This window comes from Motacilla alba, chromosome 26, assembly GCF_015832195.1.
Source record: "Motacilla alba alba isolate MOTALB_02 chromosome 26, Motacilla_alba_V1.0_pri, whole genome shotgun sequence".
NCBI lineage: Eukaryota > Metazoa > Chordata > Aves > Passeriformes > Motacillidae > Motacilla > Motacilla alba.
The window spans coordinates 1,699,873-1,837,406 of record NC_052041.1 but is presented as its reverse complement, the minus strand read 5'-3'; the positions used below and the strand labels follow the sequence as shown (position 1 = coordinate 1,837,406).

The following is a 137,534-nucleotide window of genomic DNA, read 5'->3' as shown; positions in this document are numbered from 1 at the left end:
AAGAAATGGGAGGGAAGATGTTGCCTAATGATGGGGAAATGCCACCGGATTTGGGCTTCTCCCTTCCAGAGATGATGCCATGGGGACATTTCTGTGTCCCTCTTGCATGGGCAGAGGAAGGAGAAAGAGATGGGAGGGGATGAGGAAGGGGGAACTTCTGGAGGAGCGTGGCTGATCCTGACTCACAGATCTTGGAACTATCACTGAGCTGCTTTGGTTCATTCCACTCCTCCATCTTCCCCCCAGAAAAACAGTTAACGAAGGGCTTGAGCTAATTGTCCAGGAAGAGTCTCCAGGTCACCAGCCAAGTCCATGGAGAGGACTGTGAGTAAAGGATCACACCCACAAGAGATGTCACTGTGGGAACCTGCTGGCCCCAGGGCTGCTGAAAGTCAGGGCTGTGGTGAATGGACCAGCTGCTTCCTGCCTTCACCTCCAGCCAAAAGGAGAGCCAAGGCGAAAGAAAAGCAATTGACAGGAAAGCAGAGGAGAGAAGGGCTCATGAACCAGCGCCCACAAACGTGGCCTTCAGAGCGGCCTCAAAGATCTTCATGCACAACCTAAGTCCAGCAGGACCCAGGGTGAGGTGCTCCCCCAGCCTTTGAAGGCAACAGAGGGGAGAGAGTGTGCTGCTTCTGTGTCCCCAAGGAAAAGGGGGACGATGCCAGGTTGTCCTGACACCCTTGGCAGAAGTGCTTGGTTACAGGTAGGATTCAGGGAAATGAGCCTCAGTCCCAGTGGGAGAGACTCGGAGCGAGAAGATCCCACCCTTTCCAAACTGCCTGGGGAGAAACGACATAAGGTCACATCAGTCAGATCCCCCAAAACATGGATGGGCTCGAGAGAGGCCCCTGGACTCTCACAAGGGATCCCCAGCCTGGATCAAGAGCTACTGGGGACCTGGCACTTGGTCCCAGGAGCCGCTGCCCCTCGGATGCCTGTGGTCCCCAAGAGCTGGTCACCCCCGTCCAAAGGCTGCTGAGCTCCTGTGGGGTGTGACAGGAGGCAATGCCAAACCCCCGGCTCGGAGGGGACACGAGGAGAAATGAGGAGGCACGTCCAGAGAGAACCACTGCCCAGCTCCCCTCGGCAGCGGGGCAAGGGAGGGAAGTCAGGGGTGGTTTCCTGAGAGCTAAACCAGGAGTGTGGTAGCATTGGATGTCCCACAGCTCCTCTGCTTGTCCCTCTGGGACATCTAAAGAGAGGAGCGAGAGGAGATGATCACAATTCCAGGGATTTTGGTTCAGCAGAGCATCCCCCACGTCAGGAGTAATTCCAGGAGAGCGCTCCTGACCCCCATCACACCAACGCCATCCAGACCCCACACAGGCTCACACCCCCAAACCACTGTCACTTCAGGGGTCCTTCTGCCACTCACCACCAACCCATGGAGCATCCCAGCTACTCCATCCCACAACTGTGACATCTCTGTGCCTCCAAAGAACTCCCAGCCCTGTCCCTGTGCTGGTGGCAACAAGGATTCCAGGGATGCACCCTGCCCTGTCTCACACACCGCAACACCTCAGCCAGCCCCACGCTGCTCCCTGCCAACCCTGGTCAGAATTTGGGGGGTTATTTGGGTGTGTCCACAGCTATAAAAACCTACAGGAGATACAACAACAACAACGATGGTGACAACAACAGCACCTTCTTGTGCTATGAACATCGATGATTAATTGTGCTCGTTGGAATAAGGCCATGACTCCTCCCGGCTAAAGGACAACAGACGAGGAGGGAAGAGCTCTGGGTGGCAGGAGGAAGGGTGATTGGCTTCCCACCTGCTGCCAGGTCCTTGTTCCAACCATCAGCTGCTTAGAAAAGAGAGATTCTTTGCTTCAGATTTGAGCTGCATGAGAACAACTCTTGGAAAGGTATTGCAGCATCTCTTACTCCTCTTCCTTTCCCCGGAGGTGAGTCCAGGGGTCCTGCCTTTCCACCGAGGGTTGTCAGAGGAGTCCTGCCCCTCCCGCAATCCCTTCTTCCCGATGTCACCTTAGAAATGGCTGCTTTGCTTACGATTTTAAGAGGGGTTTCTTCTTCATCTTAGTAATTAATTCTTCTTCACCCTTAGTAATTAATTTTCCCGTTGCCTGGACAGCCAGGATCCACTCCCCAGTGCCCTCCTCTCCCGGTGGGGGTGGCGGGCAGGCATCCATCACAGTTCAGACTCGGGGGTGCTGGCCAGGAGGTAGCCGCTCCCGTACCGTCCGTTGGGAGCACTGCTCATCTCCATGGGCGAGTTGCTCCCGGGGCCCAGGTAGGAGCGGTGCGTGGGCATGGGGGACGGGGTCTCGCTGGGCACTTTGCTCAGGATGAAGCGGGTCTCGTCGTTGTCTTCCAAGTTGGAGATGTCCTTCATCATCCGACCCTTCTTGTAGGTGACGGAGAGGGCGTTGGAGCCATCCGACACCAGGTGGAACTGCCGGAGGATGAAGACCAGAGGCAGAGGGAGGGATGCCAGGATGATCAGGGAGATGAGGATGGCCATGGCCCACGTTGGGTAGAACAGGAACTTTTCAGCAGCCTGGAAGAGACAGATATTAACATCTCAGGGCTGCTGCAGCAGTGATGCCCACCAGGTACAACATCTCCGAAACACCAGTCAGCTCCTGCTGCCTCCTGCCAGACCAGGGACACCCCATGAAGGTAGGCTCAGTTCAAGGGAAGGATCCTCACCCAGGATGCCGGGCACAGCGTGCAGCTGTGGGAGCCAACCAAAATCAACACAAACTTCAGCCCACGGGCAGAGCTGGCTGGAGATACCTGGGCAGTGGGAACAAACTGCTCCCAGAGGATGAGCAGGGTGGGAATATCACCCAGCAGGAGGGGAAGGAGGAATGAGCAGAGCTGGGATGAACAGAGTGGCCTGCAGCGCTGAGCTGCCCCAGCTGTGCTGGGCCATGGGTGGGGAAGGGGAGGGATCTGTGCTCACCTCCTCCCTGATCCAGGCGCTGTAGCCCGGGGGGCTGACTCCCAGCTGGATGATGCTGGCGGTCATGAGCACGGCCATGCAGATGGGGGACACGTACTTCCAGGCGTAGTAGTAGAACTGGTAGGGGCGGAAACCCAGCATTTCCGTCAGCTCCTGCATGAACCTGCCGAGAAAAGACATGGAATCGTGATATCCCCCACCTCCGAGTGAGAAACAACCTCCCAGGAGCCCCGCTGATGCTCAAGGCAGAGGCTGAACAACTTGTGGAAAACTCCTCAGGACAAGACCATCTGAGCACTTTCCAGAGCTGCCTTTGCCCTGGACAACTTCTGAACATGGAGAACTGTGGGGAACAGCCTCCCCTTCCAGAAGGACCTGGAAACCTCAGGAAAAAAGGGTCATCACAAGTAACAGAGCATCACAACCAAGAGGAGATACCCATGAGAAGGGGCTGTGTGACACCAGAGCAGGGCAGGAGGATCAAAGTGAACCAAACTCCTGCCTCTATAACTGCCCTTGGAGCATTTTCTCCTGGAGAAAAAGCCATATGGAAAAGAGTTAGAAGCAGGGTTTATAGTCAGGGGTTACACCAGTTATTCCTTTTGCTGTAGAAATTCCTTACTTCTTGGTGCCATAAATCCAGGCCACAGCGATGTTCTCCAGGATGACCACGACGGTGAGCGGCAGCGTGGCTGAGTAATCGTCAAACATGGTGACAAAGTAGTTTCCAGAGCGCTGCACAAAGATCAGCCCCACTACGAAGGCGAAGATGCAGCAACCAACTGTGGGGAGCAAACGGGCATGGTCAGCAGGGGCCTCTGAGGGACACCAAGACCCCCAGAAGGTCCATTCCTTGTATGGGCATGGCCTGCAGAGGCCCCTGAGGGACACCAAGACCCCCAGAAGGTCCATTCCTTGTATGGGCATGGCCTGCAGAGGCCCCTGAGGGACACCAAGACCCCCAGAAGGTCCATTATCTGCATGGACATGGCCAGCAGGGCCTCCAGAGGGACACCAAGACCCCCAGAAGGTCCATTATCTGCATGGACATGGCCAGCAGGGGCCCCTGAGGGACACCAAGACCCCCAGAAGGTCCATTCCCTGCATGGGCATGGCCCAGTTCACCTCCCACCATGTCCACACTCCTCTGGAGTGACTCCTCAAGGCAAAGGGGACCTCCCACCCCTTCCCAAGGGGGTTGCAGGAGAAGAGACCTCACCTGTGAATACTTCCTTCCGCACCTTGAAGGTGTCGATGATGGGCGTGGTGATGCCTGACATGGTCCCGATCATGCTCCCCAAGCCCAGGTTGATCAGCATCAAGAAGAACATGACGGACCAGAAGGGCGAGGCTGGGAAGTGGGTCATGGCTTCTGTGAAGGCAATGAAGGCCAGGCCAGTCCCTTGCACCGACTGTTGAGGTGGGGAGAGGACCAACAGATGAGAAGAAACTTGTCAGGGACACAGACATCGAACCCCTCTCAGGTCTCCCTCACCAAACCCTCTTCAAGGAAAGAAAATCCCAGTCTGGTACTGCAGATGAGCTGGTGATGGCCCTGCTTGACCTGCACTGGACAGAGCTTCTCCCACCCCAGGAGGACCCCTGTGTGCTGGGTAAAACCATAGAGACTTGGATTCTCCATCCCTGGAGTGTCTCTAAAAGTTTTTTTCCCGATCCATGTGCCCAGGATTGACACAGGGAGAGGCAATGGGGTGGGTGACCTGCTGGTCCCACCAGGAGTGCCACCAGGTACCTTGTTGAGTTCATCCTCCAGCAGGCAGGCATCCAGGCCCAGCTCTTTGAAGTGCCCCTCCTTCACCGTCATGATCACCCTGTACATCTCGTTGTAGTCCTTGGCAGTGAGGTGGGAGAAGTTGACGTGGGGTGGGATGAGGTCATGGCTCAGCACATTGGTGTTCAGGTAGCCCAAGATCTTCTCAGCATTCCTAAGGGAGAGCAGAACCTCTCAGGTGATGCAGGGCACCTGAGACACCCAGGATTCACACCCAAGCTGCAGATAAAGAGCCCTCCTTGGGGCTGGAATTTAGCGTGGAGGAGCTGAATGTCCAACTCCCTCAGCTCCAGAGGTACATCCCTGGAAATCCAGCTCATGACCAGCAGGAACTTGGGTCTGCCAAACCCCAGGATCATCCGGCTCCAGACCCACCACAACCGGCAGCAGCAAAGACCTGCCCACCCCAAACAGAGAAAAAGCAAATCTTACTCCACCACGCATTTCTCGTTCATGATGTTGGCCTTGAAGCCCAGCACAGCAAACACAACCAGCGTGGCCAGCACAGACGTGAAGAAGTTGATGAAGGAGACGAGGGTGGCATCGAAGTGACAGTTGTTGTCCTGCTTGTTGTAGCTGGAGAAGGCAATGACCCCCCCAAAACCCAGGCCCAAGGCAAAGAAAACCTGCGTGGCTGCTTCGCGCCACACCTGGGGGTCCAGCATCTTGTCCAGCTGGGAGGGAAGACAGAAGAAGAAGTTAGGTGGCCTGGTGGCCCCGCAGCCCATCCCAGAGCTACATTAAAAGGGCCGGGGTGGTTTTGGGGCAGCTGAGGGCTGCTTCGGTGGGGCGGTGGAAGGAAATGATCTCTAAGGCCCCGTCCAACCCAAACCATTCCGTGATTCCATGATCTGCCATGCCCAGCTCTGGCTTTACCCAGCACTCACAGCTCCTTCTCCTCATCCACACAGAGGGGGAAACTGAGGCACGGAGAGGTCAGGATGAGGTTTGACCTGACCACATCTGTGTCTGCTCCACCTGCCCCAGAGGCCTAACTGGGGGTTCCATCTCTGTGCAGCTCCCCAGTCCGTGTGCCCCCAGCCCAGGGCACCACCACATGCCCAGGGATGGGTGTCCATCCTCCCCTGGCCATCTCCTGCTCCCAGAGCCCCTGGAGCACTGAGATCAAACATCCTGGCTGGGGGTGCTTTAGCTGTGCTCCCCCCCAGCCACATTCCCCCTCTCCTGGGAGCCAGAGCTGCAGCCTGGAGACCTCCCAGCATCATTCATCAAGGAGCCATAATTAATGTCTTCTAACAGCCTTGTCGGCTGAGCCGATTCATCTACATCTCTGCTTAATTAATTAATTAGCTGGTTAATTAATAAGTGCATACCACCAGCAGAGGTTTTTCTGCCAGCCAGCATCTCTCCATTAAATCTTTGTATTTATGTATTCCCTTGGGCACCTCTGTGCCACCCACCCTGGCATCTGGGTAGCAGAGGAAGGTGAGTTTGTGAGGCTCATGGCTGTCCTGGCCACACCCTGGATTTTGGGAGCTGCTCCACACCCTGATGATCTATCAGAATCCCCACGTTTGGGGCTGGTACTCTGATTTTCAGGGTGGGGAGAAAAATAAGAGGAATAATAAGAGAATAAGGGAAAATAGGGCATGACCAGCCAGGAGGGGAACCTGCTTGGAGTCTGCTGGGCGTGGAACTCTCACCTTGGGTGTGAACATGTGCATGATCCCATCCACCGCCCCACGCAGCAGCAGCCCCCGCACCAGGAAGCAAACAAGCACCAGGTATGGGAAGAGGGAGCTGAAGTACATCACCTGGAGCGAGAGGGATGAACACACACAGCCTCAGTTCCTGCCCCCCTGCGCCCAGCCACCCTCCCACCCAACCTATGGACAGCTCACAGGGGGAGGAGGGAGCATTTCCCTCCCCAGGAGGGGGCTGGCTCCCCAGGGATGAACTGTGGGACCCCTCAGGGCAGGATGGTACAGGTGGCTGGGCAGTGCCAGGCAGAAAGGGACCTGGGGGCACTGATGGACAGCGGGCTGGACATGAGCCAGCAGTGCCCAGGTGGCCAAGAAGGCCGATGGCATCCTGGCCTGGATCAGGAATGGTGTGGCCAGCAGGAGCAGGGAGGTCATTCTGCCCCTGCCCTGGGCACTGGTGAGGGCACACCTCGAGTGCTGTGTCCAGTTCTGGGCCCCCCCAATTTAGGAGAGATGTTGAGGTGCTGGGGTGTGTCCAGAGAAGGGCAACAAGGCTGGGGAGGGTCTGGAACACAAGCCCTGTTAGGAGGGGCTGAGGAGCTCAGCCTGGAGAAGAGGAGGCTCAGGGGTGACCTCATCACTCTCTGCAGCTCCCTGACAGGAGGGTGCAGCCAGGGGGAGGCTCTGCTCCCAGGACAAGACAAGAGGAAACAGCCTTCAGCTGCACCAAGGGAGCTCTAGACTGGACATTAGGAAGAAGATCTTCACAGAACAAGTGACTGGGCATCAGAAGGAGCCGCCCAGGGAGCTGGTGGAGTCACCATCCCAGGAGGTGTTTAATAAAAGCCTGGATGTGGCTACCAGGGTGGTGTTGGGTCACAGGTTGGACTTGATGGCCTCAAAGGCCTTTTCCAACCTAATGGATTCTGTGACGTGCTGGAGCTCAGGGGGATTCTCTGTGCTGGTGTGGCCGAATCCTGGCTGCATGTGTCAGTTGAATCAAACCCCATCCCTACACCTCTCCTGATCTTATTCTGGATCCCTCCAGAGGTGACCCCAGCTGTGGAGCGGGCGTGACCACCCCAGGGGACACAGCGTTCCTCTGGTACCCCAGAGCAGAGCAGGATAGTGTGCCCAGGCAGGTTCCTGCTTCCAGGACAGAGCCCAGCCAGGCTCAGGTGGCCACCAACACCAACCTTCCCCGAGGACTGGATGCCTTTGATCATGGCCAAGCCAACAAGGCTCCAGGCCACCAGCAGACACAGGGTCATCTTCCAGTTGAGCCCCCCGCTCTCAGAGATGGAGTTGGAGATGTCCAGGGTCTCCCGGTACCAGAAGTAGGTGGTGGCTGAGCTCCTCTCGCATTCAGTCTCCACAACTGCAGGAGAGAGGCAGGAGAGCGTGAGGGGGAGAGCCCATCCCACTGTCTCCTGGGATGGTCAAATGTCAAAGACCCGCTGGAGCCACCAGGAAAGGGAGACACCTCTGGAAACTGAGGGCAGAAATTAATGGGGCTCATTCTTAGCAGGGAAAAGAAGAGACAGGACATAAAACTACTGCCAGGTGAAAATGAGATGTTAAATACGGGGAGAGACATTTTAATTTGCTATAAAACCTCTCAGAGAGTCCCAGGTTGATGCTCAGATGTTATAAAACACCATTAGCTCCATCCGTGTCTCAGGCAGGCAGTGGAGCAGCCCCTGCCTGACTCTCGCTGCCTCCCTCCCACTGTCCCGGGTCAGATCCCAGCCTCAAGCATTGAGGCACCTGGAAATCCCATCAGTGGGAACTCTGGATTGCCAAACTGGCATCAAATCCCATCAGTGGGGAGAGAGAGCACTGCAGACACTCATCCCACCCAAAGGGAAGCTCTTCACATGCTCAGGGCAGCTGGGCCAGACAGGAACCTCTACCTCCTGTGGCCCCACCTTCTGCTGGGGGTGATGATGCGTCCCACAGTGTCCCACAGTGTCCCACAGCCCCCCTTCCCTGGGCACTGCTCCCTCCCAGCCCAGCCTCCCGTGCCTCACCGGCCACCGAGCCGTTCTTCACGATGGGGCACTCGCTCCAGGGCAGGGGGTACTGGAAGGACTTGAAGAAGTAAAAGATGCTCCAGCCAATGATGACGTTGTAATAGAGACCAACAAAGAAACAGACCTGGGGGGAGGAAGGAGGAGGACATGGCATCAAAGCACAGGACAGTGAAATGTCCCCAGGGCACCTCCGGGCTGCTGGGATCAGGGGGTGGGCTCATTCCCAAACCAGCCCTCTAGCCATGGCTGGAGGGGGACCTCCCCCTGGGGCTCCTCGAGGTTTGCCTCACCCTGCAGACCCTGGGGTGGGGCTGGAGGGTCTCCGGGGTGGGGCTGGGGGTCCCCGGGGCACACTCACCAGGCAGCTGGCGTAGCCAATGCCGCCCAGGCGGGGACAGATGTAATTCCAGACGCCGATGCTGCCGCGGCGGATCCGCTGCCCCACTGCCAGCTCCAGGAAGAACAGGGGCAGCCCGATGATGATGAGGAGGACCAGGTACGGGACCAGGTAGGCACCTGGAAGGGGAGAGAAAGGTCATTCCAGATGCCCCTGCTCCAGTGCAGCCAAGGACAGATGGACATGGGTGGACAAGCAGGGCAGAGCGGGGACAGGCTCTGCCTGGTCCATCGGTTCCTTTGCAAGCAGCCTCAAGTTGTACCAGGGGAAGCTTAGATTGGATTTTGGGACAAATTTCTTCATGGGAAGGATGGTCAGGCACTGGCACAGGCTGTCCAGGGCAGCAGGGCAATCTCCATCCCTGCAAAGGTTTGAAAACCGTGTGGGTGTGCCAGCTGGGGACTTGGGCTAGTGGTGGCCTTGTGCTGGGTTAGTGTTTGGACTCAATGATCTTAGAGAGCTTTTCCAACCTAAATATTTCCATTATTTTCTGATCCAGGAATGCAGATCAGAGCTTGGCCAGAGGAGAAGCTGTGGAGAGGAGCAAACGTGTGTGGAAGCAAAGGCTGTGGCATCCCCTGCCAGCATGGATCATGTGGGATAGACCCCAAGGTCCCCAAGGACTCCCTGAATCCACACAGACAAATCTCCATGATTGCAAGGCAATGTGTTTTCTATTTGCCATGTCAGAGGTGGGGCAGCTCTCTGCTGTTCCTTGGGCAGTTTCTTTATCTCTCCCACAGCCAATCCTCCCTCCAGGAGATCTCTGCTGTCCATGGCCACTGAGTGTCCCTGCAGGGCTGATCAAATTCCATCATCCCATGGGGAGATGCTGCGCCCAGGGCAGGAGCCAAGCATTCCTACCCGGATATAATCTGGAATTCTGGAACACCAGCACAGCTTCTGCACTGGATTCCCAGAGGAACAGCAGCTGCCTCTGCCACTGGATCTCCAGAGGAAGACTCCACCTTTCTCCAGGATCCCTGCTCCAGCAGAACCACCCCTGACACTCCAGGAGGGCTGCAGCCACAATTCCAATGGCACTGCTGCCACCACCCTGACCCACAGGGTGTCAGGCTGTGCTCTGACTCTGGCAGTGTTGGTTTGGTTCACTGCATTGTTTATTTTATCCTTTTATTTTCTTCCCTATTAAAGAACTGTTATTCCTGCTCCCATATTTTTTGCCTGAGAGCCCCTTAATTTCAAATTTTTAACAATTCGGAGGGAGTGGGTTTACATTTTCCATTTCAGGGGAGGCTCCTGCCCTCCTTAGCAGACACCTGGCTTTCCAAACCCAGACACCATGTGCAAGGAGCCACCTCCATGGGCTGACCCTTGGATTCACAGCCACATTCCTGGAGCTGTCCTGTTCCCCCTGGCACAGCCAAGCCTCCTGTCCCAGCACATCCCCCTGCACATCCCACATTCCCAGCAGCAGCATCACCGTGCCGTGTGCCACCCTGCATGGCCAAGGACTGGAAACAATTCGGGTTAAAAACTCGGTTAATGTCTGTCTGACTGCTGGGCTGGAGAGGAGCTGGTGGTTCCCGAAGCAGAAGCGAGGACCGTAAAGGATGCGATGACTCACGCTGCAGCGCCCGCCTGAGGAACGGCTCCAGCTCCTGCCAGGAGCTCAGGAATGGGCTCAGGAGAACGTGCCTGGCTCCTGCAGGGTAGCAGACGGTCCAAAGACAACCAAAATTCCCACCTGGATTGACACCCCGGTGACAGGCACCGCTCCTGGGCCCAGGCAGGACCTGGGGCAGGGGGTGCTGCTCCAAGCAGGGACTCTGCAAAGAGGAGCAGCCCCAGCATGGGCGGGGACGGTGTGTTAAAAATGGGGGCAGGGAGAGAAATTGAGGTGCAGCAGCCCAGGGTGAGTGGGAGGGTAAAAGGGGAGGCAGAGAGCAGAGCTGGAGCTCAGGAACATTCAGGAAGGACCACGAGCATCCAATCTCTGCAACACTTCTCCTGGCTACCTCAGCCTACATGAGACAGATTCAGATGCAAATTTGTCCAGTATTGGAGATTTTCTTGCTGTGGTGCCTGGGAAGGTGAGCAGGAGCTCACGTCTGTGCAGCACCGGGGCAGAGCTGGCAGCCCCTGCTGGCTCCCGGCACGCCGAGTCCCGGGAATTTGGCTCCAGCCCATCCTGCCGGCAGCACGCAGCCGCTCTCCCCCGCAGACACCTGCTGGGGAGCAGGAGAGGAAGCAGCCGCCGCCGCCGCATCCTGGAGCTGCTCAGAGCGCCAGGAAAGGTCTGTCCGTCCCTCCCAAACTCCTGCGCCGCTGCTGGCAGCAGCCCCACGGCAGCCCCAGCCAAGAGGGTTAGACATGGCAGGAGGAAAAGGCAGAGAATCAGTGCCTGCCCCATGGGACAGACAGACAATGCCACTTGGGCCAAAGAAAAACCCAGCAAAGCCCAGCCACCTGCTGCTCAAGGCAGTTCCCAGCTCCGTGCCTCAGTTTCTCCATCCATGGAGCAGTGGCAATGGTTGGGGCAGCTTGTAAAGCTTTTATTTGAAGTTCTGCTGCAGAAAGATGTTCTACCACAGCAAGGAGCTCCTAAAAGCAGCTGCTTGTCCCAGTCCCTGCCTGGCTGGGTGCCCCTGGATCCCAGCACAGGGTGGGTCAAACCCGTTGTTCATCTCCTCTGCTGCAGCAGTGTCAGGGCTGTGCTGCCTCAGTCCCCATCCCACATCCCATCCGGTCTCGTGTCCAAAAGCACTGCTTTAATGCTCCCCACATACAGACAGCAAGCTCAGCCCCGGATTTGAGGAATACACCAGGAGGAATCCCAGCCTGGGAATACCAGTGGCACCTCCCATCACCCAGCACGGCTCAGCTGAGGCCAAAGCCCCCCAAATAGCCAGCACAGCAGAGAGCTCAGCCTAAGCTGAGGATTTTTCAATGAGTGCACTAATTATGGTTAATTAAGGGTTGCTGTGGCATGGGGAAACTGAAGCACAGCTGGGTTAATCCTTGTAGAGAAGAAGGATGCTGGTTCTCCAACCTCTGCCTCTAAATCTGGTTTAAAAATCTCATTGAATGGGGAGATCTGGTTCTAAATCTCATTTAATGGGGAAAACTTTCTCGGCAATCAGAGGCCAGCTGTGGGCAGCGTGTGACAGAGCCAGCGGGGCTGCACTGACCTCTCCCAGCCCTGAATCTGGGGTGAACACCCGTGAGGAGCTGTGCCGTGCCAAAACCGAGCCGAGCTGGAGCCGAAGCAGGGCACTGGGAGGTGCTGGGATGCAGGAGCCGGGCACAGCCAGCTCCATCCCGGATGGGGAGGGAAGGGATGGGGCTGAGCAGCCCCGGGAGGGGAGTGCTGACTGCACAGGGCTGGTTGGCAGAATGACTCATCCCGACGGCGACACCGGAGATGTTTGAATTATTGAGGGCAGCCGCAGGGCTGGGGCCAGGCACAGGATGGAACACTGGGAACAGAGAGCTCAGGGGATGGGGGCACTGTCCTGGCTCCCTCCAGCGTGGCTGGGAAGTGATTAATTAATTAATTAATTAATTAATGTGGCTGGGTTTGGATTAGTGATGAGGAACCCACGCTCTGATCAGTGTCAGGAAGGGTGGTGGGGCTCAGCACAGCTGGGAGAGACCTGACCCTCTGGGCTGCTCTTGGAAACCCGAGGAGGAGGCATGGAGTGGGATGAGAGAATGGGCTGGCTGCAAGGAGGATTTGGGAATGCGATGGGACCACAAAATGTGGCTTCGAGGACCCAGGGAAATGGAGGAGCTCTCTCTTCCCTTTTTAGCCCTAATTTCCAAATTAGGCACTAGGGTTAGGGCTTAGAGAACCACACAGCCTACAGCTCTAGAGTGCTGAGGATGGAAGAAGCACAGCAAAGGGAGCACAGCACTGTGCCAGCATTGCTATGAACCCGTCATTGCCAATCTGGGTCATTCCTGACGCTGGGAACCACAACCACAGCCCAGGCTGCCACTAGGGTTAGGGTGAGGGATCAGCGAACCACAAAACCTGTAGCTCTAGGGGCTGATGTTACTTGCAACTAAATATTCCCCACAGGAAGCAGGGGGTGCAGCCTGAAATCCTGCTCCCAGCCCGGGATACACCGTGACTTCGGAGCAAGCAGGTGGACAGGCTTCAGGAAGAAGCCACCCTGGAGACTTCCACATCTCAGCACAACTTCTGGCAGCCCTTTCCCCCTTCATAGCCCAAACAACACACTTTAGAGCCCAAACTGAGGTATTCACGTGCCCTCTGAACAGATCTAACTTCCTCAGGATTCTCCTGAGAAAGGCTGTGAGAGAAGCAGAGAAAAGAATGGTCAAAACAATTCTTAGCTCATTTGCTGCTCCTGTGTTTGTGTCCATGTGGAACGTTCTGGAGATTGTTTACCCGAGGTGATTGCTCGATTGGATTTTGGTGATGGTGTTTTGGATTCATTGACCAATTGGATCCACGTGTGTGTGTCGGGACTCTCAGCAGAGACTCGTGGGGTTTTTAGTTGGTGATAGCTCTTGTTAGTGTAATATTCTGTAACATAGTTATGGTATAATGAAGGAATTAATTAGCCTTCTGGCATCACGGAGTTCTGCACAGCGCTCTTCCCGTCCGTCAGGCATCGTAGCACCGGTACCAAATAACCCATTTTAGAGCCCAAGTCACCCTGTCCTCTCCTGGGATCCACACCCCGAGACACAGCGAGGCAGGATTGGGTCACACCCCCTTCTCCGAGGGCCGATCCCATCCCTGCCCCATCTCTCACCTCCTCCATTCTTCTGGCAGAGGTAGGGGAAGCGCCAGACGTTGCCCAGCCCCACGGAGTAGCCGATCTGCGCCAGGATGTACTGCAGCTTGCTGTTCCACGCCGGCCGGTTCTCCGCCTCCAGCTCCTCATCTCCCTCCTTCTGCTTGTCCCAGGTCTCCCCCGTCACGTTGAGGACGCTGCGTTTGTAGTCCACGGGCTCCTGGTGGGCCAGCAGGTCGGCCACCGACTCGGTGACATGCTCGCTGCTGTGCTCCCGCTGCGTCACCTTGCTGTTCTTCGGCATCGGGACGGCCCCGGCGCGCGGTCGGGAGGGAAGAGGAGGAACGTCCCGCAGGGAACAGCGCGGACTGGGAGCTGCAGCTCGGGCCTCACCTCCTCTTCATCGGCAGGACCTGCGCGGGGAAGCACAGCCAGGGTCACCTGGGTTTGTGTTATCCCCAGTGACCTGGTGGGACCTGCAGCACCAGCAGAGAAGGGTGTCCATCCCCCATGTCTTGGGACCTTCACCTGAACCTGGAGGGTCTCCTGCCCCAGGAATGATGCACCAGGAGCGACATTCTGGTTGAGAATTAGAGAGTGCCTGTAGTATTTAAATTTCCTGAAAAAATTCTTTTGTTTCAGATTTTTTTCCTGAGAAGCTGAAAAGCCTCAGAAAAAAAAGGAAAACAATTCTTATTTTATTTGGGATTTTTTTGTTGTTGTGTTCATGTGTAGAATGTTTTTAGAAATTGTTTATTTATAAGTGATTTTTTAAAAGATTTTGGTGTGAGTTGTTTTAACTCATTAGGTAATTAGAGCTAGGTTGTGTTGAGACTCTAGAAAGAGTCACGAGGTTTTATTATATTTTTAGCATTGAATAAATATCCTTTCTGTATTCTTTAGTATAATATAGTATTCTTTAATATAATATAGTATTATAAAGTAATAAATTAACCTTCTAAAAACATAAAGTCAAATACATCATTCCTACCTCTGTTGATGCATTCCCTGCAAACACAATAAATGCCAGGAATGTTTGGGTGGGAAGGGACCTTAAAGCTCATCCAACCCCACCCCTGCCATGGGCAGGGACACCTTCCATCGACTCAGGGTGCTCCGAGCCCTGTCCAGCCTGGCCTTGGGCACTGCCAGGGATCCAGGGGCAGCCCCAGCTGCTCTCATTCATGGGGAAGAGCCTCCTGTGTCCCAGAGAGAGGAATTTCCCTGGGCGCCAGGGGACAGTGACAGGTGATGACAGGTCACATTGCTGTGACACCTCTGCTCCCCTCTATCACCTCCAGCCCAGCAGCTGAACCTCACGAGGTCTGACACCAAACCCAGGCTCTGCCCTGCCTGTCCTGCTCCTTCCCCTCTGACCATCAGCACGGCCCAGGCCTCGCTCCACGACAGCTTGGAAGCACTCAGGGGACAGTGACAAGCGCCCAGGCTATCTCTGCATCCCAGGAAGTTATCAGGAGTGACTTAAAAGCCTTGGAGCCTGGCGCTAAATCTCCCCAGGCAGCTTTACAACAGATAACAGCTGCAAAGCCAGCAGCAGCCAAGGCAAAGCCATCAACCCTGGCCCCGTCCCTTTCCAGCCTTCAGCGTGGGTCAGGAGGAGCAATCCTGCACAGAAGCACCTCAGGAGGTGCTCAGAACCCAGCCCAGCCCTGCAGATTTCTCCCCTGCCTCAAAAATCTTGGGGACATTGTGGAAATCTGCTCCGCTGGGCTGGAGATCCCCAAATGGGAAAGCACCGTGTCCTTCCTCTCCATACTGGGAGCAGATGGGCAACTCCCACCCTAGACTGGACCATGGTGCTGCATCAGCTGGGGAGAAACCACAGAACTCCCTCAATAAACCCCTCCGCTTGGAAAAGTGGCCCTCCTGAAGAGCTGCACCTCGCCCTTTCCTGTGCTCTCCATCTCTGCTCCCAGGGGACACCGGGCTGGTGGCTGGGCCATGGTGGTGCTGTGCTCACAGACCCGACCCACCCCAGCTGGCAGCAGCGCCACCTCCTCCCACCCTGGGGGCCTTCCCAGAGCCATTCCCAGCTCTTCTTTCCTCTCGGACATTTTTGATCAGCCCACAATCCCATCCCTTTTCAGGGCAGTGGGGTCAGGCCAGGCAGCAAAGCCACCCCCATCCCAGCTCAGGAGCAAAGCACCGGGAGCAGGAAACCTCCCCCTCACCCGCCCTCACCTCGGTGTTTTCTCACCCCTGACGGAAGTTCCCCCTTTGCCAGGCCCTGTTCCTATATGGAAAAAAAAATCTATTTTCAACTGTCGGCTGCATCCGTTGCCAGGCAACCATCTCGGCTCCACATCTTTCCTGGATCCGGCTCCTCCGGAGAAGCCGCCCGAGTTATTTTGTCAAGCCTAGGCCAGCGGTGTTTAATTTCCGAGCCAGGGCTCGCTCGCTGCTCAGTCGCGGCAATCCCCGGCTGCCCGAGCATCCTCAGCCGGGTGGGGATGGGCCCGGAGCTCGGGAAGGGCCCCACCGGCCGCCGGGAAAGGGCAGGATTTCCATCAGGGCCGGCTCGGGCTCTGGGTGGATTTGTGCAGACCCGGCTAAATCACCCACGGGTTGATTGCTGCTCCCTGTCTGCTCAGCAGCTCCTTCCGAGCACCGGGAGGACTTGGGCTTGGGGCTAAAGTATGTCTTAGGATTCTCTAAAGTTTCTCTTTAGGATCTGTAAAGCATCTCTTTAGGCTTAGGGAGAGAGCCAAGAAGATCCAGGATGTGCTGGCCAAGCCCCCAGAGTTCAGTGGCCCACGGTGAGGGCACCCAAACAGCTCTCCCGGGACACCCCAAGCCCTTGGAGGTGCCCAGCTCCAGGGCAGGTGGTGCTGAGCCCGGCCAGCACCATGGGGTCAGCACAGACCCCGCAGCATCCCTCTGGATCTCAGCCTGTCCCTCTCCTTGGTTTAGGGCACCCCGAGTCGTTCTGAGGAGCTGGGAGGCACCAGGACACAGATCCTGGGGGAGCAGGGTCCTTCCAGCACCTGCAAAGCCCCAGAAGCTCTCAGAGCCTTGGAGAACACTCCAGAGAGCAACATTCCCAAAGGATTTGGGGGATCAGCAGGGCCGTTTTAACGGCATGGGGATGGGCTCTCTAAACACTGGCAGGAGAAGGGCAGGTACACGAATCCTGCCCGTGGGAGATGCGACCTCTAAACCGGAGGGGAAAACAGAGCAGAGGTCCAGATCTTGATCCTGGCACGGCTCTGGCAGTGTCCCATGGCCGGTTTGGGGAGTCCCTGCTGTCTCCCCATGGCTCAGCCCCAGCCTGGGCATGGTGGTGCTGCCTGGCAGAGATCCAGGCTGAAGGAGAGAGGCTCATTCTCGATTCCATGAGCACACCCAGCCTTCACCATCCCCATCCCTGCTGGGAATGGGAGATGAGCCCAGGCAGAGCCTGCGCGAAGCCACCAGCCCACAGAGCGCAGGAACACGGGCCAGGGAAAGCGAGGTCAGCGGGGCTCTTCCTCTTCATTTCCCCAGCCTTTTGCACCAGCCCCAAAGTCTGCACCCTCAAACGAAAAAGCACAGTCCAAATCCATCTGAGAAAGGTATTTCTGCGCATTCCTTTGGTAGAAAAGGGAATTTAATCAAAAAATCATCTGCCAAAAATAACAACCACCCTGTGAGAAAGACAAGGCAGATCAGCTGACGAGCAGGAGCTTTCCGGGCTGGAGCGAGATAGAAAACCCTTGTCACTGACAGATGGAGATTCAGCTTGTTTACTTAGTCCCCATGACCTTAATTTTCTTAAATGTGCATTTTTTCTCTCTCTTTAGAAGACAGATTAGGGTCTTTCAGAGCCCATGGCTTGCAAGAGCCTCACTCATGCTGCCAGAGCGGGGCTGCCTTTGCAGGCACAGCTTTGCCCAGGTCAAACCAGCGCTAGTGCCACCCAGCTGGAGAGGGAACGTGGCCTTTGCCACAGCAGGACCCTGGAAAGGACCCGTTTGTGCTGTGGTCAGTGCTGGTGTCTCTGAACAGGCATTCCAAGGGAGGGAATAACTCACCTCATCCTGCTCCACGTCCCTGGGGGTGTCCTTGAACGGGATTCCCACTTCCCTGGTCCCAGTGGAAACCTTCACATTGAACTCCTCAGACAGCAAACGCCATTCCCTGAGCCCTGTGCCCTGGCCAGAGCCCTGGGCTGAGTCCAGGGCTCCTGCTGGCCCAGAGTGACAGTCCCCATGCATGTCCAGGTGGCACAGGGTGACCCCAAGCACCCCGTCCCTTTGGACTGGTGTGGGAACAACCACGGCAGCAGATCCAAGGCTCGTGGGACTGGTTTGCCACGGGACAAACTGGATTTAACCTACCAGGGAAAGGGCAGGGATGGAGAAGCTCCTGCCTTGTCACACCCAGGGGTTTAAGCCCTGCTCAGAGGCTCCCATTGGTCCCAAAAGCAGGCGTGGGGAAAAGTTGCTGTTTGGGGTGAGTGAAGACCCCCAGACCCCCAGCCCTGCCAGCAGCGTCACCAAGGGCCAGGGGAGGAGGGAGGCTCCGAGCCACGTGTCCTGTCCCTGCCCATCCTTGCTTTCTTGGGAAGGCAGCTGGGGAGCAATAAACAGGCTGGAAACGTGTCAGCAAAGCTTTCAGCCGGGCCTGGGAGAGCAGGGGAAGGCAGGGAGGAGATGGGGATTTACAGCAGAACCCAAGGAGAGCAGCCACCAGCAGCAAACGTGCTCTGGGTCCAAATGATGGGGTGCAGTGGAATTTCTCCTCTCCTGTGTCCAAGTTCTACATTTATCCCTCATTTGGGTCCAGAAAGGAGAAACTGAGGCGGGAAAAGCCACAAGATGAGATTGGGTGAATTAAAAATGAGCATTTCAACCCCTGGGGACTCTGCTGGTCCCTCCCTGCCCCACCATTACCATTTCTCCCCCTTCAGCTTCCCCAGAAGTCCCCCACAGCTCCTAAGGGAGAGGGCAGAGACGTTCCTGGTAAAGCATCCAGCTCAGCAGGCCTGGAGAGGTCCAGCTCACCCCATCAAGGTCACAGAGCAGGGAAAGGAGGGAGGAGTGGGGACAGAGGAACCGAGGGATTTCGGGAGGTGGAAATCTACTCTCAGCTTCGGGCTGGGAGATCTGAGCATCAATTTGCAGCTCCTCATCCTCCCTGACACACACAGAGCCAGGGAAATACTGCACCCAGGGCAAGGCTGCTCTGCGAGATGGGGAGACTGGCCCAGGGAGGAGAAGGGACAGACCCAAGGTCACCGGGAAGCAGAGGAGGAGGGAAGGCCCACGGATCCCTCCCGTCGTCCCTCTGAGCTGCACAGCCAAGGGAAGGAGACCTGGATGCTCATCCCACTTTGGTCCAAGTCATGAGAAAACCAGCTCCAGGCCCCGTCCTGCTGCTCCCTGAGCTCAGGAGAGCCTCTGTGGTGGGATGGGGATGGCCCTGGCAGAGCTGGTCCTTTGGGAAGCATCCCGCTCTTCCAAGCCACAGGAAACCAAGGGCAGGACCCTCCCAGCAGCATCCAAACTTCTCTTCAAAGCCCCAAGAAGAGATTTTCGCCCAAGGCAGAGTTTTTGCAGCTCTGCCCACCCCTGCCCTGCTCCAAGGACCTTCCCACAGCCTCCACCACACAAACCTCCCTTTTCCGCCAGCCGAGGCTGCTCCGAGACACCTCCATCTTAAATCTGCTCCACGCTGGGGTTTGCTCCTCCCTGCTCGGCCTCTGGCTCCACACGGAAGGGTTTTACCCTCTGGGCTCATTAGAGCTGCTCCCATTGTCCCCTCGTTAAAATGAGCCCCGCTAATTAGCACCCAGCTCCCACGCCATGCGGAAAAGCCACCAGTGACTCAGTGCCACCAGGGCTGTCCCCTCCTCACGCCCACCCCTGGGGAGGCTCAGACTGCAGGTGGGGTCGGTGTCAGAAGGTGCCGGAGCACGGGCCACCTGCGGGAAGCATCCCAGGGCCGGCTGGGGCTGAAGGCAGCCCGGCCTCTCGCAGCGGAGCCCCGCAGGGGCCGCTCCTCGTCCCTCCCGTCCCGCTTTAGCATCGTGACACAGGAGAGCTGGTGAATCAGAGCTGCCCCCGCTTCTGTCTTACACCCACCCCAGCGGCGGCGAGCGCCCAGATGTTATAAATAGCCCCAATCCCTCCAGAGGAAAGCGGCTGCACCAGCCCCTGCCCCACCACTGCCCGCTCTGCCCAGCCCAGGCCGGTCTGTCCCACCTCGGAGGGACACGGCTGTGACCTTACAGGGGGTCTTGTCCCCAGGAGGTGCCAAGAAACCTCCGGAAGGGTTTTACCGATGGGTCACAAGACGGGCACGGGCGGAGGAGCAGCCCCGGCGCTCGGGTTTGTCACGAAGCTGTGAGCTCGTGGATGCATGGGCTTAGGGCTCCTTTCATGTCTGGTTTGGTAGCATGGAAACACACACAGCTGCAATAACGTGACACCAGAGCAAAGGCAAGCATCATATGATCCCTTCAGGGCTCGGTTTGATTCACCAGATGATCGTTTTCCACTTAGACCTCAGCGATCCACTGTAACTCACCCACTCCAGCCAAAGGTTACTGAACGAGCCCCAAACCAGCCGAGATTCATCCTGAAAAGCGACCAACGGGCAGCATCCAAAGCCCGCCGCGAGCGCTGCTTTTCCCTGATGCAATCCATGAAGCTGCTGCTACGTTTGTAAACAAACAAATCCAAACCCAGCCCGGGATGGGGTAAAAGCAGGGCTGCTCTTCCCAAGGCAATGATTTCACCTGGACGTGGGCAGGTCAGCATCTGATTTGGGGTAAATCTGATCCTCGTGACTCCAGCTCCGGTGTAACTCCAGATTCCTGCTCTCTGCAAGCCTGAAGTGGCAGTGGAGTCACTCCAGATTTAAACGGAACCCTTTTATTCCTTCTGATTTCAGCAGAGCCATCTCCAGTCCCTCCCAGTGGACAGCTCAGACCCACATTTTATTTCCCTTGGAGCAGTCACACCCCCAGCCAGGTTCCTTGACCTAGTCCTGACACCTCTGGAGAAATATTCACAAGGAACTCTCCACCCTGCCGAGAATAGCTCAGCCACCGCGGTGCTCCAGGTTTTTTTCCTACCAAGACCAGAAATAGTTACATCAGCTCCTGATGGATTCCAACCTCAGGTGCTTCAGACACAAGGCGTGATCCAGGAAGCAGGATTTCACCTTCTGGGTCCTCTACAAAGAGCTGGGAGCAGATTTCTCAGCTGGTTTGAGCCCCACATTCCCCGAGTGATGGAAATTTGGAGCTGGCCAAGAGGCCGGCCCAAAAAACACACCTTTGGGTTTATCCAGCGTGCACAGAGGGGGCCAAGGGCTCCCCACACCCAATCCTGGCAATTTCACAGAGCCAGGACCCCGAGCCCCATTTTCCACCTCAAACCCAACCATCCACACTCAAGGAGCAGCACAAAAATAAAAGAAGGGGCGAAAAGCCCCCACCACTCCGGGGACCGGGGCTGAAATATTCATTGCAGCCCAACGCTTTCTCCTCTCCCAATGTTATTGTCAAGGTCAACCTGGAGGCTGCATTCCCACCCATCCTCAGACGGGATGAGCCCCCCAGCAGCAGGAGCCGGGCAGGGACCCAGGGCCACCCCCGGCGGTGACCCCCCAGCCCCTGGAGCGCCTCTAAATGTCCCCCCAGCCCTGGATGCCACCACCCTGAGGGCCACGCCTGATGCCTCCAGGCTGGGCTGTCCCCTCCATTAACCTCAGCCCGACCCTGAGCATCTTCCCCCCCAAAAGACCCCGCTGGGGAGGGGGCACGCAGGGCCGGCAGCCACGGGCGGGGTGGGGAAGGGGGAGCATCCTCACCTCGGCGCTGCGGCGGCTCCCTGGGAGGATGAAACCGACCCGATTCCGGGAGAAACTGGCCCGGTCCCGGAGGAAACGGCGCAAATTCCCGGCAGAAATCACCAGGGGCGAGTCCGGGCGGCGGGAGGCTGCCGGTGCTGCGGCGAGCCGGGCAAACGGGAGCGGCAGCGGCCGGGAAAGGCGAGCAGAGCTCGGGAGCGGCTCCGCGCTGAAGCTCCGAGGTACCGGCGGCTCCGCTCCGGTCCCCCCGCCCCGCCGCCGCCCGGTGGATGCGCGCTGGGCTCGCCCGGCCCCGCTCGCCTTCGCCGGAGGGAGGGAACTCCGCGCGGCTCCGGGAAACCAAGAGAGAAAGGGGATAGCAAATTAAAAAAAAAAAAAAAAAAAAAAAAAGATTTTTTAAAAAAAAAATTCAACGCGAAGGGACACGCAGCCCCTGACGCAGGCTTGAGTCACCAGGGCTGCGCGTCAAAGCTGGGGTGCCGGGCCACCCCCCCTGCTCCGAGGGAGGCTCTCGCAGTCAAAAAAAGTAGCATCGAGTCCTGACCCAAAGGGGTGGGTCTGGTTTTGCTGTGGGGAAAATAAAACCCCTTTAAAATACCCCTAAAGAGCGGCCCCCGCAGGGCCCTCCTGGCTGCTGCTTCCCCTGGGGCAGGGAATGTTCGGGGGGTTTGGGCACCGCTTTCCCGTGATTTATTGACAGAGATTTGTAGGATGGTTTGCTTTGGAAAGGACTTTGATGACCACCTCGTCCCGCCCCTGCCATGGCAGGGACACCTTCCACTGTCCCAGGCTGCTCCAGCCCCATCCGACCTGGCCTTGGGCACTGCCAGGGATCCAGGGGCAGCCCCAGCTGCTCTGGGCACCTGTGCCAGGGCCCCCCACCCTCCCAGGGAAGGATTTTTTCCTAAAATCTAATCTAAACCCACTACATTTCACTATTTGAAAGAGGTATTTCATTTCTCTTTTACTATTTGGTATTTCAGAGGACTTTCCTTGGTTGGGACCCCACAGGAGGGAGGCAGGAGGAGTGGCCAGGCCCCAGATTCTGCTCCCCCGCACTCAGGTGTGAATCCATAAGCTGCCCCTCCAGTGTGAGGATGCTCAGTGCTGGTCCTGAGCCCTGGGACACGCGGGGAGCCCAGAGCCAGCGCTGGGCTCAGAGGACGCCGCGTCCCTGGCCACACCAGCTCCCCTGCCAGGGGAGCCCAGGAGCAGCTCTGGCCTGAGGGGGCTGAGCTGGGTGTCAGCCAGCTCTGAGATATTGCAGATATCTGCATTTATTATGGAACGGTTTGGCTTGGAAGGGACCTTCAAGCCCTTCTCATCCCACCCCACCATGGGGGACACCTCCCACTGTCCCAGGCTGCTCCCAGCCCCGTCCAGCCTGGCCTTGGGCACTGCCAGGGATCCAGGGGCAGCCACAGCTGCTCTGGGCACCTGTGCCAGGGCCTGCCCACCCTCACAGGGCAGGATTTTTTTCTGATATCTAACCAGAATTCCCCTTCTTTCAGTGCAAACCCCTCCCCCTTGTCCTGTCACTCCGGTTTCTGGGGACAGTTCCCCTCTGGCTCCCTTGTAGGCCCCCTCAGCTCCTGGAAGGCTGCTCTGAGCTCTCCGCCTTTAACCCACCTCTAATGCAGACAATAAAATTCTTCAAGTGGAAGGACACCACTTCCCTTTCCTTCCCAGCAGGACGTGGGATGCAGCAGCACATTCCATCTGGACAAAGGCAGAAATACCTTGCACAACCATCTCTTGAGGGTGAGCAAACCCCAAATCCAGCTTTTCAGGCCCAATTTCCCACAGCTCCTCAGGCTGCTTGGTGTGGGGAGCAGAGCCCAGGACACCAGGAGGGCTCAGCCTTCCCCATCTATTCAGTGCTGCCCTCAGAAAGCCTCTAATCAGATTCACCAGGAAAAGCACGGGGCTGTTAGGTGGGTTCACCGCAGGGAAAACAGGGGGGAAGTTTTCAGAGGAGCTCATTTCTGGTTCAGGATCTCATGGAAAAGTCTCCTGGTCCTGAAAACACACATTCAGCAATGGAGCCTGGCTGCATTTCCCAACCAGTATGTTTCTGGTGCTGGTGAGGCTGGAACCAAGAGAAGCTCTGAGAGGAGGAAAAGCACATTTGGAAGACGCAAACTCCAGAGGATTCAAACCTCCAGCCCCAAACCACGCTGCCTCAGCTCCTGGATCCCAGTGTTTATACACACTCCTGGCCCTTGGAGCCTTTCCCTTTCCAGCCTATTAGGCACAGAAGGATCAATTCTCCAGGTGCTTGGGAGCTGGGCCAGCAGCAATGGCCGTAACTCTGCCCCCGGGAAGGAGCGAGCCACGCTCCATTAACTGTGCCTCGCCCAGCCTGGCTGGGGAAGGCAGCCCTGCAAAGGGAACAGACCCATCACATTCGTGATTTAAAAATCAAAACATCCTCCCAGTGCAGCATCCACGGTGGCAACATCTCCTGATGATCCAGGGAGTGATGGATGATGGATCCAGCCGGTGTCCTGGACTGCCAAGCGAATTGTATTCCATTTGCCATCTGGATGCAGCTCTCTCCCGTTCAGTGGGCAGTTTTCCTTATCTCTTCCCCACCCACTCCTCCCTCCGGGGGTACATCTGCTGATAACAGGCCATGGAATGTCACTGCAGGGCTGATAAGACCTACAGCATCCCATGGGAGATGCTCCCCCAGAGGGAGGAGCCAAGCATTCCTACCCGGATATAATCTGGAATTCTGGAACACCAGCACAGCTTCTGCACTGGATTCCCAGAGGAACAGCAGCTGCCTCTGCCACTGGATCTCCAGAGGAAGACTCCACCTTTCTCCAGGATCCCTGCTCCAGCAGAACCACCCCTGACACTCCAGGAGGGCTGCAGCCACAATTCCAATGGCACTGCTGCCAACACCCTGACCCACAGGGTGTCAGGCTGTGCTCTGACTCTGGCAGTGCTGTTTTGGTTCACTGCATTGTTTATTTTATCCTTTTATTTTCTTCCCTAATAAAGAACTGTTATTCCTGCTCCCGAATTTTTTGCCTGAGAGCCCCTTAATTCCAAATTTACAGCAATTTGGAGGGAGGGGTTTTACATTTTCCATTTCAGGGGAGGCTCCTGCCTTCCTTAGCACACACCTGGCTTTCCAAACCGAGACAGCCTGGGAGAGGTGGGATGTGGTCAGTGCCTGCCAGGGGCTGCTCTGGGCTGCAGTCAGTCCTCGTGACCTCCCCAGACACTTGGCACTTCCTGTGTTTGTGGCACAGCCCTCCCTGTGGAAGAGCGCTTTGGGTGGTGGGGAAGCAAACAGGGAAGCCAAGGAGGAGATGCCCAGGCTGGGAAAGGGAGACGTGGACAGGACAGACAGCCAGGACCCCAATGGGGACATGCAGGGGGTGTGGGAAATGGGTTTGTAGAGAAATCTCAAAGCTTGACAGAAGGCTCACATGGTGTGCATCTGTATGCAAACCTTGAGGTAAGAAATGTAAACCTTGAGATAAGAAATGCTGGCTTAGAAACGCCGTGGAGTAGGACAGACATTGCTGAGAGAGAAATGGAGATAAAAACAAGAAATGGAACTAGAAACAAGAAATGGAACTGGAAACAAAGTCAGAAAAGGGCACAATCCAACAGGGAACAGGGCAGTGAGTCTCTGGCACAGGTGCCCAGAGCAGCTGTGGCTGCCCCTGGATCCCTGGCAGTGTCCAAGGCCGGGCTGGAGGGGGCTTGGAGCAGCCTGGGGCAGTGGGAGGTGTCCCTGCCATGGCAGGGCTGGCACTGGCTGGGCTTTCAGGTCCCTTCAACCCAAAGCACTCCGTGATTCCCTGACTCTGATTCCTGAAGATGGGGGTTTCTGTTGTCTCCAGGCACTGTCTCCAAGGGGAGATGGGCCTGAGCTTGGAGGGCTGGGGAAGGGGAGCTGCAGATCCCACGGGCTGCAAGTGCCAGCAGCAGCAAACCCTGCACACCCAGATTAACGGAAAGAAGATTGGGCCACCTGATTAGGGGGTCTTAAGCAAAGAGAAATCAAGGATCCTTCTGAAGGAGGGGCCGAAGCAGCCACTCAGCTCCCTGCTCTTGCACATCTCATCAGGGAGCAGGATAACCCTTCTGCAGATGGGCTGACTCAGTGACACCTTCAGGTCTCACAAATCCTCCCCTGTGGATTTTAAATTTCCCTTTGGTTCACCATACATCACCAAAGAGCTGGCTGGTAAACTGAGGCACGGAAATATTCCCAGATGTATCAGAGCTAAAACCAGATGAGACAAAGCTGGATTTGGGCTCTGCCATGAACATTTCCAGGACCAAAAATTCAGGTTCTGGCCCAGGCTGTCCCACTGCAGCCACCAGCACAGGAGAGGCTGCGGGCAGATGCAGGAAGGTCACAGCCGAGTTTGGCTGGGGCTGATTCAGAGAGATTCAGGCTCAGAAAAAAATAAACCAGACCCTCTGCCCGGTACTTTTCCAACACCAGGCTGAGCAGCAGGAACAGTCTGGATTAAAGCAGAGCATGAGTAATGTCTCTCCTGGAAGAGCAGTGCCCCGGAGAGCCGGCGAGGGGCCGATGCCACGGTCCAAGGCAGACGCATTTCCATAAACGCTGGAGCAGCAGCCTATAAATAACTGCCTGAATTTACCGCTGCTCTCATGTGACCCTGATCCCCGCATTTCCCGCTGCCATCTGTCACCATGGAAATGGCATCACACGGCCACCAGCCTTTCATTCATCGCGCTGGCCCGGGGGAGGGGGTCCGGCGTGGGGGAGGCTTTTTAAAGGATGGAAGTTGTGATTTCGGGAGGAAAAATACCGGGGGGGAGGATTCGAGGGAGCGGGTGAGGATGGAGCAGGCGGAGACGGAGCGGAGCCTCCCGGGAGGGATGCGGCAGAGCCGGAGCTCCCAAACGCGCTGCAGCCGGGCAGAGCTGCGGGGAGGGAGGGAGGGACAGACAGACGGACAAACCGGGATGGACAGAAACCAGGCATGAATGGACACCTCCAAGGAGCGCAGGGATGAATGAATCTCCCTCCAGGCATTCCGGAGCACCACGAGGGAGCTGTTCTTCCCATCTCCTCTACCCCAGCCCCCTCCTGTGCCTCCGGGAGGAGAGGGCCGCCTTTAGGACCCACCTGAGTGCCTCCTCCGCGGGTGAAGCAGCCCCCAAAGGCAGCTTTCTGCCCCCAAACCCAGTGGGAACAGGGTGGGGATTAACAGGACAGTGAGTGCAGAGTGCCAGAATGCTCTGAAGATGATTTTCCACCTAAGCTGTCAAGCCGACCTACATTCAAGTGATAATAATTGCAGGGGATAAAGCCCTCTGGTTTCTAAACAGGAATTTGCCTGCAAAGCCAGGGCCTGCCGTGGCTCATTGGAAACCAGGAGGGGAAGGAGCAGAGCCGGGGAAAGGAGAGCCCAGCCTGACTCAGAGCAGAGGAATTTCTGGCTCTTACAGAGCATTTTGCACCCAAGAATCCCAATCCCAGCTCTCTCTGCCAGGGTGCTTCTCTCATCCCATGAGGCAAAGAGAAGTGTCCAAGGATGGGAGAGGCTGCAGCACGGCTGGGATCCCAAGCAGGGCATTCCCCTTGGGTTTGCCTTCCCCATCCCAGAGATGCCCCTTCCTCAGGGACAACTTGAGCCTGTGACCATTGAGCTGGTGGCACTTTTAAGCACTCCCAAACCTCTTGGGTCACTCAAGAGTGGGATGACAGCGCCACAGGGCAGCGTGTCCCCAAAAAAGGGGTTGATGGCAGACAGCCCCAGCTGGAAACATCAGGAATCACAGAGAAAATCACCCTTAAAAGCATCATCTCACTTTATCAGGGGTTCTAATAAACCCAGCCCAGTGCCCCTCCATGCACTCACCTGTAGGCTGTGTCTCCAGCCCTGGAAGGAGCAGGGATCATCTATTTTTGGCCTAGAGATCATGTCTGAAAGACAAAAGGGTGGCTGGGAGGAGGCAGCAAGCCATGTCTGAGCTCAAGAACACCACACTGCTTCCCTCAGCCCCGGGGGACAGGCATGCAGGGAATAAAGGGGACTCTGCACAATAGAGGGGAAAATAATAAACCCCAGCCCAGGCAGAGGAATGAGAACCACGTCCCACGGCCCCTGGGAAGGGCTCCAAGCAGTGGGACATGCTTTAAAGAGCTGCTGCTCCAGAGTTCTGCTCTTCATTTTCTCCACATGCCCAGCTGCCTGCGGGCCGGGGCGATGTTGTGCAACGGGGCGAGTCAGGAGCGCCAGGGCTGGGTGGCACCGCTCCAGCTCTGCCTCTCACTGCGTTTCCAGGTGCTTTTGGTGGCCTGCATGCGTTTTTGGAAGGGATTTGGGTGATCTCAGAGTTTTTTTAAGGTTTTTCCCACAGCTTGGATGATGTTGCTCCCCACACCAGAGCTCTGGTGCTGCCCCTTGCTGTCTGCAGGGCCCATGTGAGCCAGCTCCATCTCCCTGGAGGCTCTCCAGTGAGACAGACCCCCAAATCTCTCTCTCACAGCTGGATCCAGCCCTCTCTGCCCTGCACAGAGACCTGAGTTGGGATCTGGGATGGTCTCAGTGCCTGGACCCACTCTGGGGAGCTGCATGGTCCTTGGACATTTTGTCTTTGGAAATGAAAATAAAAATAAAACTCTTTCAAAGGCTGCTCAGCCTCAGATCTCCTTGCACAGGCACTGCCAACTGTGCTGCTGGTTCCTGGAGGAGCAGAGAGACATCTCAGCCTGACTTGGGGCCAGTTCCTCTGAGTGGGGCTGGTTATGTCAGCAGAGAACAAAAAGAAGGATCCTGAAAACGACACGTGTCTTGTAGGTGATCACACAAGGAGATGGTAAAGCAGATGAGAGCTGGCTAAAAATATAACAGCAATACTTTATAAATGATGCTTATCATAAAAATCAATACATTCACGTTATACAATCAATACACCAGCAGTAAGCGTTTGGGGAAGTTAAGATAACATTTTTTACATTTTTTAAACATTTTTTAAACATTCCTTTTTACATTTTCTCATGTTACATTTTTTAAACATTCATGCATCAAGGAAACAGAGCAAAAACTTTGAAAACAGTTTGGTATTAACCCCGAGGCCTGAAGGGAGGGCACAGCCCTGCAGGGCAGGAGTTTGCAATGGTTTTGTCTGGTGCTGCCCAAACCAGCACTTGGCTTGCTCCTGCAGCGCTCACCCGGACTGTGCAGACCTGCCTGGTGGGCTCTGCGGGGCTCCAAGTGCCAAAACCAGAGGATTGTCACCCCAGCCTGCATCTTCTGTGTGGAAAAAGCATGTCCTGGTCTCCTGAGCCAGCCCTTCCGAGCTGCTCATCATCCCTGTCCCTCCGGGGAGGTGACCCTCAGCATCTTGGCACCCAGCACCGTTTTCTACCCAGCTAATGAGAAGCAGCCGGACACCATCCAGCCAGTCCCCACCAGTAGCTGCTTCCAACAGAAGTCACCCAAAAATCGCCTCGGGGCCACGCAGCCACAGCCCGGCTGCGGGAGCAGATGGGAACCAGGCGGCCACCTGCAGTCCCCAGCCCTCCCTGCTGTCCCCACTGTCCCCAGCCTTCCCTGCAGTCTCCAGCCCGCTATCCCCAGCCTTCCCCACAGTCCCCAGCCCTCCCAGCTGTCCCCAGCCCTCCCCACTCTCCCCAGCCCTCTGTCCCCAGCTCTCCCCGCTGTCCCTAGCCCTCCCTGCTGTCCCCAGCCTTCCCTGCCCTCCCCACTGTCCCCAGCCCTCCCCACAGTCCCCAGCCCTCCCTGCTGTCCCCAGCCCTCCCCCACTGTCCCCAGCCCTCTGTCCCCAGCCCTCCCTGCAGTCCCCAGCCCTCCCTGCTGTCCCCAGCCCGGCAGAGCAGCTCCCTGGCCCTGGTGTCAGCGTTCAGGAACACAGAATCACAGAATGATTACATGCAGGCGCTTTTATTGAAGAGCTCTGGGTGTCAGGGGTACAGACCCAAAGCTGACTGCGACAGGGGTTCAGAATGAACACGTTTTTATACCCTTATCATTATATGACTATATATTAATAATTAACCTTGCATTGTTCTATTGTATACATTGATTTCATCCAAGCATGGATTTTTGTAATTTCCACCAAACCCCCCAAACATTGCTTCTCATGATTCTTGTTACGATTAAACAATAATTATTTCCAATTACCAAACAATCAGCACATTTATCATATCATTTATCATATAGCAATCACATTTTTTATCACAGTCATTAAATGATTACACAGGTGCAGCTTCACATGATCCAGTAAAGCCTAACGTTTTCCCAGGGCCTACCAGGCCCAACCTTTCTTTCCAACTCCCCTGAATGTCCCATGATTTTAGAAACATTTTATCCCTGCACTATCAATGGCAAGGGCTGGGAAGCAGCTCCAGCAGGAGCGCAGATCCCCAGGCTCCCCTGGGACTCAGCGCTCCTGTTTCACCAGCTGCCATGTGATTTTGCCCTGGGTATATTTTAAGCGCTGCCTTTGACGTCACACCTTCTTCGCCAGGATGCTGCTTTCTCTAAGTTTCCAGGCAAAACCATTCCCAAAGCTCCTTCTCGTCTTCCCCCCAGCAGGCACAGAGCCACCCTGGCCTGGATCTCCCTCACTCCCTGCGGCACTGGCTCCCCACAGCCAGGGCGCTGAGCAGAGCTGAGGAGCAGGGAGGTGCTAAGGATCCCTTTGGGAGAACAGGGAAAAGGTGGAAAAGCGGCCTGTGAGACGCCCAGCTCAGCCAGCAATCGGACTGGGGCAGGATGGGTCCCTCAGCCCCGCAGGGTGGGTGTGGGGAGCAAGGTGGATCCACGCGGGGTGGTGGGTTCATCCTGCTCCCTTCTTCTTTTTGGAGCTTGGCACAAAGGAAAAATCCTTCCTGCGTCCCAACAGATCACCTCAAGGAAAAAACCCCATCAAACCAGACCCCGTCCCATGCTCTCTACCCCAGCTGCACTCCTGGATCAAATGAAGTGCTGCATCCTGCCCCAAACCAGCTTCAAGCCTCCAAATTCCTCCTGTCCCAGGCTGGAGCCCCTCCAGCCCCCTGAGGCAAAGGACCTGGCCAGGGGCAGAGCAGCACGGGCGCTGTGCTGGCTCTGGGGGCCGGGCAGGGCTTGGCAGCGCTGCAGCACAGCGTGAACTCAGCTTGGAGCTCACACAGCTCATCCCAGAAACACCCCCTGTGCTCCCAGAGACCCTCACCGAGCCTGCCCCCACTCTGATCCAGCAGTTTGGGCTGGGCCATGACTGATGGAGAGCAGAGGAGCAATGATCCAGCCCTTTTTCCCTCCTGCTGGGAATTCTCACCTGTGGCTGTGTCTCAGCTCGTCCCGCTGGGTCTCAGTGCCAGCACCAGGCACACAAATGCTCTTTGCTCTTCCTCGGAAGTCCCCAAAGCCAGGAGGTGCTGTGGGAATGCCCACTGACTCCCACATGGCACTAAGCCCCCCTTCAGTGCCCCAAGAGCACCCCTGGTCCAAAATAAACCCAAAACACCTGGCCAAGGGACCCTTTCCTTACCCTGAAAGCTGGGCACAGCCCAGGCTTTCTGTTGGCATCACCCAGCCAGGTGTTTCCACAGCTGTCCTGTAGCAGAGTGTCTCAGTCTGTGATCCAGCCCCCACTCCAGCTGCACAAGCACAGGAGGGCTCAGGCTGGGAGAGGTCACTGGGACGACTAAAGCAGCTGATAAAAAAAAAAATAAAATAAATTAAAAACTCCCATTGCAGGAATTCGGCTGGAAACGATCATCCACGTGAAGACAGGCGGCTTGGGATGAGCTGCCCTGCCCTCCCCTCCCTCCTTGGTGCCCCTCAACCCTCCAAGGTCCTCAACGAGCTTTAAGGATAGAAAAAGCCCCAAGGAATGTGGAGCGCTGCTGGAGAGAAGGGCCTGGATGCCATCCCTGCTCCCAGGCAGCGGGGAGAGCCAGGCTCCCCAGCGCGGCTGGCAGCGGCCAAGGCAGCTCCCCTCGGCAGCCCCGGGGCTGCTTCTGCTCTCCCGGCCAGCACACAGCCCCAGCCCGCCTGCGACAGCGCCGGGGGAAGCAATCAGGCTCGGGAGAGCTTTGAGGAGCGATCCTGCCCAGCTGCACCTCCTGGGATGAGCTCTGCGTGTCCCACCCCCAGCCGGGGTGCGGGGCCGTGCCTTGAGCATCCCGCACGGATGCAGCTCTGCAGGACGCCAGGACAGGGGGGTTCAGGCCGGGAAACATTTCCTGAAGCGTGGCAAGGTGCTCCGAGAGGGGGATGTTCATCCCGAAGGCTCCTTACCTGGCCGGGGCTGGCAGAAACCAGGCATGAATGAGCACCTCCAAGGGGCGCAGGGATGGATGAAACTCCCCCAGGCATCTCGGAGCATCAGGAGGGAGCTGCTCCTCCCATCTCCTCTACCCCAGCCCTCTCCTTGTGCCTCCAGAACCCACCTGAGTGCCTCCTCCGCGGGTGAAGCAGCCCCCAAAGGCAGCTTTCTCCCCCCAAACCCAGTGGGAACAGGGTGGGGAATTACAGGACAGCAGGAGGTGCTCTGCCGAGGGCAGATGTGACAGGAGGTGCTCCCAACCAGAGCTTCCCACCGGGAAGAGCAGGGCTGGCTGTGGTTTAGGGCCTGGTTTGTACCTGCTCCATCCTCCCTTGTTTCTGGTCTCTCCTCCTTCCCACCAGAGCTTTCTGAGCTGGCTCCAAGCGAGATTCCTCTGCCCTGCCCCATCCCTTCTCCCGAGGCTCCAGCACCACCCGGAGCCCAGGGAAGCTGGAGCCAGCGCTGAGATCAAGCAACGCTTGATGGGATCAGGGCAGGATTCACTCAGGGCCTCAGCAAACAGGACTTTGCTCCCTATCCAAGAGCCCTTGGAGCTTCAGGATCCCCGCTGGGAGCACCCTCCCGCCCCTCCCACGGGCATCCCCCGGCGCGAGCACCCCAAACCGGCCTTCCAGGCAGGGACAGACCTTCCAGTGGAAACCCGCCCGCCTTTAGATCGGCCTTTGGAGGGAAAGCATCCAGGCAGCCTCCGCCTGTCGGTGCCCACCCCTTGTGGCTGCCGCGGGCGCGGGGAGCCGCTGCCAAGCCCGCAGCACGCTCCATTGTCCGCGCCGGATCAGCCGCTGCCACCCGCGAGGAGCTTCGGGCACCCGGCAGAACTGGCACCGCCAGAGAGAGCCCCGAGGAGGCGAGGAGACAAACGAGCCGAGAAATCAACCCCCCGAACAAACAATGCAGCTTGCTGAGGCCGGGATCAAGCCGGGATCGTCCCCGCTGCAGGGCTCGGGGAGGAATGCGGCCACGCGGGGGTCCCCGGCAGAGGAGGGCACGGGGGAAGTTCGTGTTCGGGAGAGGGGAGAGGGGAGAGCAGAGCCCGGGGCCTTTTCAGAGACTCGGGGCTCCGTTTTGGCTGCGCCGCCTGGAGATTTAACCCCTGGGGCTGAGGACAATCCGGGATCTGGGGAGTCAAGGGAAGAGTTTGGGGGTGCAGAGGGAGATAAGCCATCCAATCAGGCTGATTTTATGGGCGTTCCAACCTTCCCTTCTCTCTGGTAACTGGAATTTACAGCTCCTTCGAAAAGATGCTCAGGGCTGGAGCCGAGGACACGAAACACGCGGCAGCCTCTCCGCAGCTGGGAGGGGAAGGGCGGGTGGAACAGCAGGTCCCAGCCTCCTCCGTGCCTCAGTTTCCCCTCGGAGGGAGCGGTGTCCTCACCTCAACGCCTCAGCAGCTGAAGCTTTGGCTTTGCACCGTGCACGGGGTGGGGATAAGGGCTGGGGGTGCAGGAGAATGTGGGGGTCCTGCTTGGCTGGGAAGTCCTCGGGGGGATAAATCAGCAAAACAGAAGAATAAGAGTCGGGAGAGAGAATGAGGAGAGGAAGAGCGAGGAGGCGGCGGCGGGGAGCCAGCCGGCAGCGACCATCTGCTGCGGGCGCTTCTCGTGGCTCGGGCTCGCTCCAGCTCCTCTGCCTCGGCTCCTCTGCAGGGGCTGCAGCTGAGGGGAGCCGGTCCCCAGCGCCAGCCTGGAACGCTCGGAAGGGGCAGGGCGAGCCCCAGCCCCAGAGCAGCCCGGGGCCGAGGGCAGAGCGCGTTCCGCGGGGCTGAGCGGCGCCTGCCGGGGACAGCTCCAACACCAAACCCCCCCGGGGCCGGGGAACCTCCGGCGGCAGAGCCGCGCTGGAGCAGGGGCAGGAAAAGCTGCTGGGAGCAGCTGCAGAGGCTCCACACAACCAGGCGGACGCCCGATCCCTCGCAGCTTTTTGAGGCTGCCTCAATTCGAGTGCTTGACGTGCACCTGGGGCTGCTGAGCTCTGCTCCAGGCTATAAATACCCCCCTGCTCCCCCCAGCAGCTTCTTGTGCTCCACCGGCATCCCCAACACCTCCCTTGTGCTCCCCATTGCTGCCCCCCACACCTGTGACCCCCAAACCCTCAGCCAGAGTCCATTCCTGCAGCATTGCCTTCCCCACACCCCAAAATCACCTTTGCCAATGGGCAGGAGCAGGAATGAAAATCAAAATATAAAATAAAACAGAAACTTGGGCATCCCTTCTGAGTGTGAGCTCTCCCACTGGGGGACCCCGTGCCAGGCTGCCCCACTCTGGGGGGGTTTGGGGGTCCCCCCATCGCAAGGGCTGCAGCCCACGAGGTGTTTGTGTCAGCCCTACTATAACACAAACAACAAGCCACCGTCCTGCCCACAGCCCTTTTACCCTCTGTTGGGGCCGGGGGGAACGCTAGCTGTTAATTATTCCTTGCTGTTAATTACTCCCTCACCACACGTGCAAAAAGCCGTCGGTTCCTCAGCTTGGATGGACTCACAGCACGCAGCATCCACCCTCCAGGGGCTGGTGTTGGTTCACAGCTGGGCACCACCTGCCCTTTGGGGAGTCCTCAGAGACTCCCCCAACCCTTCCTGGGCTGGGTGGAGCTGCCAAGAACCATCACGGATCCCATTAACCAGAGCCCGTTAATTGCTGTTCGCAGCAGGGACGGTCCTGGCAGGGAAATGCAGAGACAGTGCTGCAGCCACGTGTCCCCACACACCAGGACAAGGCAGCAGGAGCTGTGGGCCCCAGCTCCTGGCACCCCTGGGGGTCTGCAGGGTGGCCCCACGGGGGATTCCATTGCTCCACACTGGGAATATTGAGCTGTCTGTGCTGCCCTGTCACAGGGACACTTTATATCCCACAAAACTTCTGGGGCTGGGATTCAGAGGGGCAAAGGCAGCTGTTCTCCCCATGCCAGAGGCGTGGGCAGGCAGCAGGGATCTGGTTGGGAAGCCCAGGGGTTCAGACGAGCAGCAGAACTGCACATCCCTCACTGCAGTGTTTACAAACAGGATCAGAGCTGCCAGCAGAGCAAAGGTGCCGTGCCTGGGGGTTGAATTCCCTCCTCAGGGAAGCCTGGTGCTGAAATCCAGAGCTGCAGAGAGCTGCACTCACCCGCTGCTGGGTGCCAGGGCTGAGGAGCTGGCTGGGCCGGGTTAGCGCTCAGTCTCTGAGCTGCTTCTTCATCCCTGTGGGGAAAATTGTCCCAGCAAAGCCAAAAGATGGGGAGGCACCTGTGGGCATCGCTGGAGGTGAGAGTCCAAAGGCAGCGAAGAGGATGTGGAGGTGAATACGTGCCCTGTGTTCTGAGGACCAAAATAAAATCCTGCCTGAAGGATTCCCAGGCACCACTGGGAAAACACAATGTCATAGTTTGACATGAAAAGAATTTAAAGAAGGAATTCCTTAAACTAAAACCCGCACGTACATCCAAAGAGATCACTCACCCAGCAGCTCAGTGTACCCAGCTGAGAGCACCAACAGGAAAAAGCTGTGGGTGACAGAAATCAGATCCTTAATCTTGGACCAAATCCTGCTCCCAGCCCTCCCCTGCCCTGCCTGCCTCATCCTGCCCCTTGGAACTTCACCTTCCTTTTTCCAGCACCCCAGGAAGGTTCATCCAGGGTGGATCACAGGGAGGGGGCAGGCTGGGGACATCCCTCCACAAACACACAAGCTCGTGGGACTCATGTCTGAGCCGCAGGGGATCCTGCCCGCCAGGAGCTCCTGGCACACGGGGGGGCTGGAACAGACTGGAGCCACCAGAGCCGGGGTAAAACCCGAGGGTCGGACACCTCAGCCCTGAAAGGGCGATGGGAAAAGCTGAGGCCACTCCGCCTGATGTGCCTCAGGGCCGCTGAGGGACCTCGGGCGGGGACAGCGACCAGCCCCGCTTCCCAGCGCCTTTGCCCCGTGACTGCCTCTCCGAATTCCACAATTAGCATGTGTATGCACAGGGAATTACAGATCGGAGGCGTATCAGCATCGTCCTCACGCGGCTGCGGTGATTTCCGCGGAAAACCGAGGAGTGAGACAGCGCGAAAATAAACCACAATAAACCACCTGCAAAAACCAGGGAGCGGGGCCGCACTCCGGCCTCGCACACCCTTTGCACTAGCAGCCGCTGTGGGCTGGATAAATCAGGGATTCAGGCAGCCTCCGAGCAGTCCGGGATTGCGGTGGATGAGTTATGTTAATGCACACGAGTCCTCTGCCCCGCTCCTTCCTTTTCCTCCAGCGCAGGGCTGGCATTTGTGGCCTTTTCCTTCTTTCTAATCGCCCGGAGGGAGGCATTAATGGGCAGCTGGAAGGGGAAATTGCAGCGCTGGGCAGCTGCTCGCAGTTTAGCATTGCAACGTGTTAATTATGTTAAAGGCACTAAATAATTTAACTGTGTTAATGAGGGAGGGAGAAGGAGGAGGGATGCTCTGGATGTCCGAGGTGCCGGAGGAAATAGGATCCCTACAGCCAAAGCTGCGCAGACACCTCGTTCCCTAAAATTCCTTTGGAAAAAAAAAAAAAAAAAAGAAAGAAAAAGCAGTTTTTAAGATTGAACAGGCCGGTTTGGAGATGTTCGGGTTGTGTTCGCAGGGAAGGAATCAACCGCGAAAGGGAGAGACCCCTGTTCCTGCGGAAGGACGGTTCCGCTCTCCCCTCCAGCCCCGGGAGCACCAGCGGGGCTCGGCCGGGCCCGGGGCCGGTGCCAGCCCTGTCGCGGGTCCCGTTGTCACTAGATGGCAGTGGAGCATCTCGGTGGGGCTCGGGGGGCGTCCGCAGCCTGGCAGCCCCTCGGAGCCTCTCCCACCCCGCCGGGCGGAGCCGGCAGCCGCCCGAGCCCGGGGGGATCCCGGGGGATCCCGGCGCTCCCGAGCCCCGAGCGCGGCCGCTGCCCTGGGTGCAGCCCGGTTTCTGGCCGAGCCTGTGTTTGGGAGGGAAAAGCGAAGCTCTTGGCTGCTGAGCCGGGGTTTGTCCCGCGGCAGGCTCGGCTCCCGGCTGACTGTGCTGTGCCGGGCAGCAGCGCGGGGGGACACAGACCCCGGACACTGTCACTGCTGCACCATGGCCCCGACCAGGGGAGAGGGAAATGACGCGGCCTCCATGTGATCAGAAGGGTAATTAATGACTTTATTATACTGTGTTATTCTATACATCTAAAACGGAATCTGCCAAGCACTCAGCCCTGCTCACACTGCCCGGAATCTCGTGACTGTCCCCAACAGTCCCCACACACACAGAGCTGGCCCTGACAGGCCCAGGAAACCAAACACCATCACTTTAGTAAACAATCTCCATACTGCATTCTGCTCTGGCACAAACACAGGCACAGCAAATGACGAGAATTGTGTTTTCTTTCTCTGAGGTTCAGAGAATGCCAATCTCAGAAATATTCCTGGGGAGAATTGTGCCTTGCTTTTCTCTGTGAAGAGAAATGTGGGGCTACAAAACACTCCTGTCTTTCCCTGCAAATAACCCTGCAGCCCCTGTCAGACCCCAGCTGTCCCTGGAATGGGGACGGCACCAAGGGCAGGGACCCCCTGTTCTCCAAGGCATAAAGGGGAGAGGCAAGACAAACCCCGGAGCTCCTGTGGGATAAATCCCAGCTCTTTGACCCAGGCACAATCACACAGGAACCACCACCTCAGGGCAGTCCAGCTGCCCCCTGGACTGGCAGCAGAGCAGGGCATCCCAGCACTCCCAAACAAGGAATTCCCCAGGAAAATCAGTTTAGTTCGATCGCTGCAGTGGCTGGCTCGGAGATGAGCCAATCTAGAAACCAGCTCCATTCAATTACTGCAATTTCTGGGTGTGGATCAGCTCTGCATTTACAGACCTCCAAGCAGTGTCTGTCCACAGCAGAGTGGATTTCCAGAGAGGTCTGGTTCTCCTTCCTCAGGACCTCCCCTCTGCCCTCCAGGACCAGCAGTCCTGGAGCTGAATCAGTTCCTGCCTGGGAAGGAGACAGCAAAACCTGGAGATGCTTTCACCCCGGTGAGGTCAGGTCGGGATGTGCAGCTGCAGGCTGAAACTCCTGCCCAGAACGCACAGGGACACCTGAAAAGGGAGAAATCCACCCCAAATGCAAGACCAACTGGGAGGACAAAGTCCCCAGGGCCAGCAGAGCAGAGGGATGACACAGCACAGGCAGAGCACACCCGGGGTGAGCAGAGAGGGCAGTAAATAAACCGGAATGACCCTGGTCCTTGCTGGGCAGAGAGCGTTGCTGCGGGGCTGCTGTGGGAAGGGACAGCCCCTCCAGTCCAGCAAAACCAGTATCCCACCCGTCCCTTCATCAGGCAAGACCCACAGCACCCACCACCTGCCCAGGAGGTGCCCCCAGAGCAGCTTGGGAGAGAGATTTTGGGGTTTATTTCCTCCTTTTGGACCCAGGACAGACCCCAAATGAAGGGAGCAGAGATGGGAACAGCCCTGGCACCTTCCCAGGCAGCAGGTGGGATCCACGAGTCCCTGGGGCTCAGCAACCACAGCAAAGCCTAAAAACAGAGGGGACATTAATTCACAATGAGCACCCAGGCATTTTTGGGGTGCTTCAGTGGGTGCACCTGGAAGCTTTTAACCCTCAGAACCCAGCACTGCCAGCACAGATCAGGGGGATGGAGCCCAGGACAACCCCAGTGAGAGGCACTGAGACCCCATCCATCCTCCAAAGGGGTTTTTTTTTGCAGTGGGAGGGAGGGAAAGCAGCGAGATCTGCTCATTCTCAGCCGCATTTCCACCGTCCCCCAGGACCCGTGCTCCTGACTCCGGGGCATCGGATTTCCATGGCTGAGCATCAGCCTCTTATCACCTGGGCTGCAGGAAATTGGGGCTGATGGGAGGCCCTGGAAGCCAGGATGGGGCTGCGAGGTTGGATCCGCAGCTGCCAGGACGGTCACAGAGCCCAGGTCCCCCTGAGGTCACCTACCTGGGTAGAACATCCTGGGGTGCACTCCAGGGGGGAATTTTGGGGCTTACCCCAGGGATTGCTTGTTTGGGGAGGGCACAGCACTCAGCTCCTCCCTTCTGCCATCACCACACAGGGCCTGGGATGGGTACATGGAACAGGGGAGCGGGGAGAGCATGAGCCTCTGCTGGGCTCTGGAGCCATGGCAGGGAGAAATCCTCACACTCATCTTCATCCTCACCCTCATCCTCTTCCACAGCCTGCTGTGACAGGACACAGAAGGAAGGATGTTTGTAAGAGCACCCAAGACAAGAACCCCCAAAGTCAATCCCGTGTCCTGCTATCCCCAGCCTCTGCTCTGAGCTAAGGGCCAGGCGGGAGGATCAGCAAATTCCCAGGAGCCGGGGGGTGGCAGAGCCTCAGGATGGGGCTGAGCCCCTTCTGTGGGGTCTCCCCAGCCCATCCAGCTCCTCCAGAGAGAGCTGCTCCCCCCCGGTCTGTCTGCTCCACATTTATCAAAACAGCAAACAGGGGCTCTGCCTCCAGGGGCATTCCTCTGGTGCCAGCAGAGGCCTTGGAAAAAAGCAGCACCCCAAAGGCAGCTGCGGGGTGAGGAGCAGAGAGCCAGGCTTTGGGATGGGGCTCCCACGGGCACAGGGGCTGCAGCCCCACCAGGGTGGGGTGTCCCAGCAGGAAGCAAAGGGAGCAGGATCTCACCACACCTGATTGCAGGTGAATTTTTCTTCCTGTAGCAAATGCTCTCCCTCCCACCCAAGGAGGGCAAATCCCCCTTTTGGGGCTGGGCAGAACCCTCACTCCTTCCCGGGAAGCACCTGAGCAGCGGGGAGCTGCTGTGCCCTTGCCCAGAAGTGGCTGCTTTCCCGGGGAAAAGTGAGTGGATGGATCCAGGCTGGGCTGGGAGGCAGCCCTGCTGGAATCAGTGGGTGATCTCAGCCTGGAAGAGCCCACAGCCTCCCCAGGATCAGTGAACGCTGGCGTGGAGCCTCCCGAATTAAAGGATTAACGAAATTACCGCGAGCTGGAGGGACACAGAGCCATCTTTGCACCTTCCTCCTCAGGAAAGCATTCCCAGGGGGTGCTCTGGGTGACAGGAGTGTGGGGAGGCCCCAAAATCCCCTCCTGAGCATCCCCTCCTGCTGGGCAGGGACGGAGAGCAAAACAAAGATGCTGCAGCGACCTCCTCACCGCTGCTGCCAATCAGCCCTCCCCGGGCAGCTTCACCCTCTCGCCAGTCCCCAGGCGTGGCTGCAGCGGGGCCGAGGGATGGGCTGACCCTCGCCAGCCCCCGGGGCAGCGCGGGCACAGCGAGGGACCTTCTGCTGCCCTAAGAGCCGTGACCCCTCCTGCGGAAGGGGGGCAGCGCCTGGGCTGAGCTCATGCCCGGGGCAGGGTTATGGGATTTAGTTCCCCCAAGAGCTGAAGGGGCAGAGGGAGCCGCGCCTGGGACCCATTAAACCCCATCGCAGCAGCCACACGTGGCCCCGGGAGCAGGGGGGACTCTGGTTCCTCTTCCCCAAGCAATGTCCGCCCAAAAAGAGGGCCAGGAGAAAACCCCAGGAGCAGGGGAGGGCAGGGTCAGGCAGAGATGCTGAAGGAGGGCTGTTGGTGCAGGTCAGATCCTGCTCATGGAGTAATTCCAGCCTGTGCTGGGATCTGTTACCCAAATTAGCAGCGTCAGACCCAAAGATGGTGCTCCCTGAAGGCTGAAATTCGGTGTCTGTGCTCTGGGAACCTCTGCCCCAATGAAAACACCTCTTACAGAGCCCCCCCAGCCCACAGGATCCCCCTGGAGCCCAACCCCGGGGTCCTGTGTCCCTCCCAAGTGCCCAGCACCAGGGGCTCCATCCCCAGCTCCCTCCCCCTGTTCCAGCTCCTCCCTCCAGCTTTCGGTTCTGCAGAGCCGAGCTGGGCTGGGGAACCCCCGCTGATCCCCCGCTCTCAGAAAGAGCAGCAACAAAAGAGAAAATCTCAAATCAACCCTTGTCACCCAGAATGGCCCATGCTGCCCGTTTCCCATGGGGAATGTGCTGCCCAGAGCACAGTGTCATTTTTCCCAGGCCCACCTCCCTAAAGCACTCATTTTCCCCCAGATTACCTGAGCTGATGGCTTTCCAACAGGCTTCACATCCCGGGATCTGGGTTCTCCGAGCGATCCCTCCACGAGCATCCTCCAGGCGTAGGGCTGGCTGCTGAGTCCTCAGCCCCAGATCCAGAAGGTTTTCACCCTGGTTCCATGCAGGAAGGGCTGGTCCCGGCCCTTTCTCCCTCCCCAGTAACTCTGGGCACCGGGGTTTAATGGGAAAATGCTGTGGGCTGTTTGGGCAGCGGGAGGAAGGCAAGTCTTGCTCCAATTTGGCAGAGGTCGCCTCCACTTATTGCTCTGAGCTTTGCCCCCTGCTGCTCCAGGGGCTTTGAACCAGCTCAGATCCCATTAGTGGGGTTAAGCAACAGCAGGGAAAACACAGAGTTAGTAACTGAGGCAATATAGGGAAGCTGCTGGTGTTTAGGGCCTGATCCTGCGGGATCCCGGGCTTTCCGTCGCCTGGAAGCGGAGTTGCTCTTGATGAACACCCTGGAAAAGATCAAGTCATGGACACCAAGTGGGATGTGTTTGGGGAAAGCCTCAGGGCACACAGCTCTCCTCCAGGGAATCACGCACAGAGAGGGGCATGTGGTCCCCAGAGCCGTAATCCACTCACCAGGGGTCAAACTCCCCCTGGACGTGGGAGCCCTGCCCGATGCCCTCGGAGCAGGGCACAGCCCCTTTGCTGAGCCACTGCAGCCCCTGCTGTTGTGTTTCTGCCAATTAATTGCTCAAAGCAATTAGGGAGCTCCAACACCTCCCGCCATCCCCTCCCTGTCACAGCGGGACCCAGAGGGGAGGAGCAGGGGATGCCCTGGAGCTGGGCTGTGCTGCTTTGGGATGGGAGAGAAACTGAGGATGGAGCTTTGCTTCCACAGGCACGTGGTGAATCCGCTGGAATTACAGAATTTCAGAGCGGTTTGGGTCGGAAGGGACATTAAGGATCACCTTGCATTCCTTTGTCCATCTCTGCCGACCTTTGCGAGCACAGCAAGGTACAGACTAAACAAAACCTGCGCGCTTCATCTAAATCTGAAAATTAATTTCTACTCTAAGTTAATTTTCTGACCTGTCATGTTTCAGCTCCACCCGCATGCCTCGGACAGGGACACCAAGGGGTCTGTCTGTCCCCAGTCCTGGGGCTGGCAGAGGTAAAGCCTCAGCATCACCGAGGCCGCTCACTCTCAGGGAAGAGCAAAGGAGGTGCCAGGTGTCCCAAAAACCTTTGTACCCCACCAGTGGGTGTCCAGGGGGGAGCACAGAGGGAAGGAAAGATGGGAAAGAAAAGGGAAGGAAGCGTTAGACCAGCACTCCAGACAACTGATCAGCCCACGGCACCTCCTACACATCACACGTGCTGGCCGTGCTCCTCAGCAGGGTTAAACCCACCCCATGCTCCTCGGGGGGGCCTTGTTGGGTGCTTCAGAGATTTTGGGGGTGAAATTCCTTAAAAGTTCAGCAGCATGGGGGTTTTGTTTCCTATCAAGGAGCCTTTGAGATGCGGAACAGCTTGGGCTCCTCGCAGGGGGATTTGTGGTTGAAAGGTCAAAGCTGTTTCTGGTTCCCCTTATCAGCCTTGGCCGAGCACGGAGGAAGCGAAGGAGACCTCGGGGTCGGGTCAGAGAGGTCACAGCAGGGACAGAGCCCAGGGGCACCGGGATCCGGGGAGGAGGTGCCAGTGGCAGAAGGTGTGGAGAAACCCAGGAGTCAGGAATTCTGACTCTGTCCCTACAGCCAGGCCGGGGGAAGGCATCCCCACAGAGCCGTGGGGATGGTGGCACACCGCGGTCACACCACGGCCCAACGCGGATTTGGCCACTGCAGTTACAGAGTTGTCCCCAGGAGTGGCCCTTCAGCTCTCCAGTCCTGTTCAATGTCCCTCCCAGCACTGCTGGGTTTGGTTTGGGTCATCCACGGACATTGATGAAGATCCACGCTGGATTTGGGGGCTCCTCCAGGGTTCTGCAGGAACACGGAGGCGGCTGGGCACAGTTCCCCCCCAAGAAGGCCAGAAGCAGCGTTGGCTTTGCAGGACCAAGGCCTCCTGAGCCTGATGAGTCCTTGAGGGACAAGATCTCACACAGTGTGTATCCCATGGGACCACCCTGGCCTTAAACCCAAATAACTCAGAGCAGAAGCATCCTCCAACCCAGCAAAGCTGAAATGTTTCTGGGCTCAGCTCTTGCCCAACCCTGTCTTGTTCACAGCCTTCATCCTCCTCCTTCCATCCATCCATCATCCATCCATCATCCATCCATCCATCCATCCATCCATCCATCCATCATCTGTCACTGTAGGACATGAAACAGCACGACATGCACACACTGCTGTTCTCAAGGTGAGAAAAAGGAAGTTTAATTTTTGACTCTAACATTTATAGATTTCCAAAGGTGACAGTGGATTGGAGGGTGACAGTGCCACCTCTCCAATGACACTGGACAAACCAACAGTCCATCGATGTCTCCTCCTCCATAAAAGAATGCAAAACAATGAGCTATTTACAAAAAGTGGGTGAAAAAGATCGTTACAAGAATGTAAACATCAGAAGGCTTAAAAAAACTTGAAAAATCAAAGGAACAATCATCCATCCATCCATCCATCCATCATCCATCCATCATCCATCCATCATCCATCCATCATCCATCCATCCATCCATCATCCATCCATCCATCATCCATCATCCATCCATCCATCCATCATCCATCCATCCATCCATCCATCCATCCATCATCCATCCATCCATCATCCATCCATCCATCATCCATCATCCATCCATCCATCCATCCATCCATCCATCCATCCATCATCCATCCATCCATCATCCATCCATCCATCATCCATCCATCATCCATCCATCCATCATCCATCCATTATCCATCCATCCATCCATCCATCCATCCATCCCTCCATCCCTCCATCCATCCAGTGCTCTGAGTTCTTGGACATTTCCAGCTCCCCTTTCCCTGCTCCCTCCTGCTCTTCCCTGCTCCTCCGTGCCCTGGACAAGCCGCCCCGTCCGCGCTGGGCTCCGGGCAGGCAGCACCAGGCAGAGGGAAGGCAGAGCTCCTGGCAGCCCATCTGGTTTGCGCGTGGCCCCCGTGGTGCTCCCGGCGCTGTCACCTCTCATTCATCCTGACAGGCACAGCCATCACCACCAGCCCGATCCCTTCAAGTCCTGATGGGGACAATCCTGTTACGGAGAAACAAGAGCTCCTGCTGATGTGCCCGTGGGGAAAGCAGAAGGCTCTGCAAAGCTGGGAGGAGTGGGAAGCACATGGGAAGGGGGAAACATTCCCTGGGATGCTGGAAGGGATTCCTCGGGGTGCACCTCCCCCCTTCCCTGGTTTCTCCATCCAAACAAGCCATCCAAACATTCCCAATCCATCAATAAACCAGCAAAGGGAGAACTGGGGGGGTATTTGCAACCCCTAACACCCGTGCCACAGCTGCGTGCCTCAGTTTCCCCTTGCAAAGAGGGGCGTTTTGTCCCCTGGTGGTGGCTCTGTGATGGGACCGTGAGGACACATCCAGCACTCCCCACCAAGCAGCCTGCAATGGTGGAGAACCCGTGTGAGCTCCATTCCACGCCTGTCTGGAAGCGGGAGCAGTGGGAAAAGGCAGCTCTGCCCCTGCCGAGCCCCGGCGCGGCTCCTTCCCCCGCCACCAGCCACCAAAAAAATCCCGATTGCTTTCAGGTGTTGGCCGGTTAATAAAATCAATCTTCCCTCTAGGAAAAAGGAGGTGTGCAGGGGGGGAATTTTTTTTTCCAAAGGCTAAACACAAACCAGAAGGCAGCAGACTCCAGAGCGCTGGCTCCACTGTCCTTTCGGGACACACTTGGAGACACTCGGCTCTACTTCTTTTCTCTTGTTTCACCCCAAGAAAAAACCTTCCTTAATTTTTAGGAGCTGCTACGAATTTACCCCAGGAATCCCAAGTGATGCCATCCCACCAGCTTGGCCCCGGGGAGCTCCTCACGTTGCTGTTTGCTACAGACTTTCCAGAGAAAACTTTTTCTTTCCGCGCAATAAATTTTCCACTTACATTTTTTAAGGGAAGAAAATGTTTTCCGGTGCTTTTGCTGCCTCTCTGTCAGGAGTGATTACTCCCAGATTTATTGGGATTTGCAAAGGAGGCAGCAATACCTGGGATCTTCGAAAGTTGCCGGGATAATGATGCAGGCAGAGCTTGGCAGCCTCAGATCTGATTTATGGAGCAAGATTTCATCCGTCCCGGTGCGTATAATTTACTGGGATCTGGAAGTGGCTCATTAGGGAATGGGGTGAATAAATCCATCAATCCCCCGGGGAGGGGAAGGACTTTGTCCAGCTCTGCTTGCAAATCCCAGGGGAATTGGGGATTTCCTTGGTGGCAGCTGGGCTGGGAGCGGGGCCCTCACCGGAGCGATTCGGCATCCGCGGCACAGCCCGGGATGGGCTCTGGGGGAAACGAACCCTCGGGTGGGGGAATCATCCTGGAACATCCCCAGGCACCGTGAGGGTCCTGGGTGGGGATCAGGGGGTGCTGAACCCCCGCTCCACGGATCCCAAACGAGCAGGGGCAGCCGGAGCTGGACGTGTGTGCTCCCACAAAGCCGATTTTGGGAACGGCTCGGATTTATCCCCGATCCCTCCCCGGCTCCCAGGGCTGTTTCTGTTCTTTTGCACTGCGCAGCCAGGAGCTAAATTTCCCCCAGCCCTCCCAAATCATCACCTCCCTTTTGCTTTTTTCCCCCATTCCCAGCATTTTCCAGCCATTTTCCAGATAAACTCTGCCCAGGGGTAATCGCATGGAAACTTGGAATAATGGAGCCCAGAGCAAGAGGCTCAGCCCAGCCCTGCACTAATGATGGGAATATATTAATTTATTCCCCTCGGGGAATTTATTTCCCTCGGGGAACAAATCCCCCCCACTCCCCAGGAATTAATTCCCCCAAACCAGGCTGCTGTACATCCCATAGGAAGCATAAATCCACATAACACCCAAATTATTCTGATTTACACCCATTTCTCCAGGGTGGAGAAAAGTCGTTTTAAACGTAGCAATTTAATCCAGGGGCTGGATCCTGCCCCTGGTTCTGTAGATCTTAAATCCGAAGTGATCCCACTTCATTTAATGCCAATATTTGAGACTTAACAACTCTTAACAGGTTCAAATTAAAAACTCAAAAGGATTCAAATCCTCCCCCTTCCCAGCAAGGCAATTTTGCAATAAATTCCCTTCAATCATAGACGGAATAAATTCCCTTTAATCCCTAGCTGCTTTCCTGATTTTCCAAGCACTATCGGGTTTTTAGGAGTCAAAAGAACCATTTTGCTCCCAGTTCCACAGCTTTTACTGGGATTAATGGCATAAACATTAATAAACATAAACTTCCAGCCCAGAATCTCTCCTGAATCCCACCCACTGCCAGCTCGGCTCGCTGCCGCTTCACGGCTTCACTTCCACCCTTATTTTTAATATAAGATATATTTTCGGAGCAGCTGGAAGGAAAACAAGCCTGAACTTGCCATCCTGAAGTACTTTCCAAAGCAGCCTGGAAATTCCCCGCGGGGATGAAGGACAAATCTTTCCTAATTAAAGCAAAAATCCAGCCCAGCACCGGGATGGCGATGGGAGAAGGGATCCACAGAGCCCCCTCTGCCTCCCGGGGTAAAATTGAGCCCATGGGCCCAAATCACCCAGGGGTGGAATTCTCTGACTGCAAGCAGGGAGCTGGATCCTCTTCCGAAGCAGCCCAAAGGGTTTAAACTGATTTATTCCTGCAGCTCCTCGAAAGGCCACTGCTTTAATTTATAAAAACTCAGAATTTTATCCAGCAGCGGCAAAAAAATTAACGGTTTTGATACTGGTTTGAATCGGGCTAAAATAACGTTAATTTTTATTTTCCTTTCTTTTATTTCCTCCTTGAAATGCAAAGGAGAAGTCCTTGAAAATCCAAGGAAAACCCCTTGAAATGCAGCAGAAAACGAAAGCGGCGAGCTCGGCGCTCCCGCCGGGTGAATCCCGTCCCGCGTTTGTTTCCACGGGATTCCTTCCCCGATTGTTGTTAAATCCTTAATTTACGGCACGGTTTGACACCAAATGCTGCTGCGGAGCCAGCACCGGGACAAAACCAGGAGCATCGAGGTTTCAACAGCACAAAAAACAATGAAGGGAAATTGCTAAAAATCGAATTTTTACGGAATTCGCTGTTTTGCTGGAAAAATTCCCTCCTTCCCAGGGCTGAGTGTCCATCTGTTATCCCCCCTTGCTGCAGCCACGCGCTTTGTGCGTATAAACTCCACAATCCCCATGTATTTATACAAATTTAGGGATTTATGCAGTCACTTGCATGTGATTTCCACATGCTCATCCCCATCTTCCTGTCATCCACGCACTAAACTCCATTATTTCAGAGTCCCTGGGCTGAGAACGTAAACTAACATGGAAATGCACTGGTTTGGGGCACAATTTAAATTATATTTGCATAGGATTAGCTTCCTAGGGAATATATCAGAATAGCTGTAAGTACGTATTTTTATATAAATATGAATTAATATTTAATTATGATTCTATATAAATATGCGTGTGTTAATTTGGAATGACAGAATTACAGAATCATGGAATGGTTTAAAGCTCATCTCACTTCACCCCCTGCCACGGCAGGGACACCTTCCACCAACCCAGGCTGCTCCAAGCCCCGTCCAGCCTGGCCTTAAATATTTCCTGGGATAAAAAAAATATTTAAAATATATAAAATAAAAAAATACAGCATTTATATTTTATACAATTCAACACAAACTAGTATTTATAATAATTTATAATATATATATATATATGGTCTGCATAATAATCTACATCAATAAATATAATTAATCTACATCAATAAATATAATAAATCTACATCAATCTATATCAAATATATACTATTATATATAATATATATAGTATACTTTATATACTATTATATATACTCTCTCTATATAATATATCTATTACATATACTCTAGTATTTTTATATATAATATAAATATTCTATATAATATTTAATTATATATATAATAATTAACATTTATATTATATATAATATTTAATTATAAATAATAATTAACATTTATATTATATATAATCTATATTATATTATATATAATTTATATTATATATAATATAAATACTATTTCTACCTAATATTAATATATTAGGTATAAGTATATAGTATATTTATATATATTTATATATTTGTTATATAAATATAATAATATATTGGGTATATATATACTTAATATATTAGGTATATTATGTATACATTATCATATAACACAAATATTTAATTTGTATCTAAAATACATCTCCAAAGCTATTCCCATGCCTGTGGAACACGGTGTGACCCAGCGGCGCTGCGGTTCCACGTGGGGGATGTTTGTGTTTGCACTTTGGCTCCTGTGCAGTCAGGATCGTTCCCTGCATCGTCAGCCTGGCAAAACCCCAAATCCAGCCTGGCTCTGGGGTCGCCAGGGGTCTGCAGCCCCAGCTCCCACTCCCTCACACCAAACAGCCTTTGACCAGCAAGGGATTTTATTTATCTCGATATAAAATATATATAAAAATGACTTTATTATTTCCCCGGGGAATTCAGTAATCGTTCCTGCCACCAGCGTGAACATTCCCGAACAAATCCCAGCGGTGGCTGGGGGTGAAGCTGTGCAGAGAGCTGGACACGAGCATCACAGGGTTTGGGGATGTCTGGGAGGTGGAGAGGGACGTGCAGACGGACAAGGACCGAGGGTTAGGGAAAACCAAACCTGAGGAAGGGCAGAGATTCCCGCCAGTGCCCCAGGATGGGTGTCCCTGGGACAGGGAGGGACAGGGATGGGTGTCCCCAGGACAGGGATGGGTGTCCCCAGGACAGAGAGGGACAGGGATGGGTGTCCCCAGGACAGGGATGGGTGTCCCCAGGACAGAGATGGGTGTCCCTGGGACAGGGAGGGACAGGGATGGGTGTCCCCAGGACAGGGATGGGTGTCCCCAGGACAGAGAGGGACAGGGATGGGCGTCCCTGGGACAGGGATGGGTGTCCCTGGGACAGGGAGGGACAGGGATGGGTGTCCCTGAGACAGAGGGACAGGGATGTGCCCAGACTATGCAGAGGATCCCACTGGAACCCTGAGGTGCATCCCCCAGGGATGGATCTCTCTGGGGATGGATCCCACCGGGAATGGATCTCCCCGGGAATGGATTCCCCCAGGAGCAGGGTAAGGTCCTGGAGCAGCCCAGCCTTGGAACGACAGCAGAGGAGCAGGAGCATGGCCCGCTGAATCCTGGCTGAATCCCACGTCTTCCTCAGGCAAGGGAAGGACCCCATGGGCATCCCCCAAATGCCCATCCCATAAAGGACAGAGGCAATGGCCTTTGTCTCGCTGTTCCAGATCCTTTTGCCCACACATGGTGCTTCCCCAGGCTGAGAAGAAACAGGAATTCTTTGCCTGGGATTGAGAGGAGCAGCAGAGCTGGAGATCACCCTCCAAGCCCTGCTCCAAGCTCGGTCCGGAAACACCCAACAGAGCCGGGAATGCTGCAGGAGGGAGGGGCCTTCAGTGCCTGATCACCCTTCGGACAGTGGTCCCCAGACCGTCCCTTCTGCCACCAGCCTGAAGCTGCCGTGTCGCACAGAGCCACGCTGAGCTGAGCTGCGCCCTGCTCTCCAGAGGAACCCAGAGCTCTTCCTCCACAGCCTCCCGGGAACGGGCTTTAGTCCCAAACTGCCAACAATAATAAAACCCGACTGGCCTTGAGCAAAAGCTGGACCGGGATGCCGACTGCTGGTCCTCATCCACCCCGCCTGACCTCAGGCTGGGAGGGAGCAGTGACCCCGGGGAAGGAGAAGCCGTTCCCTGCGCACCGGGCGCTGCTCCATCCCCCGCCGGCATTCCCGAGGCTCCGGCTAACGCTGCCGAGCCTTGGCCGTGAAGGGATGTTCCTGCAACCCACAGAGCTCTGCAAAGCCTCCCTGCCCCCTGCAGAGCTCTTCTGCGACAGCCCGCGGCCCCGGGGGAGGAGAGGCAGCGCTCAGGGATGGCTGGAGACAGGCGGGAAAGCAAAAGGGATGCGAAAAGGGAGGGGAAAATCCTCCCAGCAAGCAGGAGACAGGGCAAAAACAGCTTTTCCCCACACAGGATGCCATCAGAGTCCTCCTGCCTCCCTTGGTGGCTCTCTGGTGAGGCTCTCTCGGTGGAAGATCCCCTTAGAGCTGTGCCACAAAAGGTCATTTCCATGCGAGAGCCGGCCCAGCAGCTCTTCCCCTTACGGAGATGGAGTTGGGCACTGTGACGTTGTGAAAAGTTTCTCCTGGAAGCTTTTCAAGTCGGTGGGGTCATTCTTTGCCCAAAAATAAGCTGATCCACGGAAAATGAACCCCAGCGAGCAGCAGGAGCACCACAGGGACTGCCCTGCTGCAGTCAGTCCCACACTGGCACCCACCCACGGTGCCCCAGGAAGGGGCTGCACTTTTCAGCCTTTTCCCTGATCCCAAAGCACCCACCCCAGACATTCCCAAACCCAGGGGAACGAGGCACCCTGCTCTGGCTCTACAGAACAGGGCAGAGGGTTGGTGGCAGGTTCAGAAGGAGATCCTGGGGGCCCCCGTCCTCATCCCTGCCCACTGGAAGCACCAAATTCCTCAGCAGCTCCAGGAACCAACACGAATCCCCCAAAATCTCGCAAACCTCATGCTGCCTTCAGCTCCAAACACCCCAAATCCCACCTGCCCAGGACCTCTCCATGTGCCCAGGAGGGTCCCAGCAATCTCTGGAGCCTGGAAAAGCAGCACACCCTGAACCAGCCTGTCCTGGAGCAGCACACGTGGACAGACTCATCCCTCTGCTCTCAAGTTCCTTTGAATGTCAGCAGCAAAACTCGGAGAGCAACCTTAAAAACTAATAAGCCTTTCCAGGAGTTATGTTATGTTTAGTAATATTTAATGGCCTGCTGCGAGCCAGAGGCCTCCCAGTCCCTATTTAGCCATAATTTACAGCACCCTGTGAGCTGTGGACAGTCGAACAGGGAAAACCCTGGCAGCTCCAGCTGCTGCAGAGGGAAAGAGTCAGGGAAGGTTCGGGATGCCCAGGGAACATTGTGGGCATTAAAAGGGTGCCCATCCTACAAGGAGAGAGCCAGATCCTGTTTTGAAGCAGCCCAAGGGGTTTAAACTGATTTATTCCTGCAGCTCCTCGAAAGGCCACTACGTTAATTCGTAAAAACTTAGAATTTTATCCAGCAGTGGCAAATAAAAAAATGTTGTTTTGATACGGGTTTGAATAGGGCCAAAATAATGTTTGAAGAGGGGGCATTGCGTCCTCAGACCCCCTGTGCAGAGCCAGCCCCTCACAGGACTCTGAAGGGATAATTTTGAGCGCAGGATCTCAACGCTGCGTTTCTCACAAATGCAGATTCCTGAGCAGGGCTGGGAAATGCAGCTGTGATTTACACCACAAATCCACCACTCCTGCAGCAACAGCAGCTTTTCCAGTGACCAAACAACACATCGACCCCAGCCCCTGCCAAGACACAGAGGTGACATTTATGTCAGAAACTCTTAGAAATGAGATTTTCTTGTGATTCCAGATTTTCACCGTGCCTGGGTAACAAAGCCCTGCCCCGCGCCACCAATGAGAGCAATGATGTTATTTATGGTCAGCGTTATCCCCTTGTTCTGCTGTCGAACAGCACACATCTGGGACCCCCGGCTCCTCTCCTCCTCTCTTTGCTGCTCTCCTGCAGCTCATCCCCTCCCCACAACCCCCACACCTGCGGGGGATTTTTTCCTACACCCGGAGCAAGGAGCGGTGCCCAAGAATGAACTCAAAGTATTGAAAAACAGCAAATGGAGGGGTAAAACTTCACCCCTCAGATTCCCACTTAGTTCTTCAGGTCCCTTATTCAGCTCCTTCTCCAAGCCTTTGGATTCCAGATCTTTCCCCTCGTTTTGCACACAACACCCCCAAAGCTGCATCCTCCCCCAGCCCGGCCAAAGCTCCAGCCCTGGCGAGCAGAGGAGCAAAATGCAGGAAAAGGGGGGATAAAGAAATGCGAGCTCCGATCCACTCCAGTACCTGATGCCAAAGCCAGGCTCAAGCTGGGATGAGGGGATCCAAATCCTGGGTGTGGAAGCACCAGCAGGGACACGGGGGGAGCAGGGCAGGACCCCCTTGGTGCTGGGAGCCACCAGCCACCGCAGGGCCTGCTCCAGGGACACTGTGGGATCCTTTCTCCCTCATCCCGGGGTCACCATCAGCCCTGAACCAGCCTGCCCCAGGCCTCAGCCCTGGCTTTGGGCAGGGAAAGGCTGCAAAGGGACTCTGTAGAGCTCGTGAAGGGAAAATAAACCCCGGGAGTGACAGGAAAATGGAAGTTTCTCCCCTGCCTGGTATTTCTTGCTGCTATCAGCAGTGAGGGATGAAGTTTGGAATCAAAGAAGAGCCCTGGGTGTTCGGTGTATCTGGGAGATCCTGGGAGAGCAGGGACGGGGGAGCACAGCCCCTGCCTTGGTTCTGGGGGATCTGCCCCACGCGGGAAAGTGTCCCCGGCGGGGCAGGATTTGGGATTAGAGGGTTAACCGAGTGCTGGGAGGACGCACGTGACTGGCTGGGGGGTTGGGGGGGTGTGCGGGCTGGGGGGGCTGCGGGCCGATCCCTCCCTCCCCATCGCCCCCCCCCGTCCCCCTCCTCCCGGTGCCCCGCACAAAATCCGCTCCCGCGGCCCGTCCCCGTCCCCTCCAACCTGCGCCATGGAGACACCGGGCTGCCCGGCCTTCCCCCCGCCTAGCCGGCCCGGGGGTCCCCCGGGGCTGCCCCGGCCTCCCACCGCCTTCGCCCTCGGTCCGCCGGGGCCCCACCGGCGGCCGCCGCCGCTCAGCCCCCGGCCCGGCCGCTGCCCGCCGCTCCGGGCACAGCCGCGCTACCTGGGGGCGGCCAGCCCGGGCCCCCCCGCCGTGGCCGTGCATGGGAAGCCCCTGTACCCGGCCGGGGCTGCAGGTACCAGGGGAGCGGCGGGTGGATGGGGGGCCGGGGCCGCCGACCCCTCCCGGCGCCTTCTGCTTCTCTTCCCCCCTCTCGGGTTCCGCCGGGGGCCCCGGCCCTGACCCCCAAGAGCGTCATAGCGCTGACACGCTCTCCAGGGCTTCTCCGAGGCGGCGATGTCGCGATGTGGCCCCGCCGGGGACAGCCAGGGCGTCCCCCGACGGGAGCCGGAGCCGGGAAGGGCCGGCGCTGCCGAGTGTCGGCAGTGGGACTGTGTCGCGACAGAGACCGGGGTCTCCGGGCTGGTTCCCGTTCTCCAGAAACAACGGGGGAAGGGGAGAAAAGGCGGCGGGAGAGACCCGGCCCCGCTGCCGCGACGGCGGGGACGGCCCGGGGCGGGGAGCGGCGGGTCCGCGTTCCCGGGGATGGAGAGCGGCCGCGCTCCCCGGAGGAGGCTGCGAAGCCGCGTCCCACTCCGGTTCCCGGAGCCCGGCGGGCAGGACCGGCGGCAACAGCCGCGGTGCGGCCGCACGGACGGGCCCGGGGCTCCGAGACCTGGGGGAGGCCGGACTGCGGGGCCGGCAGCGCTGCCCGGTGCCCGGTGCGGAGCCGCAGCGCTCCCGGCTCCCGCGGTGCCTCGCTGCGGGGCAGTAACGCTCTCGTTCCCCGGTACCGGACTCCGGCGCTGCCGGTACCCGTGTCCGGAGCTCCAGAGCACCCGGTTCCCCTCGGGCCGGTTGTCCCGGGGCTCCGCAGCCGTCTCCCGGCTCGGGCAGGAGCCAGCTCGTCCCCGGCTTCTCCCGGCGCTCCTTTGCGCTCTCCCGGCCGGGCCCGTCGGGGGCTGCTCCGGGCTCCCACTTTCGCTTTAATATTACTCCCCCACTTCTGCTGGAATAGAAGCCAAAGGCAGAGCCTCGGGGGCGATGGGAACCAGGTGGGACCCGGCAAAGCCGCCTCGGGGAACAGGTAGAAAAAACCCCGAGAACGGCCGGGAGCACCGGGAGGGGCCCCGCCGCGGCGCTTACCTGCTCCAGCCGCGGCGGGGGGATGCTGCCGATCACGGGTGTTTCCTCCGGTTCCTGGGAGTCCTTTCCGTGCCCCCATCCCCTCACTAATGATCCTTTTGAGTTCCTTCCCCTCCCCATTATCCCAGGAATTGTACAGCTGTTTCACAGCTGCCGCCTTCCCCAGCGCCGCCAAATCTTTCGGGGGTGTCAGTTTAGGAAGGAGTGGGAGAAAAAATATCTGTATCTTCCCTTTGTCCCCCGGTGCCGCTGTGTTTATTTAGCTACGTGCCTGCGTCCCGCTCCTTCCTGCCTTTTCCTTCTTTCTGGCTATTTATTTATTTGTCTCCAACGCCAAAACCCGTGGGTCACTTGGAAATGCGCCGCGTTCTTTGAAAAAAGGGGGGAAAACCCAAACTCGGTGCTTTACGCAGCAGGATTTTATTTTGGTCAATTTTTCTTTAATTTTGGTTATATTTTGGTCTGCTCTTTGGTGAGGTTTGGGTTTGAATCATGAAAACCCTCCAGCCCAGCGGCTGAGCCCTTTGGAGGCCGGAGCAGGGAGGAAATGGCAATTTGGCCTCATTCCTTTGCCGTTATCCATGACCAGACAGGTCGGTACTGAGAGGGACGAGGAGCAATGGCCCCCCCAAACCTCCCCCAGATTACAATTCCTCATTAATTCAAAGCAGCTGGATCGGGGCTTGGCGGCTCCATAGCCCCCAAATTGCCTTAATTAGAAAACAACCAAAAATCCAAAGCGAAAGGCTGCGGTGGGGGCTGCTTTGGGGAGCCCTGGGGGGCTCTGCAGGGATGGGGACCCCATTTCCCCGCTCTGTTGGGATGTGGTGGGGAGGAGGATCCATCCCAAAGGAGGCATTTCCCCTCCTGGCTGTGGGCCTGATCCTGCCCCTCTGAGGTTCCCACCTGCAGGACCCCCAAATCTGCAGACTGGGGTGGGATCGGGGCAAACCCAGCATTTTTAGGTTGTCCTGTCCCCAGGTGACACCTCTGTGTCCCCTCAGCCGATGGGGGACCCCAAGGCACCCCTCCCCATCTGCTAAGTCCCCGCTCACTTCTCCTTTCCCTGGCTCAGCCCATCGGGGTCCCAACAGCACCCAGAATCTTTGGGAGCTGCCAAGCTCTGCGTGTCCCCATGTGGGGACAAAGGACCCTCCTGGGGGTACAAAAGTGGCCCCCAAAACTCATGGCAGGGATTTTCCTCCTCGATCCCATTCCATCACCCACCCCAGCAATGCAGCAGCACTGAAGGGATGGGGGGAGCCCCAGATTTCTTGCTCTGCTCCCAGAGGAGGGGGAGGAAAGGGAGCTCTTCTTCAGCAGAAAAAGCAGGGCAGCGTTTTTTACTCCTTTCCGAGAGTTTTCCTGGGAGCTGCAGCTCCAGGGAAGGGCTGGCTCGGGGGCAAAGATCTCCCCCTGCACTATCTGGGGCACCGGGGGCTGGATATGGCCCAGGCTGGGCTGGGTTCGGGGTCACTGCTGGGCCCCGTGACTCTGCTCTGGGCTCTGAGCTGGGCTGAGGCACCAGCCTGTGCAGGAAGGGAGTGGGAGGGATGAGGAGAGTGGAGCACAACTGTCTGCAAAAAAACCCTGTGCCACCTCCTGTGCCCCGTCCCCAGGCAGTCACAGCATGCCAGTGGGACGCTGAGCACCCTGCTCCAGCCAGCCTTCCCCCACCTCCAGAGGCTTTTCCTGCTGGCAGCTCTGCAGGGAGCATGGATTTTGCCCTTCTCAGGGATGGGTTTGCCCTGCCGTGTGTCCATGCTGAGCCCTTTCTCCTGGGGCAGTACCTTGAGGACAGGACGGGATGGGACAGGAGGGGATGCCGTGCCATGCCAGGGCTGTGGCACAGACAGTTCTGGGCTCCCTTGACACTGTTAACACCCCTGGTGCTGTGCCTCTCCCCCCCAGGTGAAAAGGGCTGCAAAGGCGGGTTCCAGGCGATTCCCACAGCCTGCAGGGTCCCCCCGAAAGCCCCGGAGGACTTGGGGTGCCCCCTGGCAGCACCCCTGGGCAGCCTCCGCGGCTACGGGATCCCCGAGCTCCCCGAGCCCCTGGGCAAGAGCAAGAGCAAGAAGAGGAGGAACAGGACGACCTTCAGCACGTTCCAGCTGGAGGAGCTGGAGAAGGTTTTCCAGAGGACGCATTATCCCGACGTCTACGCCCGGGAGCAGCTGGCACTGCGCACGGACCTGACCGAGGCCAGGGTGCAGGTATGGGCACAGAGGGACGGGCACGGGCACCCTGGGGGCTGCCAGGAGGGGGGTTTCTCCTGTCTGCGAGGTGACGCTGAGATAGAAGCTGTTTTCCCATGAAAATGCTAAATCCCAGACGGATCATCTCGCGCCATGCATCCTCTGCACCCTCTGCCGTGGTGTGGGTGCCTCTGAACCCTCTGCACTCCCTCCGTGGGCAGGCACCCAAAGGGTGGGAAGTGCCAAAATTTGGGAAGTCAGTATCAACCACCCCCCCTCAGAATGCCCTCATCGTGATGCCCCCATCGTGATGCCCCCCATGCCCCCACGATTCCCAGCCACCCTCCCCAGCTCAGCTCCTCCGGTGCCAGCCCGGGAGAGGAATCCCGGGAGCTCGGCGTGGGTGGGGCTGGGGTGGCACATCCCGGGACCTGGGGCAGGGTGGGACCGACCCTCCCTCCCCGGCTGCGGTGTCCCCATGCGGTCTGAGGCTCCAGGTGGCAGGGGGCAGCTGGAGGGGGCTCCCAGCAGGGAGGAAATGAAGGTGGAAGGTGAGGAAGGGAGCAGGGAGCAGCCGCGGGGAGCTGCCATCCCCAGGATGGGGGACAAGGCACAGGCAGGGCAAGTGTCCCCAGGAGCCCACCGGAGCCTCCGAACCCAGATTTGGGGTGGACTGAGATGAATCCACCCGCAGCCAGGAGAGCCTCAGGCCAAGTACCCGGCAGGGCATCCTCCTCTCCGGGCGGTGCTGCTGGAGGAGGCCCCACCCCAGCACGGAGGGACATGCAGACGGGACATCAGCGCCCAAAAAGCCTCATTCTGACGCAAAATCTGGGATAAACAAGTCCCAGAAGCAGCAGGGAGGGGAAGGATCATGCACGGAACGGGACAAGATATTCCCGGGGCTGGTAAAGGCCAGAGAGCCGCAGCGCTGAGCACAGAGCAGCTTCCTTTGCTCGGCTCCGGCTCCCCGGAGCGCTGGGGCACCGTGCCCGGCCCCTTCTGCTGCTGCTGGGAGGAGCGCGGGGCTCGGCAGGAGGCTGCAGTGGGCAGGGGAAGGGTCCCCGCACCTCAGCCCCCTCCTCCGTCCCCAGGTTTGGTTCCAGAACCGCCGGGCCAAGTGGCGGAAACGGGAACGGTACGGGAAAATCCAGGAGGTGAGAGATGGCTCGGGAGCTGCTCCAGCCCTGTGTGCCCCACTCCCGGGGGAGGGAACCCGTCCCATAGCACCTGGGGGTGCCCACATCACCCATTCCGGCCCTCCCCACCATCACCCATTCCTGCCCCCCCACATCACCCATTCCTGCCCCCCCACATCACCCATTCCTGCCCCCCCATATCACCCATTCCTGCCCCTGCCCTCCCACCATCACCCATTCCTGCCCCTTCTGCCCCCACATCACCCATTCCTGCCCCCCCACATCACCCATTCCTGCCCCTGCCCTCCCACCATCACCCATTCCTGCCCCCACATCACCCACTCCTGCCCTCCCCACCATTCCTGCCCCTTCTCCCCCCCGGTTTTCCCCACCCTTGGGAGAAGCGCGGCCCGGGATGGGAAAGAGGGAGGATCGCATTCACCCCCGCCGGAAGATGCTGCTTTATGTCCCGCTCCATTTCCCACGGGAACACGCCCTCTGGGGCAGGTTTTCGGGTCCTCCTCCCGAAGACCCCCTTTAGCTCTCCCCCATCCATCTGTGCTTCCCGCTCCCCCTTTTCTGTAAAACTGCCTTTCCCCACTATCGAAAAGCACAAAAATATTTAAAACTCTTCATGCGCATCCCTGGAGCCAGACTCTCCCGGGAGGAACAATTCAACCAGGGTTCAACCCCCCCAGGGGCAGAAAACCGAGCGAAGGATCGCTCCCTTGGCACCCCGCGGGTGAGGGGATCTGAGGGGGGCGAGGGGAATCCAGCAGGGCTGAGAGGGATCACCGGAGGGAATCCTGAAGGAGGAGAGTGGGATCTAAGGGAGAATGGGAACGGAGGGGAACCGAGCGAGGTGTGATGTCCCCACCCTAATTTTGGGCTTTTGTTGTTGGTGTTGTTATTTCAGCTGCAGAACAACCTGTGGCCGAGCCCTGGGAGCCCCCCGGGGCTGCTGCCCCCCGAGAGCATCCCGTCCCCCTGCATGTCCCCGTACCCCCCCGCTCCCAGCAATGGCTTCGTGGGCATTCCCGCGTCCCCGGGCCCCCACCCCGGCATCAACAGCCTCTACTCCCTGCACGGGCTGCCCCCCCCGGGCCTGGCCCCCCACCCCTTCGAGCCGCCCGCCCAACACGACTACAAGGCGCCCACCCTGATGCCGCTGAGGATGAAGAGCAAAGAGGGGGCCGGGAGCCTCCTGAATTGGGCCACATGACCTCCCCCCCGCGGGATGGACACGGAGCCCTCGTCCCCCGGAGTGTATCCCCAGCCCAGGGAGGGGGGTCAGGCTGCTGGGGTCACCTTCACCCCCTCTCTGCACCCCCCGAGCGGCCCCCACCCCCGCTGAGAGGAGCCCAAGGGGGGCTGTGGGGAGGAGAAAGAGGAGCCCCCAAACCCAGGCTGCCCCAGCAGGGCTGGCGCTGGCAGCTCGGCACCCCGAGATGGCTCCCCCAGTTTCCCGAGCCCTCCCAGCACCCTCAGGACCGGGTTCGTTGGATATTCCCGGTGCTTGCCCCACCCTGCCCGAGCCGGGCACTGCCAGCCGTGGGTGGGCAGAGGACAGGAGTGTGGAGCAGCAGGGCAGCAGAGGTTTGAGGGCAATTCTCCCCTCCCCAGCTGAAATGTGGCCGCTCACCCCCTGCCCTGCACAACCAGCAATGGCAGAAATCGGGCTCTTCCTCTCCCAGTCCCATACTGGGAAGGCTGGACTGGGACAGCTGCTGCTCACTGGGGGTTACTGGGGCAGGGCCAAGGAGCCCCAAAGCCCCCCCAGAGCATCACAGCTCGTTCTGCTCCCTCTTGGAGGGGAAATAAAGCTGGCACAATAAAGCACCCCAAATTAAGGCTGTTTCCCTGGGAGGGGTCACCCTGTTACCCCTCAGGAAGGAGTTTTAACCCCCCAGGAGCTCCAGCTGGGGTGTAGGGGGCACAAATGGGCAATGTGGGTGGGGGGGGTTCTGCATTTTGCAGGATTCTGAATGTTACCGGTGGTAGCTGCAATGCCAGTAATGAGGGGGAAGCTCATCTGCTCTGTGGGTCCCCAGGGGGGCTCCCCAAGTCCCCCCAAGAGCCAGCATGTCCTGTGTCCCCCCCTTCACCCACCGTGACCTCCCCCACTGCAGGAAACATCCAAAACTGAAGCCAGGAACAACCCTGCTCACCTCAGCACCAGGAGATGCTGGCACACCCCCAGGGACGCTCTGGGGCCAAACCCCGTCCCTGTAAAATCTGCAATGCCCCCCTGGCCCAGCCCCACATCCTGGTGGGGGGACACCCCTGTGGGGGACCTGGATGCCCTCGGGGAGGCACCAAACCTGCTCTTCCAGCCCAGCCTGGAAAAGCCCAAGGTCTTCAGCCAAGCCCTGGCAGCCTGGGCACAGCCTGGGCACAGCCTGGGCACAGTGGGTGCCACGGGAGGCAGCCCAGGGCTGCCCATCCTCACCCGGGACATCTCCCACCCCTCCCACCGGTGGGGATTTGGTTATTCATTTCTAAACAATAAAGCACATTTTTCATAAGTTAATTATGGCTCCAGCAGCCCTATAAAGCCGGGGAGCCTGGGGATGGAGACTCCCAACAGGCTCCTCAGGCCTGTTCTGGGGCTGGGAATGGGCTTTGGGGGGCAGGATGGTGCTGGAGGCACCCAGGTGGGTGTCAGAGGTGGGTACATCCTGGCAGGACTCTGGGGGCACATCCAGCAGTGCTCTGTGTTTGACGAGGGCAGAAAGAAAATCCAAAGTGCCCCAGAAATCCCCATTTGAGACTTCTGTCCTGGGGAGGATAAAATCCATGTCTCCCACTGAGAGCTGGGCTTTGCCAGGACCTGATGTTCTCTTGGAACATGGACTAAGGGATGAGGTTTGGGCTGCTGAACACCCCAGCCACAATCAGAGTGCTGCAGTCCTTGGGGCTGGAAGAGCCCTCTGGGATCATCCCAGCCCAGCAGCACCATGGTGGTTCCCTCTAAACCGCATTCAGGGATTTACCGGGGGGCAAAGTGGTGCTGATGGAGCTGAGGGAGCTTTGCTGGGTGGGTTTGCAGTGTCCTGAGCAGCTCCAGGGGTGAGGAGCAGGGATTTCTGGAGGAGTTTTACTCTTTATTAAACCAGCCAGGGCAGCATTTCCTTCTCTGTGCCTTTCCTGGAGGCACATCCAGACCCTGGCTCCGTGCTGCCCTAGGGCCAGGGTGCAGCACTGGGCCTCCAGATGGATCCAGCTCGATGGCACCCCCGGCTGAGGGGGAAGAGGGCACGATGGGGACATCTCCAGGCACGGATTAAGGGATGCTACCATCCATGCTGAGCCCACAGAACTTCTCTGATGGCTCGTAAGGCTGAGTTTGCTCCTTCCAGGGCTGGGGCTGAGCATCCCCATGGCTAGATTGACTCCTGGAGCTCCACAGGCTCAGAATCCCAGCAGGTGATGGGGTGGAATTGGTGCTGTCTGCAAAGCCCTGCCTCAAACCAGGGTGAATCCCCCAGGATTTCATCCCCCAGGGCTGCTGCTGCCCCTCTGCCAGGGAAACTGAGGCCAGGCAATGTGCAAGGCTGAGTTCTGGCAGGATTTGGTGTCAGGATCCTCTGCGGGAAGCAGGCACCAAAGAAAATCCCAGTGGCAACACCACAGTGGTGTCAGAAATCCCCGGACAGAGCTGCGGGAGGGTTCAGGGAATGGGACGGGGAAAGAAGGGACAGCCTGTGAGGACCTGCTGGTTCTCAGACCTGGGTGCAAGGTAAGACTAAACCTGCTGGGGACGGGCCACGTACCCCCCGAGCTTTGAGGGAAGAGTGGGAACAAGGACATGAGATGAGGAGCTCTCATCCCATCCCAACTCCAGGCAGGAGGGACAGGGACACGGACAGAGCCCAGCCACGCTCAGGGCAGAGGTATCACCAAATATATATAATATATGTACAGCTCCTGCACCCCTCGTGGGGTGAGGGGAGGCCACCCCAGCCCCTCAGCCCCCACAGGCCCCCTAACCCCCCAGAGGGGCTGGGCAGGGCCAGCCTGGTGTCCCACCCAAGGACCCCACTCCCACACTGCCACCTGCTCCCCCTTCCTGGCTGGGGGGCACGAGAAGGGCGGTGCCTCTGAAAGCATCACATGGGGTAAGCAGAGATCCCCCCCAAACCAGAAACCCCCAGGGCACCCTCAGCTTTGGGATGAGCCTGGAAGGAGGCAGAAGGGCAGGATGTGGTCTCAGCTCCATCCTCTTCCCAAGCCCACCACAAGAGCACAGCCACCCAGAGACCCCCAAACCTCGCTGCCCTGCCCTGCCAGCAGGTCAGCCTCGAGCTCAGCAAGCGACCCCTCCTGCCTCCCTGCGTCCATCACTGCAGCAGCTCCTCCCAGGAGATGGGCCGGGAGAAGACCTCCCGCTCCAGCCAGAGGTCGTAGTTGACCTGGAAATCCTCGGGCAGCTCCACGCGCTGGCCCAGCACGCTCTGCAGGCAGTTGTCCACGGGCACGAAGTCGGGGTTGCCGTGGGCACGGTCGTAGCGGCGCGAGTTGAAGCGCTCGATGCTGGCACGCAGGGCACACTCCTCTGCCTGGAAATCCCAGGGACGGGCATCCAGGTCTGGGAACAGGGACGAGAGGGGTCAGACTGCAGCTGGGGACTCCTCAGCCAGCCCAAAGCCCTCGGTGTGGCGCAGCCCCAGCCCCATGCAGCTGCTTGCTCATTCCCCCACCAGCCAGAGCAGGGAACAATCAGGAGGGTAAAAGCTGGAAAACTGGAGGGTTGGATAAAGATCGCTTAATAAAGAAAGCAAAAGCCATGCAGCACAAGGAAAAGAAAAACAAGGAATTAATTCCCCACTTCCCATGAGCAGGCAAGTGTTCAGCACCTTCAGGAGAACCATTCCATCCCATCCCAGGGAATGGTGACCGGGATGACAAACACCATCACTCCCAACATCCCCCAACTCCTCCTCTCCCCCCCACTTTATATCCTGAGCATGATGTCCTAGGGTCTGGAATATCCTTTGGTTCTCTCTCCTCCCAACAACCCACACACTCCCAGCCCCCTCCCACTCGGGAAAGGCCTTTGTAGGTGCTTCAAACAAAGCACAGAGCCAGGAGCCACCACCAGCTCCACCACCACCTCCAGCATCCCCACCACTGGGAAACAACCAAAATGAAGCCAGGAATGGGGGCTCCCTTTGGCCCCACTTGCCTCAGCACCAGGAAATGCTGGTACACCCCAAAGGACATTCCTGGGCCAAAACAAAACCCCTGAAACTACAATGCCACCCTGTCCAGTTCCCACATCCTGATGGTGGGAGGGGGACACCCCACTGGGGCACTCGGACCCCCTGGGGGAGGCACCAAACCTGGTCTTCCAGCCCAATTTAGGCCAAAAAGGGTTTTTAGCCAAGACCTGACAGCCCTGACAGAGCTCTGATCCCTGCAATGTCACCACCCAAAATCCCTCCCACACCCCAGACCTGCTGCACTGTGTCTGGCTCAGCTGGAATTCATCTTCCCACAGGAGTCCTGCCAGTGCTGGGCTCTGCAGTGGGAGCTGGGAAGGTTTTGGGAACCCACCAGTATTCTGGCTCTGCTGGGCAGAGCAGGCACAGCACCAGCACTGTCCCCCACCACTCCCACCCCGTCAAGCACATGCAAGATCCTGGGAGAGGACACTCCAGCTGACCCAAACTAGCTAAGGGAATATTCCAGATTCTGTGATGTCAGATCAGATATAAAAGCCAAGGAAAGGAGGAGGAATAGGAGGCATTTGTTATTTAAAGCATGTGCCTTCCAGAGCAGCAGCTCCACGTGCTGCAGCCTGGCTTCCCCAACGTGGCTGAACATCCCTTGCTGATGGGAAGCAGAGAACAAACCTATTTTTTTTTTCTGCTCCTGCTGTACTAAACGACCTTATTTCAACCTACAAGTCATTCCCCAGCTATTTGCTCTGCCCTGTCCAGCTGGGAAAGGACAGAGCAGCTCAGTGGGCACCTGGTCAAGCTCAACCAGCCAAGGCCCATCACGGTCAACCCAACACACCTGCCCAAGCCCCAGGCAGCAAAGGGCGAGCTCGGGGCACAGACCCTGGAGCAGGAGGGCTGGCAATGCCAGGGATGCCACAGACCCTGGGGCAGGAGGGCTGGCAATGCCAGGGGTGCCTCAGACCCTGGGGCAGGAGGGCTGGCAGTGCCAGGGGTGCCACAGACCCTGGGGCGGGAGGGCTGGCAATGCCAGGGGTGCCACAGACCCTGGGGCGGGAGGGCTGGCAATGCCAGGGGTGCCACAGACCCTGGGGCAGGAGGGCTGGCAATGCCAGGGGTGCCACAGACCCTGGGGCAGGAGGGCTGGCAGTGCCAGGGGTGCCTCAGACCCTGGGGCAGGAGGGCTGGCAGTGCCAGGGGTGCCACAGACCCTGGGGCAGGAGGGCTGGCAGTGCCAGGGATGCCACAGACCCTGGGGCAGGAGGGCTGGCAGTGCCAGGGGTGCCTCAGACCCTGGGGCAGGAGGGCTGGCAGTGCCAGGGGTGCCAGGATGTACCGTTGCCGTAGGCCCAGTCGTCGTTGAGGCGGTGCCGCACTTTCTGGTAGATGGCTGACATGGTTTTCATGTTGCTCTTCCTCCACTGCCTGCCCAGGTACTTGGTCTGCACCTTGAGCAGCTTCAGCACGTAGAGCTGCATCATGGCCTGCTTCACCTTCAGAGCCCTCTTCAGGATCGGCGCCGACTTGAACACCACCAGCATCTGCCAGAACATTCCCAGATCCCAGCTGGGATGGATCCCTGGGCCAACCCCTCCTCCATTCCCCTGCTCAAGCCCTGGGCTGTCCCAAGTTATCCCCAGTGCAGGAGCTGAGCTCCAGAACATTCCCAGCCCTCACCATGGTGCGGGAATGCTTCCACTTGGTCAGCTTGTTCAGGATGCGCAGGAGGTTTATGCAGGAGAAGAGGTTCCGCCAGCAGAACTGGTTGTTGTCTCCAGCTTCCTGTGGGGAAGGAGACGCAGAGTCAGGCAAGGGATTGCAGTGGGGGTGGGGAGAGGCTGGGGTGATCTGAGGAGCCACTGGACAGGGGGACAGCACAGCATGTGGGCATGGAGTCCTCCAATCATGGAACTGTTAAGACTGGGAAAGCCCTCTGAGATCATCAAGTCCAACTGTTCCCCCAGCACTGCCAAGGCCACCAGTAATCTCTGTCCCCAAGTGCCACATCCACACCCACACATTTTCTGAACACTTCCAGGGCTGGTGACTCCAACACTGCCCTGGCCAGCCTGTACCAGTGCCTGACCATCCTTTTCAACAAAGAATTTCTCTCCAGTATCCAACCTGAACTTCCCCTGGCACAGCTTGAGGACATTTGCTCTTGTCCTGCCCCTTGTTCCCTGGGACCAGAACCTGAATTGCCAGCTCCGGGGAGTTATGGAGAGCCAGAAGGTCCCCCTGAGCCTCCTTCTCTCCAGGCTGAGCCCCCCAGCTCCCTCAGCCCCTCCTAGTGCTCCAGCCCCTCCCCAGCTCCATTCCCTTCTCTGGACAGGCTCCAGCTCAGCAGACACCTGCCATCCCCACCCCCCTCCCCAAAATCCCAGGGCTGAGCACAGGAGAGCTGAGGGTGCAGGGGCTGGGTGCTGGAGCCCTGCTGCCTCCCTGCATCCCAAATTCCCCCGGGCAGCAGCCCAGGTGCCAGGACTGCCACAGCAGGAGGACTCACCAGGCTCTCTGCCGTCAGCTCCGGCAGCTCGTGCACAACACAGTAGGGGTAGTCCAGCACGGAGATGCTGCAGGAAGGAGAGGGGTGCTCGTGCTGTTCCCCCAGATCCCCCCTGGCCTGGGGGCAATGCGGGCCCCACTTCCCACCCACTGCAGATGGGCTGTGGTGGCAACTTTCCAGCTCTGCCTGAGCCTGAGCCACTGCCAGGGAGGGATTGCAGAGAGGCCAAAGAAACAGGGACCCCTCCCCACATCCCCCAGGAATGCAGGTGGGCAGCCTTCTCCTCACCTGTTCTTGGCAGTGATGTAGGACATGATGTTCTGGTTGAAGAACTTGAGGATGAGCGGGATGCAGTTGGCAAAGACCAGGTGCTGGGCCATGTACTCAAACTGGGGAGGAGAAACGTGGGTGAACAGGGATCCACTCGGGGTCCTGCCATACCCAAAGACCCCTGGGCACTGCTGGACCCCGGCCCACCTCACCTGGTAGATGTGGTTGAGCTTGAAGTGTTTGAGCAGGAGCAGCAGCACGGCAGAGATGGCCTTGACGATGATCTCCTTGTGCCGATTGACATCCACGCCCAGCTTCATGCTCTGCAGCACCGTGGTCCTGGGGGACACAGAGGGACAGTATCAGGAGGAATTCTTCCCTCTCAGGGTGACACAGCTTGTCCAGGGAAGCTGTGGCTGCTCCATCCCTGGAAGTGTCCAAGCCCAACCTGGTCTAGTGGAAGGTGTCCCCGCCAATGGCAGGGGGTGGAGCTGGATGAGCTTTAAAGTCCCTTCCCACCCAAAAGATTCCATGATTCCATGATTCCTCAAACCCTCCCAGGGTGCACTGCAAGGGAGACCGCAGCATGCTGAGCGTGGGGGGCTCCAGGGGCATCTACACCTGCCCTTCCCAAACCCACTTGGCAGGATCACAGAATCACTCAGGTTGGAAAAGCCCTCTGAGATCATCGAGTCCAACTGCTCCTGCTGCAGGAGGCCACCAGCTCCTGCAGGGCACAATCCAGGGCAGAGCAGGGTCACATCCCCCAAGGAGCTCCAGCCCACACCGGGGCCCTCCCCCAGCTCCCTCCCATCCCTCCTTCCCTTCCCACCCGCAGCCAGCTCCTCAGCCACTCACGGCATCTCCTCAGGCAGGACATCGGCCAGGATGTTGATGGAGTCTGTCTTGGCTTTGGAGGTGGGGGCTGCAGCCAGGAGGATCTTCAGCAGAGCAATCTGGGAAGAAGGGAGAGATGGAAGGGGAATGGGAGGTGCAAGGGACTGGCAACAGGCCCTTTATCCACTGCAGGAGGGGGGAACAGGGCAGGCCAGGGGGTGAAAACTTGGGATGCATCACTGGAAAGGGACTGATCCAGGAGATCCCAGTGCTCCCCAGCTCACCATGTACTGGGGCAGGCTGGGCAGCAGGCCCTGGTACAGGATCTCTGCAGGGACTTGCTCCACTTCCTCTTCCCCCTGGTGCCAGGAGAGACCAGAAAACATCCCAGGAGCTGCCACCAGCACCATGGAGTATGAACCCAAGGGCAGGACACCCCCAACTCCTGCCCCAACACCCTCTGCCCCAGAGAAACCCCTCCCAGCAAAACAAACCCCTCAGCCCTGCCAAAAACCTGGCAGGACCAAGTGCCCCCAGCTCCCAGCCCAGCATCTCCATCCCATCGCATCCCATCCCATCCCATCGCATCCCATCCCATCGCATCCCATCCCATCCCATCGCATCCCATGCCATGCCATGCCATGCCATGCCATGCCATGCCATGCCATGCCATGCCATGCCATGCCATGCCATGCCATGCCATGCCATGCCATCCCAACCCATCCCATCCCAACCCATCCCATCCCATCCCATCGCATCCCATCCCAACCCATCCCATCCCAACCCCTCCCATCCCATCCCATCCCACACTCACTCCGGAGAGCGGGGAGCGCAGGTACTCCTCTTCCATGTGCACCTGCACCTCAGCAATGGACGTGTACTTGTGCTGCAGGGGGACAGGGCAGGGTCACCACGGTCCCCAGAGCTGCCCCCAGCCCCAGCCTGCTCCCACCCTGCTCCACCCCTCCCAGCTCCCTGTCCCAGAGGTGACCTGTGTACATGTGCAGGGTGGGAGCTGCTGGGCTCAGATCTGGGACAAGGCCAGTAGGAAAAGGATGAAGACATGAAGAGAGGGATAAAACCCTCTTAAAAAGGGATGGAGCCTCCTAAGGAAGGGATGGAACCCCCTAAGGAATGAATGGATGGAGCACCCTAAGGAAGGGATGGAACCCCCTAAGGAAGGGATGGAACCCCCTAAGGAATGAATGGATGGAGCACCCTAAGGAAGGGATGGAACCCCCTAAGGAAGGGATGGAACCCCCTAAGGAAGGGATGAAGCCTCCTAAGGAAGGGATGGAGCACCCTAAGGAAGGGATGGAACCCCCTAAGGAAGGGATGGAGCACCCTAAGGAAGGGATGGAACCCCCTAAGGAAGGGATGGAGCACCCTAAGGAAGGGATGGAGCCCCCTAAGGAATGAATGGATGGAGCACCCTAAGGAAGGGATGGAGCCCCCTAAAGCAGGGATGGAGTCCCCTAAGGAAGGGATGGAGTCCCCTAAAGAAGGGATGGAGTCCCCTAAGGAAGGGATGGAGCACCCTAAAGAAGGGATGGAGCACCCTAAGGAATGGATGGAGCACCCTAAGGAAGGGATGGAACCCCCTAAACCCCCTAACCCCCTAAGAAGGGATGGAGCCCCCTAAGGAAGGGGCTCAGACAGCCTGTGAGCCCAGGATGAGATGAAAGCTTAAGGCTGCTCTCCCATCACTAGGTGGAGGAAGGGGAAAATGGTCAGGAAAATCCCCCCTGAGCCGTGATGGGAGCAGGGAGATGGGCAAGGGGCACCCATAGAGCAGCAGGGGCTGGAGGAATTCCTTCACTCACCAGCTTCAGGGTGCGGATGCTCTCATGGATGGGCCTGGGCAAGCCCACCACGGTGTTGGTGTCACTGGAGGAGGGAAAGAGCCAGGCTGGGAGCAGGGCTGAGCACCCAGGGGTGGGGCAGAGACCACCCAGGGATGAAGCTACAGACCAGCCAGCCAAGGCCTTCCCTGCTGCCACGTAGAGACAAAAGCAGCCCCCAAATTGGCCTCTCCCACAGGCCCCCCATAACGGCAGCACTGGGCTGGCTCTGCACCCACCTGCCCAGAGTGTAGCCGATGAATTTGCTGCGGCTGGATTCCAGGAACATCTCAATGTCCTTCTCCCTGCAGCAAAGGGACAAGGGAAGAGTCACACCTTGCGGAGCATCTGGAAGATGCCCAGCCAGGCACAGGGAAAGGCACAGCCCAAGCACAGGGAACAGCCTCGTGTTCAGGTAAAGGGTACCCAGCCAGCCCCACAAGAAAACAGCCATCAAAGTGACCCCCCCCACCCCAAACACCTTCCCTACATCCCTGCTGACATTCCCATCATCCAACAGCCTCCATTTCCCTGACCCTGCTCCAGTTCTCCCAACAGGGAGACCCCAGACTCACCGGACCTTGGGGGCCCAGGGCAGCCCTTTGGGGCAGGTGATGCGGTCACTGGGGGGGTGCTGGGTAGGGGGGGGCATCACTTCATCCCGTTCCAGGGGGAAGGTCTCTCCCTCCAGGCTGTTGTCATCATCATTTTCCTCTTCTTCCTCGCGGGAATCATCAGCTTTGTACGGATCCCGCTCATTGAAGGCATCGAGGTTATCCTGCTTGATGAGGGCCTGCAGCGGGGAGAGCAGGAAGGGAGCGTCCCAAAAACAAGCCCAGAGCCTGGCAGCGCCCTCCCTAATGTCCCTGTCCCCACCTTGTGCTCCCTGCGGCCGCGCTTCTGCTGCTGCTCGATGAGGTCGGAGGCGGAGGCGGGCGGGGAGGCCGCCCGCATGTTGCGGATCACCTGGATGCTGTCCTCGGGCAGCGGGGGCAGGCCCAGCATCTCCCTCTTCTCTGCCTTCATGCTCTGCAGCTCCTCAAACCCTCCCAGGGTGCACTGCAAGGGACACCACAGCATGCTGAGCATGGCACAGGGGGGCTCCAGGGACAGCCACACCTGCCCCTTCCAAACCCACTTGGCAGAACCACAGAATCGTGCGGGTTAGAAAAGCCCTCTGGGATCATCGAGTCCAACTGCTCCCACAGCACTGCCAAGGCCACCAGTAATCCATGTCACCAGGTGCCACATCTGTGTCCTTTAAATCCTCCTGGGGATGGTGACTCCAACATTGTCCTGGGCAGCCTGTGCCAATGCCTGACTACTCTTCTGATGAAAAAAATTCCCAATATCCAACCTAAACCTCCACTGGCACAGCTTGATGTCATTTTCTCTCGTCCTGTCCCTGTTCCCTGGGAGCAGAGCCTGACTCCCACCTGGCTGTCCCCTCCTGTTAGGGAGCTGTGCAGAGCCAAAAGGTCCCTCCTGAGCCTCCTTTCCTCTAGGCTGAGAGCCCCCCCAATGACATTTCTCCCTCAGCCACTCCAGACCCTTCCCCAGTGACGTTCCCCTCCCTGGACACACTCCAGCCCCTTGAAGGCTCTCTTGTCCTGAGGAGCCCAAATCCTTCCCCAGTTTCAAACAGGAGCTGCCTGGCCTGTGCTTCTCTTGTCATTGAGAGAGGCAGGAGGGACAGGAGGATGTCCAGGCTCTCTCTGAACAATTGTTCAGAGCTTTCCCTTCCCCAGCCAGGGACCTTGCTTTGGGTCTATCCTTAGTATCCAGCTCCAGACACCACCATCCAATGCTTCCCTGTGGAGGAAAACCTGGGATTGGGTTTAAGGAAAACTGAACACCAGAAAAAGAGGATGGAGTAGTTACAGCCAACTCTGAGAGCAGAATTCCCTCCTCTGCCAAGTACCAAACCAGACACCCCGTGGCCTCTCCTTACCAGCACAGTCTTCCAGAGCAGAAGCAGCACCTTCTTCATGGGGAAGTGTGGAGCGTGGCCACTGCAGAATTTGGTCACCATCCCAAAGAGCATGACAGAGAAGGGCTCGTTGTTGTACAGGGGGGCTCCTGGAACCACACAGCACCATCAGCCAGGAATTCCTCATGCCTGGCCTCACCCTGATCACCAGTATCACCAGTTCCTGCACCCTCCTCCCCATTAGCTCCAAGATCCTCACCTCACCCCGGACAGCTCCCTCTCCCCTTCCAAGGCCTCATAAACACCATAATTTCTTACCTCTACATTTAAGAGGAAATAACAGCTCGAATATTCCGGTTTTTTCCCAGGGAGAGAGCACCCAGCAGCAGAAAAGGCTGGATGGCTTCCTTGGCTCACCTCCCTCTGCCCCACAAGTTGAGCAGAAACCAACCCAGTGCTGCCAGTCGCCATTACCCAACTCCTAGAGCCAAACGCCATGTCACTGTCTCCAGCCCTGGCAGCTCTAGCCAGCTCCTGGTGCTCACCCAGCTCTGCTCGGAAGGTTTGCCTCATGCTCTTCCACTCAGGCTTGTCCCCCTCGGCCTCCTGGCGCACAGTCTCCACAATCAGGTACATGATGTTCAGCAGCACCCTGCAAAAACCAGGGCAGTTGAATCCCTGCCAGGGATAAGTTAAGGAACCACTGCCAGCACCCAGGGCTCAGGGAGAAGCTGGAGCAAGCCAGACCACATCCACAATTCATGTACCTGCTCTAAACCAGCACACAGGCACTGGGGGGAAAAGTTTCTACAAGTCCAAACAGGAAAAAATCTGCCTTCCCAAATCCTACTGCTTTCATATCCCAAATCAGTCCCATTCCTGCTGTGCAGGCTGAGTATGATGGACACCTGCAGAAATTCTCAGAGCTGGGACAGCTCTGGGGCCCCTTCCAGTGCTTGCCTCAGCCCCCAAAGCCCCCAGAAAACCCTGGAGCCCCTCCTGGTCCCCCCATCCCCACTCCATACCTGAGGTCGGTGCTGTCAGCCAGGGAAATGGCCGGTTTCCTCACGGCACTGGAACAGGCTGCGCTGTTGCTGCGGAAGGAGAACAGCTCAGAGAGAATTTGGGGGAATTCAGACTCTGCCACGGGCACCCCGCGTGCCAGCTCCCAACCCTGAGACAGACACTGCTGCCATGAACTCCCCGTTCCCAGCAGAGCCACGTGAGGAGGAGCAGAGCTGCCTGTTTGCTGCCAGGCACTTTGACTCATCGGGAATTTCAGGAGAAATCAGGTGTAATCCTACATTACACATCCACCCAGGACATCGGGAGTCACTCTGGTGAATTCCAGAGCCACTCCAGAAGTGTTTTCTCCCAGTACTCACTCAATCTCCATGTTGAGCAGCTCCACCAAGGCGTTGAAGGTTCCCACTTCCAGCAGGAGGAAGATGTTGTACCTCATCCAAGCCTGGACCTCGGCCTCGGAGCTGCACTCCCCGAAGGTGCCTGCGAGGAGACCCTGCTGATGCCAGCCCCACGGGCCCTCCCACAGCACTCGCGTGGAAAACACACCCTCGGGACCGGGGGAAACTGGGGTGCAGAGCGTGGAACTGCCCTCTGTGGGTAACGCAGTCCAGCTCTGCAGAACTGGGATGACACGGGGAAATCAGCCAAATTTTGGGCCAAACTGCTCTAAACTATCTGGTCCCATGAGATTCAGCTTTGTTCCAGACATCCCAGGTGGAATGGAATCCACAGGGAACGAAAATTCTTCTAAATATCACACATTAAAATAATTAGCAATTATCGTATCATGTGAATACTGTATGTTCATTATAGTATATACTGATATATTACATACAATATACATATAGCATATTGTGTATAATATATATAGTGTGAATAATATAATACATATAATATATATTAAATACATACAGCATTTAATATATTAAATACACCATGCATTATATGTAAGATATAACATGTAATATATAATAAACAATATACAGTATACTATATATAATATGTACTGTAGATTATATTGTATTATGCATTACATGTAGTATACATATTATAATTAAATACTTTTATGTACATACTATACATATGAGATTATATTGTACTTTGTCTCACATATAGCATGTACATAAAAATGCCACATATAGCATATATATTTTTATGTATATATTATATAAGAGATTATATTGTGTTCTGTCTCATATATATAGTACATACATAAAAATATTAAATATAGTGTACATATTATAATTATATATATGTATATATTATAGATATGAAATTATACTGTACAATGTCTCATATATAGAGTAGGTACATATAATTATAATAGGTATTCTATATGTAACACATACTCCAATAGAATCTACAATACATATCATAATACAATATACATTACACTATATATAATACAAAACTCTGTATCACGTATTGTATTATATAGTATATATACTATATGCAATGTATTAAGCATTTTTAAGATATATGAAGATTTGTATATAAAGATTTATATTTATATCTTATATCTTATATATTTAAAAGATACCTTATATCTTTCATATATATAACTTATATATGTATCTTAAATATATATTATATATATCTTATCTATCTCTACTGTCCATATATCTTATATCTTATATATATATCTTATTATCTTATATCTTATACATATATAAAAACTTGATAAAGGAGTTCTATAATACATATTTAAACAGACACTATATGTAGAACAGTTAACATATACAATACAACACACAAAATTGTCTATCGAATTGCACAACTCTGTTGCACAATATATACAATATATACATTACAATATAACCCATTTCACTGCGCTAGCAGGGCGAGCCAGGGGCAGGGGCCGGTGTCACCTTGTGCCACGTAGAGGATGGCGCGTGCCACGCGCAGCCGCTTCTCGCGCGCCGTCACCTCCAGCCCGTCCAGCAGGCGCATGGCGTGCGTGCGGTGCTGCGTCCGCTCCAGCTCCGGCCACCTCTTGTCCCGCACTGCAAAGCACAGCAGGGCTCTGGGCACAGCAGAGCCAGGGAACTGCACACCACAGCAGGGCTCTGGGCACTGCAAACCACAGCAGGGCTCTGGGCACTGCAAACCACAGCAGGGCTCTGGGCACAGCAGAGCCAGGGAACTGCAAACCACAGCAGAGCCATGGAACTGCACACCACAGCAGGGCTCTGGGCACAGCAGAGCCAGGGAACTGCAAATCACAGCAGGGCTCTGGGCACTGCAAACCACAGCAGGGCTCTGGGCGCAGCCTCAGCAGAGCCAGGGAACTGCAAACCACAGCAGAGCCATGGAACTGCACACCACAGCAGGGCTCTGGGCACAGCAGAGCCAGGGAACTGCACACCACAGCAGGGCTCTGGGAACAGCCTCAGCAGAGCCACGGGACTGCAAACCACAGCAGGGCTCTGGGAACAGCCTCAGCCGGGCACAGCAGGGCTCTGGGCACAGCCTCAGCAGAGCCAGGGAACTGCAAACCACAGCAGGGCTCTGGGCACAGCCTCAGCCGGGCACAGCAGGGCTCTGGGCACAGCAGGGCTCTGGGAACAGCCTCAGCCGGGCACAGCAGGGCTCTGGGCACAGCCTCAGCCGGGCACAGCAGAGCCAGGGAACACCAGGAGAGGGGCTCCCGGGATGAGAGAGGGCTGAGGGATGGCTCCTGCTGTCCAGCAGGGGATTAGAGCAGTCGTGGCATCATGGAATGGCCTGAGCTGCACGGGACCCACAAGGATCATAGAGGCCAACACCTGGACACCCCGAAATCTCTCAGTGGGTCACTGAGAGCGCTGTCTGAACACCCCTGGAGCTCTGGCAGCCTCGGGGCTGTGCCCATTCCCTGGGGAGCCTGGGCACTGCCAGCACCCTCTGGGGGAAGAACCTTTCCCTGATCTCCAGCCTGACCCACCCCTGACACAGCCCCAGCCATGCCCTTGGGTCCTGTTCCTGTCACAGGGAGCAGAGATTGAAGCTGCCCCTTGGGAGTAGCTGCAGAGCCCAGTAAGCTCTGACATCAGGCTCCCCTTCTCCAGGAAGAGAAATGTCTGTCCCCCCCAGGGCAGAGGAATCCAGAAAAAGATCCAGCTTACTGTGGACCCTGAAGTCCTCCTCGAAGCATTTTCGGTTGAGCAGGAACTCTGGCCCCTCTGTGTAGCTGTACAGCTCTGCCAAAAGAGGAGAAGCTCCAAAAACCTGCACCGAGCTGCAACTCAGCCCCGGGAACTGCGGTTTTAGCAAAATATCAAAATGCAATAAAACCCCACCCAGGGTAAGGCAAAAAATATGAACTACACATACCCTGTCCCTTTTAATATCAACACAGCATTTAAATACAATAATAAAATGATACTGCAATTGACAGAGCTCTTTTAATTCTACCAGGAGAGGAAATGATGGTTGATTAATTGATGCATCACAGAAGAATTCCTTACCTGACAGCTCTGCTGTCCATTTATCCGTGTCTGCGTATTCAAACTCCAGGTCTGGTGACTCCGAATAGCCCTGAAAACACGGGGGGAAAATCAGTTCCATGACAGCATATTTCAGGAAAACCTAAACCCCTGAACACACTCGCAATTCACCTCATCCTCCTGCAAATCCAGGGCTGATCTTCCTGGTTTAGGGACCAGAAACATTCCTGCAGCAGCACAAACGTTACCGAGGCAACTCCAGCCCACCTCCTGCGTCCCCACGGGCTGTGCTGCATCCACTGCAGCACCCCCAAAGCACGGGGGGAGCCCCCAAAGCACAACAAACACAGCAGGACACAGGGACAGGGTTCTCTGAGATCAAGCAGCTCTTAGAGCTCACCCATTTCACACAAAATTGGGAAAATTTGGGCTATCCCCCTGTGCTGTCCCAGCAGATGGGATTAGTGAGGATGAAACAACTTCAAACAGCTTTGGAGAGACTGCAAAAACAGCCAGGAGAACCTTTAGAGCACAAAATACCATCAGCTCCCTTTACAGAAGCCAAGAACATTGACCCACAGCATTTCAGGGCACCAGCCCTGAGTGGGGCAGGTGCACAGCAAGACTCTCACAAATTTCAGCATCCTGAGCACAGGGCAAATCCACACCAGAACTCTCCTGAATTATGAGGTTCTCACTCCTGAGCATGGCGAGGATCCAGAGCAGAATTCTCACCCACTCCTGAGTGAGGGGCAAACCATACAAGAGCCATCCCAAAGAGGGGCAAACCCATACAAGAACCATCCCAAATTTTGGGGCACCCGCTCCTGAGTGAGAGGCAGACCCTGAGCAGAATTCTCCTGAATTATGGGACTCCCACTCCTGACTGAGGGGCAGATCCACACCACAACTCTCCCAAATTTTGGGGCACTCACTTCTGAGTGAGGAGCAGACCCTGAGCAGCATTTTGGGACCCACATACACCTGAGCACAGGGCAGACCCACACCAGAACCCTCTCAGGACACCCAGCCCTGAGCAAGGAGCATAGCCACAGCAGAACCATCCCAAATTTTGGGGCACATATTCCTGAGAAAGGAGCAAACCCACACAAATTCTGGGGCACCCACCCCTGAATGAATCCCCAAGCAATCTGCTAAATTTGGGGGCTCCCACTCCTAACAGAGAGGCAGATCCACATCAGAACAATCCCGAATTCCAGGAGTCTGAGATCGGGGAAGATCCAACCACCTCAGGTTCTCCAAGATTCCCCCTCACATCCCTCCCCTGGCATTCCAGGGACCTTTCTGAGGAAGCCGTGGGAGAGAACGGCGCTGGGGCCAGGAATGAAATGCTTTGGAAAAGCCTCGGGATACCTCAGCTCCACACAACCCTCCGACCCCAAGGCTCGGGGTGACCCCAGCACCGTGGGCTGTCCCTGAGGGGGTTGGTCACCTCTTGCCGGAACCATCCCTGGTCCGAGCACGGCAGCGGGACCCGGCACCGCACCCCGGGCTGGTACCGAGCGGCAACACCGAGAAAACCCCCGGATGGGCTGGAGACCCCCGGGCCAGCCCTGTCACTCCCGTTTAGGACCGGCCGACCGATCCATCCTCCCGGCCCGGCCCGGTCCCAGCGGCCCGGAGCTGGGGAAGGGATGGAGAGATGAAGGGGAAATCGGCACCGACCGAGACCAGGCAGGCTCCGGGCAGCCCCCGGGCCGAGCAGGCCGGGCAGGGAGAGGCCTCTCGGCTCCACAGCCAGGGGCCACTGCGCCAGGGAACCGGTACCGAGGGAGCGGCCGGTCCGGGACGGGCCCTGGGACCAGCAATGGAGCACCGGAGCCAGCGGCCGAGCCGGCCCTGGGCTGGTCCCGGGGAAGGCGGTGCCCAAGCAGGGCTGGAAGAGCCGGACACTGGCACCCCCGGGCACCGGCACTGCGGGCACCGACACCGACCGGACACCGGCACCGCCCCCGGGCACCGGCGCCCACGGGCAGGCCCTGGACGAGGCCCGGCGCGGCCCGCCCCGCCCGGGAAGGCCGCCCCGCTCCCGGCGGCGGCGCTGACCTCGGAGTCCTTGCGCGGCGGCCGGGCCAAGTCGCGGCCCCTCCCGGGCGCGGCCGCCCCACCGCGGCCCTTGTTGTTCCCCGGGACCGGGACCGGGACGGGGCCCGGCCCGGGGCCGCCACTCGGCTCCATGTCGGCCGCTCCGCCGCGCCGAGCTCTCGCGAGGACTCACCCCCTCCTCTCGCGGGAGCGGCAGGGAGAGCCGGGGCAGCGCCGCCGCCATGTTGGGAGTGGCACCTGGGGGAGCGCCGGTGTCCCCGGTGGGTGGGATGCAGCTCGCGCCCGCGGGGCCCGCCGCTCCGCCGTGGCGGCCGCGTCACGGCCGGCACTGCCCGCCCCCGGCGGCCGCGGACGGCGCGACACACGGCCGGGCGGCGGGCTCCGCCCCCGCGCGGCCATCTTGGGTGCGGCGCGGCCTGGGGCGCGGCCATGCTGGGTGTGGCACTTCCGCCTCGCCCTGGGGCGGGCCCGGGCGCTGGAGGCCGCCATGTTGGGAGTGGCAGGAACAGGCAGATCCCACTCTGAGGGGCCTGGAACAAAGGAATGCTCCAGTGAGGGGGCTGGGGGGCTCAGACCCCAAACTGAGGGGCCTGGAACAAAGGAATGCTCCAGTGAGGGGGCTGGGGGGCTCAGACCCCAAACTGAGGGGCCTGGAACAAAGGAATGCTCCAGTGAAGGGGCTGGGGGGCTCAGACCCCAAATGGGGGTGACCTGATGGGCTCTGAGGGGAGTCGGACCCCAACAAACAGGGTTTAACCCCAAGCTAAGGTGCCCTGTTGGGCTTTAAAGAGGGTGAGACCCCAAAATCCAGAGCTGTGGCAACGCTCAGAAAATTCTGGTGGGACCCAATCCCCGAGGTGGCCAAAGGGAGATTCCAGCCCTGCCCTTGGGGCCTGAAACAACTCAAGGTCCCCCCCTAAGGAACCAAACAAACCACCCACAACCACAAGCACTTCATTTTTCCTAATAGTTTAATTAGACTTTAATGATTTATTGCTCATCTGCAAGGATTAATATTGCATTCATTAAAAATCATTCCTATACAAAATAAACCTCTCGCTCCCGGCCCGCCGCTGCCGCCGCCATCGCCCCGGGCTCCCCCAGCATGGCTTATACAGACACAGAGCCCTTGGCCGAGATTCCACCCGGGACGGGTGGGAACGGGGACCCCCGGGCGTGGGGGGCTCACGGGGAAGGGGGGATGCTCCCGATCCTTCCCACAAACGCCCGTCCCAGCTTGCTAAGCTGTCCCCAGGGAGGTCTGCGGGATGGTGGAAGGGACCCAGGCGATCCCTGGGATCTGCGGGGGAGCGAGGCAGGTGATCCCCAAAATCTATCCAGGAGGAGATCAGGCAGAGCGGGAGAGAGGAACAGTCAGAGGACGTGGAGGGGGATGATCTCAGCACCTCTCCCATCCCCTGGCCCCCCAAAGAGCTCAGCACCCCCCAAAACCGGCAAATTCCCCGGGAAGGACCCGTCCAGGTGGATCCCTGCAAAGGGGGAAGGAGCAGCTCCACCACCCAGGAAGTGCCAGCAGCTCCTTCCCTCCCTTGGGTGGGGAAAGGAACAGGAGCCAGAGGAACCTCGGTGGGTTGGAAGGAGCTGCCCACACCCCAGCACAAGCTGGGAAGGGAAATGTCAGCAGGGAGGGCATGGAGGAGATGATGGGAGCAGCTGGGACACACCAGGAGAGGGTGAGGAAAACAGTGACAGGGAGCAGAGGGGCCGGGCTGGGCTATGGGGAAGGCTCATCTCTGCATCCAGCTCAAAAAAAAAATAGTGAAACACCCCCAAAACCCACCCCAGACACCCTCAACACCCCCCAGCACCTCCCAGAGGGAGATGGGAAGGCAGCCACGTCCCCAGTGATTCCTTTTCAAAACATCTAATAACAATCCCCGCCCTCTAAAACATCTCTGTAAGGATCAAAAAGGAAAAGAGGAAGAAAAAAACCAAATAAACAAACGGAAAAAAAAATGTTTAAAACTCAATTAAGGTGCAGTTTGGCTAAAAAAAAAATAAACAAACAAAAAACCTAGGAGAGATGAGGATAATGCTGGGAAAGCGACCCCCATCCAGATTCAGATTAGCACCCTGAAACACTGAACTCCCCTGGACCCAGGTGGCCAGCAAACCCAGGCCAGTGGCCACCAAACCTGGGCCACCTCAGCGCAGGGACCTGGGCTGGGCTCGGGCACGGTCACCCCCTGTGCCAGGTGTCCTGCCGGCCACTCTGCTCCCAGGAAGCACCCGGAGCAGGGATCTAGCAGCTAAAACTGGGCTCTTTAAGGCAATTTAGAAGTTGCAGATAATCCACACAAAGAAATAGAAGACAAGGTAGAAGAGCATCTCCGGATCCACAGGGAGCCCGGCTGAGACCGACGTGGGCTGGAAAGGTGGGAAAAAATACAAAATAAAAGCCAAAATGAACCATTGCTGCAGGAATGAAGCGCCCTTGGCCCCGCAGGAAAGGGAAAGCCCCTCCTGGAGCCAGGGCTGGGAATCAGCAGCTTCAGCCACATGAAAGCAAGAAGCAAATCCCAGATTGTCTGGAGAGATCAGACAGGGATGCGATCATGGAAAAGGGAGAGAAAAGAAAACCTGACCTTAAAATCACAGATAAAACGTAAAAACAGGTTCTGGTGGTGGTTAAGAAAAAAAAAAAAAAAAAAAAAAAAAAAAAGGTAAACCAAAATAAAAATGATTAAAAAAAAATCTCTCAAATGTTGCCTTGTGTGGTCTGGTCCTTCATGGAAATGGTCCCATCAGTATCTAGGAGAGAAGGAAGGGACAGTGAGGGACATGGGAGGTGCTGCTGTGCCAGGGCAAGGGGATCCCCCAGGCATGGAATTCCAGACTGGTCTGGGCTGGCAGGGACTTTAAAGCTCATCTCATTCCACGGGCAGAGACACCTTTCACTGTCCCAGGTTGGTCCCAGCCCTGTCCAGCCTGGCCTTGGACACTGCCAGGGATGGGGCAGGCTCAGCTGCTCTGGGCACCTGTGCCAGGGCCTGCCCACCCTCACAGCCAAGAATCCCTTCCCAATATCCCATCTAACCCTGCCCTCTTCAAGCACGGGAAGGGACTCTAAGCTCTCTTGGGAGCCTTCCAGCTCTCCCAGAGGCTCCAGCCCTCAAAGCATCTCTGTGGCCTCCTTTGGACACGCTCCAGCAGCTCCACATCCTTCTGCTGTTGGAGACCCCGGAGCTGGAGGCAGAACTCCAAAGCCACAGGGAACTGGGAGCTCCTGCCCCAGCAGCTCTCACCTGTAGTAGTTGGGTTTGAAAGGCCCGTTTTTGTTGAGTCCCAGGTATTTGGCCTGATCGTCCGTCAGCTCCGTCAGGTGGGCGTCGAACGACGGCAGGTGCAAACTGGCCACGTATTCATCTGGGAATGGCACAGGGAACACGGGATCAGGGCGCCCACACCCCAGCACAACACGGGCAGCTGATGACTGGAAGGTATGGCTGGGCAGCACCCCGGATTCACCGTCACCCGAAGCAGGGCTCAGCCCAAGCCTGGGCTGGATGTGCCCCTAAAGGCACAAGGAGGGATGGAAAATCCCAGAGAAGGGAGGCTGCAGGATGTGGGATGCCTCCCACGCTGCAGAACACTAACAAAGATAAAGCAAATAACCCCCACAGATTTTAAGTTCACTGCCTCTGGTGGCTTCCCTGAACCCACTGTCCCTCTGGAAGTGTTTCCCAGCCCAGGTCTGAGCTCTTCTGACACTGCTGGCACATGGATTCCCCAGGGAAAAGTCAGTTCCTTCACTCACCCATCTTCTTTGGCAGCAGGTAAACGTCCTGCTTGTACCGGCCCTCGGGAGCGTTGTAGAGCTCAATCAGAGCCAGAGCCTGTGGAGAGCACAGGGACAAGCTGGGAACAGTCAGGAATGGCCACCAGCTTGGGCAGCACAAAGCTCACAAATGTAGAGAAGGATCTGGGAGCTTGAGGGACAGTACAACCATCTCCAACATGCCTTGAGGGAAAGGGTCCCTCCCCAAGTACATCCCTGTCTGGGTCTCCATAATCCCACTGGAGGGATCAGAGAGCAGGGATGAGATGGCACCCAGCCTGTTTGCAGCATCTGGGCTCAACACCCCAGGCAAAAACATGAGGATGGTTTGGGGTTAGCAGCTCTTCTCCTCTTAAACCACCCAGCTGCTGCGGGACATGGAAAGGAAAGGGCTGCTCCTCAGAAACTGGCAGCATCCAAAAACCAGGACAGATTCCTTCAGGACAGATGAAACTGCATCTGAGAGCTGGCTTCCACTGTTGGGAACCAAGTCCAAAACACAGGGCTGTTCCCTGTCCCCTTGGGCTGACAGGAGTCAGGATAAGGGAATTCCCCACTGTCAGCCTGGCTGTCCTTCCCCATGAGCACCAGAGCCACCAGACCCTCCATGTTCCCAGAGCCACCAGACCCTCCATGTTCCCAGTGCCATCAATCCCCTCCATGTTCCCAGAGCCATCAATCCCCTCCATGTTCCCAGAGCCACCAGACCCTCCACGTTCCCAGTGCCATCAATCCCCTCCACGTTCCCAGTGCCACCAATCCCCTCCATGTTCCCAGTGCCATCAATCCCCTCCACGATCCCAGTGCCACCAGACCCTCCAGGTTCCCAGTCCCATCAATCCCCTCCACGTTCCCAGTGCCACCAGCCCACCCAGTGTTCCCAGTGCCACCAGCCCCCTCCATGTTCCCAGCCCAAACAAAGCCTTGCTTTGAGGTAAGCTCAAACCTGTGCTAGGTGGGCCTAAACACATGCTGGGGGAGCTTAAATCAGTGCTAGAGGGGCTTAAACCTGTGCTGGGGAAGGTTAAACCCATGCTAGGGGGTCTCAAACCCGTCCTAGGAGGGCTCAAACCTGTCTGGGGGAAGCTTAAACCTGTCTTCCAGCCCAGCAGGATCTGTGCCATGAAACCACTCATTTAAAAGCTCTCCAAAAACTTGCTGTACCCAAAACACTGGGTCCGTGCCAGCAATAACTCCAGCCCAGAAAAAATGGTATTTCTGGCAGTGGTGCCATCTCAAGAACCAATCCCAGCATGTTCCCAGCTCCTTCCAAACCATCCCCACCCCTAGGCTTGTGCAGGGCCCCACCCATGTACAGACCTGTGTGGTGGCTGTGATGGAGAGAACGAAGGTGGGAACTGTGGAGCAGCTGAGGTTGAGCAGACGGCCCTGGGAGGAAGCAGGAGTCAGCACAGAGCTGGACATGCTCCCAAATCCAAACCAAACTGAGTTCCCAGATGGGATTCACCGCCATCCCCTCCCTCCCTGCACAGGGGACCAGGGAGTAGGGGCACAGAGAACCAGAGCATGGTGACCAGAGCATTTCTCATCTGCTCAAGTTTCCACCTCAACCCTTCATTTCAAGGCAGGGGAATGTTGTAGTCCCTAGAAAAGCCAGTCCCTCCTCCTGCCAGAACAGCCCCCGTGGGAAGAGGAGCCACCCAGCACCTGGGAAACCCTGCACAGATGGGGTTTGCCTGAGTGGGATGAATCCCAGCTCAGAAGAACGGAGTCACATGGCACCTCTGTGGCTGCACGTGGGATATGACACACCCACCCTCAAGAAAAGAAAACAAAAAAAAAATTAAAAAAACCTGGTTTGAGCCCTGAAGCTTCTCTCAGCACTTTTCCACCTGGCTAAATCTGTGATTTCCTGACAGAGGCCCAAAGCATCATGGCCCAGCTCTCAACACACCTCGGCCAGCAGCACCACCCGCTTCCCGTCGGGCCAGATGACGTGGTCCACTTGGGAGCGCACCCGCTCCCAGGTCAGCTCCGGCATCCGCAGGCTGGTCTGCAACACGAGGAGGCAAGGCTGGGGCACGGCAGGAGCCGGCAGCGGGCACGGCCTGAGGGGCCAGCAGAGGGCACGGCCGGAGGGGCTGGCACAGGGCACGGCCGGAGGGGCCGGCAGCGGGCACGGCCGGAGGGGCCGGCAGCGGGCACGGCCGGAGGGGCCGGCAGCGGGCACGGCCGGAGGGGCCGGCAGAGGGCACGGCCGGAGGGGCTGGCACTCACCACGTCAATCTCCGTGTTGGAGTGGCCCATGTTGCACACGATGCAGCTGTTCTTCATCCGGTCCAGGTGCTCCCTGGTCACCACGTTCTTGTTCCCTGCAGGCACAGAGGGCACAGCTCATCCCACTGCACTGGGAACACAAACCCTGTGGTTTCTCCTTCTCTGAACTTCAGTCAGAGAAGCTCGGCTTGGGGCAACATCAGAGGAGTTTCCCTGGGACATGAACCCTTGTGCCTGTGGCAGCAGAGAACAATGTGGGACAAGTGCTGTCATGGAATACCTTGAGCGGGAAGGGACCCACAAGGGTCATCAAGTCCAACTCCTGGACCCTGCACAGGACACTGCCAACAATCCCACCCTGTGCCTGAGAGCATTGTCCAAACACCCCTTAAACTCTGGCAGGACTGGGACCGTGACCATTACCTGGGGAGCCTGGGCAGTGGCCAAATCTTTGATCTTTGCTCCCATGAATTAACCAGGCTCTAGGAGATCCCAAAATACCCTGAGAACACGTGGCCAAGATGTCCCTCTGCTCTGGGCCAGGACTGTGATCATATGGCAAATCAGGGTGAAAAGCTCCTGGCAGAGCCCAGCTGTTGTGGAAAATTAGGAGCACACAGCAGTGAAATGTCCTCCACTCCCAGCTCCCTCGAGACCCCACCTGGGAATGGTGCTCCTGCTCCAGCCTTGTCTATCCCTACCTGTGCAGGTGATGACGACATCCACCTGACGGATTACTTCGCTCAGCTTCACCACCCGAAATCCATCCATGCTGGCAAAAAAAGGGGAATAGGGACGATCATGAGGAGGAGAAGCTTGTTCCTTCTGTGCCCCAGGCCATGAGGATCTCAGCAGCTCCAAACTGCTCTGGCAGCAGCCCAGGTTCTCCTCTACCCCTCCAGGGACACCAGTGCCACGAGGGAGAGTCGTGCAACAGTTGGGATGTCCAACTCGCTCTTGGAAATGTTGGATGAGCCAGGAATGTGTGGCATAGAGGCCTGAGCAGCCTCCCCAAACCAGCCAGTGAACACCTTCTGCCCAGTACTCCATCCCTGAAAGCTGCCCAAGCCCTTCCCCATCACACCCAGCAAGGTGCATGTTCTCCAAAATGCACCACAGATCCCCCTGGCTTCACTCCAGCCTCTGGCAGGGTTTGGAAGAGCAGAGAGAGAGAGACACTCCCGAGCAGATGGGAGCACCTTACCAGGCTTGAAGAGCGCAGATGGGGTCGATCTCGGTGACGTACACGATGGCTCCCAGGGCTTTCAGGGCAGCACAGCATCCCTTCCCAACCTGCCGAGGCAGAGGGGTCAGTGAGGCAGGACACAGACCCACCAGTGCTACAGTCCCTGCCCTAAACAGCCCAGGCTCATCCCTGGCTGGAAGATCCTCATCTCAGCTGCTTGCCCAATGCCAGGAGCAGCTCAGGATGTATCTGGTAAGTGGCACAACTGCCACAAGCCCAGCTCTTCCTCCAAGGCCACCAGCTTCTCACTGCCAGAAGGCAGGATTAGACAGGATATTGGGAAGGAATTCTCCCCTGTGGGAGTGGTGAGGCCCTGGCACAGGCTGTCCAGAGAAGCTGTGGCTGCCCCAGGCAGAAATATCCATGACAGGAGTTTCCCAACCCAACGCTCTCACAGCTCATGCAGCCCCAGCATTGCAGGAGCCTTTCCCCAAGCAGGAATCAAAGACAGCCTAGAGGAGCACACACTGCCCCCTTGCCTTTAAGCTACAGGATTTCAGAGCCATCCTGCACTCCTCAGGGGGCAGATCCTCCATCCCATGCTGCCCACATCAGCATAGGGAGCACAGGGCTCCTGCAACATGCAGCTCAGACTCGCTCCCTCTCCTCAGAAAATTAAAACAGAGTCCAGCTCTCCACATGACCAACCCACACCAACACCTGGCTCTGCTGCACAGACTCTACTCAGACCTGTTTCGTGACCAGCAAGGTGCTGGGCCTAAAACATTTCCAGAGCAAGCCTCACTTATCACCCAGCTCCAGCCTCGGGTCTACTGAACACACCCAGGCAGGGCCAGCTGGGACTCAACTCACATCCAAAGGGGAAACCATTCAGGGTGAACAGGCTGGGAGAAGAAAGGTGCTCAGCCTGGAGGAGAGCAGGGTACAGCAAGACCTTAGAGCCCCTTCCGGTGCCTAAAGGGGCTTCTGGAGAGCTGAAGAGGGACTTCGGACAAGGGACAGAGTGACAGGACAAGGAGGAATGGCTTCCCACTGCCAGAGGGCAGGGTTAGATTGGACAGTGGGAAGGAATTCTTGGCTGTGAGGGTGGTGAGGCACTGGAATGTTCTCAGAAAAGCTGCGGCTCCTCATCCCTGGAAGTGTTCAAGGTTGGGTGGGGCTTGGAGCAGCCTGGTCGAGCAGAAGGTGTCCCTGTCCATGGCAGGGGGTGGAACCAGATGAGCTTGAAGCTCCCTTCCAACTCAAATATGGGTTGAAGCCTGGGATTATCTGACTCCCCTGTTATGAAGAAGTCCAGTAAAGTTTAGGACAGACCCTGAAGACAACAATGCCCAGCACAACTTCTGCCTGGAGAATCAGGCACCAGCCCAGAGCGCTCAGTGAGAGCCAGCACAGTCTCTTGGTCGAGCAAAGCTGGGCTCCACTGGTGCCTAAATGAATTAGGGAGCAAATTCCTGCTGGGAAGAGCCTTTGCAGCTCCTGCCAGTCCCTGCACAGTGCTGGAAGATAAACACCCACACAGACGTGCACAGATGGAGGGAGGGTGGCAGCTCCCAGCTCCAGCTCTTCCAGGGTAGAATCAGTTACAAGTTCATTATACAATTTCCCTCTGCCAGAGTATTATTCCCAGGGAGAAGCTGCCTGCCCTGCTCAGTGACAACCAGGCTGGATGCTGAACCTGGGCCAGGGATAGCAGATGGGAGTACCCGTGGGTAGTTATAATTCAGGCCAGTGTTCCCAGCGACTGTCGGCTGTGCAGCCCAGTTCATCTGCAGCAAACTGGGAAATCTGACCCCTGATCTCCATTCTCTTGCAGATTCCAACAAGATTTTCCTGGTCATCGCTCACCAGGTTGGATCTACTCCTTATAGCAAGGGCAAGTGGCCTTTGCACAGGGAATTGCAGGATGCTGAGCTCGGGGGAGGCCAGCACAGCTCATGGAACTCACCTCCCCATAACCACAAACCACCACTTGCTTCCCTCCAAACATCACATCCGTGGTCCTCTTCAGGCTGGGGGACAGAGAGAGACCTGTGTTGGGATCAGTCAAGCCCAAAACCAGGTCAAAGCAGCAGAGCCCGATCTCTGCTTAAGAAGCAGCCAGAGCCAAACCCACCCGTGTGGAAGTGCCAGTGGGGAAAAGAGCTGGACTCACCCATCCAGGATGGATTCCCGGCAGCAATACAGGTTATCAAACTTCTGCTTGGTGACAGAGTCATTCACGTTCATGGCTGGGACACACAGCTTGCCAGCCTTGGAGAGCTGGTACAGCCTGGGAGAGGGCAGAGGCAGGTCAGAGCAGACAGCAGCAGCTCCCTGAGCTCTCTGGATCTGCCTTCCCAAAGCTCCCACCTGTGCACGCCTGTCACGCTCTCCTCCACAATCCCTCGGATCTTCTTGAACACGCTGGGGTACTTCTTATAAACCCAGTGGGTCAGGTCCCCACCATCATCCAGGATCTAGAACAGGCAAGGAAGAACAGGCAGCAGTCAGGCCTCCCACTGGGAAATGCACTGGCTGAGGACAGGATGGGGAAAATGATTTGGAGAAGCATCTTCAGGCACTCCTGGGGGGCTGTTTGGGCAGAGGCCAGGGGGCCAGGACTCCCGGGTTCCCCTAGGTGCCTGCAACTCAGGGGTTCCTCTAAAACCCTGAGATGCTTTACCCCTGTGTGGAGCTGCTGGATCCTAACAGGATTTCCTGCCTCTGCTATTGCTCTGCAGCCTGCAAAGGTGACCACAGGCAGCACTAACAAACTAGGCTGGGCTCAGGACACCACTGATGCCCTGAAAGCAAACAGGAGAGGACAGGCTGTGGGAGGTGCCATGGTCCACACACATCACTGGTGACCCCAGACCACGCACCAAGGGGGGACATTGGCTTTGACAAGGGAAAGGTCCCCACTGTGAGCCCAGCTTGGGGAGGGAGACGGCAGATGGCACCTGTGCTGAGAGGAGCGGCTGGGGCAGCTCCTGCAGGGGGACAGGTCCCATTTCTTGGCTCAAGGCAACTCCACCAGGAGCTGTTCCCCTGCCATTGGGACGTGCCAACGCAGGACATCATCTCTGCAGCTCCTGACATTCCCGTGGCTGTTCCCAGCTCATCTCCAGCTGCTGCTCTCCAAGAGCCCCCCTTTAATGGGGGTCAAAGGCCCTTTCGAGGTCAGGAGACTCCCAGGAACAGCCCCAGGGTGGAAGGGAGGAAGAGGAAGGGCTGGAGAAGACTCCTTACCATGTTGGCCTGCCAGCCGTCTACGTTAACACAGCGGTCAATGCACCACCAGAAATCATCCTCGGACTCCCCTTTCCAGGCAAACACAGCAACACCTGCAGGAACAGGAGCATCCCTGGAGTCTGGGCGTGGCAGAGCGCTCAGAGCTCGGCCAGCTCCACAAACACACGGACACAAGAGCCAGGGGAGCATGCAGAGATCACACCACTGCCCACAGCAGATCAGACCTGCCCATCCCTCCCCAGAAGATATTCCACAAAAATATTCATTCTCTAAAACAGAAATACAAAATTTTTAAAAAATTAAAATAAATAATAAAACCCAAAGAAATAATAATAAATAAATAATAAGAAAACAATACTACTAACAATTACTTGTAGTAGTTATTATTGTAGTAATACTGCTATTAGTACTAATTAATGTAGTAATACTGCTATTAACTGTTTAATTCTAAACAGTATAAAACTAAATTGAGTTAAAATACGGTTAAATATAAAATTAAAATATATTTTATGTTTTTGTTATTTTATATTTATTCCTATTTATTTTGTTTCTATTTTACACCTATTTTATTTATAATCTATATAAAACAGGTGTAATAGATATAAAATATATATATTATATATAATATATAATCTATATAAAATCTATATAAATCTATATAAAATATAAGCCTTTTATAAGTATCTATACATGCATTCATATTATATAGTGTATTTTATGTGAATATATACACTTATTTATAATATATATTATTTAAATATCTATTTATATTTATATTTATACCTAGTATAAAATATTTCTAAATATAAACTATAATTTTATAATTTTAATATCAATATAATTATATAATTAAAATATAATGCACTTAATATAAATATAATAATTATAATTATATAATAATGCATTTAATATAAATATAATAATTATAATTATATTATAATTATATATAAATATAATATTTTAATGTAGATTTTTATAAATCTAAGTATAATTATAATTTTATAATTCTATTTAAAACAGAATTTTATATGATTATATATTATAGTACATATCAAATGTCCATATATAAATATAGACTGAACTATAAACAAATGAAATCCGAAGTTCCCTGGAAGGTTTCCCCTGGGCGAGGCCAGGGAGGCAGGAGGGGCTGCGGGGCCCCGGCCCAGCTGCACTCACCAGCCTCTGCCAGGGCCGCGGCCACCTCGTTCTGGGTGGAGTAGATGTTGCAGGCAGACCAGCGGCACTGCGCCCCCAGGGCACACAGCGTCTCGATCAGCACCTGCGGGACAGCGGGTGGCCGGCTCACGGGTGGCCCGGGGACAGAGGTGTTCCAGGGCTCAGGGGTAACTGGGGGGACGGGGATGTCCTGGGGGTCAGGGGTGGCCCAAGCGCCAGCAGTGCCCTGGGGGTCAGGGATGACCCAGGGGTCAGCGGTGCCCCAGAGGTCAGGGGTGCCTGGGGGTTAGGGGTGCCTGGGGGTCAGGGGTGCCCCGGGGATCAGGGGTGCCCTGGGGGTCAGGGGTGCCCCAGAGGTCAGGGATGACCCGGGGGTCAGGGGTGCCTGGGGGTTAGGGGTGCCTGGGGGTCAGGAGTGCCCCGGGGGTCAGGGGTGCCCCAGAGGTCAGGGGTGCCTGGGGGTCAGGGATGACCCGGGGGTCAGGGGTGCCTGGGGGTTAGGGGTGCCTGGGGGTCAGGAGTGCCCCGGGGATCAGGGGTGCCCCGGGGGTCAGGGGCACCCCAGGTGCCTGCAGTGCCCCGGGGGTCAGGGGTGCCCCGGGGGTCAGGAGTGCCCCAGGTGCTTGCAGTGCCCCAGGGGTCAGGGGTGCCCCGGGGATCAGGAGTGCCCCAGAGATCAGGGGCACCCCAGGTGCCTGCAGTGCCCCAGGGGTCAGGGATGCCCCAGGGGCCAGGGGATGACCCTGGCACGAGAGCAGGCCTTGGGCAGCAGTGATGGGCACAGGAACATTTCCCAAGCTACTCTGGGTAAATGCCACCAGCACATCCTTTCCAAAACGCGTCCAGACTCAACTGAACGCGCCTTCTCCCATTCAAGGACATAAAGAACTTTCTTCCCCATGGAAAAGCTGATGTGCCAGCCCAGGCCCCTCAGATAAGCAGCCACTCACCGCAGTCTGTGCTGTGATGTGGGTACAGCCCACAATTTTAGCTCCAGCCAAAGGCTTCTCCCCCTGGGCTCGTTTCCTGAGCGAAATCAGAGCAGACATGTCTGCAAAAGGAAGAGAGCTTTTAATGCTGGTTCAGTCTGCAGGGTCCCCTCTCTGCCACAGCTCCCCTCCTTTCAGGGCCTCCCAGGATACATCCAGCCCCACAATTTCTGCTGAAGCCGTTACACAGGCAGGGAGAAAACTCCTCATCCCTGGCCTGGCAGGTCTGTGCAAAAGGGGACCGAAACACCAGTGTCATTTGTCACCTGACCAAGGGAAAAGGAGAGCAGCAAGGAGGGGTCTGGGACTGGCACTGCCCGGGGAAGGCTCCTAAGGACAGTCACCAGCCCTGTGGCAGCAGGTGAAGCACCTGAACTTGAAAACAGAGCTGCCACATCTCAGAAGAGCTGCTCTAAATGTGTCTGGATTATCTTCCCCTTCTAAAAGGAGAGTTACCCAATCACCCCACTGGAAATGGTAATTCAGCTTCCTACCACCCCCACAGGAAGGGGTGGGATTTTCAGCTTTGATGTGTCTGAAGGTGTAACAAAATCCTTGTCCATCCAAAGCCAACAAAACATTAAACCCTGCAAGAGCTCTGCTCCTGCTAGAAAAGGGATGGGACACAGCATCAGTGTCTGCTGGCACATCTCGCTCTTCCCGAACTGATTTTGGGGGGAGCAAACAGGACATCCAAGGCTGCAGCAGGAGTGGGAATTGCCACTCCTCAGCTCCTGGTCCCCAGAAGTGCCCCAAGCCCCAGAAGCCCCACACCCCACTCTGTACCTTGCTCGGCGATCTCAATCTCGCGGCGCCCGAACTCTGCCTGTTTGATGTTCTTCACACAGAAATTGCTGCTGCCCTTGGAGTTGGTTTGCTGCTTCTCTCGGGGGGACACCTCGTCATCAGAGCTGTCTGTGTACGAGGCAGCTGAAGCAAAAGAGCAATGAATGAGTGTAATGCCAGGCCTCATGAATCCAGGAACCTCCTACCCTTCAGGTTTCTGCTCTGTTTCCCTTCCCAGCTTTCACTCATGGCTCAAACCACCAATCTCCTAAGGAAAGCCAATGCCCTGAAGGAATTTTGCACTCTTTTTCTCTAGAACAGCCCAGAGGTAACAGGATTATCAACTGGCAATCAATGCCTGAGCTTTGGGAACGCCTGGAATCCTTCCCTCAGCATCCAAGTACAAACAGCAGCACAAATCCTGCCACGGGGTGCGAGCAGCACGTTCAGCGCAGCACCCACGCTGGGTGTTTGAGAGGAGCACACGAGGACAAGCACCTGGCACCTACCAGAGCTGTAGCTGTCGGTGGAAGACTGGGAGATGGAGCGGGACAGGGACCGGCGGCCCGTCTTGGTCGGGAATTTGGTGAACTCCTGCATGTCATCTGCAAACTGGATTTGCTGGGAGCAAAGGAAAAAAGTGCTAAATCAGGAGGTGATCCTTAAGGCATGGCACCTCCCCAAGCCACAGGGACCCAAAGATCCCTTCAGTTCACAAAAATTAACATCACCAAGTGCAAGGCTACAGATGCCAAAAATTAAATCCCTTCCTCTGCTTGAAAAGCTGCCACCAGGCTTTTGTCACCCTGCAAATTTGACACAACACCTGAAGATAAAAAGAGCAGCCTGAAACATCCCCTTTAATCCCTTCCCAGCTCCCTAAGGCTCCTTCAGGAATTACACTCCTTGTACAACCCACATCCCATGTGGAGGCAGAGCTCCTGCCCCCACAGCCCCTGCCCCAACCAATCCCAGCAGATTTCTGCCCAAAAATGCAGAAGTAAGAAAGCTGGGGTGGTCCCAACAGATCTCTGCTGCTTCCAGGCTCTTCCCCAGGAGCAGAGCATCCCACAGGTTAAAAACACCACTCATCCTTCCAAAACTGACACTGAAAGCACAGGAAAAAACCTCAGCAAGAGAGAACATTTCAACAAAAAGAAGTTGACATTGCATTGGCTTTCAGCCTCCTCTGCAGGACAAGATGTTTCCATTGGAAGAGAACCCCCAAACCAGCCACCTCTCTCAGCCAGAGGCAACTCAAGGCTCCAGCACCTTCCACCAGATCATCAAATTTAATTGTCTTGGGCCAAAAAGAGAGGAAAAATAACCCAAAACTGCTCAGCTGCTGCACTTGCCCTGAGTGAGCAGCAAGCAAAGGGCCTGTGAAAGGCAACGGAGGTGAAAGGGAATTAGGGAAGCACCAGCAACCCCAGCCTGCAGCCCCATCCCTGCTGCCATGCAGGAGACCCTGACAAAGAACCCCAGCACGGCCCCTTCACTCAGATCACGCCGCTGCAGGATTTAATTTTGCCATTTAACAGGGATGAGACGTCACGGCAGGGAGTGGGATTAACAAAGCATCCCCGAGACCCAGGAGACCTTGAGAGGAGTTCTAGAGAAATCAAGATGATGGAAAGAGACAGCCCAGAGCAGCCACAAGGAGGGGCTTTCAGTGTCACAGCCATCCCAAAAGCTCCCTGAAAGCTTTGATGCAGGAAACAGCCTTCAGAGGGGAGAAGAATGAAACTATTTCGTTGAAATGATTCATTCCAGAAAGGAGGAATCTGCACAGGCTGGAGCTGGGGTGGCTGCAGCACCAGTACAGCTATTTGGGCTGGAAAACGTTGCCACAATCCTACAGAATCCCAGCAGATGGGCCAAAAGACGCATGGTATTCCCCTTGGGAAGGGACAAGGGGGCATGAAACCCACGGCTCACTCCAAGGGAGGGATGATGTGGGACTCCAGCACCCCTTCCAGGAAGCGACTGGCACAGATCAGATCCATCACCACACCCAGCCAAACATCCCAGGCATTCCTGTGGGTGCTGCTGCTGCAAGGTTTCCAGCCAGCTCCTCCATCCTGGACTCATCACAGCCCAGTATCCGCTTCCCTGAGCAGGCTTCCCAGCAGACTCCAGTGGGATTCGGATGCAAACCGCTTTAGTTTGTATTAGTGGAAGGATAGGAAGGATAAATTGAGATAGAAGGTTTGGTTTTGCAATTGTTTGAGGTCTTTTGGTGCAGAGGGAGGATTCGGAGGGCACCACAACCTCCATCCCCATGGGGGAGCAGTAGGAGGTTCAGGAGGGCAGGATCCAGAGGGCACCCCAGCCCTATCCCCATGGGAGAGCAGAGGGAGGGCGCAGAGGGCAGGATCTAGAGGGCACTCCAGCCCTATCCCCACGGGAGAGCAGAGGGAGGACGCAGAGGAGACCACAACCCTCATCCCCAAGGGAAATCAGAGGGAGGACCTGGAGGGCATTGAAACCTCCATCCCCATGGGAGAGCAGAGGGAGGATCCGGAGGCCGCCACAACCCCCATCCCCACAGGGAAGCTGGTTCCAGGACAGAAGCACTTCCAGGCAGGTACCAATATTGTGCTCAGGGCGTGTGGCAGAAGCTGGCAGGATTCCCAACAAGGAATGATGTGGCTGGAATTTGTTCAAGGTCTATTCCTGGGATCAATCTTCCCCACACAGCCTGGGATAGGCTTGTGCTACTTCCATGCCAGTGTATTGCTCATGGGCACTTGTGAGGAGGAAAAAGCATCAGCAATTTCAGGACACAAGATTTCCATGCCTTCACATCAAGCTCTTCCTCTGGCAGCTCATCAAACCAGAGGGTATAAAAAAATATTCCCCATAAAACAGCTGCTGGCATTAAAACAGCTTAAAGTGTTAGCTGAGGAATTTTCTGTATCTCAGGGAAAGGTTTCCAGGGAAGAGGTGACCCAGCAGGGAAAAAACATAAAGCACAGTGCTCCAGCCCAGGGTGCAGGTCTGTCCTAGCCTGCAGCACTCAGGATGTGTGTGCTCTGGGACAAGGCCATTCCCTTCAGGGAAATGTGCTGCCTGGATGGGCTCACGGAGCAAAGCTCCTTTGGGAGGCAGTGGAAAAGAGGATGGGATAGAGGGATGCTGCACTGCCCCGTCCCACAACAGCCCACACAATCCACCTCCCCTTCAGGGCTCCAGCTGCGAGCGCTGAGCCAGCTCTGAGGCACAACCCCACCCTGCAAGAGAAACAGCAGGGTTAGAAACAAGGGAACGAGGGATTGAATCTAAGGGGAGAGAAAAAGCAAGTGCTAAGCAAACCAAGTGCTGAATTACCCCCAGTAATCCCTGCCGTGGCTTTACCAGGGCTCAGCTGAACTCCCCAGCTTAGCAAAATCTGCCCTGGCTAAAATTATCACCAAACCCCACGAACAGCACCCAAACCTGAGGAACCATGGGAACATCCAAGCCCCCCGAGGCCGGGCAGTGACCGCCGTGTCCGGAGCGCGAGGCGGCGGCGCGGGGAGCTCGGGCGAGGCGCGGGAGCAGAGGTGCGTGACCGGTGCCCCCCACGTGCCCAGCTCGAGCTGCATTAAGGAGAAGAGAAAATCTCCTAATCCCTCTGCCTGTCATGGGAACTGCAATGAGCAGCATTCCCAGCTGGGGGCTGTCCGTGGCTCGGCGGGATCGGGGCTGTTCAGCTCTCAAGTGCACAGGGATGAATTGCATCCCAAACTTCATCCTGCTGGAAGCAGCTTTTCCAAGCGGGTGGAGCACAAGGGTTTAAGAACAAGGAAAATATTTTTTCATCCCAGAAATCCGTGGTCAAGTAGGGAAAACAAGACAGCACCCATTTCCCTGCATAGGAACGAAGCCAGGGGTTTTCAGCATCACTGCCTGGAAAAGGAGAAGATGGGGCTGGAGACCAAAGGGGCCAAATGAGCAGCTCCTCACTTTGAACAGCAGGGATTTTGGGATGTATTCTGCAGGAAAACAGCAGGATCCACCATCTCCTGCCAAGTTCTTCCAGAGCATCACTGGGCACTGCCTGCTCCCAGTGACACCAGCCAAGCCAGAAGGACATTTTCTCCCTTTGGGAAATCCACTGCCACTGTACCCATTCCCAGGCAGATCTGACATTTCCCAACAACAGCTGCTCGTGTTCAGCTCAAACCACCCTTGCCAGGGCTGCAGCTCAGGGAGCACTGTCCACCCTCTTTGGCCACACTGCCCAGAGCATCCCAAACCACCAGGAAGCTGAAGACCAGCCTGAACAAGCTGCTCTCCAGGGCATAAGGATAAATCCAGAGAACAGGGCAGAGCCAAACCCAGCAGCTCAAGTGTTCCCAGCACACACAGCCTCATTTGTTTAATTATTACGACACAGGGAGGGCAAACAGATTGCAGGTCTGGATTGGTAGCACCTCACCAGACTGGCGGCTCATGGCTGCAGGGTGTGCCATCCTCCATGGCTGATCCCAAGCACTTTCCCAGTGGTCAGCCAGGAGAGCAGTGTTTGGAGCTGACAGAGTAAGAAAATGCCACTCCCTGACTCCAGGATGAGCCCAGATGTCCCTCTCGCACAGGACAATCCCACTTCCCATTTTAACACTTCTTCCATTCCCAGAAGAGCTCCAGAGAGGTCGCTTAAGTTCCTTCGTTTGCTACACATCCCTGACTGCATCCCATGCAGCCTTGGGGGAGAGCAGGAGCAGACTGTGGAAGGAACAGAGATTTTGGAAAGCATCCACCAACTCACAGCTGACATGGCTCATCAATGCACAGGCTGCACAGGGGAGAGGACACAGGCTGGGAAGCAGCTCCAGGCTCTGTTCCTAGCACCCCCAGGTTTGCTTCAGCAATTTTATTATTATTACTATTATTATTACTATTATTATTATTGTTATTGTTATTGTTATTATTTATTAGGGACAACATGAGCATCAGCACATACACAGCCATGGGAAAAGTGTCCTCCCAGCCACTTATGTCCTGGATAAGGGGAGTGGGGACAGGAGCAGGCTCCACACATCACCCAAGATAAGCAGGAAGCAATGAACCATGTAGAACCCTCCAGACTTCTGAGTCTGACATCCCTGGATGTGAGGACACAGCACAGTTGCCCAGGGAGGAACAGCAAAATGGGAGCAGAGCACGTTCCTACAGCCACACAACCACCTCTAAAGCAGAAGAGTCTCTGCAACCCACTTCTGTCCTCCCAGGAGGAAGCCTGGAAGGATCCAGTCCTGGAACCCCTCCTTTGGCTGGGGAAAACCAGCAGCAGGGATCAGGACTGTTCACTGCAGCCAGTTCCCCTCATTTTGTATGTTCTCCCAAACAAAATCTCCCTGGCAGAGGCTGGGAGGGCACTGCTGGATGCCCACGCTGCCAAGGCAGCCCTGACGTGACCTGTCTTTTAAGTTCATCATTTCTTTGTCATCCTGGAAATTCAGCCAGACAAGCAATTCAGCTCAAACAAGCATCATCCTCCTCCTCACCAGCCCTGCTCCCACATGAGACAGGAGCAGCAGCTCGGAGCAGGGCTGGGTTTTGCCCACCTGGAGATGGGCACCTTCAGGTTTCAGTCTCCATGGATTCCTTATCTGCAGAAGGACAGAGAGCTGCTGGTTCTTCTCGAGGAGGAGCTGGGTCAGGCATTTCTAAAGGACAAGTTGTTCTAATCCAATGATGGGCAGGAACAACTCATCACAGCATCCAGGGAGGGCAGAGACATCCCAGGAAATGAGGCCCTTCAGCCTCATCAGCAGAGGGGAAAAGTCAGATAACCGGTATTCTCCTTCATTCCAGGTCAAAAGGAAGAGAGGAGCAGCTTTGCTTGAGCCACCTCCTCAGAGAAAGGACAGAACTGTGCCGTGCTGTTTTCACAGCCACCCAGATCCCAGAGGGGACCCCGAGTTTCCTGACTGGGAGAAAAGGGCTATTGCCACGTTTGCTTCCCTGAGGCCATCCCAAAGCCACCAGCTGCAGGTTCCCAATGCTCCCAGTGTGTGTCCCTGTGCTGGCCCCTGGAGCTGGCCCCATGCCCACTGTGGCCATGCCAGGGCACTGGGTTTGTTTAGAGGACTTGGCTGCCCTGTCCTCAGGCCCCCTCTGCTCCACTACCAGGCTGGGAGAGCCAGCCCCTGTTCCCACAGGACAGTGTCTAGACATGAGGGACACACAGGGGACACACAGGGGGACACAGCTCCTGCTCCACAGTCCAACAGGACAAGGATTTTTGGGGTGGGAATCAGCAAGGCAGACAGGGATGGTTTTAGGGCTCTTTTCCTGGGAGGTTATCCAGGCTGGAAGGGTATTTCTGGATCACAGCACTCCTTAAGGATGGAAGGAAAGGAAAAACAAGATGCTGGGAGAAGAGAGATGGGGGATGAGGACCAGCAAGACTCTCACCCTGACAACTCACCATCCTCATCCCCAAAGCACTGGGGAGGGGAGGGTTTGAGGTGGACTTGGCTCTGTGACTCAAATCATCCCATTTTCCCACCTCCAAGCTCCGGTCACACGTGCCAGTGCAAACTTGGATGGCCAAGGGCTGCACAAATTCCCAGCAGGCTATGGCCAACCCATGGAAGAACCGCCAGGTTCCCAGTTCAAATCCTCCCAGCAGCAAACAAAACCCCAGCCAGAGCCCATGGCGAGGTGAAGGGGGGGAATTTCCCCCAGCAGTGCCCACTGCTTCACCCCACCCTTCCACAGGGATGCTGGAAGAGCAGGAGAGCTGCTCAGCAAGCATCTCCTGGTCCTCCTCAGCCTGAGCACCAAGGGCTCTGCGAGAGCTGGAAGTGAAACAGCCCTCAGGAAAAAGGACCTGTTTCTGCTCCAGGTGTGGCCTTTGCAGGAGGAGAACTTTCTCCTGGTGGTTTCCCCAACTATGAGAAGAAACCCCAAGTGCTGCACTCAGACATCACAGCAGGAAGAGCTTCCCCAGGCTGCTGCTCTGCGCATGGAAGCACGGCCATGTGGAATTTGGTGCTCCTGGATCTGCGCCGCTCACTCCCAGAGGGCTCACGGGGCAGGCTGTTCTCCCTGGAGGCACAGACCTGCCTGGCACTCTCCCCACCAACTCCCTGAGCAGGAATCCCAGCCAAACCGCCACCTGGAAACCTTTACACTGTTCCCAGTGAAGAAGTAAAAGGGCACTGAGGTCCTGGCAAAACAAACCAGCCAAGCCCTGATCCCAACATCCATCCTCCACTGCCAGGGAAAGGCTGCTTGGGTAGAGCACTGAGGAAGAAAAAAAACCAAACCAAGTTTCTGTGAGGCCAAGAGGAGAATTAAGGACTTCCACATGAATCTCAAAACTCAGCAGAGAAAAAGAAACACCAGGAAAGAAAGAGACCCATTCCAAAGGTTACTAGGCTGGAAACCACCAGAAGATTTCAGTCATGATGGGAATCACTGTAAATGCCAGTTAAAGGAAAAATAAACAGAAGCAGGGATTCAATAAAAGAAATGTGATTTTGAATGTTAAATAGTAACCGGGGATAAATCTGCCTCATAAACACCTGGAGGTCAAAGGTGTGCTCCAGCAGGAGCACAGGGAAAGCTCCCCACCAGCAGATAAGGAGGCTTCTACTCCTTGGACTGCAGGAGCTGAGGCAAAGGCTTGGGCCTGGCTTTGATGGAGCAGGATATCTCCTGAAACACAGAGGGATATCTCCTTCCTGGCAGGAACAGCAGAAGTCCAATGTCTGAGATCCCAAAGGGCAGTGAACTCGGGTCATGTCTGACAGGTTAACCCCATAATCCCCATGAACGGGCAAACAGCAACTGGTCTAAAGCCATCCCAGATTTCTCACCTCTGGATTCCTCCCCAGCGCCCACCCGGGCCACGGCACAGCACGTGCTTTGCATTGACTGCAGTCACCACACGGGAAGAACTGCACAAGCAACACGAGGTCGTGTCCCTGCAAGGACAAGGGGATGGATTCCCACTGCCAGAGAGCAGGGATGGATGGGATATTGGGAAGGAATTGTTCCCTGGGAGGGTGGGCAGGCCCTGGCACAGGGTGCCCAGAGCAGCTGGGGCTGTCCCAGCCCTGGCAGTGTCCAAGGCCAGGCTGGATGGGTCTCAGGAGCCACGGCAGAGCGAGGAACTGGGTGAGCTTTGAGGACCCTTCCAACCCAAAGCATTCCCTATTCCATGAGTGTGGGTTAAATCACTCCCAGCAGCTTATGGGGCAATCTGAGGACTGCTAGCCTCCAACAGGCCAGCTGGCAGAGCTGGAAGCCCATGGAAATGTGTTTGTGTGTCAGAGCTGAGAGGGAATCAGCTTTAATTAGCATCAATTTTTAAACTAATTAGAAAATGCCTCTCCAAGCACAGTTGTATGAGACCAAAGGAACACTTGGAAACGCTGTCAAACAGCTCATTCAGCAACACCTCATGGTCTGAAGGGAGGGCTCACCACAAAAAAAAAAAAAAGAAAAAACAACAAAAAAACCAACAAGTTGAGAAGGCCAAACTTCTGCTCCTTAATCCTAAAGCAGCCTCTCTGTTTTGGGGGCGAATCACTCTCCTTGGCACTCTGGGCACCCCACCTGCCTCCTCCTCTCCCTGCAAACTGCCTTGGAGAATCTCAGCATTCCAAAACTTCTACTGCTCTTTCAAAAACCAAAACAGCAAATCCCACTCAGGAGAGGCTCCAGCTATTATCAGGTACCCTTAGCTGATCCTCCATCCCTGTGTCACAGCTTTAAGGGAGAACACTCCTCAGGATCAGCAGGGAAACAGGAGCAGCTGTTCTGGAAAACTGGAAATCCATCCTCCCCCTGCCCCTCCCAAAGCCTCTCACAGTGCTACTTCCACTGCAGCTGCCCATTCCTCATTTACCAATAGAATTTTTTCAGCCCTGGAAGTTACTTGGATTTTGATGCATCTGGTGGGAGGCAAAGAAGGAAAAACCTCAGGCTTCAGCATGGGCTCTTCCTGCTCAGGAGTCAGAGGAATCACCACCAGGATGGACACACATCAGACTTGTGTCAGAGCAAAGGCAGCCTGCTGCTGCAAACGGGACTGATTCCATGAAGCCCCTTTCTTCTGAAGGAGGCAGGAGGGATGGAAGTGATTTCCTTGTGGAGATGGCAAGCTCAGAGAATATTTGGAGAAGGAGTTAGGTAATGTAGGAGACACTGTGCTGCCTGCAAGATGCTGACAGCTCCAAGGTCAACAGGAATCAGCCAGATGTTCTCGCTCCAAAACATGCCCAGGTTGGATGCAAAACTCTCCCCACAGTGCAGGAATGTGTGAAATCTGGAGCTCCCTGTTGGGAGGTGAGAGGAGGAGAGGCAGAAAACAGCAGACACAGGCTGAACCTCACCCTCATCTGGAAGGAAGACACTAAAACATGAATTTCAGGAAGGCAAAGCCCCAAAGAGCTTCCTTTTCCAGGCGGCCCACTTCTTCTCACTGAAAAAGGCCAGAAGGAGTGATCCCCTCCACCCACAGCACACAGATAAACCAGGCTCCAGCAGCTCCCACCCAAACCCTGGCTCCTGAGCGCAGGCAGCTCCTCAGCCAGGCAGGAACGGGCGCTGCCAGCAGCTCCAGGACTGCGGGGGCAGCCAGGGGGAAGCTGCGCCCAGCTCTGAGGGCTGCGGGAGCCTCACCCCAATTACAATGCAGCCTGTTCAAGGAGCTGGAACATCATGTCCTCGGCCACCTCAGTCCTTTGGCTGTCACCAACCTGAAGTAAACAGATTCTGCAGCAGCAATAAGCTCGTTACCAAGGCCACCGTATTGATCCCAAAGTGTAATTAAAATTCACAGTTCAAGCAGCCCGAGTCAACAGGGCAACGAGGGCAGCTCCAAAAGGCAGGACTGGCCTCAGCTTCCGCATCCTGCTGTCTCAGAGGCACAGAACCCATGGGGGGAGAGCAGCTGCCAAAAAACCAGCCCAAATTCTTCCCTCTCAGAGTGGGGAGGACCTGGCACAGGGGGCCCAGAGCAGCTGGGGCTGCCCCATCCCTGGGAGTGTCCACGGCCAGGACAGGGCTTGGAGCAACCTGGGATAGTGGAAAGTGTCCCTGCCTGTTGGAACCCTGGACATTGAGAATTTTAAACTTTCTGTGCTGAAAGGCACAGACCTGCAAGAGAACACTGTACGCGACCTGAGGCTGTGGAGAGGGCTTCCAAAATTGATTAACAGCACTGGGATTAGGGGTGTGCAATGGCAGGGGTGGAACTGGGTGATCTTCAAGGTCCTTCCGAACAAACCATTTCCGAACTAGCAGCTTCCTCTTTGCACCTTTGGGCATCAACCAAGATGTCCCAGAGCACCCAAGGGTTAACCGTGCCAGGGAAGCCTGCAGGGATGATGTGGGCAGAGTGGATTCCAGCAGCGCTCAGGGTGCCCAAGCCCCTGGAATTATCCAGTGCCCTGGGAAGGGCTTCCACACAACCTGCTGAGGTGTCAGCATGATGCTCCTCCTTGGTGGGGCTCCCTGACTCTTCTCCCAGCCCCTTACAGACTCAACCCCTGTTGAGTCTCACAGAGTCTCACTCTGGGAGAAGTTCTGGCACAAAGTCCTTCCCACTGCAGGCCCTTGGGGCCACCAGCAGGTCCCAGGACGGTCACCTGGAACGTCACCACCGTGTGCTGAGTGAAGGTGAGCCAGAGGCCCCAGATAAGCAGCTCTGATCAAAGGGCTCAGCAGGAAACATAACGAGCCCTCTGCAAATGCCACTGTCACTCGCAGGAAACTCCGGGGGATAAAAACACAGCCAAGCACAAGCAAATCCCTCAGGCTGAGTGCTGAGGTTCCACACATTTCCTGCTCCAAAACCTGGGATGAGGCACCCACCAACTCCTCAGAGGAGCAACACAGACAGGATCCTCACTTGCAAAGGATGAACTCCAACCTGACCTTGAAAACCCGATTTCCAGAGTGAAATACCCCAGCCTCAACATCTAGGAGGGAGTGCAGGAACTCATTCCAACATTTGCACAGGCTGGAAAGCACAGAGAAAACTGTTCCCAGAGAAAGTGTTGTGGTAGGCCAGTCCCCAGCAGAAGAGAACCCGGCATCTCAGGGAAGGTCACAACAAAACACTGTGCTGCTGCCCCAGCACTCTTCCCACGCTCCAGACCGGGCAGCTCACGTGGAAGGGGGCTCCCAGGATGGGTGGTCTCCACCTCCACACCATTAAAAGATGACACGAGATGCTTCTGAAGACTGGGAAGAATGGATATGCAACTCTTCTCCCATCTCCAGAGGACTGACACAAGAGTGGAAACCCAGCCTCCTTCAGGGATGCAGCAAGAAAAGGGGAAAGCAAAAGCCACAGGCTCTGGCACATCATTTTGAAGATGGTTTGTGCCCATCAAACCCCCAAACCCTCCTGTCTTCCCCCTCTCTGGCTCAACAATTCAATTAAGTGTCTTCTGGCCTTGCCCAGTGCTGGGGCACTGGTACGAGCCTCACCCCTGGACATTGGGGAGACCCTCCAAAACACTGGGAAGGTCCTAAGAGCAACTTAGGAAAAAATTAGGATTCTATCATTTAACACAGCACCAGGAGTGACCTGGCTGCCCCAAGCCCTGGTAATTCATCTCCACTCCAAACACCCCTGAGCTTTTTTTTCCCCAGTTATTAGGGTTTTCCTGCACCCCAGGGAAGGCCAGACTCTCTCAGGACATCCATACAGGACGATGAGCTGTTCAACTCATCCCAGCCCAGGCACCTCATTGTGAGAAGGAAAAGCTGCCATGACAGAGCAAGGAACCAAAGAACTGAAGATCTGGGCAAAGGAATGAGAGCCAGGTGCATGGTGCTGCAGAACAGCAGGACAGGAGGTGGTAGCCATGGCCCCAGACAGGCTCACAAAGGCACAGAGGATTTATGAGCAGCCACTCTAAGGAATTAAATTAAAGGGACAGGAAAAATGAATGGCTACAGGAGCTCTGTCAGGACAAACAAGGGCAGTCTCATCCCCCTGACAGCCCCAAGGGGAAGGTTTCACCCGGCCTGGCAGAGCAGCAGGGACCTGGGATAAGTCCCGACAGAGCAAAGTGGGGCAGGAACAGGTCTTTGGGAACGGGCTGTGCAGGGCAGGGACGCAGGCGGCCGCAGCAAGGTCAGCGGTGCGCAGGCCACTGCAGACAGCAGCAGCGGGAAGGATGCTCTGGAGAGGACACCCAGCCCTCCCCAGGGGCCAGCAGCTCCCCACAGTCCCCATCCCCCTCTCCCCAGCTTCTCCCTGCTCCATCTCTGCCACCCCCACAGCAGCCGGCTCGCTGCTACCGCAAAGCTGCAGCGCTGTGCATTAGCATTCCCTGCCACGGGCTGCGCGGGTCCCGCCGGAGCCGGCAGCCGCAGGGGCCCAGCACCGCCCCGACGCGCCCGCACCGGCTCCGTGGGCACGGAGATGCCCCCCAGCTCACCTCCCCAGAACCAAACCGGAGCCTTCAGCCCATCTCAGAGGCCAGCGATGCTGCAGGAGAGAGATCTGTCTGCAGCGTCTATCTGTCTGCCAGCAGCCGGGAGTGGAGGAGCCCAGCAGACAGCGATGCCAGCGGGACGAGGACACAGCGGGGTGAGGTGACAGACAGGGACAGCACGTGCCAAGCCCCCTGCCCTGCCGCAAGCACGGTGCCCCTCGCTGTGTCCTTCCCACTCCAGGGCACCCCCAGCTCGGCTCGCCGGGAGTTTCAGGCTCCGCCGCCCGGCTGACGTGGATCGGGAAAGCGGCTGCTGCCAAGGGCACCTGCAGTCTCCAGGGAGGCAGGAGAGCAGATGCCCAGACGCAGCAGTGATGGCACACAGGGATCTGGAGGAGCACAGCCTGCCCTTGAGCTCTGCCATCATCATCTCCACATCCATGTTCGCTAAACCTGGGGAAGCCACCAGCCTCAGCATTCCCAACCTTCCCCAACAACACCACAGCAGCGGCTGGAGAAGGTGCAAAACTCAGCTTTGCTCACCTCTGCCTGCAAACCACTCCTGGCCAAAGAACCACTTCACTCGGACCAAACTGGGGTCATTTGCTGACAGACAAAAAGGGAGCTCTGGCAGAGCAAGGAAATCCCAGCTCTTGGGGGAAAAGGTCCCTATTCCTCCTTTCACCTCCCCTGAGTCAGCTCCTACTTCAGCCTGGAGTTGATCGTATTTAATCTCTTAATCTCTTACCTCCTGCTCGTTTCACTTTTTCACCTTAAACAAGTCCCTGACAAGAGGAAACAGCAATGCCAGGGGCTGACTCTCAGCTCCAGGTGACCCAAACAAGGAGACACCAACTTCTCCGCAGCACCCACGGGCCCAACGTGCTTCCAGCTGCATCCAAGATGCTCCTGCAGGTCCTGGGCTGGATGCTGTGGGCTCACACCGGCACTTTCCCCAAGCTCCAGCACAAGTTAAGGCTCCTCTGAAAAGCCATTGACAGAGAGAGACAGAGCCTGCACTGAGCTTGGCCACATTCCCACCCTCCCCATCTCCAAACACCTCACACAAACTGCATCAGCAAAGTTCAAGGAGCCCGAAATCCCAGGAGGGACGTGCTGCAGCAGCACAGCGCTATCTTGCCCACATCCATGCCGGTAAATCATCTCTCCACTATCTCCACTGGCCTCTGACCATGCCAGGAGGTCCAGGGCAGCTGGCACAAAAACCACTTTGACTTGCAGGGAATCAGAAGGGCGTTTTAATGGCTTAATTGCAATCCTGTTCTGAGGCATCAGAGCTGGGGGCACTCAACAGCTTATCTCAGGAGAGCAATTCTCCCTCCCTTGGTCTTTCATCCTCCTGCCAAGGCCTCTGCCGTTCCCCAGCACTATTTGCAGGAGCTAGCCAGGCAAGGAAAACAGGAGCCCGGAGCGATTTGTTCCCTGAGCTCAGCTCAGCTCGCTCCCCATCTCTGATGTTATCAGCCTCAAATGTCGTGTGTCGCTCTGGGCACCTTCAATATCCTCACCCAGCCAGGAAAAGCTGCAGCAGCCACCGAGTCCAACCAAGGCTCCTCATGCTGCACAGCCCAGTCTGCAGCAGAAAATTCTGGGGATACAACACCTCACCCCCCTGAGAGGATGGCAAACCTGCCTCTGAGGATGCTCGAAGCCTTTTACCACAGGCATTTTGGTTCCATGGGATGCTCTGGGATTAGCAGCCTGCTGTCCCCTCGGAGCAGCCTCGTGCCGTTCTCTCTGACAGAGATGATGGTTATGAAAAGGTAAAAACAATTCCTGAGCTGGAGCTGTGCTGAGCCACTGCTGGAAGAGGCAGATCCCAGCCCCACATTCCTCTGCTCGTTCCTCCAGGCCATGTCCACAGCCCAGATAAACAGGGCCTAGTCTCCAAGCCCTGCTCCCTGGGAGAGAAGACACCTCAAATCCAGCTGACCTTCCCCAAGGGTCAGATGCTCCCCAGTCCCACCCGTGGCCAGAGCAGACGGGAGAGAAGAACGAGGATGTTCCCATTCTCTGTGACTGCTCCGCCTTCGCATCCACCGCTTCCAGGCGGCTGCAGCCCCGAGGGGAACACAATGTTCAGCTGCACAGATCTGTGCAGGGCTTGGCACATGGATCTGCCTCCCTGACAGCACTGGAAGTTCAGCACTCAGCCAGAGCACAGGGCCAGATCCCCAGGTCACTGGGGTCCTGCACCCAGCTGCAGTGGCAAAACTGGCGCTCGCCCACCCTCGGTGCCATCTGAGCACCCCACAGGGTTGTGGGAGCAGCATGGGAGATCTCAGAGCTCCCGTGAGGCCTTCAAGGATGGAGGGGTACGGAGGTGACTCGGCAGCCCTTTCCTGAGCCCAAAGGTGCTCCCACCCACACCTCCAACAGAAACCCTGTCCCCAAAAAACTCAAAGCACTGAAATCTCTCGGCCACCCTTCTGACCCACAGCTGATTCCAGGATGCTGCTTCTGCCTCTTCCCATATAATAGGTCCCCTGTGCTTTGTCCCCACCACAAAGCCCTGTCACCCCACAGTCCCACACAAGGGCCCACCCTGCCCATACTCTTCTCGGGGTCACCCTGTCCTGCTGCACTCCTATGCCACAGCTGAGGCCCCTGCTCTGGCCCCAGCCCCCCAGAACTTGCCCTGCAAGTACCACTCCCCCCTCACCCCCATGCAGGCCAGGGTTATACCCCAGTACCCAAGTCCTTCCCTCCCACCCCAAACTGGGCCAGCAGCCCCTTGGCCCAGACCTGTCACCCCCAGACCGGACCAGCCCCCTTGCCAGTACCAGTCTCCCTCTCTGCCACTGAACGGGGACAAGCCCCACTTCCCAGTTACCATCAAACTGGATCAGTTCCAGCTTTCCCAGCACAAACCTCCACCTGTGGGGCTGCTCCTCCCAGAGCCAGGTCACGGTCGTGTTCCCCCCACAACCGAGGATTTCTCCCCCCAGCTGAAAGCTGCTCCCGCCCCGAACCGGAGGCTGCATCCCCCACCCCAACCGGGGCTGGGCCCCCCGAACCGCCCCCAGAGGCTCGCCCCGCAGCGGGAGCTGCTACCCCCCCCACGGGCTTCTGCCCCCCAACCGGGGCTGCCCCCCGGAACCACGGGGCTCCCCCCCGACCCGGGGCTCTGCCCCCCGGAACCACGGGCTGCTCTGCCCCCCGGAACCACGGCTGCTCTGCCCCCCCCAGAACCACGGGCTGCTCTGCCCCCCGGGGGGCTCTCCCCCCGAACCACGGGCTGCTCTGCCCCCCGGAACCAGCAGGGTGCTCAGCCCCCCGGAACCACGGGCTGCTCTGCCCCCCGGAACCACGGGCTGCTCTGCCCCCCGGAACCACGGGCTGCTCTGCCCCCCGGAACCACGGGCTGCTCTGCCCCCCGGAACCACGGGCTGCTCTCCCCCGGAACCACAGGGTGCTCTGCCCCCCGAACCACGGGCTGCTCTCCCCCAGAACCACGGGCTGCTCTCCCCCGGAACCACGGGCTGCTCTCCCCCCGAACCCTGGGCTGCTCTCCCCCAGCCGGGAGCTGCTCCCTGCGCCCACCACAGGCTGTGCCCCTGCAGCAGAGGGCTCCTGCCGGCAACCGGGGGCTGCCTCCCCCCCAACCGAGCGTCCTCCCCCGCCACAGCCGGGGCTGCTCCCCCGAACACAGATCTGATCCCCCGCTCCCCCCGCTACCTTCTTGGGGGCCTTGGTGACGGTGGCCATGAAGGAATATTTCTCGGCGTCCTCCACCTCCTTGGCCTGCTTCTCTCGCCGCCGGCGGGCTCCGGCACCGACATCCTGATGCGGCGGGGAAGGCGAGGCGGGCCGCGGCCGCCGGCGAGTCGAGAGGGGACACGGTCCGGCGGGGCGGGCGGGCAGCGCGGCGGGGGCTGCGGTCGCTCGGCCCGGCCGCTCCCTCACGCTCCTCGCTGCCGCCGGCGCGCTGCCTGCGGCGGGTCTGCGGCCGCCGCGCCAGGGGCGGGGCCTCGCGACGTCACCGCGCCCTGACGTCACCGCGCACCCGCCGGGCGGCTGAGGCCGAGCGGCGCCGCCGCGGGAGCGGCCCGGGGGTGGCGCCCCCTGGCGGACAAGGAGGGGAGGGCGCTGGGGGGCGGGGCCAGATGTGGGCGCGGTCACAGTGTGGGGGCGTGGCCAAACTGGGGCGTGGCCAGGAAGCTCCGCGCGGGCCAAATCCCAATTAACTACACTAATTACATCAATAAATTTATATATAAATTTAAAAGATGCATCATATGTAAACATTAAAACTAATTAAATTAATTACTTAGACTAAATGAAATAATTATAAACATTAATTTTATACTAAAAAACATCAATTTTATATTAGATAGCAACCATATAAATGAAATATTATAAATATTATAACTATTATAACTATTATAAATATTATAAATAGTATGTAAATGTTTAAAAATATGTTTATTTCTATTTATATGTATAAGTTATATATTTACATTTAAAAGTTATTATAAAATGACAAAATTTGTATAAATTCCTTTTATGCATTTATAAATTATGCATAAATTTGTATGTTGAATAACTGAATTATATATATTTAATTATTATATTATATAAATGTTTATATTTTTTTCTAAATAAATACAGAAACTAAATGTTACATTAATTAATTGATTCATTAATTGGGAAATTAAAGCTGAAGATAAAGAATTAGGGTTTTCAGGGTAAAAAATATTTGTGTTGTTTCAGAGAAGAAGTAAAGCAGAAGGAAAAACATTCTTAAACAGGAAAATAGTTTGAATAAAACAGGGGTAAAACTAAATCGGTGAAAAAATAAAATATCAAGGAGTGTGTCCAGCCCCATATGTGTGGGTGTCCATCCCAGGTGCGTGTCCATCCCAGGTGTGTGACCATCCCAGGTGTGTGTGCCCATCCCAGGTGTGTGTTCTGTCCCAGATGTGTGGGTGCCCACCCCCAGGTGTGTGTCCTGTCCCAGATGTGTGGGTGCCCATCCCAGCTGTGTTAACCCCCGCGGTGCCCATCCCAGGTGTGTGCCCATCCCAGGTGTGTGTGTGTGTCCATCCCAGGTGTGTGTCCATCCCAGATGTGTGTCCAGCCCCAGGGCTGTGGGTGTCCACCCCAGATGTGTGTCCATCCCAGATGTGTGCCCACCCCAGGTGTGTGTCCATCCCAGATGTGTGGGTGTCCATCCCAGGTGTGTGCCCATCCCAGGTGTGTGTGTGTGTCCATCCCAGGTGTGTGTCCATCCCAGATGTGTGGGTGCCCACCCCAGCTGTGTTGACCCCCGCGGTGCCCATCCCAGATGTGTGTCCATCCCAGATGTGTGGGTGCCCACCCCAGCTGTGTTGACCCCCGCGGTGCCCATCCCGGGCCCCGGGCCGGCTCGGCCGTGCTGGCCCGGCTCCGCGGCCGCTCGGGGTCGGGGCAGTGCCCTGCCGGTCTCATCGGCCATTAACGAGCGGAGCGGAGCCGCCGCGTCCCCGCAGTCACCCGCCCACACGCCCAGCCCGGCGTGGGGGTGCTGAGCACTTTTTGGGGGTGCTGAACCTGGCCGGGGCTTCCTCCCCCACTCCTCCTCCTCGCCCTCCTGCAGCGGGCTCTGCCGGCTCCTGCATTCCTGGGAGGGTCGCAGCCAGCCTGTCCCCAGCCTGTCCCCAGCCTGTCCCCGGGGCCAGGGACACCGAGGGGCCCCATCCGCATCCCGGACCGCGGTGCCCGGCTCCGCAGAGTCTCGACACGGGCTCTGGGGACATTCCAGGACAGGCGGACAGGCTCCGATCGCGGGCCACCCCGACCCCATCCCCAAACGCCCCCCAGGCAGCTGGGAGGGGTCGGGGTCGAGCCCTGCTCCTCCTTCGCTTCCCCGAGGGTGTTCCCTTAAAATGCAAGCTGGGAAAACATCAGCGTGTGGGTTAAAACCCCAGGGGAAAGAGCAGATAACGGTTTTTAACCAAAATCACTTTGTCTGCCCACAAAACGGCCTCTGGCCACCTAAATGCTGCAGCAGCTCCTCGGCCAAACCCCTGTCCCGGAGCCGCCGTGCCCCGGGAGCCGCGGCCCCGGGGCCTTTCCGCCGCTTCTGCCCCGTCAGCAGCTCTGCGGTGCCCGCGGCGCGCTGGGGAGGCTCCCCGCGCTGGGCACAGCTCTCTGGGGGCTGCTGCCAGGGGGCTCACACATCTGGGGGGGTCTCCGAGTGCTTGGGAGGTTTCAGGGCTGCAGGATGAGCCCGAGATGTCCCAGCCCTGCCGACGCCACGAGCAGCAGGGGTGTGGGGACGCCCAGGACCCCCGGGCTGGGTGCTGGTGACCGTAATCTGTGTCGCTCCGTGCCAGCCGTGCTTCAGATCCCGGGAGCCTCTTGCTGATGCTTTCCCCTCCCACCACCCACCTTTTCCCCCAAACCCCCTGCTCTCATGCCATCAAAACACCTTTTTGCCGTGCCAACCCCCATTTGGGACCCCAGGAGGGACCCCCGGCTGCCCCCACCCTCCGTGCCCCCCTCAATCCCGGGATAGGGGGGTCTTTTCTACCCTCCCCTACAAGGAGGGACAGGGATGTGGCCCCATGGGGTTCCTGAGTGGGGGGCTGAGAGCAGGTTTGCTCCCCACATTGCAGGGGCTGGGGGTGGAAGGAATCACATCCTGCTCCCACACAGGCTGGGGAAAAGGCCCCAGCTGGGAACATGAGGAGCAGAGGGACCCTCCTGGCCCGAACCCGAGGGCAGGGAGACAGAGTTCGGCTTTCTGCCTGCATTTTCCAGGTGCTTTTACAGCACACAGAACAGCCAGGAAAAGTCAGGGACGAGGGACTGTGGGGTGTGAGTACAGAGGGGGTGGGGAGGGTGCTCCTCACACCCCCCAGCAGCCCGGGATGCTCCCAGCTCTGCCCCTAGCTCTGCCCCCAGCTCTGCCCCCCAGCTCTGCCACAGCTTCAAGCTGCCGTCATCCAGCTCCAGCCACCCTCTCCTGCACAGCTCTGGAGCTGCCTGGAGCATCCTGCAGCATCCTGGAGCACCCTGGAGCAGGCCAGGGACTCGCTGCCCTCAGCCCCCCCAAACCCGGGCACGGTGCCCACCCCTAAGAGCAGCCTCCGGCCTCAAACACCCCCCAAATGCGACCATAATGACCGTGGCACGGAGCCAGCAGGATATATATAGGTCCCACTTCCCTGGGAAGGGGATGTGGACCTGGGAAACCCCCGGCTGCTGCTGGGGAGAGGAAGGGCTGGGCTGAGTCAGCTCCCCTCGAGGAATCCTGTTTGTCAGCAAACAAGGCAGCGGCTCAGCCCCGGCACTCACAGAACGCTCCCCAGTCCCCTCCTGCCCTTGCCACCCCCTTGGGTGAGCGATGGGGGCATTCACCCTGCACAGCCCATGGGCTGGTAGGGACCCAGGGTGAGGTGGGAGCCCCCTGGCATCCCCTGGAGATGCTGGATGTGCGCAGGGGGAGCAGGATGGGGGGCTCCCCTGCTCCTGGAAAGAAGGAAGGGAAGCAGGGGGAGTGGCGGGGGGAGGAAATGCCTCTTCCAGGGCTGTCACTCGAAGCAAAGTGCTCCAGGAAACTTTGCCTCAAGTGTGTTTGCTTTAAACAGCTGCTTCCCAACCGTTCACACAGATTTTGGGGGGCCCCCGGCTCCAGAGCCAGTGCCTGGAGGTCTCAGCAATGCCAGTGGAGCTGGGGCAGGAAGGGCAGATGAATCCCTCTGCCCTCATTCCAGTGGCCATGAACTCCCACGTGCATCCACAGGGAAGCAGGTCAGGGTAACACCACCAGGAGTCAGCCCCAGCCACCCCCTCAGGGACCCCAGGGCTGGACAGGGGAGCCACAAGCTCCAGTCCCCCCTTTGTATCCCAGACTTACACCGAGCTACACCTCTCTGTTTATTAATAATATTAAATATACAAGTTGTTTTCCATTATTTTCTTTAAATAGACTTTTAAATGCCTTTGTATAAAATATTTCAGGATTTCATTGTATAAAAAAACCAAACCCATCCCAAAACCAACAAAAAGCCCCAACCAAACAACAACAACAACAAAAAAAAAAGGCAAAATAAATCCAACATGGGTAAAGGCAAGTTTTCTCCCCCAGGAGCAGCTCCTCCACAGTGTAAACTGGTGACTTACACCACCAGGAGTTTGGCCCCAGACTTCCTGCTGCATCAGGGCTTTTATCCTGATTTACACCAGTCCCTTGCCCAGGAACCCCCTCCTTCTGCCAGTCATAAATACACACGCACACACACACATATATATATATATATATATATATATATATATATATATAACCCCAAATTAATAGTGATGCTTTCTTTAAAAACAGTTGGGTTTGTCCATATTTTCATCCTTCATATAAAAATAATGCTTGAAACTCCCAGAGCAGCGTGGGCCACGCTTCACCCGGGGCTGGAGGGAGCCGTTGGGTTTTGGGGCATCTCCAGGGCTGGTGCATCCCAAACCAGGCTCTTCCCAAAGGCGGGAGTGGGGCTGTGCCTAGAAGCCCCAGGGTGCCCAGCTGGGGCAGTTCCAGCTCTTCCACCCCCGTGGATCCCATCCTTCCCAGCCCCATTCCCTTCTCCAAAGCGCAGTCACCAAAGAAATGGAATCCCAGCGAGGCCAGCTCGTGGTGAGGACCCCGGGAGGGACACACGGCCCCCCCAGAGCACTTTGTGCAGGATAAAGACTTTCATCCACTCTACTAACAAATAAAAATAAGCCCTAACGACAGGAGGATGGGGAGGGACTGGGATGGTGCCAAGGGTCACCTCAAATCCAGCCCCGTGCAGGGACACGGGCACGGGTGGGCTTTAAATATTCACAGTGTGAGGGTTTGAGTCGCAAGTCAGGGCTGGGGGTCTCAGGACTGGCCCCCCCAGAATTCAGGATGCTCCAGTTGAAGCCTCAGGAAAGGCAGGGCGAAGGGGGCGATGGGTGCTGCTCCAAACCCACTCTGCTGGGATGGGACAAGAGCCAGAGGATTTGGGGAGCCGATCCCATCCGTCTTCACCCAGCTCTGGCCGCGTCCAAGTGGGATCAGCGTCCATCACCCACATCCAGCACCTCCGTGGTCCTGCTCAGCATCGCTCCAGCCGCCGCTGCCGTCCCGCAGAGCCGCAGGCATGGTTCCAGCCCTTCGCCTCCCGGCGCCCGGGGGTCCCACTCAGGGCACATCCCGCCATCCTTCTGTCCCTGCCAGGGAGTTTTTTGCAGTCTCTGGCCACCGGCACGGGGCAAGGGAAGAGGGAGTGTCAGCGTCACGGTGGGGTCGCGGTGAGGCCGGCGCGTGCCAACCCTCCTTCCGTCCGCATCCGTCCCCCGAGCAGCTTCACATCCTGCCTGGGGCCCTGGGAAAAGGAGGAGAGAGATGAGCAGGAGCTGGGGCTCTGCCAGGGAGGGCAGCGTGGGGAGAAACACACGAAAACCACAGGAAAAAATACTATGTATATTAAGAAAGTGCCAGTAATGGATTAACGAGCTGCGAAACCGCATGCTGGCAGCGCTGGGGCGCAGACCTGCTCCTGTCCGTGTCTTCCCACACAGAACTTCCCTGCCCATGGCCAAGGTCAGCACCAACCAGGGACACAATATTGTCCTCACGGCTCGGACCGGAGCCCTTCAAGGTCCCACCCAGCCGCTGATCACCTCAGAGATCCTGAGTCTCCAGCTCTGAACATTCCCTTGCTCCCTGCAGCGCCCTGTGACAGAAAGACGGGCGGTTTAGAGCAGGCTCGCCCAGGGTGGGGGTCCCCGGAGTCCCCCCACGCAGGATGCTGCCACACCCACCTCCTCTCCGGCTCCTCGGGGTCGCAGCCTCCATCCTCCAGCGGCCGCTCCAGGACCTGTATGGAGGGAGGGGAATGAGCCCTGGGGAAGTGGAGGCTGCAGCGGCAGGGTGGCAAACCTCCCAAATAACATCCTCCCACCACGCTCAACACCACCAGTCTCAAAATTATGGGGAAAATGGGCCTCAACCCACACCGGCCAAGAGACAAGTGGGGAAACTGAGGCAGGAGAGAACCTTGGCGCCCGGGGAGGAGACGAGGTAGGGGGTCTTACCCTGGATTTATACTTGTAGAAGAGCAGCCCTCCCGTGGCCAGCAGGACGGCCACCACACTGGCCACCGTAATGTAGATGAGGGGCTCCCGGCGGCCCTCCCTGGCGGGCGGCTCCTTCCTGCGCTGCTCTGCGCCCAGAACAAAGCCAGAGTCAAAGCTGGGCCCGGCCCCGCCGCCATCCTCGGGGTCCCGCAGCCGGCTGAGCCCCCAGCCCCACGCCCTCGCCCTGTCCCTGGGGCCGCTCGGGGCCCGCAGCTCCGGGGCCATCCTGGAGAAGCGGAGCTGCGTGACGGGCTCGGCCGCGGCCGCGGGACGGATCCTGGCGGCGCCGCCCGCCGAGCCTGCGCTGGGCGATGCTGTCCGAGGGGTGGTCCTGAGCCCGCCGGGCTGCTCCGGGAGGACGGAGCCTCCCCACTGCTGGCCTGGATCCTGCGGCAGGGGGCCGGTGCCCCACTGCACCAGCTCTCCATCCCCACGGAGCACGGGGATGTCACCCGGTGCCAGGCTCAGCATCCCCGCCGGATCCTGGAGGGCTTCGGCACTGCTGCCTGGAGCTGTCTGCTTCATCCCGGGGGCCAACGCCAGCGCTGTGTCACCTAGCCCGGCGCCCAGGACCTCCTCGGTCCCTGATCCCCCGTCCGTGCTACTGGGGGGCTGAGCTGGGGCCTCTAAGTCAGCGAGGGTGGCATGGAGGAGGCTGGAAGGGACCCGGGTGCTAGCGGGTGCCGTGTCCCTGCCAGCGGCAGCAGAGAGGGAGGGCTGGGTGGCAGAAGGGAGGGCAGGGGACAGGCAATTGCAGTCAGGATCTGTCCCCACACCTGAAAGAAGGAGAGAGAAGAGAGAGCCGTGGGGTCACCAGCCTCCAAGAGGGGCACAGGCAGCAGATCTGAGGTCGGGGGCGCTGTCCCCGTCCCTCCCCGCAGCCCCGGGCGAGCGGGTCAAACAGCCCCTCAAAAAATGGGAGAGCAAGGGGGAGGCGGGGAACAGGCAGGAGCAGGCAGGGCAGCGTGAGGGTGACGAGCAGCGGGTGGGATGAAGCAAACCCGAGTCACCGGGTCCCCTGAGCTGGTGACAGCAGGTTATTCACAACTTGCAGGAGCCAGAGAGCCACGTTTAAGGTCCCCACGGCACAAGGACATGGCACAGCTCCGACACGGGGGTGACAGTGGGACATCTCCTCCATGCAAACACAGCACGGGCGCTCGCAGAAGCGCGGACGGCAACACAGGGCTCTTCCACCCCGGCAGCAACACTCTCCCCGAAGGCTTGGCCAGGGGAAACTGAGGCACGAGGCAGCTGAAGTGACACAGCCAAGGTCATGCAGCGTGTTGGTGGCACAGCAGTCCCTCCATTTCTCCGTGTTTTGCTCCACCCGGCATCGGGGCTTTGAGACAGAGCCAAGCCTGATGCCTCCTTGGTCCCCCTCAGCATCTCTCCCTTGCCTTGCTCCAGCAGGATTTAGCCCAAATCCCACCTTCAAATGGCAGCCAGCCCCTTCTCCCCCGACACTGATGCAGAGCTCGCTGACACAGGAAAGGGGCCAAGGTGGACACGTGCCACACCCACAGACACACGACTCTTAAGGTGCTCCATGCAGGCGAGCCCAAGCCCCCCAGACTGGCACAGATTTACTGGGCAGAGGCCAAGCCTTGGCATCTCACCTGGTGAGGATCCAGACTTCTTGGGTACCAGGCACACCCTGCGATAGACTCGGCTGCAATCCTTCTCAAAAGTCTTTTGGTCCTGCAGCAGACGCTTGATTTCCTGGAAGAAATCCTTCACCAGCACCAGCATCTCGTAGGGGGACGTGGTGAACTCCTTGAAGCACATCTGTGAGAGCTGGAGGAAGCACCAGGCTCAGCATCAGCTCCATGGCCACCCAGTGTCACCCCCACAGATCCCACAGTGCTCCCGAGGCAGGACTTGGCTCCATGCACACGCCAGCTCTGCTCTGCTCCACAGCCCTGCCCACACACCCACCCCAGGACACTCTGCACACCCCATTTCACCCCAGGACACTCTGTACACCCCATTTCACCCCAGGACACTCTGCACACCCCATTTCACCCCAGCATGCTCTGCACACCCCATTTCACCCCAGGACACTCTGCACACCCCATTTCACCCCAGAGTGCTCTGGACACCCCATTTCACCCCAGGACACTCTGGACACCCCGTTTCACCCCAGGACACTGTACATCCCATTTCACCCCAGGACACTCTGCACACCCCATTTCACCCCAGAGTGCTCTGGACACCCCATTTCACCCCAGAGTGCTCTGCACACCCCATTTCACCCCAGGACACTCTGGACACCCCATTTCACCCCAGCATGCTCTGCACACCCCATTTCACCCCAGGATGAGGACCCAGGCCCAAAGCCCCACAAGGCTGGGGTCACTGTACCATTCTCTCCTCATCATCCTCCTCCCTGATGCAGGGGTCCACGTTCTCATCAATGCTGTCGTACATGCTGCGCACCATCTTCATCTTCTGGGCATTGGACGAGTTCTCCTTGAACTCTGTTTTCTTCAGGATCTTGCCCATCAGGGGAAAGGCGGCTTTCACATAGCAGATGGAGTCATTCTGCAAGGACACAGTGACAAAAAGTGACAGCGGTTACCGGATGGGCGTCCCACTCTGCCTGGGGGAAACCGAGGCACAGAGGCACAAAATGCCTTTCTACAATTCCACAGGGTTCCCAAGTGGGACTTGGAAGCCACCTGGCCAAGCAGGATGGGTCCCTCCTGGGCTGTCTCCTGCAAAGGGAGATGAGAGGGGAGAGTGGGGATCTGGGGACCTCCCACCATGCCCCAGCCAGCCCTGCTGCCTGTCCCCTACTGTCCCCAGCAAGAAGCCACTCACCAACTGCTTCTTGTCAATGAACTTGAAGGAGACCCTGCCCGGGTGCTGCATCTGGGTGTCAGCCTGGAAGGACAAAGCAGGATGTCACCCCACATCCCCAGGGACAGCGCAGGGGCTGAGCAGCCCCAGATATGCCATGCTCCGGGCATGGGGTGCCTGGGACCCCCAAATCCACAGGGCTAGGAGGATGTTGCTCCCATTCCTGCTTCATCGCATCCCACACCCCTCCTCCTCACACAGGCACATCCCTAAGGTTGATACAGTGGCAGGAGTGAGCTCAGGATTCCTGCTCCCACCAGGATGTTGTACTTCCCAACTCACAGACCTTCTCCTGCCTTTCCCTGCCTGCCCCCACCCCGCCTCTCTTCCTCCTCCTCCTCCTCCTCCTCTTCCTGCCAGCACCACAGCAGAGCCCAGCGCTGCTTAATTCTCCCCGGGTCTCTCCCGCACCATTCTCTCCTCTAAATCCAGGCTGCAAAAGAGCATCCTGCCATGCAGGAGGCGGCCGTGACACCAGGGTCACACATTCTCCGCGATCACACAGCGCCGGGGTCCCACACGCAGCGCTGCCGGCCGCCCGTGCCACGACCCTTTCCAATGGGAGAAAAAACCCACCCCAACCAAACGCTCGCCCTCCGGGCTGCCATCCCAGGCTGGGAGGGCGAGGGCTGGCAGAATTGCCGGCCGGCAATTCTCCTCCTAGCCCGGGATGCCGTCCCGGAAACAATTGCTCCATTATCCTGCGGGCGCTGGAGCGAGGGCCAGCTCCTCCATCAGCGAGGAGAGGGCTGCAATCCCCAGCAGGAAAACCACATCTTCCATTCAAACCTGCTCCGTCCCCTTCCTCCCACAGCCGCGCACCCAATTTTAATCCCTGCGCGGAGAGCAAAGGCTCCGGGGATGTGCTGTGCGGAGAGGGCTCGGGCAGAGGAAGCCGAGCTCGCCCGGGGCGCTGCTGGCCCCGCAGCTCGGTGGTTAAAGAGGAAGAGGTGAAGCGCGCCCGGACGCGGCGGTTACACCGAGCTCGGAGCGCGGCTCTCGGGGACTCGGAGGCGCCGCTCCCGTCCCTCGCCCGCACACCCCTCTCGCTGCAGGCAGAATTTAATCTGCGACAACCCTGCAAATCCCTGCGTGCCCCCGATTCCCGCTTCTCCCCTGAACATCCGCGTGATTCCCCGCTCGGAGGTGAGCCAAGGGCCACGGAGAGAGAGATAGGGCCCCGGCAGCTGCCTCCGATGGGGCCGGAAAGGCCGTGCTGCGGGGCGGCCGCCAGCAGCCAGAGCTGCCCACGGGCTGCGCGGGATGACGGCCCCATCGCCCAGCCCGGGCGGCTCCACGGCCCGGCCGGGCCCCCCTCGCTGCCTGCCACCCACCCACAGCCCCGTTGCCAGCCCAGCTTCCAGGCAAGCAGCTGGACTCAGGAATGCAGCCGGATTCCTCTGCTTAACCCCTGCGCAGCCGCCCAGAAAGCACCGCAGCCCGCAGCGCCGGCCCCTGCGCCGCTTCCCCAGCGCCCCTGCGCCCATCCAGCCGCACTCCTGTCCCCTTCCCGGCCCCGCTCCTGCCTCCGTCTTCTCTCGTTCCTACTGGCGTCACTTTTCCATGGCCACCCATGACAGAGACACGACATCTGTCACCCCCGGTGCCCACTTGTCCCTTGTGGCCAGAGATGCTCAGCTCCTGGGTACCATCACTTCGCTAGGAGAGCTGAACATCGCCCCGTTTCCTCCTTTCAGCACTAAAAATAGCTGCTTTGCACCCGTCTGGCCCCAAATGAGCCCCCATCCCACGGCACAGCCCGGGGGGGGCACTCACCAGCTCCTCCAGCTCGGCTAGGTGCCTCTCCGTGATGATCTGCTCGCAGTAGCTGTTCTGCTCCGTCTCATGGACGCGGAGCAGGAGGAGGAGGAGGGACGACAGCAGGGAGCAGCGGAGCAGGCACACCTGAGCACGACACGGGAAGAGCTTGAAGCAGGGATAACCCACACGCACGCCAAGCCCCCTGCCCCTCTCCACCACCCCCCAGCGTGACCACCTCTGTGGTAGCCGGGACTTGGCCACGGTCCAGCAGGATAATCCCACTGTGGTCCTCCAACCCCGTGCCTATCCCCATCCTGCTATTTTTAGGAGCTCCAGGTCAGCAGGGAATTTCCCAAGGCCCGGTGACACAAGCCTGGATGTGGCTGTTGCCACCTCCACATTCCCGATCCAGCCCCTCTCCTCTCTCCCGCACCATTTCTCCGTCTCTCCTGCAAATCTCCTCCTCCGCCCTGGCTCTCCAGAGCCCATCTGACACACTGACCCACCCATCCCCAAAAATCCTCTTCCCACCCTCCAGACCCCCCCAGCTGCACCCGCCGGGCTCTTTCCATGCAGCAGCTCTGGCCTCGTCCCAAATTTCCCTCCCAATCCCCCTGCAAAGAAGCGAGGAGGCCCCGATCCGTGGCGGGACCTCGGTGAGAAACGGGGCTTGTCCCAGCGCCAAGACTCCCGGGGTGGGGGTGGAGGGGGGCCTCGGGTGGGTGCGCGCCCCCGTCTCCCGGGGCACCGGCAGGGAGAGGGTGTCTGGGTGATGGGTGGGGGGGAAATTCCCTTGGATGATATCCAGGAATCCTCCCCTCTTGTGAAACTCCAAGATGCCGCCCGGGCCACCGCCGAGATGTGGCCACGGCTGAAGGGAACCTCACCCCGCCGGGAACGGGCTGGGGACGGGGCTGGAGCCGGGAACGGGGCTGGAGCCGGGGACCGGGACGGGGCTTCACCCCGCGGCTCCGGGGCTGGAGCCGGGCCGGGGGTTGGAGCCTCATCGCGCAGGTCCGGGAATGGAGCCGGGGCTGCAGCATCCCCCCGCCGGGAACGGGGCCGGGGCCGGGGCTGGAGCCGGGGCCTCCCCACGCGGGGTCTGGGAATCGTGACGGGGCTGGAGGCGGGAACCGGGAACCGCGAAGCGGGGCTGGAGCCGCGGCTTCACGCCGCGGATCCGGGGCTGCCGCAGCCGACCGAGGCGGGGCTGGAGCACCGCCCGCCGGGAGCCGGGACCCCCCGAGGAGGGGACCCACCACGGGGGCAGGGGACACCCGGGGCCGCCGCTCCCGCGGGGACCCCGCGCAGGTGGCAGCGGGCGCCGGGTTGGGCTGGGGGGGTCTCCGCGGCCGCGGGGAGCGGGAGGGGCCGCCGTACCTTGGCTCCGAGGCGGGGCATGGGGGCTGCCGTGGGACCGGGGCCGGGCGGAGCGGGCGAGACGGCGGCAGCGGCGGGGCCGAGCGGGGCCGGGCTGAGCCGCCGCCGCGGCCGCGCTCCCCTTTATAGCGCCGCGGCAGCATGTGGTTTATGAGAAAGCATTGGCGGGCGGCCAGCCCCCGCGGGGCCCGGGCCGGGCCAGCACCGGGAGGGCACCGGGCGGCACCGGGCGGCACTGCTGGGTCCCACGTGCGCCGCTGGGGTCCGAGCAGAACCTCTCGGGTCCGATCGGAACCGCTGGGGTCGGGCTGGAACCGCTCGGGTTGGCTCGGCTTTCCCGGAACGGGATCAGCTCGGCACGGCTCGGCCCGGGGCGCCGCGTGTGTGAGCCCCCGTTATCACAAACACGCGTGTGGGAGCTCACCCGGGCGCACGCACACATCTGCACAGATGTGCCAGGGACAGACGCCAGCCCCGGATGGCCACGGTCACCCCGGGCACCGGTAGCCGTGGGCACACACGCAGCCTCGGGGCTGGCACACGCGTGTGCACACACACAGCTGTGCATGCCCGCACACACCCTCAGAACGTGTGTGTGCTCACACACCCCCGTGTATGGGTATGGCCACCCCGGGCACTCGTGAACATGTGAACAGACACACAAACCCCCCTGGGTGTGCAGGGACACCCCTCAGAGCACACACAGAGCTCTGGGCCTTGCACGTGTGTGTGCTTGCTCATCCCTGGGCACACAGACACACACAGACAGACACAGACACTCACATGCACACACAGACACACAGACAGACACAGACACTCACATGCACACACAGACACACAGACACAGACACACAGACACACACAGACACACACAGACACTCACATGCACACACACACACACAGACACACAGACACACAGACAGACAGACACAGACACATGCACACACAGACACACACAGACACACAGACACACAGACACACACAGACAGACAGACACAGACACACACAGACACACAGACACAGACACACAGACACAGACACATGCACACAGAGACACACAGACACACACAGACACAGACACACAGACAGACAGACACAGACACTCACATGCATACAGAGACACACAGACACACACAGACAGACAGACACAGACACTCACATGCACACAGAGACACACAGACACACACATGCACACACAGACACACAGACACACACAGACATACAGACACAGACACTCACATGCACACACAGACACACAGATACATACATACAGACAGACACAGACACTCACATGCACACACAGACAGACACAGACACACTGACACAGACACACAGACACACATGCACATACAATGGACACCCATGAGAACATGCAGGGATGGATGCATCAGCAAGGGTGTGCACGGACACATGGACATGCATATGTGTGCATGATAGATCTGCTCAGACACGGACAAATCCGAGAGCATGGATGGGGCCACATGAGCACAGACAGACCTGAGTGCATGGATGGGTCCACAAGAGCACGGACAGATCCATGTTGGCATGGACAGATCCATGTTTGCATGGACAGATCTGTGTTTGCATCGCTGGATCCATGTTGGCATGGACAGATTCATGCCGGCATGGACAGATCCATGCTGGCATGGACGGATCCATGTTGGCATGGACAGACCCGTGTTTGCATGGCTGGACCCATGTTGGCATGGAGAGATCTGTGTTAGCATGGACAGATGCACGTTTGCATGGATGGATCCATGTGTGCATGAACGCATCCTCGTGTGCATGGCTGGATCCACGAGTGCATGGCTGGGTCCATTTGTGCACAGATGGATCCCCATGTGCACAAGCAGATCCATTTGCACAGGTGCAGACAGATCCCTGGATAGATCGGTGCCCAGGGATCGGTGAGGGGCTGGATCCGGGGCCAGCAGAGCCGTACAACCAGCCCTATTCCCAGCTTTGGCATTTTCCTCTTCGCTGCCTGGTTGTTTTGCAGGCGACTGGGAGTGATTAGTGGCCACGAGGTGATCCATGGCAGTGCCAGCGCTCGGCGCTGACGGGAAACCGAAAGCAAACTGCTCCGCACACACAGCGGGACGCGGCTGCAGCAGGAGATGGTGACAACGGGGCCGCGTGTGGGTGACAGCCACCACATCCGAGCATCGACGGAGCGGGATCTGCTCCGGGGGCCGGAAACCCTGCTGGGGTTGCAGAAGCTGCTGCGGGGTTTTCTTGGAGCTGAGAGCTGATCCCAAGAGTGGAGGCCTGGGATCAGTGACCTGCTGGAGGAGATGGGGAAGAGCTGGGAAGCAGCTGGAGTTGGGGACAGCAGCGACAGCCCCAAGATAGTATCAGATTTGCACCAGCACACGGGTGCCACAGGTCTTGTCACCTTCAGGTGTCCCTTAGCAACAGCAGCAGAGAAATGTCTGAAGGTGCTGAGGATGACAGGCTGGGGAGGGAGGGCTCTGCGTTAGAAATCGGCCATCCTCCCGAAATAACCCCTTTCTCCCCAAAAAGCTGAGCCATTACCCACACTTTTCATGACAAGCTATTCTGGGAGCCTCACAGCTCCCACGGTGGGAGGACACCAGGGTGGACACCAAGGGACAGGGTGGGTGACGCCAGCACCAGGGGTGACTCACGGGGACCCCGTGGCAGCGCGTGGGGCCCTTTCACACCGGCTGAGACCACGGGCTGCTCGTGTCCCACACACTCATTCCCCTCTGCTTTAAAGGGACAGGAAAAGTGTCATATGCTGGGTCATGGGACAAGCTGTAGGGCAGGGACAGAAGGAGAGCAGGACGGAGGGACAGCAGGATGGAGGGACGGGTTAATATTAATCCGCCTCACGCATGACAGAGGGCGAGAGCAGCAACCGCCCCTTTTTTTTTTTTGGCAGGGAAGTGGCTTTTGCCCCTCCTCCCTTCCCAAACCTGCCGAAATCCCTGAGTCACGGGGCAGAAATGGGGCTGGTGGCAGAGATGGCAGAGGTGACAGCAGCTCTGTGCCCACACTGTAGCCAGAAAAATTGGAGGAAGCAAAATTTAGGGTGGCTGTCCCTCTCCCAGCTGCAAACTGGAACCAATGGCACTGTCACCACGCTGGTGCTGTGCAAGAGCTCCCCCTCACCCCCCACTGCCCCTGTCAGCCAAGAGGGAAAGGTGGGATGAGGCTGTGGGGCTCCCTGGGCATCCCGGGGCTGCCCACGTCTGCTGGCCCCAGCACAGAGGATGCAGGGCTGGAGGCGAGGCAGGGCAGGATGGTCCCTGTTCCAAAGGGCCTGGGGCAGCCACCAGCACCACATCTCCAGCATGGCCAAGGCTAGAGCATCCCTCAATCCTCTTGCCTCAGCAATTCCCTTCTTCCCACCCCCCACGGGAGTGAGAACACATCTCAACCAATCCCTCATTTTGGGAGGCTTTTTCCAGCCAGCAAGCCCCAAAGCAGGGATAAAACCTGTGGCATATCCAATTCCCCCAGCTGCATCCTAGGACCAGCCTCGGGCCGCCTCTGTGGAGAAAGTTATTTCCAGCAGGAAAATGTTGCAAGGTCTTAATCAGTTCCTTCCCGGTGATTCACCGGAGGGCCAGGATGCTCTCCCACAGTCTCCTGGGTGCTGCAGCTGAGCCAGGACCCCACCAGCCCGATCCAAGCTGCAGCCATGTGTGCCCAGGCTGGAAATCCCCGGGAGAAGGTCCCGAGCCAGTTCCTTCAGGAGTGGAGGAATGTGGGTTGGAAGGCACTTCCCCCCCCCGCCCGCTGCCAGCAGGGGAGACTCAGGATGTCGTGATGAGGCTGGAGCCTTCATCCCACAGCAAATCCCCCCCTTCCCCTCCTCCATCCATCCTTCCCGTGCTGCCTGATCCACACGGGGACACTGGAACACCCTAGGGACACTGGAACACACATGGAGACACTGGAACACCCTAGGGGACACTGGAACATCCATGGGGACACTGGAACACACATGGGGACACTGGAACACCCTAGGGGACACTGGAACACACATGGGGACACTGGAACACACTAGGGCACACACATCCATGGGGACACTGGAACACCCTAGGGGACACTGGAACACCCTAGGAGACACTGGAACACACTAGGGCACACACATCCATGGGCACACTGGAACATCCTGGCCAGCTCCCATCAGCGGGGGGATCTCAGGGTTGCTCTGGCAGCAGCCCCCTCCCCACAGGGTCAGCACCCACGGGAGCAGAGCCCTGGCTGAGCCAGGCCCGGGGTGTTCAGCCAGGCTGGGAGTGAGGGAACCGCAGGGTCAGGCTGTGTCCGGCGCCTGCGGAGAAAGTCCCTGCTCAGAGTTATCATAACCCAGGCTCCTCGACCACAGAGGCTCTCGGGAGACCTCCACCGCCCCAGCACGTGCTCGGGGGTCCTTGGCGCAGATAAAGCCCAGCCCTGGGGTCAGGGAGGGGCGCCCATGCCAAGGGGGGGTGCCAGGTGGTGAGGAGGGACCAAAGACCAAAGACGGGTGACAGCCCTGCACGGGTCACCAGCGTGCCCCCGGGCCTGGTGGCTGTGGCTGAGTAACGTCAGGCTCCAGCTCCACTCCTCCCTCCACCGAGGAATGTGGCAGGGCCAGAGCCAAAAACCTTCCCAGGCAGCTGCTCAGGGGCACCCACAGAGCCTGGGGGAGACACGGGGCAGGAGGTGCCACCAGCTGCGGGTTCAGGGTGGCAGCAGGACAACGCCCTCCCTGGGGCAATGTCTGTGTGCTCATGCTCTGGGGGACTCCCCAGCATCCCCAGGACACCCTGAAGAAGGCTGCTGGGGGCCACAGTGCCCAGCGTGCCCCACTCCCTGCTGGGCATCACCCAGAGCTCACGGAACACAGCGTGGGGGCAGCCCTGGCTCAGCCACGAGGGTCCCGAGCCGTGGCCGGGGGTCCAGGGGCTGTGCCAGGAGCAGCCGGGCACAAGTGGGGGCAGCTTGGGAAACAGCTTGGGAATGCCCCAGGGAAGGAAGCACCACCTGGGGGCCTCCTGTCTGTCACCACGGCCAGGGACAAGGTGACATCCAAACCCTTACTGGGCTGCCACAGCCCTCGGACTGTGTGACGGGCTGCCCCTGTCCTCAGCACGTGTCCGAGGGACTAAACCCCACTTTCACCCCCAAACTGGGAATGTGATCCCCACACGTGCCCAGCTGCAGGCTGATGGGGTGACAGCCCTGTGCCACCCCCCGACGGGGGCTGCGGTGGCTGTTTGGAGCCGCCAAGGCCGGGCATGGAGCGACTGAGCCCGCAGCCAGAACAGAGGAGCTGTTTGTGCTCCCGCCGGGCCGGGGCCGCTTGTTTATCGGCAGCCGGAGCTGTTTACATCAGCCACTGGCCCTGGGGACACCCAGCCGTGGGGCCAGCCCCCGCTGCTCCCCGCGGTCCCCAGGTGCCGGCCGGGCTTTGCTGGGAAGGAGGGGAAGCAGGGATGAGGGCTGAGCTGAGTCACGGCCTTATCTTGCTCCACACCCGACAGCAGGATCCGGCCAGGAGCTGCTGGGCTCCTTTCCCTGCTTGCCCCCATCCTTGAAAGCTGGAGGACCCCCAGCCCTAAGGGACATCCTCGCCAGCCAAAGGGACACCCTGGGGGACAAGGAGTGCTCTCACAGGGCACGGCGGGGCTTATCCCCATCATCTTCCTCACTGCGGATAGAGGGGGACAAAGATGGACAGACAGACAAGGAGGGTGACAAAGATGGACAGACAAGGAGGGTGACAAAGATGGACAGACAGACAGAGGATTGGACAGACTCCCAGAGGGGTATAATCTCCATCGTTCCATTCCCCGAGCCCTGAGGGGCAGCTGGGGGTTAATGGGGATGGGGAGGGGACAGCAGTGCCTTGCTTGCCGGAGGAGAAGGAGCCCTCGCCTCCCAAAAGGAAGCAGCTCCTGCCAGGAATTCGAGGCATTACTCAGCTGGCGGCCATAGATCAGCTGTTTGGCTGCTTGGAGCCTGTTTTTCATTAGCAGCAGTGATTTTAGCACCGTAGAGCCGCCTCCTCCCTCCTGCCAGCAGCTCCAGGATGGCCTTGGAGAGCAGGAGCCCTGCCTGGCAGGTGGGATGCCACGGCAGGTCAGGGATGCCAGGAGTGCTTTATCCCTGAGAAGCCTTGGCCGTGGGAGCTCTCATGGCTCACCTGGATGCAGCCCTTTCCCGGGGCAGGGATGAAGTCCAGGAGGGTTTTTGGAGGGATGGTGGTTCTGAGGAAGCTGGTTGTGCCTCCACACCCAGATTCATCCCTTTCCCGTCAGAGGGATGAAGTTAGGGTTGGTCTTTGGAGGAATGGAGCTCATAGGGAAGCCGTCAGTGGCTCCACACCTGGATCGATCCCTTTCCCAACACAGGGATGAAGTTCAAGCTTGTTTTTGAAGAGACGGAGTTCCTGGGGGAGCTGCCAGGACACACACGCTGCCCCCTCAGCTATGCTGGCAGCCCTGGCTGGGGCCGAGCGGTTCATTTTGGGCTGAAAACAGGAGATTTTGAAATTGCAAAGGCTGGTGGGGGAGGGTGGTGATAAGGGGGTGAAGAGGTGTTTGGGGGCTCACAAAGCTCTCTCCAGCCTCGCACTTGTCCAGCTAAACGCTGCTCTTGGGAAGGGTCTGGAACCCACTCAGCTTTATTAAAATCATCTTTCCACTCTTGAAAAGCCAAATAAATGTGATACAAATATCGACTCCATCCCCCTGCTCCAGGCAGCCCAGGTACCACAGGAAGGGACACGTCGGGATGGAGCAGGGACAGAGCTGTGCCAGCGGCTCCCGGTGCAAAGCCGGCAGCTCCCGCCGCTCCCACGCTCCCAGATGCTAAATCCAGCCTTTCCCATCTCCCTCACAGCTGGACAAGGAGCTCCCGTCTCCATCCCAGCGGCCTCATCTTCACTCCCAGGGGACATTCCCCATTCTCTTCCCCCTGCTCGTCACAAGTCCATCCCGTGCCAGAATGGAGCTGAGCAGCTCGCGGGAATGGGGTGAAATGGCTCCAGCTGCTTCTATGTGATTGGTGACTCAAATTTTGGTGTCCTGCTGCTTCCTCCAAGAGAAGGAATGGTCCTTCCAGCGGGTGAGCTGCTTCCCTGCTCACACAAGGATCAAAGGCTCCATCCAGCCCCGGGTAGTATCAGTGCTGTGGATGCCAAGGGGTGGTTTCAGGACTGCTGAAAAGTTCTGCTCATGCAAACTGGGAAGGAACAGGGTCCCACGGCACTTTGGAGGGGGCTGCAGTGATGTTTAGGGCAGGAGATGTCTCGGGATAACCGGGATCACCCTGCTCCCGGCCCAGAGCAGCGCGTGTGCCCGAAGGCCGCTCTTGCACCTACGCCAAGAGCTTGGATCATCCCCGGGACAGCACAAACAACCTTCAGCCACCACCAGAAAAACACAGGCTGATGCATCTTGGCATGTGCTGCTGCGCCTCCGCCCATCATCCCGCCCGGCAGCGCCGCGGCCCCCGGGATCACCGGCAGAACGGCTCCGCCGGCCCTCGGAGCCCTCGGAGCGACCTGCCATCCCAGCACGGGGGCCATCCCAGCACCTGCCATCCCAGCACGGGGAAATGCTGCCTGCAGAGGCTGAAGAGCACAAACACATGAGAAAAAACCTGCCTGGGCTCTTGTGGCCCAGAGAGCGGGCGATGCTCAGGGGACCCTCAGCTGCACCCTGAGCATGGGGCATCTTCCCCATCCCCAGGGCCACGGCCGGCTCTGGCTGTGGGAGGACGGGCAAGGATGCAGGATTGGGGTCAAGCTGCCGAGGGCATCCAAGCCATGGAGAGTCAGCAACCCCCAGAACTATTCCTCACACCCAGAGGAATGTCATGAGTCAAGGATCCCCAAGGACCTTGGAAAGGTTCAAGTTTAGGGCCTGAGATGAGCCAGACGAGTCCCAGCTGAACAAGGAGAGCCAGAGGCAGAGCCATGCCACCCCAAACCCCTTTCCAGAGCCAGGGGGAAGGGGCTCTACAGTGCTCCCCTGCCCAGCACCGCTGCACAGTCAATCTGAGCTGCCACCCCCACTTCAGCACTCATAATTAAGGATAATCCACCAGAATTTCATCCCATGGCTGCTGCTGCCACATCTGGAAGCCGGTGTGGGCTGCTCGTAGCTGTGCAGGATTTCCAAGGAACCACAGGAGTTTTCCATCCTCTTTTCATTAGCGTGTGGTTCCCGCCCCAGAGCTCCAAGCAGGGCCAGCAGCCCCACACTCCAGGGACCTGGGGCCTGAGAGGTCCCCAAGCAACCGTGGGCTATTAAAATTCATGATGTCCCCGTGGCTGGGCTGTGCCACCCCCTGGGGACAGCTCGGCTCCTGCTGGAGGGTGGCGGCACAGCAGTGGGGACCTGGATCCTGCCAGCAAACGATCCCGCTTCCCAAAACACAGCCGCGGGATGGCACTCGGCGGTGGGCATTGCCCCGCGTCCTCTGAAGCCGTGCCGCACACCAGGGCTGAGGCCCCCCAGCCTCCCCCCAAGGACTGGGGAGCCCCTGGGTGTCCCGGTCACCCCCTCCTTGGGAGCAGCCCCCTGCAGAGAGCACGCTGCCCCCCGACAGGCGGGACAAACCCCCCAGCAGCTCCTGACTGTCGGGCCCGGCCACCGAACAGGTCCCTGCTGCTGTCCCCGTGTCCCCGCCTGGAGCGCAGCTGCTCGGCCACATCTGGGGCTGATTTGGAGCCGCCGGGAGGCTGGAACCGCGCGGGGAGAGCGGGCAGCGGCCGAGGGCTGCTCAGGATGTGGCGGCTTGACCGGGAGGAAAGTGGCGCTGGAGGGGCAGGGGGGGCCCGAAACTCCCCCCGCACCCCGCACCGGCCAGAACCGGCCGCGGCCCTGGGGACGGGATTACGCCGAGCCCGAGGCATGTCCTGCGGCCAGCCCAGCGCTCCATGACCTCACCACCACGTGCCTGCGACAAGGAAGGAAAAGAGGAAACTCTACTTTTTATCAAGAATAACTCGTCTGAGCTTTTCCTGAGGGTGAGAGGGTGACCCAGCACCACTCACCTTTTCCACGAAAGCATCACTCCGGGGTGACGGCCGAGCCTCCCAGCCCACACACATCCCAGCATGGACACAAAGAGCTGCAATCCACCTCCCCAAATGTCCCCCAGCCTTGTCCCCAGCAGCACAGCCACCCTCGTCACGGTAGGGATTGTCACCCATGGGTGCTGCACCCACCACCCACTGCGCATCCTGGGTGCCTGTGGAGAACTTGAGTCCTATGTTGGGAAATTTGGGCAGAGGAAGTTGTGCCAGGCTCATAAACACATCGAAACCGTCTGTGGTTTCCACATGGGTCACATCCTCCTTGTCCCACCCCTGCGTGGTGTCCCCAGGAGTCAGAGCTGCTGGTTGGATCCCCATCTCTCCCCAGGGCTGGAGCCACCAGGATGCAGGAAGGGAAATGGGAATTAAAAATAATGAAAAAATTTAGAAGGGTACAGGCCTGGAACGGAGTCCACCCCAGGGACGCAGCCCAGCTCCAACTCCAGGGCTGGATCCCACCTCCAACCCCAGGATGCAGAAGTTCCACCTGGCTGCAGCAGAGACCGGGATGGGATATGGAGCAGAGACCCCTGGGTTATCCCAAGCAGCTGTGAAAAAGCAGGACATGAGCTGGGATTCACTCCCTGGGAAAAGCCCAAAGCACCAGAGCTGCTGGTTCCTGCTGCCCAGCGCAGCTCTCCCGGCCAGGACAGCCCAGGGTGGTTTGGCTTCCCTGGCAGCCCTCCCTTCCCTGGCAGCCCTCCCTCCCCTGGCAGCCCTCCCTTCCCTGGCAGCCCTTCCCTGGCAGCCCTCCCTCCCCGGGCAGCCCTCCTGTGCCCCTGAGGTGCCTGATCCCAAAGCAGCACCTTCGCTTTGGCATGAGGAAGACCAAACCAAATCCCAGGAAAACAAGAGGCATTGGCAGCAGGATCACCCCCAGGAAAGCAAGAGGCATTGGCAGCAGGATCACCCCCAGGATCCAGATTGAGAAAGAGCAAATGTAATCCCGACCCAGGAGCTGAGGAGCTGGTGGCTCCTCCACGTGCAGGGAATGAGCAGGAGCTGAGCTCCTTGCAATAGAGAGATGGATGACAATTGGGATTAGGATTGGGATAAAAACCCGACAGCCTCTCTTCACGCCTTCAAACCTTTCTGCTGAGCCAGGGGGGCGATTCTGTCCTCCTGGTATCAGGACTAATGCTGGTTTTTGGCTTCTTTTTCCTGCCTCTGTTGGGGCCAGGACTGAAGGCACTTGAGACCATAGTTCACGTTCAGACTCAGGTGTTTATTGTTTCTCCTCAGCGTTACAGTCTCACAGCCTGAGCTCTGCAGTCTCATTAACAAGGCGCAAAATGGCCAACCATCTCTTGTTACAAGGTCTTTTAAGGCTAAACTGTCCAATCAAGAACTGACACCTAAAGTATTTTCACTTTTAACCCAATAACTGATGGCTCAAAATTGGCAATGAGGACTTTTCTGTCCAATTCCACAAAACCCAAACCCATGGAGAAGAAGGTGAAGAAGAAGGAGCAGCCTCTGCCCTACAACCTCCATCTTGCTTTATAGATATTTCTGTATTCCTAAACCTTAAACTCTGAGTTTTTCACCCTGAGACATTGCACATTTCTATTCAAACTCCACACCCACAATCCCAGTTCTATCATTCCATTTTGGAAGCTTCTCCCCGGCCTCAGGTCAATGCAGTGTTCTCTTGGGGGTCAGTGCCTGTCAGCACAGAAAGTCTGAAATTCTCAGCAGCCAGAACTCCAGCAGCCTGACCCCTGGCAGCTGGATCCCCTCAGCTCCCAGGGACCAGCAGGGGCAGGATGCAGCCGGGCATCACCAGAGCACTTCTCCCTTGGAAAGGAAAAGCAGATCCAGGGGGACGAATTTGGCCATCCCCAGGAAGGGGCTGGATGTGGAGGGGTCCAGGCAGGTGCATCACGTGCCAGAACCACAACCCACCCTCACAGCCCCCAGACGCTGCTTTTGGGTTGTTTTCCCCCAGTCTTCACACATTCCAGCTGGGAATGTTTGGCCGAAGGAGGGATGTGGGATCTGCCAGGGGTCTGGGGACCTTCTGGCCTCCTGCCCCCACCACGAGGGGAGACCCATGGAACCTCCCCAGGGAGGAGCAGCACTTGTACCCCGATGCCAAAGCACCTTCATTAATGGGGCACCCTCATTAACGGGACACCCCAGTCTCAGGGGAGCCTCACTAATGGGGTGTGGGAAATGAATTTGTGGAGAATCCTCAAAGCTCGACAGAAGGCTCACAGAGGGTGAATCTGTATGCAAACCTTGAGATGAGAAATGCTGACTGAGAAATGCCAAGAAACACTTATAAGGTATTCTAATTAAGAAATAGTCGGCTTCTAATTGTGATGGCATGAATTATAACACCTGTATTGCCTCACCCTTCGCATGAGACTAAAAATGGAACAGAAGTTTCTAAAATGCCCCTCAGTTGCCCCATCTCTGGGTCAGAAAAGGGCATAATCTGATCATGGGGCATCCACATTAAAAAGGCACCTCTTTCTTGGGGTGCGCTCATCTTTAAGGCACCCCCGTTAAAGGGGCACCCTTGTTTCTAGGGGCATCCCACCTCCCTGGCACCCTCATTAAGAGGACACCCTCGTTAATGGGACAGCACCAGTAACTGGGGACCTTTGCTTCTGGGCTGCCCTGGTGTTCAGGGTGTCCTCACTAACGGGGTGCCCTCGTCTCTGGGCCGCCCTCATCAGTGGGGCAGCCATGTCAGGGGTGGACCCTCACTTCTGGGGTGTCCCCTTGTCTCCAAAGCACCCTCATTAATGGGGCGCCCCCATCTCTGGGCACCCTTATTAACAGTGCAGCCCGATTGTGGGACGCCTCCCAGGACACCCCCCCGGCATCCCCCCCTGTTTTGGCAGCCCCAGGAGCGCTGCGTTCCCACAGAGCATCCCATGGGAACGGGGCTGGGCACCCCAAAGGCAGAGCTGTGCAGAGGGTGGGGGGCACCCATCAGCTCTCTGCCCCCCCGTTCTGTGAGCTCCAGGCCTGCTCTGCGCTTGCAGACCCAGAAACCAGCCCTGGGTTGGGAAAAAAAAAAAAAAAGGAGGAAAATTTCAGTTTTCCTCCTCTGTAAGAACGAAACTGGGGGGAAGGAGAAGCGGCTCTGGGTCCTGGAGCTGTTGCTGGACTTTCCTCCCTGGGGGAGGATTTTATTCAGCTGATACAAACGATATCTGGGGCTTTTTTGATTCTGGTTTCCTCCCGGCAACGGGTGGAGATGAGTCAGAAATCCAAAATAAAGATAAATAAGTTTAAAAATAAAGGGAAGCAAAGGCACAACTCCCATCCCACTTGTAAATAAATGCCGGAGCTGCTGGATGGAGCTGCAGAGGCTGGAGGCAGAGCAGGAACGAGAGCGGGGTGGTGTCCCGGGACAGCTCCTGAGGGATTTCGGGGGCTCGGTGATGCCGGGCTGCATTCCCTGCTCCCTGCGGGCCGCGGACAGGCACCGAGCGCGCTCCTCAAGGGGAATGCCCTGCCTAGATTACGGTTAATAATCCAGGATTTTGGACCCTGGAGCTGCAGTTTGGCAGGGTGCCGGGTTTGCTCAGGCTGGAAAGGAGGCGGCTTTTCCCGGGATTCGGGGAGGTTTAACCCCTGCGTGGCCCCGGCCCGGGCTGCCCGTTCAACATTCCCGCTCGCTCCGACGCCACCGGACACTTCCAGGGGCCGGGACGGCCCTGGGCGGGTGGTCCCGGCAGGGATTTGGGAGCAGCCGGCGCGGCTTGGCCAGACACACCGCCCGGCGCTGCTCCTCATCCTCACCGCCTCCACAAACCCCATAAAACCCCACCGTCCCCGCGGGGCTCTGCTGAGCGACCCCGGGACCGCCTCCACCGCTGGAGCCCGAGCCAACATCTGGGCAGCGCCTCTTGCAGCTTCCTAATTAAGGGATTCATTAAAACACCTCCCTCCCCGGGGGTGACGGCGCGGGGGCCGTGCGGCACCTCCAGTGACGCTTTTTGCAGCGCCAAAATTCCCACCACGGCCGTCGGGCTGGATTTTGGCAGGAGCAGCCGTTTACTCAGCCTGGAAGTGAGCCGGCTCTTCCCGGGACAGAGCCCTCGCCCCTCCGGCCGGCCGGGCTCCGGCTCAGATCCACCCCCGGCTCAGATCCATCCCTCCAGCTCAGATCCATCCCTCCAGCTCAGATCCATCCCCGGCCCAGATCCACCCCCGGCTCAGATCCACCCCCGGCTCAGATCCATCCCTCCAGCTCAGATCCATCCCCAGCTCAGATCCATCCCTCCAGCTCAGATCCATCCCTCCAGCTCAGATCCATCCCCGGCTCAGATCCATCCCCGGCTCAGATCCATCCCTCCAGCTCAGATCCATCCCCAGCTCAGATCCATCCCTCCAGCTCAGATCCATCCCCGGCTCAGATCCATCCCCCCGGCTCAGATCCACCCCCGGCTCAGATCCATCCCTCCAGCTCAGATCCATCCGTTGGGCTCAGATCGACCCCCGGCTCAGATCCATCCCTCCAGCTCAGATCGACCCCCGGCTCAGATCCATCCCTCCAGCTCAGATCCATCCCTCCAGCTCAGATCCATCCCCGGCTCAGATCCATGCCCCGGCTCAGATCCATCCCCCCAGCTCAGATCGACCCCCGGCTCAGATCCATCCCTCCAGCTCAGATCCATCCCCCAGCTCAGATCCATCCCCAGCTCAGATCCATCCCCCCAGCTCAGATCCATCCCCCGGCTCAGATCCATCTCCAGCTCAGATCCATCCCCGGCTCAGATCCATCCCCGGCTCAGATCCACCCCCGGCTCAGATCCATCCCCGGCTCAGATCCATCCCTCCAGCTCAGATCGACCCCCGGCTCATATCCATCCCCCCAGCTCAGATCCATCCCTTGGGCTCAGATCCATCCCTCCAGCTCATATCCATCCCCCCAGCTCAGATCCATCCCCGGCTCAGATCCATCCCTTGGGCTCAGATCCATCCCCCCAGCTCAGATCCATCCCTTGGGCTCAGATCCATCTCCAGCTCAGATCCATCCCTGGCTCAGATCCTCCTTCCCGGAGCCCCTTTCCTCCCGTGGGTGCACCCCTGGGTGCTCCTGGGTCCCCTGGGCACCCGCGATCCCCGATTCCAGTGGTGGAGCCGGGTGGATCCCGCTCCTCCCCGGAGCAATGGGATGTTGCTGGAGAATTAAATGCAAGGGGGGAAAGAAAACAGCAAGAAAAGAAAAGAAAAGAAAAGAAAAGAAAAGAAAAGAAAAGAAAAGAAAAGAAAAGAAAAGAAAAGAAAAGAAAAGAAAAGAAAAGAAAAGAAAAGAAAAGAAAAGAAAAGAAAAGAAAAGAAAAGAAAAGAAAAGAAAAGAAAAGAAAAGAAAAGAAAAGAAAAGAAAAGAAAAGAAAAGAAAAGAAAAGAAAAGAAAAGAAAAGAAAAGAAAAGAAAAGAAAAGAAAAGAGCTCTAAGGTGATGGCAGGGATGGTGCTGCATGGAGCATCCATAGGGATGGGGTCCGGGATGCCATGGTGGGGAAAGGATCTCCTCTCCCTCTCCCCATGCACCGGGGTCCTTGTAGTTCCACCCCCCTGGAAGCTGGAAACTGATTGCATTTTATTTTATTTTATTACATTTCATTACATTACATTTCACTTTCATTAAATTAGTTAATTAATTATATTTCATTTCACTTTTTTTATCCTTCATTTTATTTGTTTTATTTTATTTTGTTTATTAAATTTATTTCCATTATGTTATTTTATTTTATTTATTTCATTTTATCTTATTTAACTTACTTCTTTTTTATTTCTTGTACCTAATTTTATCTTTCTCCATTTCATTTCCTTCATTTTCTCTTATTTTATTTTATTTAAATGGCAGCAATAGCTCAGTTTCAGCCTCTAAACCCAAAAATTCCCTTTTTAAGGGCTGGGGTGTCTCTGACTCCAGACCATCCTGGCTGCTGCCCTCAGCCCTCCACTGAAGGGCCCCGCGAGAATCCTGCAGGGGCTGGATCCTGATTCCAACCCCACCTCCTCACTGCAGTGCCCGACCCTGGGATGGCTCAGGGACTGTCCTGGGCTGTGGGATGTGGGCTGGGGGTGTGCATCCCATTCCCATCTCCCAGAGCTGGGGCAGCTCTCTGCTGTTCCTTGGGCAGGTTTCTTTATCTCTCCCACAGCCAATCCTCCCTCCAGGAGATCTCTGCTGTCCATGGCCACTGAGTGTCCCTGCAGGGCTGATCCAATTCCATCATCCCATGGGAGATGCTCTGCCCAGGGCAGGAGCCAAGCATTCCTACCTGGATCCAATCTGAGCCTGGAACAGCACAGCAGCCTTTGCCCCTTGCATTCCCAGAGGAGCAGCTTTCTCCTGCCCTGCATTGCCAGAGGGAGAGCAGGCCCATCTCCAGCAGCCCTGGAGCTGCAGAGGAAAACTCCCCCCTTGTGCAGGATCCCTGCTCCAGCAGAAGCACAGCTGGGCCTGCAGGAGGGCTGAGCCACCATGGAATGGCACTGCTGCCACCAGCCTGACCCACAGGGGGCCAGGGCCTGTTCTGACTCTGGCAGTGGTTTGTTTGTACTGTTGCATTTGTATTTTTAATTTTCCTGTTAAAGAGCTGTTATTCCTATTCCCATATCTTTGCCTGAGAGCATTTTAATTTCAAAATTATAATAATTTGGAGGGAGGGGCTTTCCATTTTCCATTTCAGGGGAGGCTCCTGCAGACACCTGGCTTTTCAAACCAAGACAGGGACCCACAGTTCCCTCCTGGCCCCTGCCCAGCCTTGGCCAAGGCGTCTCCAACCAGAGCAGCTGGAGGGCTGAGGAAGAGGAGGCACCAGCTCGGGTCCCGTGTTCCCCCAGCACCACCCACACCCCGCAGAACAACAAGGATCCCCCTGGGAAGCTGCTGGGAGCATCTCGGGAGGCATCAGCCACATCCCAGCTCCGTGGACCTTGGCCTTCAATCTTTCCTGTCCCTCAAAAGCCACTTTGAGACTGAGCCAGGACTGGGGGACACCCAGGTGACAAATCCCAGGGGATGCAGATTCCTCTGGCTCCTCCTGACCAGGGAATGGGCACTCCCAGGGATGAGTTGTTTCTCAAACCATCCATGAATCACCCAGCATCTTCCAAATCAGGGTGAAAAGTCCCAGGACTTGTGTTGGATTCAGGCTGGAGATGCAGCCTGGGGCTGGCAAACCATGGACAAAGCCGGAGCAAGTGTCCATGACTCCAGAGGCTGGATACTCTTCTTCAAAAAAATTCACATTTTGGACCAATTTTAGGATCTGATCAACCTGTTCCTGGGCAGAAAATGGTCCTGGATATTCACATTATCCAAGGGCAGAACCCTCCTGATGTCCAGCAGAAGCTGCACTGGCTGGAATAGCATGAGCTCCTCCTCCTGCTCAGCTTCACACAGGAGCCCAACTGTAAGGAAGGTCAAACGTGTTCCATTCCTAATATTGATCCATGGAATTCTGTTTTCTGGCAGGTGACAGTTGCTTTTTTGGGGGAAAAAAACAGCTGTTTGTGTTCCAGTAGGCCTGGACCGTGTTGGAAGCAATGCTGGGGGGCCTGGGACACCTGGACTCCCATCCTGTGACTTCCATGGGGTGTCCGGGGGTGAGAGGTGGCACCTGAGGGCAGGAGCAGCAGCTGGAGTTTTGCTAGAACATGTCACATGCAGATTCTTTTGCTTCTTTTCTGCCAGGGTTGAGATTAAATGTGTGAGATGGTGTTTCTTGTTGGGACTCAGATGTTCATTAGCTCTTATCTCTGTCACAGTCTCACACACCCTGAGTTCTGCAGCACTTCACTCTAACACACTGAAAATGGAGCCCTGTCTCTCCCTACAAGGCCTTTTAAGGATAAACTGTCCAATGAAGAAATGACACCTAAATTATTTTCACTTTTAACCCAATAACCAACCACCCATGCCCCGCAATGAGGACTTTTTTATCCAATTCCACAAAACCCAAACCCATGGAGAAGAAGGTGAAGAAGAAGGAGCAGCCTCTGCCCTACAACCTCCATCTTGCTTTATAGATATTTCTGTATTCCAAAACCTTAAACTCTGAGTTTTCCACCCTGTGACATTGCACGTTTCTATTCAAACTCCACACCCACAATCCCAGTTCTGTCATTCCATTTTGGAAGCTTCTCCCCGGCCTCAGGTCAATGCAGTGTTCTCTTGGGGGTCAGTGCCTGTCAGCACAGAAAGTCTGAAGTTCTCAGCAGCCTGGGTTCCACCAGCAGTCACAGGGCTCCTCACCCTGTCCAGACAGCTCCCAAGCACCTCCTGGGAGCCCTGGGCCTTTCTGCACCCCCTTCCTGCCCAGCTCCCACCCTGAGGCAGGAAGGACCCACAGACGGTTCCGATGACGAGGGAGGAAGAATCTCCCACCCGAGTCCCTGGGAAGCACTCCCACCGAGTCCCAGCCCTCCTCCGTGGGCTCTCCCCACCCCACACCCCACTGACAGCATCTGCTCCCCCTTTCACAACTTCCTGCAGAGCTTCTCCCTCGAGTGCAGCACCCCTGACCCGTGCTGGGTGTCACGTTCTGCAGCCAGCCCCTCCCAGGGACCGCGCAGGGTCAGGGGTGCTGCACTCGAGGGAGAAGCTCTGCAGGAAGTTGTGAAAGGGGGAGCAGATGCTGTCAGTGGGGTGTGGGGTGGGGAGAGCCCACGGAGGACCTTCCCAGGGACTCGGGTGGGAGATTCTTCCTCCCTCGTCATCGGAACCGTCTGTGGGTCCTTCCTGCCTCAGGGTGGGAGCTGGGCAGGAAGGGGGTGCAGAAAGGCCCAGGGCTCCCAGGAGGTGCTTGGGAGCTGTCTGGACAGGGTGAGGAGCCCTGTGACTGCTGGTGGAACCCAGGCTGCTGAGAACTTCAGACTTTCTGTGCTGACAGGCACTGACCCCCAAGAGAACACTGCACTGACCTGAGGCCAGGGAGAAGATTCCAAAATGGAATGACAGAACTGGGATTGTGGGTGTGGAGTTTGAATAGAAATGTGCAATGTCTCAGGGTGGAAAACTCAGAGTTTAGATTTTAGAATATAGAAATATCTCTAAAGCAAGATGGAGGCTGTAGGGCAGAGGCTGCTCCTTCTTCACCTTCTTCTCCACGGGTTTGGGTTTTGTGGAATTGGATAAAAAAGTCCTCATTGCGGGGCATGGGTGGTTGGTTATTGGGTTAAAAGTGAAAATAATTTAGGTGTCATTTCTTGATTGGACAGTTCTTAAAAGGCCTTGTAGAGAGAGAGACAGGGCTCCATTTTCAGTGTGTTAGAGTGAAGTGCTGCAGAACTCAGGGTCTGTGAGACTGTGACAGAGATAAGAGCTAATGAACATCTGAGTCCCAACAAGAAACACCATCTTGCGATTTAATCCCAACCCTGGCAGAAAGAAGCAAAAGATCCCGCAGGTTCCCAACTCAATCCCATCACCCACGGGGTCTCCAGGAATGCTGACTCAGCAGCACATCCCCATGGGAAGGGAATCCTCCCATTCCACCCCACCACGGCATCGCCCTCCTGGCTGCAGCCCCCACAGCCCGACCAGCTCAGGGCCCGAGGCTCGGCCACCACCTCCACCCTCCTCCCTGGAAAGCCGCCGTGGAAACGTTTGGGGTTTTTTCCTCCTGGAAAAGCTACCACTCGCACCCTTGATCCCATTCTGCTGCCCATCATGGCCACAGGCTCAGTGTCCCCGGGTTTGTCCGTGGGGATGGTGGGTTTGGGTCTCTGAGCAGCTCCAGGTGCTCCATCCAGCCAAGGAACTCACCTCATTTATTCCAGGGAAGAGTTGGGATTCCTGAGCTTTGCTGAGCACCTTTTGCTGCCGTGCCAAGAGCCCACTGGGTCACACAGATCCCAGGATGGAGGATTTGGAGCTCATCCCTCAATTTTGGGGGATTTAGAGTTGGAGGAACATTCCAAGGCTCAGTCTCACTACCAGAGAAGTGCTGCTCTGGCAGAGCATGTCAGGAATCTTTTGGATTAGTTTGCCCCTGCGTGTGGGAGCGATGAGGAGGAGGGAAGGGCTGGGAAGCAGGATGCAGGGGTAAAGAAAACACCAGCTCTTCCATGAGGGAATTCATCCAAAATGCCAACATTGGAGGAGAAAAAGCCAATTTCCAGCTTTCCTTGGGCTCACTCGGATCCCAGCACATCAGGGGGTCTCCAGCACTCCCCATGCTGCAGAGGAACATGGAATAACTGCGGAGCTGTGACCTCCCTGACCTCCCTCCTCGCCCTCTCCCACCCAGCCAGGATTCCCAGCCTGTGCTTACCCCAACATCCAGCCTTCCCCTGGCCCCGGAGCGTGGGAAACGTGGGAAACACCTCCAAACCCTCCGAGGATCCTCAGGGGCTTGGCCACCCCCGAGCAGGATTTAACCTGCTCATTTGCATGCCCTCATCACCTCTAATTAAATCTGTGTGGTGCCACAGTCCTCTCAGCCCCCACTA

At 57.3% G+C, this 137,534-nt stretch overlaps 5 protein-coding genes across 14 annotated transcripts in view; 1 reads left to right on the top strand and 4 right to left on the bottom strand.

Annotated features, from left to right (window-relative positions):
* SLC6A17 (solute carrier family 6 member 17) overlaps positions 1-21,733 on the bottom strand; it is a 23,574-nt gene extending 1,841 nt beyond the window's left edge. Inside the window, exons 1-12 of one of the 2 annotated variants that reach the window (XM_038162716.1) lie at positions 21,367-21,733; positions 13,567-13,961; positions 8,780-8,937; positions 8,419-8,545; positions 7,585-7,766; positions 6,389-6,499; positions 5,157-5,398; positions 4,686-4,878; positions 4,152-4,344; positions 3,555-3,714; positions 2,933-3,095; positions 1-2,524 (exon numbers count right to left, since the gene is read on the bottom strand). The exon at positions 1-2,524 is cut by the window's left edge and continues 1,841 nt beyond it. In XM_038162716.1, the coding sequence (XP_038018644.1) occupies positions 2,156-2,524; positions 2,933-3,095; positions 3,555-3,714; positions 4,152-4,344; positions 4,686-4,878; positions 5,157-5,398; positions 6,389-6,499; positions 7,585-7,766; positions 8,419-8,545; positions 8,780-8,937; positions 13,567-13,852 (2,184 nt within the window). In that variant the 5' untranslated portion in view covers positions 13,853-13,961; positions 21,367-21,733 and the 3' untranslated portion in view covers positions 1-2,155. Of the gene's footprint in view, positions 2,525-2,932; positions 3,096-3,554; positions 3,715-4,151; positions 4,345-4,685; positions 4,879-5,156; positions 5,399-6,388; positions 6,500-7,584; positions 7,767-8,418; positions 8,546-8,779; positions 8,938-13,566; positions 13,962-20,076; positions 20,733-21,366 lie in introns of those variants that run through there. The other variant, XM_038162717.1, reaches the window with a different exon arrangement.
* A 30,700-nt stretch (positions 21,734-52,433) lies between these two features.
* ALX3 (ALX homeobox 3) lies at positions 52,434-58,246 on the top strand. The gene is made up of 5 exons (XM_038162305.1): positions 52,434-52,680; positions 52,986-53,315; positions 55,602-55,903; positions 56,980-57,042; positions 57,941-58,246. Exons 1-5 carry the CDS (start codon positions 52,434-52,436, stop codon positions 58,244-58,246), a joined length of 1,248 nt encoding a protein of 415 aa, XP_038018233.1.
* A 2,667-nt stretch (positions 58,247-60,913) lies between these two features.
* Positions 60,914-76,461, bottom strand: STRIP1 (striatin interacting protein 1). 3 transcript variants are annotated; one of them, XM_038162526.1, is made up of 21 exons: positions 76,282-76,461; positions 74,064-74,133; positions 73,722-73,796; positions 72,486-72,620; positions 70,977-71,097; positions 70,617-70,685; positions 70,137-70,243; positions 69,613-69,740; positions 68,538-68,720; positions 68,237-68,454; positions 67,901-67,966; positions 67,644-67,707; positions 66,635-66,706; positions 66,105-66,179; positions 65,842-65,939; positions 65,196-65,322; positions 65,002-65,102; positions 64,714-64,780; positions 63,885-63,989; positions 63,544-63,748; positions 60,914-61,612 (listed from the first exon to the last, which is right to left on the bottom strand). In XM_038162526.1, the coding sequence occupies exons 1-21, from the start codon at positions 76,330-76,332 to the stop codon at positions 61,365-61,367; spliced, it is 2,385 nt and encodes a 794-aa protein (XP_038018454.1). In that variant the 5' UTR covers positions 76,333-76,461; the 3' UTR covers positions 60,914-61,364. The 3 variants fall into 3 exon arrangements, with proteins under 3 accessions (XP_038018454.1, XP_038018452.1, XP_038018453.1); XM_038162524.1 differs by lacking the exon at positions 76,282-76,461 and adding an exon at positions 76,110-76,271; XM_038162525.1 differs by lacking the exon at positions 76,282-76,461 and adding an exon at positions 74,214-76,045.
* Positions 76,462-77,062: 601 nt separating this feature from the next.
* AHCYL1 (adenosylhomocysteinase like 1) lies at positions 77,063-105,929 on the bottom strand. 3 transcript variants are annotated; one of them, XM_038162488.1, is made up of 17 exons: positions 105,636-105,929; positions 90,051-90,162; positions 89,542-89,685; positions 88,717-88,817; positions 87,767-87,869; positions 86,585-86,679; positions 85,706-85,812; positions 85,509-85,625; positions 85,302-85,365; positions 83,351-83,439; positions 82,848-82,918; positions 82,147-82,241; positions 81,824-81,922; positions 81,229-81,297; positions 79,888-79,966; positions 79,376-79,496; positions 77,063-78,881 (listed from the first exon to the last, which is right to left on the bottom strand). In XM_038162488.1, exons 1-17 carry the CDS (start codon positions 105,663-105,665, stop codon positions 78,875-78,877), a joined length of 1,503 nt encoding a protein of 500 aa, XP_038018416.1. In that variant the 5' UTR covers positions 105,666-105,929; the 3' UTR covers positions 77,063-78,874. The 3 variants fall into 3 exon arrangements, with proteins under 3 accessions (XP_038018416.1, XP_038018417.1, XP_038018415.1); XM_038162489.1 differs by lacking the exon at positions 105,636-105,929 and adding an exon at positions 101,940-102,209; XM_038162487.1 differs by lacking the exon at positions 77,063-78,881 and having other exon boundaries at positions 79,372-79,496; positions 105,636-105,676.
* Positions 105,930-109,876: 3,947 nt separating this feature from the next.
* Positions 109,877-118,769, bottom strand: CSF1 (colony stimulating factor 1). 5 transcript variants are annotated; one of them, XM_038162704.1, is made up of 9 exons: positions 118,041-118,769; positions 116,676-116,804; positions 114,861-114,923; positions 114,402-114,581; positions 113,657-113,834; positions 111,996-112,123; positions 111,723-111,778; positions 111,582-111,634; positions 109,877-111,283 (listed from the first exon to the last, which is right to left on the bottom strand). In XM_038162704.1, exons 1-8 carry the CDS (start codon positions 118,059-118,061, stop codon positions 111,583-111,585), a joined length of 807 nt encoding a protein of 268 aa, XP_038018632.1. In that variant the 5' UTR covers positions 118,062-118,769; the 3' UTR covers positions 109,877-111,283; position 111,582. The 5 variants fall into 5 exon arrangements, with proteins under 5 accessions (XP_038018632.1, XP_038018630.1, XP_038018631.1 ...); XM_038162702.1 differs by having other exon boundaries at positions 111,996-112,813; positions 118,041-118,765; XM_038162703.1 differs by lacking the exon at positions 118,041-118,769 and adding an exon at positions 117,094-117,143 and having other exon boundaries at positions 111,996-112,813.
* Between the last annotated feature and the right edge of the window lie 18,765 nt (positions 118,770-137,534).

Excerpts from the sequence above, each read along its gene's own strand:
- ALX3 (XM_038162305.1), top strand. The coding sequence starts at position 52,434 with ATGGAGACACCGGGCTGCCCGGCCTTCCCCCCGCCTAGCCGGCCCGGG. Across the intron at positions 53,316-55,601 it reads CGGTGCCTCGCTGCGGGGCA|GTGAAAAGGGCTGCAAAGGC; the intron begins GTAACGCTCTCG and ends TCTCCCCCCCAG. Across the intron at positions 57,043-57,940 it reads GGTACGGGAAAATCCAGGAG|CTGCAGAACAACCTGTGGCC; the intron begins GTGAGAGATGGC and ends TTGTTATTTCAG.
- AHCYL1 (XM_038162488.1), bottom strand. The coding sequence starts at position 105,665 with ATGGCCACCGTCACCAAGGCCCCCAAGAAG. Across the intron at positions 88,818-89,541 it reads GATTGAGATCGCCGAGCAAG|ACATGTCTGCTCTGATTTCG; the intron begins GTACAGAGTGGG and ends TTCCTTTTGCAG. Across the intron at positions 85,626-85,705 it reads AGCGTGACAGGCGTGCACAG|GCTGTACCAGCTCTCCAAGG; the intron begins GTGGGAGCTTTG and ends GCCCTCTCCCAG.
- STRIP1 (XM_038162524.1), bottom strand. The coding sequence starts at position 76,241 with ATGGAGCCGAGTGGCGGCCCCGGGCCGGGCCCCGTCCCGGTCCCGGTC. Across the intron at positions 74,134-76,109 it reads CGCCGCGCAAGGACTCCGAG|GGCTATTCGGAGTCACCAGA; the intron begins GTCAGCGCCGCC and ends CCGTGTTTTCAG. Across the intron at positions 63,990-64,713 it reads AGCTGACGGCAGAGAGCCTG|GAAGCTGGAGACAACAACCA; the intron begins GTGAGTCCTCCT and ends CCTTCCCCACAG.
- CSF1 (XM_038162700.1), bottom strand. The coding sequence starts at position 116,973 with ATGGGGATAGGCACGGGGTTGGAGGACCACAGTGGGATTATCCTGCTG. Across the intron at positions 114,924-116,675 it reads TAGCCGAGCTGGAGGAGCTG|GCTGACACCCAGATGCAGCA; the intron begins GTGAGTGCCCCC and ends TTGTCCTTCCAG. Across the intron at positions 111,779-111,995 it reads TCTACAAGTATAAATCCAGG|GTCCTGGAGCGGCCGCTGGA; the intron begins GTAAGACCCCCT and ends CCCTCCATACAG.